This window comes from Diabrotica virgifera, chromosome 5, assembly GCF_917563875.1.
Source record: "Diabrotica virgifera virgifera chromosome 5, PGI_DIABVI_V3a".
NCBI classification, from domain to species: domain Eukaryota; kingdom Metazoa; phylum Arthropoda; class Insecta; order Coleoptera; family Chrysomelidae; genus Diabrotica; species Diabrotica virgifera.
Window position 1 is genome coordinate 209,632,252 of NC_065447.1, and position 144,179 is coordinate 209,776,430.

Below are 144,179 nucleotides of genomic sequence, written 5' to 3' on the forward strand. Positions count from 1 at the left end.
AGAAGAGACAGAATACGAAACAACATCATCAGGGAACAATGTGGCGTGCAATATGTAGTCAGATGGGGCCGGCAAAGATGAATAGAATGGTGCAGTCATGTAAAAAGAATGGAGAAGCACAGACTACCAAGAATTGTTCTAGAAGGAAAACCAGCAGGCAAGCGTCCACCGGGGAGGACACCAAAAAGATGGAGAGATAGCTGGCAGTCTACCTCTCAAGAAATACTTCAACGTCGGAATTAACAGATCGACAGACCTACAACAAATATAAGAAGAAGAAGAAGAAGATGGTTAACATTTTTTATTTTTCTTCTAGGCCACATCTCGCTCGTATTTTCTCACTTCTTACTCTGTCTTTTAGAGTTTGGTTTGTTATTTTGCGTAAGACTTTCATTTCTGATGTTTCCAGAAGTCTATTTGTTTTCGCCGTATCTGCTATTGTTTTCGGTGTGTACGTCATTATCGATCTTATTGTTGATTTATATATCCTGGTTTTCGTTTCCGTTGTGAGATATTTGTTTCTCCACATTGTGTTTTTGAGGCATTCGGCTGCTCTGTTCGCCATGTTCACTTGTTTTTGTACTTCTTCCACTGTTCTGTAGCTTGACAGTTTTATTCCCAAGTATTCCGTTTCCATCACGTCGTTCTATTATTTTGTTATTTACGACCAGTTTAAATCGTCTCGGTTCTTCTGATATCACTATTGATATAGGCCGTCCGCACATGGGTCGATCGAAGACACGTCTCGAAGTTCGCGCGTCTTGCTCGTCTTGTACGAACCCTGCGACACAAGCGATTGCTCTCCGCACACTAGTCGATCCTGTTTTTATAAATTAATGCATTTTTATATAGGAACCAAAACGACTATTTCGATCTGTGAAAAGTACGGTATTATTACATTTTTATACAGTTGCATTATACAGTTGAGGGTATTTTTCTACTTCCTCAACGAATTTTATAATAAACACCTAGAAACAGGAGTTCAATGTTAATTACAAACAATATATTTCCACAAAGCTAATAGTACTACAATCAACGAACATAACATTCACCGATCTTTAAAAAGACTAAAATTTAATGCAGGGCAAAAATCATCAAAAACGAAGCAAGCAAATAAAATAATTACTGTAAACGTGCGTCTCACTCGAACTTTCTCGTGCGCTTCAGATCGCACGGAACGAGAGTCGTACAAGACGAGGAGATTTGCAAACGTAAACGCTCTGTGTACGGAGCTCAATGCCACAGCGAAGGAACTTAAGTGACAGGGAGAGATCTACTCGATTGGAATCGAGTCGATTACTTCGAGCGTCGCTCCATGTGCGGACGGCCTTAGTTTTCTCTGGTGATATCACCATGTTGTATATGGACGCTGTGTCTTCGAATTCTTTAATTAATCCTTGTTGATCATCTTCATTTTCGGCTGTTATGTCGTCGTCGGCGTAGCATATTATCTTTATTTCCTTGTCTCCCATTCTATATCCTCTTCTTTTTAAAACCTTTTTATATACTTGGCTTGGTTGGTGTCACGGAATCCGCAAATTTTATAATCCATTTTAAAAATAGTTCTAGGCTACCTAGACACCTGAAATTTTCAGGATAGCTTAGAACTAGCTAACAATACAATAGTTTACTGCTATTATACAGGGTGATTAATAATTAGTGGGGTGAAGCTCCGTAGATCCGTTATAGTAATGTATAGCGATAAAACTTAATAACAAAAATTGTAGCGAACTTTGAGCTTCACATTACAAAATTAGTTAGAATGTTACAAGGTGTTCGATAACATAGTGGCAGACTAAACTTATGTTTTTTTAAATAGAACACCCTGTATTTTATTTTATATTCGAAATCTTCGTAATTTTTCGATTACAAAAATATAAAGGTTTTGTGTGTTATACGGGGTATTTACAAAGTTATAACCAATTTTATATGAAAATCGTAACAAGTTTAACTGCCTGTATAAATAAAAGCAAGCACAAGGTCAATGGTTTATTGACGTCATATTTTTTATTTATTGTCAAAATTTTCGAAAATGGTTGTTTTGCTAATTTTCTTTATATTGAATACAGGGTGAGTCAAAACGCAAGTACATTATTTTCTCAGTAATTTTAAATATAACACCCTGTATTTTATATCATTATGGAAAAGTACCATTACCATACTATAGTTTTTGTATAACATTCCCTATGCGTAAATTTATTAGTTTTCGAGATAATATCATTTTTCAGAGCAAAATTATTAATAATTAGGGGTCTAAATCTTTCCAAATTTTAAGTAAGCCATGACTGAATAATTGTCTAAAACTTACAATTTACGATTGCTGATTATCAATCTGTAATCAAAGTTGGCTACAGTTTTTGTTATTAACTTTTATTACTATCTATTACTTATAGCGGATTTACAAAGCTTTACCCCACTGACCAATCACACTGTATGGATAAATCGAATTATTTATTTTTTTTTATTTCAAACTATTTTAAAAATGTGACTAATTCAATGATATTTTAAAGTACGTTAATAAATCGATATCTACAAATTGATATTGCCTCAGTGGCATTAGACTGCAGATCGAGAGGTCCCCAGTTGGAACCCGGCTGTTGTGTATCTTTTTTTAATTTTTTTAATAAATAATTAAAAGTTTATATATTTAAAATTATATATACCATTTTAAACAACCGTGGTATTATAAAAAATACTATTTTATACTAGTGTAATTTTTGGAATCATAATTATAAATAACAGTTAATACACCCACTAAAAATACATATTTTATAAGTTAATTATTCTTTCCAAACATGTTGTGTCCTATATAGCCCATTCTTTCACGGTTTTTGCTCTAAATTTTAAAGAACCGCTTGGTTTGACATGAAATTTGGCATACGTATAGCTTACATGTCAAAGAAAAAAAAGTGATATTGTGCCGATGTGTGCTTTTGCCCTGGGGGTGACTTTCACCCCCTGTTGGGGGTGAAAAAATATATGTCCAAAATAAGTCCGGAAATGTGTAAACTGACTAATTTTAAGTAACTTTTGTTCTATAGAGCTTTTTCGCCAAGTCAACACTTTTCGAGTTATTTGCGAGTGAATATGTTCATTTTGCAACAAAATAACCACATTTTTGGACGGTTTTTCGCAAATAACTCAAAAAGTAAGTATTTTGTCGAAAAAAACGTTCTTAGCAAAAATATAGCACATAAAAAAGTAAAAAAAATGATGCACGCGTTAGGTCTCTGGATCTCGTAGAACCAGAGTTATAGCCAATGAAAAATAGATTCATAAACACCAAATTTTAAATATCCAATTTCGACGTGAAATATCCAAAAAATTAAGCACTTTTTGGGGACTCTACCTATTTTAACTTTTGTAAAGTGCTTAAAAAAAGCTTTATTTCTGTTTTTACAAAAAGTTTTTAGCATTAAATTTAAGCAAGTTACGCTCAAAATAAAGTTGGTCCCTTTTGTTTTTGCAAAAAAAATCGGGAAGACCACCCCCTAATTAGCAACTTAAATGAAATTAACCGTTACCGCTCCACAAATTATTTTACTTATATTGTGTTTATATGTTCTGTAAGTTTGATCGAGTCAAAGTGCTTATTTTTGAAGCAATTTGGTTTCAAAGTAAAAAGTTTAAAAATTTAAATTTTGAAAAATATGCTTTTTTTCAAAATTACTAAAAAATTGTTAGATACCAAAAATCTCGAAAAACAAAAAAGGTCAGATTTGATTTTCTGAATATCGTGTATTTTTTTGTTTTTCTGTTAGACAAAAATTGATTAAGATTTGGTGTTTTTAAATTTGCATACATTCGTGATCAGTGACTCGTTCAACTCTCCTTTTAACTACAGCCCTTTCAATAATAAGGACTTTGAATCGATGAAACTTACAGATCATATAAACAATATATACACGAGTCAAGAAACTTGTGAAGTCGTAACGATTAAGTTCATTTAAGATAATAATTAGGGGGTGATTTGCTCGATTTTTTTACCAAAATCAAAAGGGACTAACTTTATTTTGAGCGTAACTTAATCAATTTTGGTGTTAAAATTTTTTTTATAAAACAAAAATGAAGCTTTTTTTAAACACTTTAAATAAGTTGTAATGAATTTTCCCCGAAATGTGCTTAATTTTTGGTTATTTCACGTTAAAGTATTCCATTTATAATTTGACGAATATGAACATATTTTTCATTAGCTAAAACTCTGCTTCTACTAGGTGTAGAGACGTGATATATACACCATTTTTTTTAAATTTTTTACAGGCTATATTTTTGATAAAAATGTTTTTTCGACAAAATACTTACTCTTTGAGTTATTTACGAAAAACCGTCTAAAAGCGTGGTTATTTTGTTGAAAAAATGAACATATTCATTGTCAAATAACTCGAAAAGTATTGACTTAGTGAAACTCTGTAGAAGAAAAGTTACTTAAAATTAGCCAGTTTATCCATTTCCTGACTTTCTTTGGACGAATATTTTTTCACCCCCAAGAGGGGGTGAAAACCACCCCAAGGGCAAAAGCACATATCGGCACAATATCACTTTTTTTCTTTGACTTGTTAGCTATGTGTATGCCAAATTTCATGTCAATCCAAGCGGTTTTTTAAAATTTAGAGGTTTTGCAATATTTTACCGTTAAAGAACGGACTATGTACAATAACAAAACCGTGATTTTATAAAAAGTACTTTTTTATTAGAGTGTAATTTTTTGAATTTTAAGTATGTTGTCGTTAAATCGTTTATCGTTAAATTATTTTATATTCTTGCCTATAAATAATAAAAAGGTTTTAAGTATTATAAAAAAGTTCTCTTTTATAAAAGTGTAATTATTTTAACTTTCTTTATGATTTTATGCATTCTCAGATTAAATATTAATGGGTTCAGTGAATCTCCTTGTCTAATGCCAGTTTCATACTTCATAGGTTGCGATAGATTTCCTTTACATCTTACCATAGCTATGTTATCTTACCATAGCTATGTTATCTTTATATATTATATTCTGAATGGTTTTTACTAAATCCAGTGATATTCCCTTTTCATATAATAAATGTATAGCGTCCCGAATTCTCACTCTATCAAACGCTTTCTTCAAATCTATCAGGCACATATACTGGTTTGTTGTATTCCAGCGACTTTTCTTTTATTTGTCTTATTACAAAAACTGCATCTGTGCATGATCTTCCTGTCCGAAATCCTGGCTGTTCCTCTTGCAGAGTTATTCGTTCGTTTATTTTTGTTGCTATTATTCTTGTTGTCAATTTGAGTGTTGCATTTAAAAGATTTATTTCTCGATAATTATTGCGGTCTTTCTTATCTTCTTTCTTGATGAACATCACCATGATCGCTCTCCTCCATTCATCTGGTATTCTGTTCGTGGTGATTATTTTAAGAATAAGAAGTTGCAGTTGTTGTACAAAGTAATCACCTCCTTATTTTAAGAGTTCATTTGGATTTGATCTTCTCCTTGTGACCTTCTATTTCTTTAATTTGCTTATCTCTTGTTGAATTAGAAATAACAATAAACAATAATAAAAAACAATAGAAATAGAAAGAACTAGTTGAAATAGAACACATAAAAGAGAATACATGGGTGGCCTTCCTGACAGAAATGTTTAAAAAAGGAAACGAAGAGTCTTTACCAGAAACGTCAAATATAATAATGGATGAAAAGACCGAAATCTACCAAAAAGATGTGAAACAAGAAATAAGACAGAAATAGAAAAAATATGTTTGTAAAATGTATAAAAATAGCGTGTGTCTCCAATTCCTTGTTGGTGTGTTATCCCCAATGAACTGTCAATACGGATGGAATGGCCCCCTCCCATTCAAATAGTGAAGCGAGATTGACGCTTGTATCTTGTATGACAACATACAAGAGAGAGGTCCTGAGAGAGACAGAAAAGGATCAGGTAAAATTTGACAGGCCGTGTAATTTGAGTTGCCTATATCAACTTAAATCGGGGAAATGGACCTCATATTTTTTTAACTTGCTATCAGGGCTGATAGACAGTATTTAAAAATTAAGTTAAGTTAATAAAGTTAAAAAAATATGAGGTCCACTTTCCCGATTTAAGTTGATATAGGCAACTCAAATTACACGGCCTGTTAAAATTTACCTGATCCTTTTCTGTCTCTCTCAGGACCTTTCTCTTTTATGTTGGCGGCATTAATTTTCTTCATGCCTATTCCATCCGTATTGACAGTTCGTTGGTTATCCCTTATTTATTATTACTCAATGCGCATGACAAGTAGTGTAACGTTTCATGTTTTACGTACATCAAAAAGTAGATGGCCTAAACACTCTGTAATACCTTGACTGCGGTAATATAAATTTTAACATAAAACTTTTATTTTAATAACTTCATTAGTAAACACCTATTCCTATACCACATTAATTAAAACTGTAACTTCTGGTAGATAAATTATTTAAAGTTGAATTTAGTGTGTGTTTTATTATAAAATGATGTCTCTCTGTGTGCTTTTAGTATAATTATATTAACGTATTCTCGAAGAATGAGGTAGTCAAGCCAGCTTGAACTTATATGGAAAATGTTACACAACTCATTCATTATAAAGTACAAGTGGGTTACAATATTTTTTTAATGTAAGTACTACTACTTAACAAAATCTATATATATTTTTTTTTATAAAAATAAACATTATTATGGACCGCAAAATTACCCAGACACTTTACAATTTTCAACAAGTATAGTTCAAGTAAAAGATTTAGTGAAAACCACCAGATTTGTAGGTTTTGGTAGTTCTGGTTTAAGCTATAGTCCGGCGGCTGGTTTATTCGGGTAATTAAATATGTAATTAAAAATATTTACTTTTTAGTTCGATGTATACCATTAAAGCAGGGTGATATTATCAAATGTGATAAAATTAATTTTAGCCAGTTTTTTATTTACATTTAATCTTACAGGGATCCTTCCTCTTACTGCATGCTTGCGTTAATAGCAGATGTAGAATAGCTTTTTTAAGTACCTACCTACTCGTGTTATTGTTAGAATTAATTATACTGAAAGAACTTTATAAAAACATAGAATCTAAAATTAACTTATTATAGTATACAGTTAAATATTTTTTCTACAACCGTGTTAAAAATGCAATTTTTAGCACTCCATACGAGCGTTAAAAATGCTACTTTAAGGCACTAGTGCTTTAAAATATTTTTAAGGCACTGCAGTTCGTATTGACCGTATAGACAGTTTTGATGTAACGTCAAAAAAATATAAAAATGGAATGTCAGTCACGTTCAAGTAAAAGTTTTTGTAGATATTGTCCTCTAATTACGTTTGTAGAAAAAATATTGTATGATATTCGTGCTAAAAAGTACATTTTTAAGGCACTCATGTGAATTGCAGAACTCGCTATCGCTCATTCATCAAACTTTCACATGCGTGCCTTAAACGTGTACTTTTAACACTTATATCATAAATAACTATTAAAGTTCAGCAAAAAGTGCAAGCTTTTTTTATTTGTTTTAAAAATACAAAGTATAAAATAGTATATTATGCAACGAGCATTTAAGGTCATTATAAAGCGACTATGAGGGATACGAAACGAGCCGCCTAGCGGCGAGTTTCGTATAGAGTACGAACTTCATAATGTTAATTAAATGCAAGTTGTATGCACTATTTTTTTCTATGATCATTGACAACAAAATATATATTCAAATTTATTAATTTTGTAGCGCAAACAAATTCTAAAAATTGTATAATAGAAATAAATTTCAGTGACGAAGAGTTACAGCTTTTTTTATTTGTTTATCGTAGATAAAATATTGTATGAAACTGTGCGTGAAGTACTTTTTACGAATTTACGCGATTTATAGCACCCGCTCGGTTGTCGCTCGTGCTCTAAAAATCGCATGCGTTCGCAAAAAGCATACTTTAAGAACTGTTTCATAAATAACTATTTTTAAATCAAGGCTTTTTATTAGTACACTTGTAATTGATCGGAACATTAAGTGCACAACACAAAAATACTGATACACTAATTAATTTTCTCCTTCTTCTGTGTTCTTGGCATCACTATCATCGCCCAATTCAATAGGAAATTTATTTTTCTACGGCCATGCTAAAAGAGCCACTTTCACGCACGCATTTCGTTTCCGAAAGTTGCACTTTCCCGCACGGCGTGCGTGAAAGTAAATTTTCCAGCACGGCGTGCGGGAAAGTAATATACCTTGTAATACGGCATTATAATATATTATAATACATGCAGTAAACTAATATTTAGATATTATTTACTAATTTATTTCAAATTTATCTTATTGTGGTCATTTTGAAATAATATTTAAAAGTCAGATCAGTAGACAATTACAATGGTTTTGAATCGTCGTCATGGAAACCAATATCGTCGTCGTGGTAATCCATTATATTGACAGTTTGGTTTTGACAACCTTGTCAAAGAATTAATTTGTGTATTTTCACTTCTAAATAAAAATTGATAAAACTCTATTTTTTGTGGCTTTTTTTTTCAAACGTACGGCCCTAGAAAAAATATTGTTCCTAACTCATGCGGAAAGTGTCTTCCCCGCACTCGACTGATTGCCCACTATCGCGTCGTTCGGGTCAACGGCAGTCTCGTGCGTGAAAGTATCACTTTCCGCACTAGTTAGGAAAATAACTATTCCACCACTAAAGTGGAAGTGTCCAATTTTCTTATAATAATTTTCAACTTTGATCACTTTGGCGATTTTTTTGCCATTTCTCTTTGGTAATATTAGATACTTCTTTTTTAATTATCACAATTACCTTCTTATCAAATTTAGAAAATGTATTTCCAGACATTAAACTTTATTTTAATTGTCCCCAAATTAACTCAATGGGATTGAAAGAACAAAAATAGGGGAAAGTCTCAATATAGTGTGTCCATGCTTTTCTACACCCACTAGAAAATTTGAAAAATATTCTATAAATCACAACAGAACGCAAGTTAAAATATATATCATACAAAAAGTTGTTTTTATCTTTCGTTTCGTTTGGCCCCTAAAGACGATTAAAATCGAGAGAAAATTTAAATTATAGCGGCCAGCCCAAAACGCTCCCTCATTGGTCGTGACAGCGCCATTAATCCATTACGTTTTATATTCATTTACTTGTAATCATTTTATGGTGTATGTCAGTTTTATAAATATTTAGGTAGTTGCTGTGAACTATATATTTCATAATATTTGAGTGTTTTGCTTTTGGGTTATACAATTTTTTTAAAAAGACCGAAGAGGGTTTTTCTAAAAGGCAGTCTGATAACTTACTGATTTAATTGTAAATATGTTTATGTATGTTTATGGTGGGCAGGTGCCTACATATTTCCAAAAGGATGAACATTTTTCACAGAATTGATATTATATATTAAATTATTATTTTTTTCCATGGGTTCTATACGCTCTGAGCTTCGCTGGTGGCGCTCCTAGCGGATTACTAATTCAACTTTCACAGGTAATTTTTAAATTTATTATTTAATTGTTATCGCTTAATATTTACAACGCAAAAAAGTAATTAAATTTTAATCGATTTTTTTAAGAGTTTGCTAATCATTTTGACGTTCTATTGATAAAATATGAATTTCTTACTTCGGATACTTTCACAATTATCGTGTAGATGGCGCTAAGATTAATAGAATAATTTATAATTACATATTACGGAACAGTAAAAAAACTTAAATTCAATATTTAAAACGTAAGTATATTTAATTTAAAAATATATACTACAGCTTTGACCAACTAATATTTTTTAAAATCAATGTTTTTAATTTTAATTTTAAATTAATCACTTTGATATTTATGTCAAATTTCCGGTAAAGGTTTACACACTTGTCACTACTGGCGCTCGCGAATTTGTAAATATTCCCTCTACGTACGGGCTCACAGCGTATACAATGTGAAACTTCTCTCACTACTTACATACATTTAAAATTAACCATTTGCCATTTATCATGTAGTGAGAAAAGTCGTCCATTGCAATGAGAATAGTATATTGTACAACAAGTGAGAAAAAGCTCATATTTCTGACGAGTGCAGAAGTTTGTTGGCACGAGCCAAGGCACGAGGCGAGTGCAGCAAATCAAGCGAGGGAGAAATATGTTATTTCCTCATGTGTTGTACATTGTACTTTTTCTATGGATGCGATTTTGTCAAGAGTTCAAAGTTCAAAATTAAATAATGTAGGTGTTTTAGGTGTATTATATGCATAAATTGAAATAAAATACATATACTTACATGTAGATATTTAATATTCTTAAAATTTATATACGTTATATATTTAAAATTCTAATTAATAGTAATTTTTGAACAGTTTTAAAAGGTAATTTCTGGTATGTTTTTATTTAACACCTCTTGTTTGACAACATTAATAATTTTGTTTGTATTGTGCATGTTACCATGGAAACGGCGTACATATATGGAAAACCGTAAAAGAACCCGTGAGAAAAATATTTCTCACTGCAATGGCCGACTTTTCTCACTGCGTGATAAATTGTTCGTTTTGAATTTATGTAAGTAGTGAGAGAAGTTGCACATTGTATAGCATCCATAGAAAAAATACATATTTCTGACGAGTGTAGAAGTTTGTTGGCATGAGTCAATGCACGAGACGAGTGCCGCAAATCAAGCGAGGGAGAAATATGTCATTTTCTCATGTGTTGCACATTGTACTTTTTCTATGGATGCGGTTCAAGAGTTCAAACTTCAAAATCAAATAATTTAGGTGCTTTTAGGTATATCAAATGCATAAATTGAAATAAAATACATAAACATGTAGGTATTTATTATTCCTAAAATTTATATACGTTATTTATTTAAAATTCTAATTAACAGTTATTTTTGAACAGTTTTTAAATGGTAATTCCTGGTAAGTTTTCTTTGGCAACATTAATTGTGTTTGTATTGTGCATGTGACCATGGAAACCGCGATCTTATGTATGGAAACCGTAGGAGAACCCGTTAAAAAATATATCTCACTGCAATGGCTGGCTTTTTTCACTGCGTGAGAAAGTATTCGTTTTGAAATGTAAGTAGTGAGAGAAGTTGCACATTGTATAGCATCCATAGAAAAATATTTTTTTCTCGGGTTCTCCACCGTTTTCCATACAGATGATCGCCGTTTCCATGGTAACGTGCATAATACAAACACAATTATTGTTAATGTTTTTCTGAAGCTATTTCCTTGTGGCATTTTTGTAATTAATTATTCTAAATAGGAAATAAGCCACAATTAACTAAAAAAATGATTTTTTAACGTTTCGACATCCAAATCAAATGTCGTTGTCAAAATAATTAGATTAATATTTTGTATTTTGACAACATCCGATTTGGACGTCGAAACGTTAATAAAATCAAATTTTAGTTAATTGTGGCTTATTTTCCATTTAGAATAGTTGATTACAATTATTGTTGTTAAACAAAAAGTGTTGAAGCAAAACTTACCTGGAATTACCTTTCAAATATGTTCAAATATAACTGTTAATTAAAATTTTAAATAAATAAAGTATATAAATATTAAGAATATTAAATACCTACATGTGTGTATATATATTTTATTTTAATTTAGGCATATAATATACCTTAAAGCACCTAAATTATCTAATTTTGAAGTTTGAACTCTTGACAAAAACGCATCCATAGAAAAAATACAGTGTACAACACGTGAGAAAATGACATATTTCTCCCTCGCTTGACTTTGCGGCACTCGCCTCGTGCCTTGGCTCGTGCCAACAAACTTCGCGAGAAATATGTCTTTTTCTCACTTGTTATACAATATACTATTATCTTTTACATCTATATACATTCTGTATTCAAAAGTTTTATGTTCTTTTTATTTAAAACTCACTTGATTTATTAAAAAAACTATCAAGCAGACAACAAATATGACGTTGAAACAACAGATACTTACATTAGAATTAGCTTCGCATCCATGAAGACCTTTAGAATGAACTAAAATGTCTTTAATGTCCTTTGTTACCACTTTATTAAACTCCATTTCTTATCGACTGGTAATCTAATAAATATTTTATTGAGTATTTCAATGGTTTAAAATTAACAGAATGGTATTAAACAACTCTTTCATAGTATTTAGTTTTATTTACCATAGTAAAAACACACAATTCAATACGATCTCTTCAACAACTATGTTAGACTCCAAAGTAAACAAAATTGTATATACAGTTGAGTCCGCGAATCTTTACCCGTGCGTCATCACTTAAAGCATACGAAATAAGTCGATGATAAGTCGGAAATTGAAATTTACTAAACGCAACAGCAAGTGACAGTCAGTGACTTGCTGTTGCGTTTAGTAAATTTCAATTTCCGACTTATCATCGACTTATTTCATATGCTTTAAATGATCACGCATGGGTGAAAATTCGCGGACTCAACTGTTATTTTAAATGAGACGTTAGAAATGTCACACAAAAGGTAATAATGTGACATCACAAGGGATCGCGCGCTTTTTAGATCGTTTGAAATTATTTAAATACATAGAAGATTTTAAATTTTTACCTACTTCTAAGTTATTATGAGATTTTGAGGCGTGAGATTTTGAAAATCTTATTTTTAAACGAAATTTCCTTATTATGTAATAAAACAAAAATGTGCAAGTTCCCTATTGTATTTGTTATTGTTATTTTTTGACTCTACGTAAGCTTTGCCCATACAATTGTAAAATTTTTAGGTACAATAAAGCATATTTTTAACGAGGTAGACCAAAACGGTCTTGGAGTGAAGATGTGGAAGATATCGCACCTACGCTCAAATAGTGTTACAACTCAAAAAAATTTAAAAACGGTTATATTGCATCAACAGTTTAATCTTATCTCAAATCTTATCTCAAAAAGTGTTACGTTTATAGTTCAAGTATTTGTCGTTAGATGACACTGGAGACATTATGTTTAACCAAAATCAACGATGCACCGAACATAAACAGTGTCACATATTGACTTGTGCATACACCTCACATGTGCACATACCTCATCTAAGATCATAGACATATTAACAATAGACCAGGCTAGGGATATGTCACTCAATGCATCGGGGTGTAACGCCAATATCAAGTACGGTGGTCTAGCTATCTCTGTATGTCATACGAGTGTGAGCGTATCTACCCAGAGGTGGGAGTAATGGAACGATAGTTACACAGAGGCAGCGGCCATCATATGCTAGAGAGAGAAAGCTAAGCGCCGGCAGACAGAGATAGATAGACCACCGACTCGAACTGCTCCGCGTTACGCTATTTTTCGATCCTTAATCCTTGCCTAATCTACCTGTTATTATATCTATGTCTAATATGTATATAAAGCGTCGTTTGTCGAGTTAAGACAGTACGTATATGTGATTACTTTATTTAAAACAGTCTGCGTATGTGCCCAAGACAAGTGACACATTTATCTTTATTGTACTATTTTTTGTTTAATGTTGTTACTTGTATTTAAAGTTACATCATTAAAAAGTATAAGTCTGTTATCCATATAATAATAGTGATATTACATTATTCTGTACTGTAGGAGCCACTTTTGATAAATACTATTTCGTAAATTTTTTGTTATTTTATCTGTGTCACAACTCTAAATATAGTGTCACAACTCTAAAAAAAATATTTTTAGCAGAATTCATTTACCATTTTCTAGATCTTCAAAAACCTTTGTAACATGCCAAATAAGTTATTATAATAATAATAATTATTCATTTCGTTTATCCATTTTCTTTATAATATTAACAGTTTTTGAATTAAACCCGAAAAAGTTCTAGCACAAATTTTAAATATTTTCTCGATAATTTGCTTTTTTGACTTAAGACACTGTTTGAGCGGAGGTGCGATATAATGACCGCCAAAGATTTAAAAACTGTTGATTGCTTCGTCACAACATACTGGAAATTAGCCTACGAGAAACGCTGTATAGAGAACTCATTTATTATTACACCGGGTGTCCACTTATATTTTCCCCCATTTTAACTGCTTATAACTTCTAAACAGCTCAAGATAGAAATATGCGGTTTTCGCTGAAATGTTTTATTTTAGTAAAAGTTTGGTCTGAATGGATTGAGTTTTTTATATAACATAACTAAATAACATAACTAAGCAAATTGATATTATGTGATTTCCACATTGCATCTCTCATTTTAAACATTAATTGCTCAGTCATTTGAGAACCGATTTTAAAAAACTTTATATCGCTGGATAGGTAAATGATCGTTCTTTCAATTTACAAAAAAAATATACTGAGTGTTTCAATAAAAAAGTCAATAACGTTTTTTTTTAATCCGCCATTTTTTATTTAAAAGTGATATAAAAAAATCCAATCCATTCAAACAAAACTTTTACTAAAATAAAACATTTCAGCGAAAACCGCATATTTCTATCTTGAGTCGTTTAGAATTTATAGGCAGTTAAAATAGGGGAAAAATATAAGTGGACACCCGGTATTATAATAATAGATATTATTAAATATAAATATTGTTTTTGTATTTAACTATCTTTTGTCTTTCGTAGAGTATTCGTCAAATTTAACACATGCGTGCTCTGTTATCAATGTTATCATCATAATACAGGGTGAGTCATGAGGAACTGTACATACTCCTACCTCGTATAGAGGCCCCTATGGGGAATAACAAATGACCATTAAAAAGTGTCTGCTCCCATTGTTTAATAATATACAGGGCGAGTTTCGCATTTTGACTGAAATTTGTATTCGTCATAATTTTTGAACGGTCAGATCGATGTGTCTCTTATTTTGGGCAATCGTTACACTATTGCCACCTAATCAACTGATTTATTCAAACTAGAAAAAAATCAGGTCCGGCTTTAAAAAAATTAGTTCGTTTGGGTCTTAGAAAAAATTTCACCCTGTATAAGCTTTTTGAAAACTCTAATATGAATTTTACAAATTAGACAAATAGGCAATTAAAATAACATATTTATTTTTTTCCGAACACGATTGCTTAATTTTTTATAAAAAAATCAAATTTGATTATGAATTAAAAGTTTGGTAAAGTAGGCCCGGATTTAAAAAATAAGTTCGTTTGGGTTTTAGAAAAAATTTCACCCTGTATACGCTTTTTGAAAACTCTAATATGATTTTTACAAATTAGACAAATAGGCAATTAAAATGGCATATTTATTTTTTTCCCCACACGATTACTTAATTTTTTATAAAAAAAAAATCAAATTTGACTATGAATAATTAAAAGTTTGGTAAAGTGAACCATAGATTCAAAAAAAAAAAACTTTTATTACAAAAATGAATTTTTTTTAACAAATATTTAATTTATGTTATCACCCAATCAACTGATTTATTCAAACTAGAAAAAAATCAGGCCCGGATTTAAAAAATTAGTTTGTTTGGGTCTTAGAAAAAATTTCACCTTGTATACGTTTTTTGAAAACTCTAATATGAATTTTACAAATAAAACAAATAGGCAATTAAAATGGTATCTTTATTTTTTCCCCACACGATTACTTATTTTTTTATTAAAAAATCAAATTTGACTATGCATTAAAAGTTTGGCAAAGTTTTTGCATAGATTTAAAAAAATTAACTTTTTTTACAAAAATTAATTTACAAAAACAACGTTTTTCTTAAAATATACGTTTTATAACACGTCTAGATCTAAGACTTCCCATAACACTTCTTTTGGACTCTATAGTTTAACATAGACGTGATCAAATTGATAAATTTTAAATTTTTCCACCTAATTTTTGCAATTTACAAGTTTGCAACTTTTAAAAGAAGAAGACTGAAAGTCTACAACAATTTTCATAGTCTTCACAATGGTAAGAGGTATGTGCTGTAAAAATTTCAGGAAAAAAATATTAAAATGGAACAGAGTTGTAGCGAGTTAAACCGTGAGTTCATTTTTTTTTAATTTTTAGGTTAAAATTCCGATCTTGACAAATTTGATTTTTTAATAAAAAATTAAGTAATCGTGTGGGGAAAAAATAAATATGCCATTTTAATTGCCTATTTGTCTTATTTGTAAAATTCATATTAGAGTTTTCAAAAAGCGTATACAGGGTGAAATTTTTCTAAGACCAAAACGAACTAACCAGTTGATTGGATGGTAACATAAATTACTTATTTGTGCAAAGAAAATTAATTTTTGTAATAAAAGTTTTTTTTTTAATATATGGTTCACTTTACCAAACTTTTAATTCATAGTGAAATTTGATTTTTTTTATAAAAAATTAAGTAATCGTGTGCGGAAAAAAATAAATATGCCATTTTAATTGCCTATTTGTCTAATTTGTAAAATTCATATTAGAGTTTTCAAAAAGCGTATACAGGGTGAAATTTTTTCTAAGACACAAACGAACTAACTTTTTTAAAGCCGGACCTGATTTTTTTCTAGTTTGAATAAATTAGTTAATTATGTGGTAATAGTGTAACGATTGGCCAAAATAAGAGACACATCGATCTGACCGTTCAAAAATTATGACGAATACAAATTTCTGTCAAAATGCGAAACTCGCCCTGTATATTATTAAACAATGGAAGCAGACACTTTTTAATGGTCATTTGTTATTCCCCATAGGAGCCTCTATACGAGGTAGGAGTATGTACAGTTCCTCATGACTCACCCTGTATAAATGTTATTAGGTACATTTGGAACATGTAATATTTAAATAACGAATTAGTAAATAAAGAACAAAAGTTTAAAATTTCGCAAAACATTCATCTCATGCCGCAGCGTGAAACAGGTTGGATATAATTATATTAAACGCAAGGAAACAGTTGAGTTACATAATAAGTTCAAAGTGCTTTTATGCTAATAGAACACTCACTTGTTGTATAAAATTAAATCAGGTCGCCAAACTCTGGTGTATGGTATTCGAATAACCTTTATTCCAGCGAAGTCGGAGACGTTCCAGCGAAGATGGTGGTCGACCCAAATTTGCGTTATCCAACAATTTGTTGTAAGGATTTGGTTTTTTTCGTCCTGAAACCAAAGAAATTATATTTTTTATATCTACAAATATAATACGTTTCAAAGAAATATACAGTGATAGCCAAAAGTCCCCTTTACGCCTCGATCTTTTGAATGATATTATATAATAGTACCTAATTTAATTACCTGGGGTGTTGGATCAATAGCAGCCTAAATCCTGATCTAGAAATAAGATAGAGAATAAGAACAGGCCAGAAAACCCTTCGAAAAAATCAAAAACTGCTATGTGACTATCGAATAAAACTCGAAATTCGACTATGTTTATCACGATGCTATAAATACGTCAGCTCGACTCTTCTCTATGCAGTTGAAATTTGGACCCTTAAAACATTAACTCTAAATACATTGGAGACCTTTGACATGTAGATCTATCGGAGAATCCAGAAAATGTCATGGACATCGCATACTTCAAACGAAGAAGTGCTGCATAGAATAGGCATAGAACGAGAACTTTTCAACACAGTGAAAGTTAGAAAAACATCATACCTAGCCCACATACTGATAAACAATAAGTACCAATATGCTCAACTAATAGTGAAAGGAAAGATCGAGGGAAAGAATGGACTAGGAAGAAAAAGACTATCGTGGCTAAGAAACATCCGACAGTGGACAGGACTAAATTTTGAACAGCTAATAAAAATAGCTGAAAACAGACAAGAATTTGCAGTTGTAGTAGCCAAGCTCAATTGAGAAAACGGCACTTTAAGAAGAAGAAGAAGGACAAAATGAGCAGACGTAGGCTTCTCAACATTAAATATCGTCTATTCGGACAGGCAGTAGAATTCGACGATATTAAAATCAAACATGGGGTCCGATAGGGATGTATACCACTGCTATTCAACATATGCTCCGAGAAAATCTTTCAAGAAGCACTACATAATCTTGAAGTCTAAATTTGAATCAACGGAGAATGTATCAATAACATAATACGCAGACGATACGTTGGTATTCGCTGGCAGTTCTGAAGCCGTCAGAAGTAGTCAGATATATGGACCTTCACTAAACAGTAAAGAACAAAATATATAATGATATCTAAGAAGGAACAGCAATTTGGACGAATAAGTGTGAACGGTCAACAAATAGTAATAGTCCAGGGTAATAAGGTTTTTTCCATGACACTCGAGCAGCCAGGGTACTGAAGCGTTTCTTCGAAAGGTAATACCTATAAGAGCAAATTGTAACTATTTCCTGCGTAGGATCTGGCGGCCATTTTTATTTATAAACAATTAAGTGTCAAAAAACGGCATTTTTCCTTTTTTTTTTTAATCAATGGAAAACAGTGAAACATGGTTTTTTTAGTACAAATATCTTTGAGATTATGGAAAAAGCTTTAAAATGACGTATTACAAAGTTTGATATACTCATTTATTGTTAATATAATTGCGAAAAAAGGTCGGAATTGCAAAAAAAATTAATTTCGCAATATCTATTGTAAAAATTAGTGTACAGCTTTGAAATTTTTGTCATATAAGGGTTCTTTGGTGCTTAATATGTGATAAAAATTTCAAAGCGATTCATTCAATTGTTTAAATTTTATTCAAATTGTTTATCCCAGAGGGCATTTTTTTACAATAACATAAGTCAGAAAAAAATGACGTTAGAACCATTCCACAGGTGTCAAATGAAAGAGCATGAGCTATATTTTCAACTTGGTTTAAAAAAAGCGAATAAAAAATGAATTTATTAGTAATAAATAATTATACAAAAGTATCGTAAATCTCTCCTTATAAACTTTTTATTTTGTTATATAAGAAATTATATATATTTATTACAATTTTTTATCAATTATGATATAAATAACATTACTTGGTAGTTGTGCACTTAAAACAGGGTAAAAAAGTTAATTTTTTTGGAAAAAGTTATTCAAAAAGTTTATAAGGAAAGATTTACGATACTTTTGCACAATTATTTATTACTAATAAATGCATTTTTTATTCACTTTTTTTAAACCAAGTTGAAAACATAGTTCATGCTCTTCCATTTGACACCTGTGGAATGGTTCTATCGTCATTTTTTCCTGACTTATGTTAGTGCAAAAAAAATGCTCACTGATATAAACAATTCGAATAAAATTTAAACAATTGAGTGAATCGCTTTGAAATTTTTATCACATATTAAGCACCAAAGAACCCTCATTTGACATAAATTTCAAACCTGTACACTAATTTTTACAGCAGTTATTGCGAAAATAATTTTTTTGCAATTCCGACCTTTTTTCGCAATTATATTAACAATAAATGAGTACATCAAACTTTGTAATATGTCATTTTAAAGCTTTTTCCATAAGCTCAAAGATATTTGTAATAAAAAAATCATAAGTTTCACTGTTTTCCATTGATTTGAAAAAAAGGGAAAAATGCCATTTTTTGACAGTTAATTGTTTATAAATAAAAATGGCCGCCAGATCCTACGCAGGAAATAGTTACAATTTGTTTCTATAGGTATTACTTGTCGAAAAAACGCTTCAGTACCCTGGCTGCTCGAGTGTCACGAACAGGGTATATTTTTGTCTTATTACCCTGGCCTAAAAGAGTAAAAACAGACATCTACCTTGGTAAGAACGTCAATGAAAATTTAGTCCAGTCGGGTTAGACGAATAACAGGCCTAACCTTGCATTAGGAGCTGCCCCAAATTTTATTTTTCTAATCTTTAGGGAGGATCAATATTAGTATAAATTTAAGATATCGACTGAATTCCACCGTTGCGTTAGCCGCCATCTTGATTTTAAACGAGAACCGTTTTTGCTCAATATCTCCGCAATTTTCAATTTTTTGACAAAAAGTGTAGAAACTGAAATTGTTGAAAAGGCGATTTTCTATAATTTCATTAATTATAATTTTTTTCGTGCGGTCGATATTTTCCGAGTTATGAGGGAAAAATAGTGAGAGTTGGAGCATAATTATTGAATTATTGAATTATCTCGTTTACTATTACTTTTACACAAATATGTACCTATACAAAAATGAAGACAATTAAATTCTACACAATTTTGATCTCTTTCATTTTTTTGCTAAAATGAATATTTAAGGTAGTACGTATGCGGTAATTGCGCGAGCGTAAGACCGGATTGATTTTATAGCAATTGTTTTTGTTCAATATCTACGCCATTTTCAACTAAAACTGTTCAACATAAAATTTCCTACAATTTCTTTTCAACAATTTTTCTCATGCGGTTGATATTTTCCTAGTTACATGGGAAAATAATAAAAAGTGGTGGGGGAAGCATAATTATTGAATTGAATTTTGTTTCCGAGCTGCCCCAAATTTTATAATTCTATCCTTTAGCAGAGATCAATAGTAGTGTTAATTTAAAATCTCGACTGAATTCCGCGGTTGCATTAGCCGCCATATTGATTTTAAATGAGAACTGTTGTTGCTTAATATCTCCGCCATTTTCAACTTTTCAACCTAAATGGTGGGAAAGAAAATTGTTGGAAATGCAATTTTCTACAATTTCTTTGGCACAATTTTTTTATACGATCAATATTCTCCGAGTTAAGGGGGAAAATAATGGAAGCGGAGGGAAAGCATAATTATTGAATTGTCTCATTTATTATTAACTTTACGACATAATTGTACATTAAAACAAAAATAGATAGAATTATATTTTATACAATTTTTTAAACTTCCAATGAAACATCAACCAAACTAAGTATATAAAAGACATAAAAAGACATTATATGCTTTAAGTTCACTTAGTTTTATTAACTAGCGGGTTTGATTGGTTGAATTTGTCTGTCGATATTTTAAGTTTTATGTCAGCTAATATATCGTGATGTTTCAACAATTTTTTTTTTAATTTTGGACCCTGTTGGGGGGAATTTTCCCATTTCCCCCCCTTGTAGACCCGCCACTGGTTCTCTCGAAAAATTGTAGTAAATCGTAATTGCAACAATTTCAATTCTTACACTTTTTGTCGAAAAGTTGAAAATGGCGGAGATATGGAACAAAAACCATTGCTACAAAATCAATCCGGTCTTACGCTCGCACCTTTACCACATATGTACTACCTTAAATATTGATTTTATCAAAAAAATGTATGACATCAAAATTGTACAAAATTTAATTCTCTTCATTTTTGTATAGGTATATATTTGTTATAAAACTAATAATAAACGAGATAATTCAATAATTATGCTACAACTGTCACTATTTTCCCCTCATAACTCGGAAAATATCGACAGCACGAAAAAAATTATAATAAATGAAACTATAGAAAATCGTATTTTCAACAATTTCAGTTTCTAAACTTTTTGTCAAAAAATTGAAAATGGCGGAGATATTGAGCAAAAACAGTTCTCGTTTAAAATCAAGATGGCGGCTAACGCAACGGCGGAATTCAGTCGAGATTTTAAATTTATACTAATATTGCCCCTTCCTAAAGATTAGAAAAATAAAATTTGGGGCAGTTCCTAATGCAAGGTCAAATGCTATCCCGACTTGGCTAATTGGGACCTTTCCCTAGAAATGAAATGAAGGATACAGAAGGCAAGACGTGCATTTAAAAAATGGCTAGGCTAGTCAAATGTCATGATTTATCAATACCCATAAAAATCAGGTTACTACGATGATATATCTTTCCCATACGCCACAGATTCCCACAGACGCCACTTACAAGGAAATTGAGGCTTTCGAAATGTGAATTTATCGAATCCTGAAGATATCCTATATCGACCACGTTAGTAATCAGGGTGTTGTTACAAAAAGAAAAAGAGCTGCTTACGGACGTGATTCAACACAACAACCACAAACATTTTCAGAGTAGCAGTGTGCAAACTAGAAATTTCCACAAGAAGAAGGCTTCTTAACTAATCATAACAAGTGTCGTAATATGACGCTACACGCTACAGGAAGTAGATGACGCTACAGAGTCACTGTGACCGATAATTTTAAATGAGACCTTATGGCAACTGATATCTCGTTTGGAAGGTCTCCTATTCGCCTTACAACGATGTACTATTTAAACATTTATTTCTAAGGGGTTAACCAAATTAAGTACTTAGTAAACTATGATGCAAAATTAAAAAATAAATTCATTATTTCAGAAACAGACGACTTTAAAAAAATCTTAAACACGCCAGTTTTAATGTGAGGAAAATATAGGTATACGTGTAATTCCATTTCAAATCACTCAATTTTGGATCAAAAAAACTTTTGGATCTCCGATTTGTCTGAAAATTGGTGTATAGCATCTGCGGATTGTAAAAATAAGACATTTAAGGTCGAATTGTCTTCTTCTTCTTTTGTTTTCTCAAAATGTTATTTTAAGCGATTTTCCAGTGATTTGGTATTTATTTAAACAAATTTACATTTTCTATCGTAAAGTATCAATGGAAAAAATAATATTTTAATAGCAGGGACTGAAAAATGTCATTATATTATGGCATTATAACAAGTTATTTTGTGTAGTGTAGAAAACGTTAAAATACCATTTTTACATTTTTCGAAAATTATGATCCTATTGTTTATATCTTTGTCGTAAATCATTTATCAGAATTAAACGTTTTTTCTTTTAAAGAAGCGTCCTGCCGATTTTTTTCCAATACCGTTTTCATGTTTTAATTTAATTTAATATTTCCCGAGATATTCTATTTGTTTATAAGCCAAAAAATTGTTTATAATTTTAAAATATTCCTGAGGTCGCTTAAATAGTCCAACTTCAATTCTGTAAAGTACATTAGATAGGTATAGTACATTTTTATATAAAAAACATAGCTACTCTTATGTATCATAATTATTATGGTTATTATAGCGACAGTAAATTCATCATAATCATCATCAGCCTCTCTCAATCTAGTCCAGGGCGCATCTATTTTGAGATGGACGTTGAGAGGTGACTCAAATTTTTTTGCAGAGATTGCTTGAAAATAAATCAAATAATAATATTTGAGTTATCCTCCCTCTCAAAAAGGTCCGGAACATTGTTTAAATAATCAAAATGTCAAAAATTGAAGGAAAAATTCGAATTTTTTCTTCGTTTTTTGATTATAACTTTAAAAGTATTATTCATTTCCGCGAAAAGTTGTACAGACATAAAATTTGCGTAATTAAATTTCCTACAACATAGAATTGGTTAAAAATTTAAAAAATAGTCAACCTAGTTGCAAAATAGCAATAATTGCGAAAAAACCATACAAAAACAAGTATTCGCATTTTACGTTTTTCAACCATTTATGCTACACTTAGACCTTCATATTCCACCCAGAAAAACTTTATGATACAGTAATATAATACTGTAAATTTCATTAAGATCGGTTCAACAGATTTTGCAAGATAAATTTTTCAATCCAGCTGTCGTAAAAAAAATTCATTTTTTCAAAATGTTACAGGACTGAAAATAAAGCAGATAGCAAGTTGAAATTTTTTTTGCTTATATAAGTGTACTGTACCTTTCATATGCAATTTTAAAAATTAAAATCGATTAATTACCACGGCGTCAGAAAATTTTTGAAATAAACAATAATTTTTGGTGCTGCGCGCAGGACAGCGGTGTTCGATTCACACAAGTTAATTTCCACCAAAATTTCTTCCAATCTTTATCTAATATATTATTTTCTTACTCTATATTTTGTTGTATTTTAATATTTTAATTCCACAAAAATCAAACTAATTTTATTATTGTTTGTGAAATATTGTTTAAACAATTGCATATGTTTAAAAATAATAAACTTTTATTATTTAAGTTAAAATATATGAACAAAGAAAGTTTTTGCTAATAAAAGTGTTATTTCAAAGGATAGAGTATGTGTTTTTATTTTGCAATAAACAAATTTATTTATTTATATCGAAATGTGATATAAATTAAAATGTATCAATCATTATCAAAGGTCATTGGAATGCCCAATCAGAGCAAACTATCCGCTGTCCTGCGCGTAGCACCAATAATTAATGTTTATTTAAAAAAATTCCTGACGCCGTGGTGTTAATCGATTTTAATTTTTCAAAATTGCAAATGAAAGGTACAGTACACTTCTATATGCAAAAAAATGTTCAACTTGCTATCTGCTTTATTTTCAGTCCTGTAACATTTTGAACAAATGAATTTTTTTTTACGAAAGCTGGATTGCAAAATTTATTTTGCAAAATCTATTGAACCCATCTTAATGAAATTTACTGTATTGTTTTACTGTATCATAAAGTTTTTCAGAGTGAAATATGAAGGTCCTAAGTGTAGCATAAATGGTTGAAAAACGTAAAATGCGAATACTTGTTTTTGTATGTTTTTTTCACAATTATTGCTATTTTGCAACAGGGGTGACTATTTTTTAAATTTTTACCCAATTCTTTATTATAGGAAATTTAATTACGCAACTTTTATGTTAGTACAACTTTTCTCGGAAATGAATATTTTTAAAGTTATAATAAAAAAACCAAGAAAAAAATCGAATTTTCCCCTTAATTTTTTGACATTTTGATTATTTAAACAATGTTCCGGACCTTTTTGAGAGGGAGGATAACTCAAATATTATTATTTGATTTATTTTGAAGCAATTTCTGCAAAAAAATTTGAGTTACCTCCCAACGTCCAAATGTACTAATATTTTTACAGATGCGCCCTGGTCTAATCCACTGCTGGACATAGGCCTCCCCTGTTTGTCTCCAAAGTGTTCTTTGGAACACTTTGGAGACAGACAGTAAATTGTTAATTAACAATTCAATTGTTGCTAAACTGTTCAATCAATTTCCATCGTCTTCTGGAATTATAATATATACGAAAATATTTTTTATATTACCAAGTTATTTAATTATTAGTAAACAATTACTTATCTAAAATTTTAGTTGAAAATTAAATATGTTGTTAGAAAAACCCGCATTTACCGGGGAAAATTTTCGTCGAATTAAATCGGGAAAACACTTCTCTATGCAGAATTTAAATACGGTGAATTTGCATTTGGGTGTTTTTGCTATAAAGTTAAAATCTTTGGAGATATAGAGCATAAATTAAAAAAAAAACATTTCCGGACGCCATTTTGTTTATAAAAAAAGAATGTGTGTGTACTTTGTACGCACGTAAAAAGTTATACTTCTATTATATGATTTAAACGAAATTAATATACTTTTTATTTATATTTTGTTTAAATATTAAACTAATTTATACTTACTACTTCTCAAACATTTTTATTAGAACAGTGCCAAAAATTAAAATAATAAAAGAATAAAACACACACAAACACATTAAACAAGCCACAAATGATGTCTGAACATTAATTGTCGAAATTTTTTTTAACTAAATACGTATTTTCTGAAAATACAATTATATAATAAATATACTTACAATCATAAAATGTATTAAAAAAAAACAAAAAAGAAAGTTTCTATTGGGACTCGAACCAGCGCTCATAAGAGCGGTTGTTATTGGAATTCATTTGCCTTCTCCGCTTAGCCACGGACACTATATGTCATTATTTACGAAGATCGACTAACTAAACGGATTAAACTTGTGATATTTTGATATTTTGAAAATTGATCAAATTATTTTAATTTTGAATTGAAATGATTTAGAATTGAAAAAATACAACAAAACATAGAGTAAAAAAACAATATATTAGGTGAATATTGATAGAAATTTTGATGGTAATCAAATTATATAAATAAAAGTATTACATACTATGATGTATTTTGGCAGATCAAATAGGTAGGTTTATACCCATGATACATTAACAATTATTACGTACCTGTTGCTTTTAAAAACTATTTAAAAGTCACTACAATATATAAACTTTTTTGTTTCTGTCCCCACAACAATAAAACTAATATATTATACATTTGTTTACCTTTACCTTTACCTCCAAACCACAGCTGCCATATCGGATAATTTTTGACATGTCATTTGAACATCCAATCAGAACAAAGTTATAATGCGCATGCGCCGGGCTGATAGGTTTTAACATATAAAAAAATCACCCTCTATCGCCGGTAAAGAAGTATAACTTCAAAAAGTAGCACACTATCTGCGGATTTTATATACCTATATTATTTATATATACAATCATAAGATTCGATTTCAGCAATAAAATTGATGGTAAATAACTTTTGCTTATATTTTGCTAATTAGCCCAGAGTAATATGGCTATATCGGAGAATACTGAAAATCCGGTGGACTGACCAGGTCAAAAATGAGGTCCTGAGAAGAATGAAGAAGAACCTAAAGATGCCGACCACCATCAAGTCTCGAAAGTTACAATACTTTCGGCTGAACTCCTACAAGCCATCCTAAAAGGAAAAATATTTGAAAAGAGAGGTCCAGGATGAAGAAGAACATCCTGGTTAAATATACTCAGAACCTGGTTCACCACAACATCTTTGCAATTTTTAGGCGCTGTTGCAGATAAGATAAAGATTGCCATGATGATCGCCAACATTCGTCACGAATAGCCACATCAAGAAGAACATCCTCATTAATGTTTATAGAATAGTCAATAATTTTAAAGTGTTATTACTTATATCATGTTTACATATTTAGCAAAACCGGCTTAATATTATTACTATATCGACCGTTAATCACTTTTCATTCATTTTTAATTAACTTTTTTACGAAGAGGATTAATATGCATTACAGCTGCCTCACTGATCATAATGGAATTAAATTAGTGGCGGTTTCGATCCCCATTAATCTAAAGGAAAATATAATTAAAGCTAAATCACAAATTGCAACATCAGTTCTTGATCTTCGATTCAATTAGTCGAGGTGGAACACAGAAAACCCTTTTCATGTTTTCTTGAGACAAGCACATAAATATCTTTTTTACTTCGTTTCGGAATACAGTCTAGGAAAGTTTTCAATGACAAATGTAAGGATTTAGAGGGCAGTAAGCTAGTCCGTTATTGCAGTGATTTAAATACTAAATGTAGGTTTGACTAGATATGAACATTTTCAGTTTGATACGATTTACTACTCTTTGTGTTTTTGAAAAAAATTTTACCATTTTGAAAAATTGTGAAAATTTTGAATTATCCATGTTTAACACGGGAGCAGTCGCGCCGTTAGAAAAAATTAACATTTTATCCTTTTCCGTGATAACTTAATGAAAAATTTTGCAACATAACTTTCCACTCGTAAGTACCTCGAGTAAGATTGTAGTAATGCATGGGGATTTTTTTTAGTAATTTTTTTTTCTTGTGGAATTTATGACTTTGGTGAGAACCAATTGTTTCTTTAAAATTGTTATAAATAGATATTTTTAACATAACAAATAAATAAAAATATTACAAAATAGAAATTTGTTTTAAATTCGTATTGTTAGATTTTTTCTCATCGCGCGACTGCTTACGTGGCAGAAGTGAGCGCGACTGCTCCCGGGTTAACTGTCCGTCTGTAAACACAAATCCTCCGTCATTCGACCAGATAGAAAAAAAATCCCAAAGTTTAAAAATACAAAAAAAAATACTCAATTATTCTTTTATAATTAATCTACCTTATTTTTATTCAAGTTCTAAATACCAGTCTTACACTAACTCATTACGTCCCATTAATTACATTTTATAAATCAATTTAACATACTGCATGTCCTTTCTCATTTTTCTACTATGCATTAGTTTCCACCTTAAAATTTCGTAAATATTTTCTCCTGTTTACTTTGACCTATTCACTAAAAGATTTTTAGTAATATAATAATTACACGAGAGCTCTAAAATTATCGATTTGTATCCCGAGTGACACTTTGACAGTTTTAATTTCCCGACCCGAAGCGGAGTCAAATTATGTCAAAGTGTCACGAGGGCAAAATAAATTGATAATTCGAGCTCGAAAGTAATTCGGTAAGATTATTTCAAGAATAAAACTGACTTTTTAAATCACTTTAACTAATATTTTATTGATATCTTCGCCTTAGTATTTTTTTTTTAATTTAGCTAATGCCTCGACAACTAATGGCCATTGGCATGGTAGGTACGGTAATTTTGAACAGTTAGATACCTTGTGTCATGTGTAGTGTGTGTGTGTGTTCAGTAAGTGTCTTGTTACTTTGCAAAGTCGACGTCATTGTCTTTGCAAAGAGACGCTAATTGTATCCGAACGTCTGCGGTCCCTCCGGTGAGTACCGATCCCACAAGGACAGAAGCCTTAGTATTTGCTAAACATGTTTCTTGTTGTTCTCTGTGACAGGTTGTAAAACATTAATTATTATTAATGTCACTGAATGTATTTTTGCGTAGCAACGAAGGGCATTTCACGTAAAATACTTTAAAGACGACAGGAAATTATCAAAAATTATCAGTAGTAATTGCACAAGAGCTCTAAAGTTATCGAATTTTTCCCGAGTGACACTTTGACAGTTTTAATTTCACGACCCAAAGGGGAGTGAAATTATGTCAAAGTGTCACGAGGGCAAAAATTCGACAATAATTTTAGAGATCGCGTGCAATTTGTTGCAATTATTTCATGATTAAAACTGTTCAAAACAAATTATTTTATTGTAATTTATTTATGTAAGTACAAATTAGTACAATTAAACACACAGTTGTTATAAATATTTGACGGTTGAAAGTCATCAGTTTTATAACTTTTAAAACATTAATTGTCATTAATGTCACTGAATGTATTTTTTCGTAGCAACGAAGGGCATCTGACGTAATATACTCTACGACGGGATATTATCAAAAATTATCACCTTAATTTTCATTTCTGTAGCTTTCTATTGGTCAAAATCTCCTACGAATGAAATAATCAGGAGTAATTACACAAGTGCATCAAAATTATCGATAATTTTGCTTGAAAGCGTATTGCCTCAAAACTACTAGTAGGGGAGTACATATAGATTTTCACTTCGGAAAAAATCAAACAAGATAGAACTTTTTGTAATTTTATTAAGAAATGTTTAATAAACAATATATCAAAAAGTTCTACTCGTGAAGTGGGTGCTTCATTTTTTATTAAACAAATGAACTGCGAAAATACATGTTTTTTTTAAATAACTCCGAAAATATAAATTTTTGAAAAAAACTGACTTGGCCATTGAAAAATTTAGAAAATTTTACAAAAAAACCTTATCTAAATATTTTTCTAAAATTAAATCTGTAGCTTCTATAATTTTTTATTTATAACGCTAAAGTCACCCTTCTCACAAACATTGGCGCATTGTAAAGTAGCGTACGGCGAAGTGCACGGTTGAGTTATTTTAATGTAATTCTTTAACTAATCGATCAAATGAAATTTTACAAATTGAACATGAAAGAAGAATAATTAAGCTATCTTAGAGATAAAATAAAAAGAAACAAAATGTATGGGCATAACTACGGTGAGGGCTGAAAATGAGACTTACATGAATTTTGTAACTGTTTGTAAAAATGTGTAACTAATACAATTTTTCTTATAAAACTCTAAATTTTGCACAACTTACCTTTCCATCATGTTACTAAACGATGTTATATTCAAAAAAAATCTCAAAAATTTAATTCAAATGATACGACGTCTCAAAAAATGTAATTTTTGAAAACTTCATAGTTTTACAGAATGAACACCACTTTATTATCAACATTACTAATTTTTCAACAGATCTATTACAGTTTTATAGGTGTTTTTTTAAAGCTCAGGATGTAGTCTTTAAAATGCACTAAATTATTTTACTTTAGAGATGAAATAAATTATTTCTTTTTGAGAAAATTAAGAAAGATAACAAAAATGTAATACAAAAACCGAAAAATACCAGCTAAAAAATGTTTATACAAAGTGATCAAAACTTTTTTCTGTAAAACTTATCTTAAATACATTTAATAATAAGCTTCAGCAATAATAAATGTTCAACAAAAAAAATTATTTTAGCTCTTATACAGTATGTCTGCGTAACTTGGAACCTATTGATAACTTTTTTATTATCAGTCTTACGAAAAAAGTTATTCTTTATAAAATACTCTGCATCGTATATTATTTAAGATGCAACCATCAAATATAAAATTTTATTAATTTTATACGAGGTATGTCAAAGAATATGAATATCACTCAAGAGTAAAGTAAATACCTATATATTTCACAATATCGAAAATTGTTATGAAGAGAAGTTGTTTGGAATTAAAAAATATGTTTCTGTGTTCAACTAAATTCTTCTAATTAAAATATTGTGAATTATAAAGGCACTTGAATTTAAGAAAAATTCATATTTTTTACATACCTCGTATAAAACTGAAAAAGTTTGATATCTGATGGTTGTATCATATATTTTAGACCAGGTAGAGCATTTTATGAGGAATAACTTTTTTTCTTAAAATTGATAATAAAATAGTTACAATAATTGTAATAAAATGATGATGTGTATCCGTAATTTGAGAAAAAATTAATTTTTTTTTTGAATAGAACAACGTAGGTACCTAATTGTATATTAAAACATAGTTTTTAATTTCAAACAACTTTTCATAATAACATTATTTAATATTCTGGAATAAAAAGGTACTTTACTCTTTAAAGAAATTCATATTTTTGACATAACTCGTATAAAATTGATAAAAGTTGATATCTGGTGGTTGAGTTTTAGATTTTTGACCATCCAAAGTATTTTATGAAGAATATCTTTTTTTCGTAAAATTGATAATAAAAAAGTTTTCCATGTGGTTCCTAGCTATGCAAAACATACTGTATAAGAGCTTTTGTATAAGAATTTTCAAATTTGTAATGCCATATTCGGATTCAGCATAACCAAAAACAAAATAGAAACATATTTGATCAAAGTAAAATGATGAATTCAACGATATTTGTAAAATTATTTATACAAAACAATTGTTATTGTTGAAACAATTAATAAATAATTAGCGGCCAAATCTGCGAGTAGAACTTTTTACTTTAACATGTATATAAACTAACAAAAAAAGTTTTAGAAAAATATAAGCTTGTTTGAATTATTCCGAAACAATGCATATTTTAGTTCTAATTGCACTCCCCTATATAGGTATGGACCCCGCGTATGAAAAAAAAGTTGATTAATAGCAAGCTGAAAATTTGTAAATAGCTTAAGGGTATCTAGTCGGATAAACTTTGTTATATGGGAACACTGGAACAGGGGCAGTTTTAATTGTGGAACAGGTTAAAAATTTGGAACGGTCAGACCACGAAAACGGCACATTTATTTTGTCCGACAGAACAGACTTAAACTCTACGAAGAGAGATTAAACTCTCATACAAAAATCAGACTGCTATTTATCAGCTGTCATAATTCCTGTCATTTGACATATTCTACATGTTCCACTCATTAAAACGCCCATTTGGTGATAAATAGCACTCTGATATTTGCATGAGAGTTTAATCTCTGTTCGGAGAATTTAAGTCTGTTCTGTCGGACAAAATACATGTGCCGTTTTCGTGGTCTGATTGTTCCAAATTTTTAACCTGTTCCACGATTAAAACTTCCCCTGTTCCAGTGTTCACATAGTGTTCAAAGTTTGTCCGACTAGACACCATTAAGCTATTAACAAATTTTCAGCTTGCTATTAATCAACTTTTTTTTCATACGCGGGATCCAGACCTAATAGAGTTCATTTTGATATTTTGGCGACAGAGCTCGACTCCGAAAGAGGAGGGCTCTTTCGCAAAAATGTGAAAATGAACGAGAGTAGTGTATAAAAGGCAATACACTTGAAAGCTAAATTATCTGATTATTTTGATACACGAGTGTAATTTAGGGAGAAAATTACTCTTCTACAACTTGCAGTTTTTTTCTTCTTCGCAGATTTTAGGTTGGTGCAAACGATTGGCAGGCAGGAATAAAACTTATTAGATATTTCGTTGTCCATTGCACAGTTTTATCGTAGTGATAAACAGAAGTGTGTAGACGGAATTTGGGCCAATTACTGAGTTCATTTACAAAGGCTTGCTTTGCGTATGGATAGAAAACTTATTGCATTCATATGAGCGCCCTCTAGCTAAAAATCTTAATACCTATTTCAGATAATCTTTCATGAGGACTTATTGCTTCACGGTATTTTTTTTGTATTCGTGATGTCACTAAAAACAGGAGGTGTAAATTTAGGTTTGAATTTGACTTTCTTTTAAGAAGCCAATCTTAAACTACACACTCCACGATGTTCTTTTTTATACAAAATAAACCAGGCTATCACAAGCATATCATCATCTTCTATCTCGGATGACATGTTTATAGTCTGAGCTTCTGCAAGGAACGAAGGAACTGATGATCAATGCAAATTTTGTAGACGTAGACATAAATGAGTGCCGCGTTTTTACTTATTTTAGTCCAGAAGACAAGAGCGACTGTGAGACCACTTCAGAGCGGTGTTTAACGCTGTTTAAGCGCAATGCAAAGGAGTTTCTGTGTCGTTTTGTTACTGTAAACTAAACATGGATTTACACATATACACCAGACATTAAAGAAGAATCGAAACAGTGGATTTCATCCAACGAACATGTTCCGAAGAAGCGGAAGACGATTCTATCAGCCTCAAAGCTGATTGCCACCATTTTCTGGAATTCATAAGATGTCATCTATACCTATCGACTATATAGAGAAAAACAAAACGATCAAATGACTCTAATATTAAGAATTATTGGGTCCATTCGACACCAAATTGCAAAAAACGACTCAATTTTGTGAAAAAAAAGATGCTCTTCCACTATGACAACGCACTGGCTCGTACGTTATATCCTCTAGAATTGGCCGCTTGCGAATTGTTTTGTTTTTCAAATTTCAAGTCACTTGCCAGTAGAAATTTCAGTCTAATGATGCTATTATACCATGTTGACCTCGAGAAAACTTATGCTTCCGACGAAGTAAACGAGTTAAAGCATAGTTGGGTCAACTGTATTAAAATCAAAGAGATTACGGTGAAAAATAAATCGGCATTTTCAAAATTTTCTTTTTCTTTTGTAGGCTAAGTACTAATTGGACTGTCCCTGTAAAGGACATCGCAGACATCTTATGGAAAATATAATGTCGCTCAAATGCAATAAAATTTACATGAATAGATTCGTCTCAAAATTACCATCATTTCATATCATTGCGTCAACTCTGAATTTTGATTAATAACGACGAAAATTGTAATTAAATTTTTTTCGAAATCACATTTTTGAATTCCATAAAAATCTCATTCATAAATATTATAAGTCTAGGTGCTATGCAAAAGCTTAAACCCAGCGTGAGCTAAGTGGATTAGATGAACTATTATACAACCCTATAAGATACAGTTTTTATACCTGCAGAAAGTTTATAGAGGGAGAACCGAACTATAACACCTTTTTATCTGTCTAACTAACGTACGTAGACAATTGACTTTAGATTTATTTATATCAATTTACGCCATTATTAACCAAAATTCAGAGTTGGCGCAATGATATGAAATGATCGTAATTTAGAGACCAATCTATTCCTGTAAATTTTATTGACTTTGAATGACATTATATTTTACATAACATTCTCATGAGATTCTCATAGATAAAATCCATTTTAACACTGCACTGTACATGTAGTAACATTTTAAAATATCACAAACTTGGATTTCTAACCATCAAATGGAGCGCACTTCCTTTTCTTTACTTTCAATGAACACCAACTCGAAACTTTCTAATTAACTAATTAAGAGCTAAAAAGATTTAATTTTTAGCCTGCTCTTAACTTCACCAAATTCTATCTCGGTTTTCACTATAGAAGCAGTAGCGTACGTAAAACTGCATTACCAGCTTTACAAACATTGTATTAGTTATTAAATAAATTATGTGTAATTGAATTAGGAAAGCTTATTCTAAAATCTTACGAAAGTCCATAACAATCTTATGAAGGTTCGTAAAGGAAAATAAACCAAGAAATATTGTTCTCACCCATTTTGAAAAAATGTAAAAACGTTGAAGTATCCACGTTTGCCTGTCCGTCTGTAAACAGAACTCCTCCGTCATTAGACCAGATAGAAGGACAAAAAATGAGGTGTGTGGAATCAAAGCTTATAACCTAAGGATAATACCAAAGAATACTCCATCCAACTAATACTAATGGTGAGAGATTTGATCTCGGGCTTCCGGTTCCAGAGTTGCAACGGGAAGTACTGTTTTAAAGTCGACGAAATAGTACAAGCGATATATTATTTGACGCACCATAGTAAGATCAGAAAAAATTATACACTTCCGGATTTCATATATTTTCAGGTTAAAAAGTTATAATTGGATGTTCCACATTATAGTCGCAGAAATAGTGCATGCTATACAGGGTGTAACAAAAATACAGGTCATAAATTCAATCACATATTCTGGGACCAAAAATAGTTCTATTGAACCTAACTTACCTTAGTGCAAATGTGCACATAAAAAAAGTTACAGCCCTTTGAAATTACAAAATGAAAATCGATTTTTTCCAATATATCGAAAACGATTACAGATTTTTTATTGAAAATAGACATGTGGTATTATTATGACAGTAGCATCTAAATAAAAAATTATAGTGAAATTTGGACACCCCATAAAAACTTTATGGGGGTTTTGTTCCTTTAAACCCCCCCCCCCCCCCCCCAAACTTTTGTGTACGTTCCAATTAAATTATGATTTTAGTACCATTAGTTAAACACATTGTTTTTAAAAAAAAAATTGCCTCTTAATACTTTTTCGAAAAGTCAGTTTTTATCGAGATATTTTGAATATTTGTCAAATCCACCACAATTTGTATAATGGTTAATTAAATACGTTTATGGAGACTTGGTTATAATATGAATATTTAATTATGATTTACATTTTTAGGTATTTTTTGAACCATATTAAAAAAGAAGCCACATCTCGATAAAAGGTGCCTTCTAGAAAAAATACAAAGAAGCAAAAAAGTTTTAAAAACACTCTGTTTAACTAATGGTACTGCAGTAATAGTTTAATTGCAACGTACACAAACATTTGGGGGGTTTAAAGAGACCAAACCCGAATAAAATTTTTATGTAAACTTATATTAAAAAAGGAGCCCAACTCGATAAAAACTACCTTATCGAAAAAATACTAAAAGGCAAAAAAGTTTTAAAAATATTGAATTTAACTAATGGTACCACAATAGTAATTTAATTCGGACGTACACAAAGTTTGAGTGAGTTTAAGGGAACAAAACCCCCATAAAATTTTTATGAGGTGCACAAATTTCACTATAATTTTTCTGTAAGATGGTCCTGCCATAAGAATGCAACATGTCTATTTTCAATAAAAAATCTCTAATAGTTTTCGATATATTCGAAAAAATCGATTTTCATTTTGTAACTTCAAAGGGCTGTAACTTTTTTTATGTGCATATTTGTACTAAGGTAAGTTAGGTTCATTCGAACTATTTTTGGTCCCAGAGTATATGATTTAATTTATGACCTGTATTTTTGTTACACCCTGTATATTAATCCATGAGTATTCAAACAGGAAATTTGGAAAAAATGACTTAGAATTGATATTGGGTGAAAACCTAGGACTTACGATGTCCAATTGCTTGCTCATATAAAATGGTTTCAGAAATGAGACTGTTTCAGTTTCACTTCACTTTCGACCCGATATGTACACGACACGTTTTCTATAAGACCTCAAAAATCAAAGTTGTTATACATAAATGCAGTATTAATTTTCCCATATATTGAGTCAATGAATGAATTTCGTGGTTGAAACGTGCCCCATATATCTTCAATAGGATTGAGATCTGGGAATGGTGCTGGGCATGACAAGATTTTTTAAATATGTTTTTTTCAAAGCAACTTAAAAAGATTAATGATTAGAAAAATCTCAAACAGTAAGATAATGTGTTTTGCTTTTTTTGAATCTTTTGAATGTTTATGTTTTTCTGTAAGACAAAAATTGGTTAAGATATAGCTGTTCAAAGTTTGCGTACACTCGTGATTAGTGACTCATTAAAGCCCTTCCAACTACAACCCTTTCAAAAATAAGGGTTTAACAAAATATTTTCAATGATCTTATTGCCCTTAAAAAGCTACAAAATTGTTTTTGAGCATTTCATAGGTTAAAAACTAACCGAGTTATGAGTAAAAACCAATAACATATTTTCGGAGAATCAGAACGCGTATACAGGAGCAGTGTAAGATATACAAAATGTGCTGTATTTACTTTTCGATCCCTGCTTCTACTGGGTCTACAAACTTCTTAAGTACATCATTTTTTTTTATAAGGTACATTTTTGCCAAGAATATTTTTTCGATAAAATATTTACTTTTTGAGTTATTTGCGAAAAACCGTCTGAAAACGTGTTTTTCTTTGTTGAAAAGTATTGACTTATTTAAAAAATCTATAAAACAGAAGTTGCTTAGAATCAGTCAATTTATCTATTTCCGGAACAATATTGAACGTCTGTTTTTCACCCCCGAAAAGGGGTAGTTTTCACTAAGTCGAATAATTAAATAAAGGGTAAGGGGAACCTGAATCCAAATTTTCATTCATTTCGGTGGTGATACGGAAAATTACACGGTATCGCCGTGTTTAACGTTCATTTATTAGCCTAAGCGCCCCTATTTACCTTGAGGTCGGTATCAATACATGTCGCAAGTATGAGTATCGCGATACAAATACAAATCTCATAGTGTATTTGGCTGTCTCAGTATCGCTGCCTCACAACTCTCTATCTTCGTCGTCTACAACTCTATCGCCATCTGTATCACTGTCGTGAAACAGATAAAAAACTCATGATAAGGGTCCCATTCATGTTGAGATCGGTACCGATACATGTATCGTGACAAGTTGCGATACATGTATCACACGGCAGTGATACAGACGGCGATAAATTTGTAGACGACGAAGATAGAGAGTTGTGATACTGATGTCGCGATGCTGGTACCTAAACGTGAATCTCAACGTGAATGGGGCACTTAACCCGCCGTTACACGCGTCTTCTATTGTGACGTGGTTGCACGCGTATGAGCGTCGCCCTCACCTACATCAATTCGACTTATTTCGAGAAAGAACGAATGTCAACATGTATAAATATAAAATGGGTTGTACTCACATATTATAGAAAGAATCGTAAACCAATTTTTTTTATTAATTTGTAACAAAACAAAAGTAAAAATAATATAGATCAAAAACAAGTTTTCTTAATTTTCAATTTCAGCAAGCCACTGAAGAAATTAACGTTCTTTACGCGAATTAATTTTACTAAAAATACAAATTAAAATTAACAACTGTTCTGAAGCTATTTCTTTGTGGCATTTATGTAATTAACTATTAATATTTTGTATTTTGATAACGACGTCCGAGGTGGAATTCGAAACGTCAATAAAATTCATTTTTCAAGTTAAATTGTGGCTTATTTCCCAATTAGAATAGGTAAATTTAAAAATGGGTTCTTAACCAGTGGCGCACCCAGAATTTTCCTTTGGGGGGAGGGGGGTTTGCTTGGGCACCGAAAGTTTTTTGTATTATTTGTGAAAGACAAGTTACATTTTCCTACCTTCTTTTATATATATTTCTATATGCTCTGGGTGGGATTTTAACCCCCAAAACTCCCCCCCCCTCGGTGTGCCACTGTTCCTAACCTAATCCAAACAATAATATTTTAATTAAACCTACCTAAATATTAAATAAAAACCTAAAAGTTTCTTTGAGATAACAGAAACGTGATTTCACCGTGATTGCACGCGCAGTGAGGAATTCCCTCACCTGAAGAGGGATGTCTCTTCTTTCAACTATCACACAGCACACTCACCGCCTGAAATATTCTACAACTTTTTCATACCCTCTCATGAACCATGCTAAAGGCATTCCTGGGTGCTTAAGGTTATCGTATTAGTTTACACAATTTCATTGCTTATAAACAAATATGGTGAGGGATTCCCTCATAGCGCGTGTAATGGCGGGTTAATTGTTTGATGGAGAGTGAGACCGAAATTAACGACTTTTTATAGGTTATACCCAAGCGAAGATTTGTTTTCCCGTCCCAATACATTTTAGAACCGCGTTTAGTGACGCGAATACAAAGATTGCAATGGGCCGAACATGTGATAAGAAGGGGAGAGGATAGGCTACCAAATAGAGCACTGAACGCTAGAATGCAGGGAAGGAAACCGGTTGGAAAGCCAAGAAAGCGCTGGAAAGACACAGTAAACAGCGAAGCACAACCCCTTTTAGGAGTCCGTGTATGAAGAAGAGCAGCCACAGACAAACAAGGGTTGAGGCAAAAAATAAAGGAGGCCAAGGCTCAATTTGGGCTGTAGTGTCGTAGAAGAAGAAGAAGTTTAGTGACGCAGATTTGTTTTAATTATTGTTTACAGTTTTAAAGGGGTTAAATTATAAAATTCTGTTTTTTTTCTCTCTCCTGTCAATAAATTTATAAAATTTATCAGTCCTGAGTTTTTTTGACAAATAAAATAAAAGAAAGCAAGACAATCAAGTGTTTCTTTGGTTCTTGATAAAAAATATTTATTTATACAAATTGTGCAAAAATATATTTTTTGGATAATGGAAATTATGATGACACAAACCGGAAGGAAATATACTTTTCATTGATTGTGCAAAGAAATACGACTGCCATTCAAAATATCAGAATAAAAAATGAGTAGTATCAATTTAAGGAGAAAGGGGGAGGAATCCAATCTTTTGCCTCGTGAGTGCTCCAAATACCGAGTTTCAAGAAAAATTACGTCAGATGATTTCAATGCATAATAAAACTTGTAAAAGAAACACGTCAATTTCGTTTTTGAACCGAATTCTAAAGTAATGCCGATACTTTTTTTAATATTAATATTATTCATTCAACCAGTCGCAATCAGGGCTGCTTTATCCATTAGGCAATATAGGCAGTTGCCTAGGGCGGCAAATTATGAGAGGGCGGCAAAAATATTGTACAAAAGATATTTGTATATAAAAATTGAAATCGCATAAAATTTAAGTACATCTGTATATTCATCAATGGAATATAAGTGGGCATTCATTTCTAGAAAACAAGTTGCATTTAACCCTATTCATTCAAATAGGACCGAAGTTGTAAATTTAAGGATTATTGGGCCGTCGTCGGCAGCACCGCAAAGGCGGCGGGCGCACTGTTCTATAATTTTTTTAAACTCAATCCTTTTGGGTTATTCGTGGTTGAAAATTTACCATTTTCATTGAAAAATGTCGCCTTTTCGGACGGTTTTTTGCAATGCCTTAAAAATTATGCATCTAATGAAAAAAACTATATAAAACATTTTTGTAGCTTATGAAAAATTAAAGAGATTCGTTCCTTCATAAGTCTTCTAGTGATAACATAAAAAAAATATGGTAGGGGAAAAGACATTTTTTTGTGCATGCTCATATCGGTGTGTTCAACTTAATAACAGAGAAATGGTCGATTTTAGGGGTATAATGCTATCAATATCTTTTGTAAGTAAGTACTGCCTGAAAAGACCTTTAAAACGACCGCAGTGATAAATTTCGATTACACTCAAACTAAGCGAGTTATGGTGCAACAAAAAAGGATGACTAATGTATTTTAAGATAAAATGCGAAGTATGTATATTTTAACCCCTCATCCACCAGATTTAAATGCATCGTTTTGCTTCTACAATACCTTTTACTATAGTGTTATTTCTATGTTCAACAAGTTGGACGGGTTTAAAATGTATGGTTTTTGAAAAAATAAGATCAAATTATAGAGAACATTTTTAAATTTTTTTAAAATCTTCCTTTTTCTCCATGTAACTCGAAAATGATAATGCGATACAATAATAAAAGAAAAAAAATAAAATTGTTATCTAAAAGGAAACCTACATTTTTGTAAGGTTTTTTTTTTTCGTATCTCTTCTTTCGAATTACGTGGAGAAAAAGGAAGATTTTTAAGGAAATTTGAAAATGTGCTCTATAATTTGATCTTATTCTTTTCAAAAACCATTCATTTTAAACCCGTCCAACTTTTTGAATAAAGAAATAATACTATAGTAGAAGGTAGTGTAGAAGGAAAACGATGAATTTCAGTTCTGGTGAATGAGGGGTTAAATATACTTTTTTTCTATATATATACATATATACAATTTCTTATTTTATACTCATTTTTCCTTAAAATACATTAGGCATAAGTTTTTTGCAGTATATCTCGCTTAGTTTGAATGTAATCGACATTTAACAGTTCTCGTTTTAAAGGTCTTTTCAAGCGCTACAAAAGGTATTCGTAGCATTATACCCCTAAAATCGGCCGTTTCTCTGTTGTTTTAAGTTGAATACACCAACTTGAGCATGCACCAAAAAAATCTTTTTTCACCTACCATCTCTTTTTTTATTAAAACCAGAAGATTTCTGAAAAATTGATTCTCTCTGATTTTTCATAAACTACAAAAATGTTTTATATAGTTTTTTCATTAGATGCACAATTTTTATAGTATTCCCAAAAGCGGTCTCCGAAAAGTGTCATTTTTCAATGAAAATGGCAAATTTTTTAACCACGAATAACTCAAAAAGTATTGAGTTTTCAAAAAAATTTATAAAGCAGTTTTTGCTAAGAATTAAGTTCTCTGGTCACTTCCGGTGTTAGTTTGATAAAAGAAATTTCCACCCCCGAGAAAGGGTGGGAACCACCCCTAAAATAAAATAGGATATAAGGAAGACTTTGTTTCTTAAGCTATTCCCTACTTACAGTGAAAATATCAAGTAAATTGATGCAGTAGGATGAAATTCGGAGCCAAATACCCTCATTGACTGCAATAATAGATACATCATTCATAATACATGAATGCATTCACTTAAAGGGTCATTTGGATACCACAATAAAATCACCAATCACCAATAATTGACATATCTAAATATTTAAAAAAGCGTGGATTGAAAGATATTTCCCCTAATTTTGATCTTGCTTTCCGCATTTATTTGTGCCTCCCAGTTGCCAACCAAGGTGTCCGCTGAAAGGTCATTTTCGAAAATAGTCATTTTAAAAAATTTCGAAAATAGAATTGAAAATAGTCATGAAAATAATTTCTGATCAAGTATGACGCAAGAGCTTCTTAACAATATGTCGATTTTGTCCATAGAAAGTGACGTAACAAAGGCGATAAATTATGACATTATAGATGATTTTTCCAAAGAAAAATCAAGAAAGAAATCTGATGTGATCGAACTGGAATGACAATTTTTATGTATTCTTATTTAAATAAAAAAATCTGCTTGCAATTTTTGTTCCCAAAAATGGTACATGCTTGAAGAGCGGCTACTAGAGAATTGCCTAGGGCGTCAATTGACCTAAACGCGGCCCTGGTCGCAATCATATTAAATTGTAATGTGTAGTGTGTGTAAGTGTGTGTTGAGTAAATGTCTTGTTACTTAGTAAAGTCGACTTCATTGTCTTTATAAAGAGACGCTAATAATTGTATCCGTACGTGTGCAGTCCCTACGGCGAATACCGATCCCACAAGGATTCTGGGATTCGAACTCACAACCCTTGGATCCACAGGTAAACACTTTTGCCGCTGAGCCACAGAGGGGGAAATGTAGATTTCCCCCTTTGTTTGTGTAGCAAGTTTAGCAGTTTTATTGGCTGCCCAGTTTCATTGGTTTTATTGGTTGCCCATTATATTGCCATATATTGAAAATTTGGATTTAGGTTCCTCTTACCCTCTACTTCATTATTGGACTTAAGTCCAGGGTTGCTTTTACTTGGGGGGCGAAAGCCACCCCTTCATGAGGGTTAAAAACATGAGTTCAAGAAATGTCCGGAAATGAATAAATTGGATAATTTTAAGCAACTTTTATTTCATAGAGTTTTTTCACTAAGTCAATACTTTTATTGTTATTTGCGAGTAAAAATGTTTATTTTTCAACAACAAAAATACCCGTTTTCAAAAACGTTTTTTCGAAAATCTCAAAAGATAAATATTTAATCGAAAAAATAGTCCTATAAAAATGAAGTCTAAAATTATGAAAAAAATTGTATATTTATGAAGTCTATGAACCTAGTATTAAGGAGGTTTGCCATTAAAAATAATTTCGCCTAAGAACAACAAAGAAGGAAAAAGAAACATGTCAATATCGTTTTTGAACCGAATTCTAAGTAATGCAGAGATACTTTTTTAATGGCATATACATTAATCATTTAGCGTTAGTGTAAGGTGTAGTGTGTATGTTGAGTAAATGTCTTGTTACTTAGTAAAGTCGACTTCACTGTCTTTACAAAGAGACGCTAATTGTATTCTAACGGTGCGGTACCAAGGATAGATATTATTTTTATTTATTAAATTTATAATCGACAACAAGCAGAATGAAAATGTGGAAAACTTCACGTACCTTGGAAGTGTCAACAGAAAGCGGAGGTACAGAAGACGATATTCGTATGAGGATACGAAAAGCTCAACAAGCATTCAAGCATTCAGCATGCTTAACCCTGTTTGGAGGTCTGGGGAATATACTACAAGGACAAAGATCCGAATATTCCAGTCAAATGTTATGTCTGTTCTACTCTATGGACGTGAAACCTGGAAAGTGACAAAATCCCTTACAGACAAATTGCAGGTCTTTGTTAACAAATGTCTACGAAGAATTGTCCGTATTTTCTGGCCAAACACCATCAGAAACGAAGATCTGCTACACCTGACCCAAAAAAAGAGGGTAGAAAATGAAATAAAATCCAGAAAGTGGGGGTGGATAGGTCACACACTCCGAAAAGATAGTTCCAGTATTGCAAAAACTGCCCTAGCCTTTCACCCTCTACTTTATTATTGGACATGAGTCAGGGGTTGCTGTTACGTGGGGGGTGAAAAACCCCTTCTCACAAGTGGATAAATTGACTAAGTCTAAGTAACTTTTGTTTCATAGAGTTTTTTCACTATAGTTACAGTTACAGTTATTTCCGAGTGATTATGTTCATTTTTCAACAAAAAAAGACACATTTTCAGAAGGTTTTTCGCAAATAACTCAAAAAGTAACTATTTTACTGAAAAAAAAACTAGTAAAAATATAGCCTACAAAAATACGAAAAAAAAAACGATATATTTATGAAGTCTAGGAACCCAGTAGAAGTAAAGTTATAGCTAATGAAAAATAGATTTTGAGTTATTTGCAAAAAACCGTCTGGAAATGTAGGTTTTTTGGTGAAAAATTAACATTTTTACTTGCAAAGAACTCGAGAAGTATTGACTTAGTGAAAAAACTCTATAAAACCAACGTTGCTTAGAATTAGAATAATGTTAATGTTTAGGTTATTGATTAGAGAATTGAATAGCCTTTTAAATGAGCTACCACATGACTCCTATTCTCATTTAAAAAATTATCGATTACGTCATCACGGCCAAATGGATGACGTACTATTATGGCACATTTGTCAAAAGATCATAATTTAAAAATAAAAATCGACCTGTCTCGGGATTTTTTCCAAAGTGGCCTGTTCTCGAAAAAAATTAGTTTATTCCATAATTTTGAACCTCGGTATTTGTTCTCGTTTTGCTAAGGTGCGTCTAATAATATATCGTTTGTACTATTTCGGCGACTTTAAAACAGTAGTTTAGGTTGCAACTCTAAAACCGAAGGTCCTAGGTGAAATTTCTTACCTTTAATACCATATTTGGTCGATAAGCTCTCATTCGATACCTCATTTGTCATTCTATATTCTGTTTTGATATATTCACGGGCAGACAGACAGGCATGAAACCGGAGGTATATATTTGTTGTTGTCTTGCTAAGGCGCGTCGAATAATATATCGATTTACTATTTTGGCGACTATAGTACTTTCTAACTAGTAACTCTCAAACTGGATGTCCTAATTGGAATGTCTCACCTTTAATGTCATACTTGGATTATAAGCTTTCATTCAATACCTCATTAAATTTGTCATTCTGTCTGATCTAATGACGAAGAAGTTGTGTTTACAAAGTTTCTAGAATAGAGAGTCATGGATAATTCAAGGTTTTCACATTTTCTCAAAATGGGTAAAACAACACAATGTGTAACTTTTCTTTTATTGTTAAGTATTTTAAAATCCAATTGAGGTTTTTAATTGACTCTAGGAAACACTAAATGAGAATTGCACAAAAGAGAAAACTGACGGATAAGGGGCCTCCTACCGATAATAAATCACCCTTTTCTACCCTCAGAGTCACTTAGGCCTTTGTCCAGATTTTTTAAAGTTAACTGGATAAGTATTCTCATCAATCGTGTAACTTCAGTGAGATATATGGAGCGGAAAATTGAGGAGGTTTGCCATTAAAAATAATTTCGCCTAAGAACAACAAAGAAGGAAAACAAATGATTTTTAAGTCCGTCCAAGCAAAGTATTTAAAGTGGATTCAGTTCATCTAAGCCTCAATAAATATTTCTTCGATGTAGCTCCATTGATTACAGGGTGTTTAACTTAAAACAGGCCATCTTTCATATTATTTCGTAGTAGCATAGGCTTTAAAGTCCACTCTAGGATTTTATAATTTTATTTTTTCGAGTTTGGACCTTATGGTTTTTGAATGAGACATTTGAAAATGCTCAGAATTTTATTATATTTATCAGAACACCTTCAAGAGGGAACTTTTGACTGCTCACTCAACTGACAAATTAATTAATAAAAATGTTTACAGTATAGGATAGATAGGAGAATCGTAAACAATAACTTTTGCAGAAATATAGTTATAGTTACAATATCTGGGACACGTAATGAGGGGACAGCGATATGAAATACTAAGACTGATAATACAGGGAAAGATAAGAGGCGGAAGGAATATGAGAAGAAGGAAAGTGTCATGGTTGAAGAATTTAAGGGGCTGGTTTAAATGCAGTTTCATAGAATGCTCTTTAGAGCAGCGGTAGATAGAGTAATTATGGTGATGATGATATCCAACCCCGATTAGTAGACGCCACTTAAAGAAGAAGTTATAGGTAGTTTTAAGAAATATTTCGCCTGTCTTGTACGTCAGTTTAGTTTTAGCTTGAAATAGCCTAAAATGTAGAATAAATTATGTAATAGCAAAAATAAATTGTTCATTCAAAATAACAATCCCGAAAACATTTACAAACATTCCTATACACGAAACCCTAAACATCCTGGAACGTAAACAGCAAGACCAATTATCTCTCATTAAACATTGCATTTCCAACACTTATTTCATCTTCCAAAAACAATTCCACAGATAAATAAATGGTGCCCCAATGGGCTAACCAATCTCTCCAGTAATTACCAATATCTTGATCGACTTCGAGACCCGAGCACTATCCACATCTATTCTCAACCAACATGTTGGCTACGATATGTTGACGATACATTTTTTGCTACAAGTTATTTTTTCGTCGCAGCTAAGCTTATTGTAGATTTTTTTATAAGTTTTATCAGTTTATTTTTAAATTCTAATATAATACCCCACTATTCTGCTATTCCTACTGCTTTTACTAAAGTTTCGGAAAACAAATTTCTTGAAGATTATCACGAGTTTTTTCAAAAAGTTGAAGGGTGATTGTTAACCCTGCCGTTTCAGATTGCAGAAGTTTTGATGTTAGATTAATAAAGGTAAGTATTTTTGATTGAATAGTAATGTTAACGACAAATTCAAAATTATTCATATGCTCTAATAATGCATTAGCTTCTAATTTTTCATCGTTTTTTAAATAGCAATGAAATTTTCGTTAAAGATTTCATTACTTGACTATGATTTATTACTTGATAATGATTACAAATCCATAACATCATCATGTCTGGATGACCACCGGGTTTCACATAACCTTTTAAGTGTTGGCAAACGCGATGAATTGAAAGTCATAATAATACATAGTACATCCCATCTTTTAATATTTGCACTAAAAACACAATCTATTAATTATATCCTAAAAAACCAACTCCTGTACACCAGCAACGGCATCATTCAACACTAGGTTCAGATTATGGGATGCACAATGAAAATATGAAGGTGTTTTTTTTAATGCAAGTTATGCGCCTTTGTACGCCTGACACAACTAATAACGCTTGCCCCATCATAACCCTTTCCTCTGTAGTTGTGTACGAAAAGGTGCTTTGATTGTATAAATTTTAAAATTCAATTTACAAGACCTTCTGCACTTTGGTCTAATATGCGAATAAATCCTAAAAAACTTTCAACAACTTCGGCTTTGGAAGGTAAATTATTTTCATCGCAAGTTATTTTTACATACCGGAAAATAAAACTAAGCTTATCTGGTTTTAAAATATCGTAAGTGGTATCAAGAATTATTGGATAAAAACAATTGTTTTTAATTAAATTAATCAATTTGTTTTCAGTTAAATTTTTAACTCCGTTTTGTATTTGGGGGCTCAAGTAATTTGATTTTTTTTTTGTTATTGTTTTTCTCGATTTAGTCCAGAAAGCCACTGCGCATCCGCTAGGAAAAATATTCTAATTCGGATTTTTTGCACAATCTTACTCAAAAAGGACTCCTTTTAACAAATTTGCATGTTGCCAGGACCAAAAGGTGGTCAAAAATTTTTTAAACGTTTTTTTTTTGTTTTTTTTTCCTAAAATATTTTTTTTGTATCGAACGAAGTTTTTTTAGGTTTTTTGGATCATTCCAAACAGAAAAGGTTTTTAGTGACTTTTCTCTAAAAATTATAGTTTTTGACATATAAGCGATTAAAAATTGAAAAATTGCGAAATCGGCCATTTTTAACCCTCAAAAACTATGTGAAAAACTTAAAATTTGAATGTTGCCAAGGTAGGTAGATATTCTTTAAACATCGATTCATTAAATCCCGAAGAGTTTTTTGCAATACAGTATTCAAAACTCCTTTGTTTTTTAATTGATAATCAAGCGTGCGCGACACTATTTTCCACCGACAGTATGGTGCAAATGAAAGGAATAAATTCGTTATTTCGTAAACCGGCGAATTTAAGAAAAAATTCCGAAACAGGTCGATTTGCATTTTTAAGTTATGATATTGTGGCATGTATGGTATACTAGTGACGTCATCCATCTGGGCGTGATGACGTAATCGATTATTTTTTTAAATGAGAATAGGGGTCGTGTGGCAGCTCATTTGAAAGGTTCTTCAATTCTCTATTCAGTAATATAAACATTTACATAATTATTTATACAGGGTGTCCAAAAATTTTTTATTAAATTAAATTATTTGACAAAAAAAGAAGTAGAACAACACCCTGTATAAATAAATATATAAATGTTTATATTACTGAATAGAGAATTGAAGAACCTTTCAAATGAGCTAGCACACGACCCCTATTCTCATTTAAAAAAATCATCGATTACGTCATCACGCCCAGATGGATGACGTCACTAGTATACCGTATATGCCATAATATCATAACTTAAAAATACAAATCGACCTGTTTCGGGATTTTTCATTAAATTCGTCGGTTTACGAAATAACGAATTTATTCTTTTCATTTGCACCATACTGTCGGTGGAAAATAGTGTCGCGCACGCTTGATTATCAATTAAACAACAAAGGAGTTTGAATATTGTATTGCAAAAAACTCTTCGGGATATCATGAATCGATGCTTAAAGAATATCTACCTACCTTGGCAACATTCAAATTTTAAGTTTTTCACATAGTTTTTGAGGGTTAAAAATGGCCGATTTCGCAATTTTTCAATTTTTAATCGCTTATATGTCAAAAACTATCATTTTTAGAGAAAAGTCACCAAAGACCTTTTCTGTTTGGAATGATCCAAAAAACCTCAAAAAACTATTTTTCATGCAACAAAAATAATTTTAGGAAAAAAACAAAAAAAAACTTTTAAAAAATTTTTGACCACCTTTTGGTCCTGGCAACATGTAAATTTGTTAAAAGGAGTCCTTTTTGAGTAAGATTGTGCAAAAAATCCGAATTAGAATATTTTTCCTGGCGGATGCGCAGTGGCTTTCTGGACTAATTAATTTAGCTAAAACAGGATCATATTTAGCTACTAAAAGAACCGCCGACAAAAAATTAACTTTTTGGAACTTACATACTTTCATCTAAACTACGAACATGTCCACAAAACGCTAAATTGCACCCGAAAAGAGTACGAGCTACGTAAATTACCCGCTTTATTATTTGTTTCCAAATTCCCTATTTTGATGCTTATTAGGAAAATGTTTTGGTCCCAATTTAGACAGTAAAAGTATTAAGCTTGAAAACTTAAGAGGTCCCTTCTAACATGGGGCCCCCCGCCTTTCGGGCCTGTCAGCTACGCCACTGGTCATCAGTCCAAAACCCGCTGACAAAAATCTTCGTGTTAACCCCCACCCAACGCCAAATGAACTATCTGGCCCCCGGAACAGCAGTAGTGCAGTGTAGGGTCTGGGGCCTCAGGAGACTGAAACCTCAGAAGAACGGAAGATGATGTCAGAGAGGACGTCAAAAGCGGCCCCGTACTGATCGACGTGGTTCAACCTGGAAGCCTCGTTAGTTTAAATTTAATATTAATTATTAAAGTAATATTGATTTCAGCTTTAAGTTCAATATGTGACACTACAGTCCAAATTAAAGTTTCTGGAGGCATTGGACTCCTCCAAACTATGTCTCCAACTTTGCCACTCCTTCACTGATCTTCTTTATGATCTCACGTCTAGCAAATTTTGCGCGTTCCGTGCCACTTCATCCATCCACCTTTTCCGTAGCCTTCCTTTTGGTCTTGCATCCTGCATTATACTGCCTTAAGCTCTTTTCGGCAATCTTGCTGCCTTTATTCCCACTACATGACCAGACCATCTAGGTTTTTAAGTCTAACGAATTCGTTGGCAACGATTACCTGCCGAAACGTTGATTATAAATGAAATAATAAAATCTATTTTCAATTTTAACCTTAATCATTGAACCTACACCCACGAAACACTGATTTACGAGTATATTTAAGTATATAGGTATATACTTAAATTTAACATACAATGTTTTTTTCTATTCAAATCACTAAAAAATAATATCTTCATTCAATAAAATACTAAGCAAATATCTAGAAAATATATTTTTCTCATCCGAAAATGTCAAGTTACTTTAAATCAATTTCGATCCCCGGTAACTTTTAATCTCTTTTTATATGTCTCGATACCTAAGGAAGGTACAGTGTACATACACAGGAATTCAAAATGATTTTTTAAGTTTATATTTCTTTTTCGAGATTCAGAAATCCCAGATGTCAAATATTCAAGTCGTTGAGTGGAAGTTGGATATTAAACTGTCCACAGCTTACAGATGCGTTCACATTTTATATGTAACGTTTCTTGCAGATAAAAAGAACTGTCAAGAACAATATAAGCGGATTGTTAACTATAAATAAAACATGATATTGAAATATTTTTATTTTATTTATTAGGAACTATAACTTAAATTTGAGCGCCATCTTTAAAAGCCACAACATATCCCTAGATACACAAATAAGACATTTGAGATGTTATGTTTTCTCTATATTATTGTACGGAGCGGAGATATGGACGCTTATAGAGACCACTATTAAAAAACTTAAAGCGCTTGAGATGTGGCTCTATAGAAGAATGCTGAGAAGAAAATGGACAGCAAGGATCACGAACAAAGTTCTGGAAAGAATGAAGAAGGAATCGGAAATTGTGTTTACCATCAAACGCATTAAACTGCAGTATCTGGGACACGTTATGAGAAATCAGCACCGTTACTCCCTGCTGCAGTCCATATTGCAAGGTAAAGTCAAAGGTAAGCGAAGACCCGGTAGAACGAAAATATCATGAATGCGGAATTTGAGAACATAGTTTAACCTTCGGAGTACGGAGATTATTTGACTTACTTAGATTACGAAGATGGGTCAAGCGTGACCCATTCTCATTTTATTTATAAGGATGTTTTAAATAGTCAGTATTAATAAACAGTATCTTTAATTCAACAAAAAACAAACAAACATAACCATTATAATCCTAAATTATTGTATTTAAATTTTTTAAGATGGTTTCCCATGGGTATATACTAGTTCGCTCCGGCGGCCAGATTTTAATACCTTACAGAAAACGGGCATAGGTAAATTCGCTCCGGCCATATATTTGAATACGTATACCCGTAAACAGAGACGGCTGCGATTTACGAGTACCTACAAACATATTAAAAATATTTTTCGAAATCCGAAGACCGGGTCAGGACTGACCCGGCATCATAGATGTTACGTAGAGGAAAAACTGTAATTTGCATGTTCACGAATTATATACGAAAAAATAGACTGAAACAAATAAGGAGAACTTACGATCAATCGGATTTGTAAAAAAATTATTTCATAAAATATTAAGAAATAAGTGAATTTCGGGTCACGCTTGACCCAGTCTTCGTACTCCGAAGGTTAAGAAAACTTCAACGGAACTGTTTCGATCCACAGCGAGCAAGGTTATGATTACCAATATGATTTCCAACACCTGAAACGGATAGGAACCAGAAGAAAAAAACTTAAATAATTAGTAATTACCTACAGCCTTATAAAAAGAACTTTCTATAATACACTGGTGGGCAAAATATTTAGGTCACATTTAAATTTAGTGTTTTGAGGTAGTAATTTGATAACGGTTTTATCGGCTTCTTAGGCCGATGCCACATTATGCGTTTTGAACGGATGCGGTGAAAACGCATCCGTTTCCAACGCAACCGGACCGACCTGTCACACTATGCGTTTAGTCTTATCCAGTTTGTAAGCGCGTACCGATGACTCAAAACGCATCCGTTTCCAACGCAACCGGACCGATCTGTCACACTATGCGTTTTCACCGGATGCGGCGGAAACGCATCCGGTCAAAACGCATAATGTGGCATCGGCCTTAGTAGGAGCTGATATTATTGCTTTTCGAGAAATTATGAATCATTTGTTATTTTCTGTCAGTTCAGTCACGTACTGTCACCGTATTTACGACGTGTAGGACTTTTTTTATGAAAAATCTGCATTCACTTTAGTAGAACCTTTACAGTTAATTGCTAATTTTTCCAATTAAGTGTTATTTTTTTGGTGTAACACCTATCGGTTATGGTTATATGTGTATTGTTAATGATGTATATCTAACGAATCATAATTCCTTTGAATCCTGTTACTATGGCAAGAATTGTAGCATTGATGCAAAATGGCTGTGAAAGTGGACAAAGTGAAAGTGGAACTTTGCAGTTCAAAACTTTTACCAGCGCTATGAGGAGACTGGTCTAATATCCACAAGACTAGGACCCAGGAGAAATCGAATCACCACCCAAAGAGATGATCGGTTTGTCGTGTCCGCAAGTTTGCGAAATAGAAGAGCCTCTCAGGTTGTCTTGTGAAATCAACTTCTAGATGTGAGAAATGTTAATGTTAGTGAATGTACCGTTAGAAGAAGACTTTGAGCTGCTGGACTATCTTACATAAAGATGGCCACAGACCCACCATTATGAGGTCGGCATCGAATAGCAAGATTAAATTTTTCCCAGACCCACTCGTATTAGAATAACGTAAATTGGAGCAATATACTGTTTTCAGATGAGTCGCGATTTTGTTTCAATAGGTCGCACGGATGTCGTGGAGTATGGAGAACATCCGGAGAAAGATATGCTGCGGCTTTGTATTGATGAGCGACTTCCATTTGGCGGTGGGTGGCTGTGCATGTTGTTTTGCTTCGGACAATGAGTAACCAGTCTTGTCCTTTATCTGGTTCGACCATCGTACTGGAGATCTTCCTAAGGATTTTATGCCCGCTACCTTACCTTTACCGGTAAAATTGAAGGACAAAGAAGAATATCCTGCCTTTCTAACCTGGGAGCATGATATAGAAAGACCTTAACACAACTATTCCGTATCATCATCCAGCCTCAAAAGTCCACTGCTGAACATATGCCTCCTCCCCTCTTTTCCAACCCCATCTATCCTGCGCCGCTCTCGTCCAGTTTTTATTTACCTTTCTTAAGTCGTCAGTCCATCTTGTAGGCGGTCAACCGACGCTTCTCTTGTCTTCTCTTGGCTTCCATTCCAATAACCGCTTCGTCCGTCGCCCATCTGTCATTCTGGCTATGTATCCTGTCCATCTCCACTTCAACCTGGCTATCCTCTCGATGACGTCAGTCACCTTTGTTCTTCTTCTGATTTCTTCGTTTCTGATTTTGTCCAGAGTTTTGTCTCGCAGTCTCCGTATAGCAACCAACATAGTCATCATAGCCAGAATGATCGCCAACGTTCGGAACGGACAGGCACCCTAAGAAAAAGACCTTACCTTGAACTATTATTCGCTCCATACCTTCTCTTCTTCTAGTTATATGTCTAAAATATCTCAGGATATTTTGGTTGATAGTTGAGGTGAGTCAAACTTTTATATTAAGCTTTGTTAGAATTGAGTTATTTGTGCGATATGCACTCCATGGCATAAGCAACATTCAACGGTAGGCCCACATTTCAAATGCAATTATACGCTTCGAATCGGCTTTTTTGATTGTCCAAGTTTCTGAAGCATAGGTGGCGATAGATATCAATGAATATCAATGCTGGAACAAGGCGTAATTTTGTGTTTTTGTAATGACAGTGTTCTTCCATATTTTTGTGAGTTTGGCTGTTGCCGATCTGGCCATTGTGACACGCTGAACTCATCTTCTCATCCTCCACTGTTAGTAATAATGGAGCCTAAGTAATTAAATTGTCTGACCACTTCGTAACATGCCATATTTCATATGCAATATGAAATATAACTATGATCTTATAGACCAGGGCGCATCTGTAAAAATATTAGTACATTTGGACGTTAAGAGGTGACTCAAATTTTTTTGCAGAAATTGCTAGAAAATAAATCAAATAATAATATTTGAGTTATCCTCCCTCTCAAAAAGGTCCGGAACATTGTTTAAATAATCAAAATGTCAAAAAATGAAGGAAAAATTCGATATTTTTCTTCGTTTTTTGATTATAACTTTAAAAGTATTCATTTCCGAGAATAGTTGTACTGATATAAAAGTTGCGTAATTAAATTTCCTACAATATAGAGTTGGTTAACAATTTAAAAAATAGTCACCCTTTTTGCAAAATAGCAATAATTGCGAAAAAACCATACAAAAACAAGTATTCGCATTTTACGTTTTTCAACCATTCATGCTACACTTAGGACCTTCATATTTCACCCAAAAAACTTTATGATACAGTAAAACAATATTGTAAATTTCGTTAAGATCGGTTTCATAGATTTTGCAAAATAAATTTTGCAATCCAGCTTTTGCAAAAAAAAATTCATTTTTTCAAAATGTTACAGGACTGAAAATAAAGCAGATAGCAAGCTGAACTTTTTTTGCGTATAGAAGTGTACTGTACCTTTCATTTGAAATTTTGCAAAATTTAAATCGATCAAGACCACGGCGTCAGGAATTTTTTTAAATAAACATTAAATATTGGTGCTACGCGCAGGACAGCGGATAGTTTGCTCTGATTGGACATTCCAATGACCTTTGATAATGATTAATGCATTTTAATTTTTATTACATTTCGATATAAATAAATTTCTTTATTGCAAAATAAAAACACATACTCTATCCTTTGAAATAACACTTTAATTAGCAAAAACTTTCTTTGTTCATATATTTTAACTAAAAGAATAAAAGTTTAATATTTTTAAACATAATATGCAATTGTTTAAACAATATTTCACAAACAATAATAAAATTAGTTTGATTTTTGTGGAATTAAAATATTAAAATAAAACAAAATATAGAGTAAGAAAATAATATATTAGATAAAGATTGGAAGAAATTTTGGTGGAAATCAACTTGTGTGAATCGAACACCGCTGTCCTGCGCGTAGCACCAAGAACTACTGTTTATTTAAAAAATTTCCTGACGCCGTGGTAATTAATCGGTTTTAATTTTGTAAATTGTAAATGAAAGATACAGTACACTTCTATAAGCAAAAAAAAATTCAACTTGCTATCTGCTTTATTTTCAGTCCTGTAACATTTTGAAAAAATGAATTTTTTTTGCGAAAGCTGGATTGCAAAATTTATTTTGCAAAATCTATTAAACCGATCTTATTGAAATTTATAGTATTGTTTTACTGTATCATAAAGTTTTTCTGGTTGAAATGTGAAGGTCCTAAGTGTAGCATAAATGGTTGAAAAACGTAAAATGCGAATACTTGTTTTTGTATGGTTTTTTCGCAATTATTGCTATTTTGCAACTAGGGTGACTACTTTTTAAATTTTTAGCCAATTCTGTTTTTCCTTCATTTTTTGACATTTTGATTATTTAAACAATGTTCCGGACCTTTTTGAGAGGGAGGATAACTCAAATATTATTAGTTGATTTATTTTCAAGCAATTTCTGCAAAAAAATTTGAGTCACCTCTCAACGTCCATCTCAAAACAGATGCGCCCTGGACTATTATGCACTCAGGTCGGTTGTTATATTTAGAATTCTCGATGTCAGTTGACAACCTACAGGCAATTGATTATGTACTGTAGAAAGGAACTACAACGTTAACGGGGTTTTATTTTTTAATATGGTCAATGGAACTCTAAATATGGAAAAACCGTGGAGTGCTACCACTTAAAGTGGTACGTTTTTGAGAAAGAGGTGAATAATTAGTCCCTAGGCACAGGGTGCTATAGGGTGAGTTCTATTACTCTAACATTACTCTAACTTTTTCCTACGTATGTCTAGGTATATGCAATGTTACATTTAGTGAGAAGAGAAGTCAATTACCATTAAAATGTTCTGTTGTATAAGGCTGTAAGACTATTTTTAAGCAAGTTATGGTTTTCAAAAATTTATACTTTTAACGATTTTGGTTTTCTTTTGCGATTATTTATAAATTTCTTATTATAAAATTTTTTCTTATACCTTTAGGTATAGAAATTGTCGAATACAAAAGAAAGCTTTATGTTCTTTACTTTAAAATGGTGTACATATTGTAAAAAATTCTAGGACTATTTTTAAACAAGATATCCGTAGGATATCCAAGTATAACTGTAATTTGAGAAAAATTTTAAAATTTTTTTTAATTAGAAGAATATAATTACAAATTAGAACATAATTTTTAATTCCATATAACTTTTCTTAATACCACTTGTCTATATTATGAAATATAAAGGTACTTTACTCCTGAGCGAAATTCATATTGTTTAACATACCTCGTATACGATTTATAAAATTTGATATCCTATGATTGAATCTTCGGTTTAAGGCTATGCAGAGCATTTTATGAAAAAAAATTTTTTGCAAAATTAATAATAAAAAAGTTTTTTATATGGTTCCAACTTAGTGGGGACATATTGCTGTTGTATATGTCACATTTTGAAAAAGCATATCTTGTTTAAAAATAGTCCTAGAATTTTTTACAATACAACATTTTAAAGTAAAGAAAATAAGCTTTATTTTGTATTCGGCAATGTATATACCTAATTGTAGAAGAAAAAAGTTATAATGAGAAATTTAAAAATAATCGTAATACATATCAAAAATCATTAAAAGTATAAAATTTTAAAAAACTGTATCTTGCTTGAGAATAGTCAATCAAGCCTTCTATAATAGACGATTTTAAAGAAAATTGACTTCTCTTCGTAATAAATGTACCATTGCATATACCTAAAACTGCGTAGGAAAAAGTTACAGAACAATTTTTACGAAATAATAGGGAAAATGATCCAAAAATGCTGTGAGTGGCGAACTTTAAAAAATCATATTTCGGAAATTGTAAACCTTAAAGACTTCTACCAAATGTCTTTTTAAAGTGGAAGGATATAGTGCAGCCGATATGTGAAACAATTGTGCATTTAATGATAGAAGCATATAATTTGGACCACATATTCAACACATGTAAACGTTCTAATTTAGATGGGAGGCCACCTCAGATTTTGCCTTTTACAAAAATGGCGGGGATTCAAAATGGCGACTATACATATGTGACTAATAGCACGATAACTTTTGAACGAGACTTCAGATTTCAACCAAATTTGGTATATAGGTTCTTTTTTTATCTATATGATCGAGGTCTTGAACCAGAAGAATGGATTTACCAGAATTTGTGTTTTTACTGGTTTTTATGTAAAAATATGCTGTTTTTTTTTCAATTCTTTCACCCTGTATGTATTAATTTTTCAAAAAGTTAATACCGCCATTGAAAAGATCGTAAAAATATTTTTTAGGAAATATTTTTAACTTTTTAGTTATGTTAATTGCCATTTGATAAATGCAAAACGTATCTTCACATGCACCTATATGCGACAGATTCGTGCAAATATTATAAGAATTATTGTGCATTTAATGGTAGAAATATATAATTTGGACCACATATATTACACATATAGAGATTCAAATTTAGATACGAGGCCATCTCAGTTTTTGTTCCTATTACAAAAATGGCGGGCATTCAAAATGGCGACTATACATATGTGACTAATAGCACGATAACTTTTGAACGAGACGTCAGATTTGAATCAAATTTGGTATATAGGTTGTTTTTTTGATGAATAATATCGATGTCTTAAACAGGAAGAATCAGTTTAAAAGACTTTGTGTTTTTGCTGTTTTTTTATGTAAAAATATGTTGGTTTTTTCAATTATTTCACCCTGTATATATAAATTTTTCAAAAAAGTAATACCGCCATTGAAAAGCGCGTAAATATATTTTTTAGGATATATTTTTAACTTTTCAGTTGTGCTAATTATCATTTAATAAATGCATAACGTATGTTCACATGTACCTATGGGCGGCAGATTCATTTTGAATGCCCGCCATTTTTGTAGAAGACTAAATCTGAGATGGCCTCATATCTAAATTTAAATCTTTGTATGTGTAGTATGTGTGGTCCAAATTATATGCTTCTACCATTAAATGCACAATAATTATTAAACTATTGGTTGTTCAAGAAGTTTTGCGGTTCGATAAGAGAGGGCGCTACTACTAGCCTATTTTTTTTTTGTTATGTTGGTACACTCTTCATATGAACGTATGTGAAGTTTTATTTTAAGCTGTCAATTCACTATTTTTTTAGAAGCCATTTTTTATCGATGGGTCACAGTATTTTTTACAATGGACATAATCAACTATCGTGCAGTGATTGAATTTTTAATTTTGGAAGGTTTAAAAGCAAACGAAAATTTATGAACGAATATTTAAAGTGTATAAGGACTCTTCGCCTTCAATTACTACAGTCGAAAGTGAGTTTCTCAATTTAAACGTGGTAGTTCAAGCCTTGAAAACAATTTACGTCAAGAACTCCCAAAAACAGCAACAACAACAACAGCAATCGTAGAAAAAACACAGGCTATAGTATTGGAAGCTCGTCGAGTAACTGAAAGTGATTTAGTAGAATCCCTAGGCATTACATTGGGCAGCGTAAGCAATATTTTGGGCGAAGTATTGGGTTTCAAAAAGCTGTGGTCACAATGGGTGCCGCATTTGCTGACAACGGAACACAAACACATTCGAATGTGACTTTATCAGCAATATTTAAGGTGTTTTCGAAAGGATAAAGTAGATTTTATGTGTCGATTCATTACAATGGATGAGACGTGGTCTATCACCATGATCCTGAATCAAAACAAGAGGTTGAAGAGTGGTAGAATCTGGTTTTTGGACTCCAAAACGAATTTGTGTCCAGAAATCGGCCAAAAAGGTTTTAGCATCAATTTTTGGGATGTTAGAGGAATTTTTGTGTGGATTACTTGCAAGCTGACAAAACAATAAATTCTGGATATTATTGTAACCTTTTAGACCAGCTGAAGAAAGAAAATCATGAAAAAAACCCGGTTTGCAAAAGACAAAAATCCTTTTTCATCAGAAAAATGCACCGTGTCATATGATCATTTTACCAATTGCTAAAATCCATGAAGTAAAGTTCGAATTGTTGGAGCACCCACAGTATTAAACATATTTGGTTCCTAGCGACTTCCATTTGTTTCAATACCTAAAAAAATTTATACGTGGAAAGCGTTTTTCATCAAATAATGAGTATACAACAGCTGTGAAAGCCTATTTTGCAGCCCTTCCTGATTCTCCCTGAGGGATAGAATTTATAAATTGAAATCTTATTGAAATAAGTGTACTGATGTTCGGAAAGATGTACTTAATAATAAAGTGTATTTCAAGTCACAAAATTGTGTTTTTCTTATCTAACCGCAAAACGTATTGAACAACCTAGTATTTGCACGAATCTGCCGCACATAGGTACCTACATGTGAAGATACGTTATGCATTTATTAAATTGTAATTAGTATAACTAAAGAGTTCAAAATATTTCCTAAAAAATATTTTTACCCTCTTTTTAACGCCGGTATTACCTTTTTGAAAAATTAGCATATACTAGGTGAAATAATTGAAAAAGGCACAACATATCTTTACATAAAAAACAGTAAAAACACAAATTCTGCTATACCGATTATTTTGGTTCAACATCTAGATATTATTCATCCTATAAAAACAACCTATATACCAAATTTGGTTGAAATCTGTTATCTCGTTCAAAAGTTATCGTGATATTAGTCACATATGTATAGTCGCCATTTTGAATGCCCGCCATATTTGTAAAAGGAACAAAAACTGAGATGGCCTCGTTCTAAATTTGAATCTCTATATGTGTAGTATATGCCAAATTATATGCTTCTACCAATAAATGAACAATAATTCTTATAATATTGGCACGAATCTGACGCATATAGGTACATGTGAAGATACGTTTTGCATTTATTAAATGGTAATTAACATAAGTAAAAAGTTAAAAATATTTCCTAAAAAATATTTTTACGCTCTTTTTAATGGTCGTATAACTTTTTGAAAAATTAATACATACAGGGTGAAAGAATTGAAAAAAGAACAACATATTTTTACATAAAAACCAGGAAAAACACTACTTCCGGTATATCTATTCTTCCGGTTCAAGACCTCGATTTTATAAATCAAAAAAAGAACCTATATACCAAATTTTGTTGAAATCTGAAGTCTCTTTCAAAAGTTATCGTGCTTTAGTCACATATGTATAGTCGACATTTTGAATCCCCGCCATTTTTGTAAAAGGCAAAATCTGAGATGGCCTCCCATCTAAATTTGAACGTTTATATGTGTAGAATATGTGGTCCAAATTATATGCTTCTATCATTAAATGCACAATTCTTATAATATTTGCACGAATCTGCCGCACTCATATAAGTTTTTTTTCTGTGAAGCAGTGCGTATATTCTTGTTCTCATGATCATTTTTCAGTGCGTCATTAATTATGACGTCATATACTGTATTGGGTGTGTTGAGACTTATTTCATGTAATTATTGACGAATCTGACAGATGCAAGAATCGTACTTAGCCATAGGTGAAAAGCTTGTGGAATTAAACTAATTAGTAATTTAGTAGATTTGATTTTTACACAATATGTTAACATGTAGGTATTTTTTATAAAGGGGAATAAAATTAAAAAGTAAACAATATTGTTAATTAAATTTATAAATATGGAAACATTAAAAAATGACACAAAACTATCCATAAACTGTGTTTTTATCTTCTTCTCTAGGTGCTGTCTCCGCTTCAGAAGTTGGCAATCATCAGAGCGATCTTTATTTCTGAAACCGCGGAACTAAATAATTCATCGTTATTACATCCAAACCAGTTCCTAAGGTTCTTCAGCCATGGGTTACGTCTCCTTACTATGGATCTTTTTCTTGCATAATGACCTGGAGTATTAGAATATATTTATTCTAGCGAACTAAATTCTAAACCAAAATACAAAACTAACTTTTAACGAACTAAATTCTAAACCAAAACACAAAATAATGCACAAAAACGTTGTGAAACACAAGGGAAGTCCAATTCGAAATTTCAAAATGACAGGTACACAAAATACTGACCTGAATAATAACCGTCACTTGACTCTTTCACACTTCTAAAAAATGGCCAAAATGGACGAAGTTTTCGTTAAATGTTCGTAATACGTGTATTTGATTGGCTAGAAAAAACGCGCATTCTAAATATCAACGAATCAAACGTAGGTTAGGAATAGACATCTTATGTATATAACCATTGTAATGCTGCATTATTTTTGTGTTTAATCACGGAGCTACCGCTTTTTCCGTCTCATCTAACTTAATGCATTAGAGAGAAATCGAAAAACTGTGACGCACTGAAAAATGATCATGAGAACAAGAATAGGGCTTTTCATTCACAGTCATTTGTTTCGAGCTTCTGTCATGTGTCACATAATATTAATATATCTACGTCATACGTTATTGGTATATTACAATGATACAAACCAGAGACGTATGACGTAGATATATTAATATTATGTGACACATGACAGAAGCTCGAAACAAATGACAATCGATGAAAAGCTCTATACCTATATCCCCGTGAAACAAAATTGTTTACTTTGGTGTTTTGCTTCGCTTTTATATTTGAATATATTTTTGTAAAAAATATATTCTGGACTTTGAAAGATGATATTTCGATAGTAAATTTAACATGGAACAATTTTTCTGTTAGCGTGTTTGTACCAAAAATTGCATAGAACTTACCCTAATACACCCTGTACCTAGGGACTAATTCACCCTTTTTCACAAACGCACCCCTTTAGATGGTAGCAATCTGCGGTTTTTTCAAATTTAGATATCCATTGACCATATGAAACAATAAAACCCCGTTAACGTTGTAGTTCTTTTTAGCTCTCTTATTTTGAACATAATCAATAGACTACTACAATAATAAAGGGTGTCCCGAAAAGATTGGTCATAAATTATACCACAGATTCTGTGGTCAAAAATAGGTTGATTGAACCTCACTTACCTATATACAATAGTGCACACAAAAAAAGTTACAGCCCTTTGAAGTTACAAAATGAAAATCGATTTTTTTTTCATACATCGAAAACTCTTTTCTATGAATTCGAGATTTTTTATTGAAAATGGACATGTGGCATTTTTATGGCAGCAACATCTTACAAAAAAATTAAAGTGAAGTTTGTGCACCCCATAAAAATTTTATGGGGGTTTTGTTCCCTTAAACCCCCCAAACTTTTGTGTACGTTCCAATTAAATTATTATTGTGGCACCATTAGTTAAACACAATATTTTTAAAACTTTTTTGCCTCTTATTACTTTTTCGATAAGCCAGTGTTTATCGAGATATTTTCAATATTTTTCGAATCCACCACATATTAGTATATGGTTAAGTACGTTTATTTCTCTGTTAATAATCTGAAAATTTATTTATAATTTACATTTTTAGGTATATTTTGAAAAAGAAGCTACATCTCGATAAAAGGTGACTTATGAAAAAAAGACTAAGAGGCAAAAGTTTTAAAAAAACTGTGTTTAACTAATGATACCACAATAATAGTTTAATTGGAACGTACACAAACATTTGGTGGGTTTAAAGGAACAAAACCCCCATTAAATTTTTACGTAAATATATTGAAAAAGAAGCTGCATCTCGATAAAAAATGGCTTATTGGAAAAATACTAGGAGGCAAAAAAGTTTTAAAAACATTGTGTTTAACTAATGGTACCACAATAATGAATTAATTGGTACGTACACGAAAGTTTGGGGGGTTTAAGGGAACAAAATCCCCATAAATTTTTTATGGGGTGGACAAATTTCACTATAATTTTGTTTTAAGATGTTCCTGCCATAATAACGGTACATGTCCATTTTCAATAAAAAATCTCTAATAGTTTTCGATATATTGAAAAAAATCCATTTTCATTTTGTAACTTCAAAGGGCTGTAACTTTTTTATGAGCACATTTGTACTAAGGTAAGTTAGGTTCAATCGAACTATTTTTGACCCCAGAATGTCTGGTATAATTTATGACCAATCTTTTCGGGACACCCTGTATAATGCAATACTTAAAAGTAGGTGAAAATTAATAAACGTTTGCTTTTAAATATATTAAATTTGTCTCGAAAGAATAAATTACAAAAGCTTTAATACCATACCTGCATCTGAGGTCTCCCACGGGAACTCCCAACATCACAGTGGTTGAGATATTGGATAATGGGGTGATTATTACTGCCATTACCATTTTGCATGTCCATTTTCTACATTTAACATTTAATTTCAAACCGTGTAATTGTTAATAAACAAGTGGATTTACTAATAATTGAGCACACAGGTAAACAAGGAACATTTTTGTAATAACAAGGATAGTAAGGTTGCAAAAAATAATAGTAACAAAAAATGCGATATGAGAAGACTAAAAGATAATAAAACAAAAGAGACAGTAGAATGGATTCTTTTAGAAAAGCCAAGTAACAGAGCAAACATGTAAGCCAAGTAACGTAGATGAAAGAAAATAATCAAAGAACGACAAAATAATGTACAAAATTATTCAGAGAAAAATAAGAATAATTCGAAATACGAAAGGCCATAGAAAGTTAGATAAAAACATATTGTATAGAGATAGAGTTATTGGAACAAAAACACGATACGCTTAATATCCATACAAATGTTAAAAAAGCAGCTACTTCTGGTTCACGTGTCATATCAGAATTATCCGACGTTGCCGATTCCCATTGCGAAGGCGTCTCGATCTTCTGCAACATGGAATAATTGTACACTCAATCGTGAGTTCAGTCACGAATGTTTTTAAAGAAGAACTCAACACAGCTGGCAAACTAGAGATCAACAAGAGAATGCCATCATAGATAAAAATAAAAAAAGTTGCATATGGACCAAATACATACAAGAACTTTTTGATGATAATATATCCGAACAACCTCCATCCTACATTATGTAATGACCATTTACCAATCACATCAACCTCCTTCCTACAATAATGACCACCTACCAATCACATTAGATGGGCTGGCAAAAAGGAATCTCACAACTAAAAGATGGCAAAGCTCCTGGACCTGAAAATGCATATGCTGAACTCATAAAACTATTTAAAACCGACGCGCGACGCGACGGTACTCAAAGCCTAACAAAAATATTTAATAACATACACTAAGCATCAAAATTAACACACCACCTTAAAAATGGGACATATTTGATGTCTCGTATTTCCTAAACCTGTTGTCCGATTTCAATGATTTTTATAGTATAATATATCTTTATTCATCAAGAATATCGGTGTAATAATACTATTGCTAAAGAGGTAAGTGTCATTGTATACCGGGTGTAAAAATGATAGTGTGTTTTTTCCTCAAAGTTTAGAACACTCTGTGGAATATTTTAGCGCATATAAAATATTGAAATTAAAACTTTACTGTAGCCTTGGGTTTTCTTAACATTTTACTTTTTGATTTATTCGTTTATGTTGGATAATAAAAAAGTTAGGTACTTTAACAACTATCAATGTTATTCATCAATACAGGTTGTTTCAAAATAAGTGCTACAAATTTTAAGTGGTAATTCTGCATGAAAAAGTAATGACCGTTTGCGTTATAAACATATGTCCGCAAATGCTTTGTTTCCGAGATACGGGATGTTGAATTTTTTCTTACAAACTGACGATTTTTTTTATTGCTCTAAAACTGGTTGAGATATGCAAATGAGATTTGGTAGGTTTTAAGAGGTAGTTATTTTGCGTTTTTTGACATACAATTAAGAATTTTATATTCACCATTGGCGTGCATACAAGTATAAATATTATAGATACATCCCATATCCACGCCAATGGTGAATATAAAATTCTTAATTGTATATCAAAAAATGCGCAACAACTAGGTCTTAAAATCTACCAAATTTCATTTGCATATCTCAACCGATTTTAGAGAAATAAATAAATCCTCAGTTTATAAGAAAAAATTCAACATCTTTTTATCTCGAAAACGAAGCATTTGTGGACATATGTTTACAAAGCCAACGGTCATTATTTTTGCATGCAAAATTACCCCATAAAGTATGTCGCATTTATTTAGAAACACCCTGTATTGATGAATAACATGGCTAGTTGTTAAAGTACCTAACTTTTGTATTATCCCACATAAGCGAATGAATCAAAAAGTAGAATGTTAAGAAAGTCTAAGGCTACAGTTGAGTTTTAATTTTAATATTTTATATACGCTAGAATATTTCACACGCTGTTTCAAACTTTGAGGAAAAAACACAGTATGATTTTTACACCCGGTATATAATGATACTTACCTGTTTAGCAATAATATTATTAAAGCGACATTTTTGGAGAATAACGCTATGATATACTAAAAAAATCACTAAAATTGGACAACAGGTTTAGGAAATATGAGACATCAAATATGTCCCATTTTTAAGGTGGTGCGTTAATTTTGATGCTTAGTGTATATTTAAGCGGAGTTAGTAATACCAAAAACATGGCTAAAGTCGACGTTTATTACGTTACCCAAAAAAACACAATCCGTATCCTGTAGTGATTTCAGGACCATCACCTTAATGAGCCCATATTTTAAAGTTATTTAAAAAAATTAGACTTCAAAATAGACTATGCGAAGAAACAATCAACCGTACACAGTTTGGTCTTAGGAATGCATTGGGTACGAGAGAGGCTCTCTTCAGCATACAAGTGTTATTTCAACGATGTAGAGACGTTAATTACGACATTTATGCATGATTCATCAATGATCATAAAACGTTCGATATAGTAAAGCACGAAAAACCAACAAATATAAGCAATTCATGGCCATTCAAACATTAAAATTGACGTGTTTTAAGAATCGGGGTTTGACTAGTCAAACCCCGATCAGCTATTAAAATGTAATGTGTTACATTATATTTAATAAAACGTCATTTTTTAATTTAATGTTTATTATTTTATATTGTCTTAATTAAAATAAAACAATTGGTGTTTATTTTCACATGTTGAGGCATTATAGAATTTAGAGTTACACAATACGTTATACCTTTTACACTTACATAATTTTTAAAAGCATTTCTTATTGCAGTAGCATTTTATAAATTAGTCCTTGTCCTCCAAATTTAGAACCTTTTTTACAAATTTCTCTTTATAGAGACAGTTTAACATCTGGAAGATCTTCGAAATTAAGAAAATTCTCTTTGAAATCTCTTATTTGATTTCTTGAAAAACGTAATTTGGATTGAGTAAGTATATGAATTTTATTTAGCACAAACAGATAGAATGGGAATGTCATCGTCAACTGTGAAAGAAGATATGTATTGCGATCGGAGAAAAAAACTAAGGATCATCATAATACTAAGGAAGCCCCTGGACCGTCGTCACTAGGAGAAGAAGAAAATTGTCTAACAATTCAGATTACTTCTTCAAAAGTGGTTTGTTGCATTTGCCAAAAAGAGAGCTCTGACGAACATACGCGCATAATTTGTAATTGGATGGTACATGTTGTGTACGCTGACAGCACACTTGGTGCATACTATGAAGGTTTTGACAGAAAAGGTACACGCATCCGTTGTGCACAGACAGAAAGGATTAAAATAAATAAAGGAAAGGAGATTGAAAGTCTTAATGCCCAGGATAATGCTATGAAACAATTAAATTAAAAAAGAACTGTAACAATACCTCTCCCCAGCTTTGATGGGGTCACAGGAGATGCTCGAAATATTTTGGATATCATAGAAGATAAAACAATTGACCTTTTATATAGAGTTGGTACGAAATTAGGAACAATAAACACACTTTTTTCAAGAAATCAAATAAGATAATGCAAAGAGAATTTTCTTAATTTCGAAGATGTTCCAGACGTTAAGCTGTCTCAAAGAGAAATTAGTAAAAAGAATTCTAAATTTGCAGGACAAGGCTTTATAAAATGCTACTGCAATAAGAGTAAGTGTAAAAGGTTCAACGTATTGTGCAACTCTAAATGCCATAATACCTCAATATGTGAGAATAAACACTATTTTTTTATTTTAATTGCGACCGTATAAAAATAATAAATATTAAAATTAAAAAATAACGTTTTATTAAACTTAATCTAACAGATTACGACATTTTAATAGCTGATCGAGGTTTGACTAGTCAAACCCCGATTTCATAAAATTAAATTTCGAACTTTGCCTGACCAACTTAGTCTCTCCTAGGTTTGACTATTCAAAGGCCGAAACTGTAATGTATTTCGGGCTTTGACTAAGACCGTCAGTCAGACCTGAGGATTGCCTAGTCAAACCTAGGAGTGCCTGAGATTCGGGCTTTGACTATAACATATACATGTTATAGTCAAAGCCCGAATTTCAGGCACTCCTAGGTTTGACTAGACAATCCTCAGGTATGACTTTAGTATTATGGTGATACTTAGTTGTTTCTCCGATTGCAATATCTTCTTTCACAGTTGACGATAAAGCAATTGACGGTTTATATAGAGTTGGTACGAAATAAGGAAAAATAAACACACTTTTCAAAATAAATCAAATAAGAGAATGCAAAGAGAATTTACTTAATTTCGAAGATATTCTAGACGTTAAGCTGTCTCTAAGAAAAATTAGTACTAAAGATTCTAAATTTGGAGGACAAGGCTTTATAAAATGCTACTGCAATAAGAAATGCTCTTCAAAATTATGTAAGTTGAAAAGGTCTAACGTATTGTGCAAATCTAAACGCCATAATGCCGATAATGCCTCAACATGTGAGAATAAACACTAATTTTTTTATTTTGATTACGACCATATAAAAATAATTAACATTAAAATTAAAAAATGACGTTTTATTAAACCTAATACGAGTATAACAAATTGCGACATTTTAATAGCTGATCGGGGTTTGACTAGTCAAACCCCGATTTCATAAAATTGAATTTCGACCTTTGCCTGACCAACTTAGTCTCTCCTAGGTTTGACTAGTCAAAGGTCGAAACAGTAATTTATTTCGGGCTTTGACTAAGACCGTCAGTCTGACCTGAGGATTGCCTAGTCAAACCTAGGAGTGCCTGAAATTCGGGCTTTGACTATAACATACACATTGTAAATTATGATTCGGGAGTGCTCCTAGTAGCATTTAACGTACCTTGGTTTGTTTATTTCTACTGCATCTTGATTGTAAATCTAGTATAAGTACATAATTTTGGTTAAACATGTAGAAATAAATATTCGAATATTGTATAGTAGTATGGTATAACTACTAGACCCAAACCCGGACATCCAAAGTGAAAGTTATCCTCCAACACCAAATTGTTCTATATGGTCCACATAATGTTCAGAAAAAGTCACAGCTTTTTGAGCGTCGTGGTTGGGAGGGGTGCGAAAGGGGGTAGAAATCGGTAAATTCGTAGTTTTTTTTTATGTTTTTCGTAAAAACTATGCGGTTTAGCATGAACAACCTTCTATACAAACATTTTTCAAATTAAATTTGAAATAAAAACCTACATAATCCTTCTAACATGAACGGTTCCAAAGTTACGGATGTAGTATAGTATAATTGGTCCAAATAAAGGCCTAACCCAGACATCCAAAGTAAAAGTTTTCCTCCAACACCAAATTGTTCTATATGGTTTTAGTAAAAAGTTACATCATTTTGAGCGTCCGGTTTGGGGGGGAGATGGGGGAGAAGTCGGTAAATTAGTAGTTTTTTTACGTTTTTCGTTAATATTTCTAAAACTATGTTTTAGCGTAAACAATGTTCTATAAAAAAATTTTCTACATAAAATTTAAAACAAAAAAGGTCCCATACATAATTGTTATAAAATCAACGGTTCCAGAGTTACGGAGAGTGTGAAAAGTGGAATTTTCGATACTTTTTATATTTTTTGGGCAATTTATAATTATATTATTGATGAAAGAAATTTTCTTTAACAGGATTGTGTTTTGTAAATAAAATTTGCTATTTCAGTGGACGATGGTATGGTATGTTAGTAATAAGCCCTTGAAGAAACGTTAACCTCATCGCCCAAAATCATCATCAATTGCCCAAAAAAATAAAAGGTATCGAAAACCTCCACTTTTTACCCTCCGGAACCAACCCTCACTAACTCTAGAACCGTTGGTTTTATGTCAGTTATATCTAGGACTTTTTTTGTTTTAAATTCTATGTAGAAGTTTTTTTTTATAGAACACTGTTTACGCTAAAGTATAGTTTTAAAAATATTGACAAAAAACGTACAATAACTACTAATTTACTGACTTCTCCCCATCTCCCCCCCAAACCGGACGCTCAAAATGGTGTAACTGTGTACTGAACAATATGTGAGCCATATAGAACAATTTGGCGTTGTAGGAAAACTTTTACTTTGGATGTCTGGGTTAGGCCGTTTTTTGGACCAATTATACTACCTATAGGAGGACTATACTACCTCCGAACTTTGGAACCGTTCATTTTAGAAGGATTATGCATAGGGCTTTTTTATTTCAAATTTAATGTGGAATATTTTTGTATAGAAGGTTGTTCATGATAAACCGCATTGTTTTAGACATATTGACGAGAAACTTAAAAAACTACGAATTTAATGAATTCTCCCCCCTCTCCCCCCAAACCCGACGCTCAAAATGTGTGACTTTTTTCTGAACAATATGTGGACCATACAGAACAATTTGTGTGTTAGAGGAGAACTCTCACTTTGGATGTCTGGGTTATGCCATCTTTTGGATTAATTGTATCATACTATAGGTACAAAAGAGATTAGGAGACCTTTCGAGAACGAGATATCACTTGCCATAATGCTCCATATTAAATTATCGATCCAAGTGACTCTGTAACGTTATTTGTCACTACTACGTCACCTGTTATGACTATTTGAGATGCATAAGTCCGTTTATTTCCTCCCTCTAAATTTCACTTAACCGTTCAAAAGATACGAGGAAAGGAGGGGACTTTTGGCTAGCACTGTATGTAATTTTTAATTGAATCCGACTTTACGAGGAAATTTAGGTGGAAAAAAAAATTTTTTTTTCGAATAGGAAATTATAAATAAATTCGACCCGAAACACTTTGCGGCCTAACGAAAGCTATTAAGTTCACTTACCACATCGATAATATGATGAAGTGAAATGCCGAAAATAACACTTAGTGGCAACGAGGAATTTTGCGCTGGTCGCACGGCAGCATCGTAGTCAGTCATGAGATACCGCATCAGTCTGGCTTCATTTTCGTCTCCTTCGCAGGGTTTTATTCCTGAAAAACACAAAAATATCAATATAAGGATAATTTGGGGAAATATTGGAAAAAATATGCACATAAAAATTTTACGGGTACATTTTCTTATAATGATAAACTAAGAAAGAACAAATAATTTCAAAATATCAACGGTAGCAGGCAATATGTCCTATCTATAAGAAGTGCGTCTTACAGGACGAAAACAAAATAATTTTATTTGGAAAATATTAAATATTAGTACGTTCGCTAACGGTAAAATATTTCCAAGCCTCTAAATTTTTGAAGAACCGATGGATTGACATGAAATTTGGCATGCACATAGATAACATGTCAAAGAATAAAAAATGGGAAAAAAAAATTTTTAGGAAACGCTTTTCTTTAGTTACGAGTGACTAAAAATAAAAATATAAAAAAATCAACTAAAAAGCAAAAAATAAAAAAAATTGAAAGAATCTTACACATTCGTCAAAGAAAAACGTGGCGCGTCTTCATCGAATGGTTTTCACTCCACGCTTTTCTTTAACGAATGTGTTAGATTTTTCCAATTTTTTTTATTTTTTGCTTTTTAGTTGATTTTTTTATATATTTAATTTTAGTCACTCATAACTAAAGAAAAGCGTTTCCTAAAATTTTTTTTTTCACATTTTTTATTTTTTACTTTTTAGTCTTACACTTTTCAAACATTAAAATATATCGTCACGTTTATTAAAATATGTATAAGACATATGATGTACTAATATGACAAGTAGTCGGAATCGGCAAAAAATTTGAAATTTTATTGTTTATTTATGAAGCATAACGTAAACAATTAACGAAAAAAGTGAAATTATTTATAGTTCATATCATTAGCTACAATCTGTAAAAGCTTCAAATTTTTACATTGTAAAAAACAAGAGAATTTAAGCATTTTCCATTAAAATCGTTTTTTTTATTTAAGCAATTAATAAACATAAAAAAAAATTTTATTGACCACTCGTGTATTGTTCCCGCGAATGCATATGTCTGCAAATTTTCATTCATTTGCATTGGAGAGAAGGCAGTCAAAGTAACGTCAGAAGATTTGACGCAAACTATTGAACTAAATAAAAGCGTTTAATAAAAGTGATATTGTTCCAATTTGTTTTTTTGCCCTGGGGGTAAGTTTCACTCCTTATCGGGGGTGAAAAAATATGCATTGAAAATAAGTCCAAAAATGGATAAACTGACTAATTTTAAGCAACTTTTGTTCTATAGAGTTTTTTCACCAAGTCAATACTTTTCGAGATATTTGCGAGTGAATATGTTAATTTTTAACGTTTGAAAAAAATATTCTTAGCCAAATTATTGCCTGTAAAACAGCGAAAATAACGGTGAATGCACTAGATCTCTAAACCTAGTAGAAGCAGAGTTATAGCTAATGAAAAATAGGTTCATATTGTCAAATTGATGTATAAAAAATTTCTAGCATCAAAATTAAACAAGTTACGCGTAAAATCAAGTTGGTCCCTTTTTTTTGGTAAAAAAATCGGGAAAATCACCCCCTAATTAGCATCTCAAATAAACGTTACACTTTACAAGTTGCTTTATTGGTGTATGTATTGTTTATATGATCTGTAAGATTCGTTGGTTCAAAGTCCTTATTTTTGAAAGGGTTGTACTGAAACACCTAGTGCGTGAGTGATGTTTTCAATGATTTCTCATTTAAAATCGAACGAGTAGGTAGAGTAGCTACAAGTGCAAGCGAGGCAATTTCTACGTATATAGCACGCGTTAAAACGCATGTATTAGGCACGGGAAACACTATGTGTTTATAGCTTTGTACAACAATAAAAAAATTAATTTTTAGCAATGCAAATAATCAAAACCGATATAATTTGACTTAAACTTTCAAATGCGGCAAGCAGAATTGCTACTTTATGTTTTAATCAAAAGTTATTCGGGCTCAAAATTTGCAATTTTTCGATTTTTTGAAAGTTCAACCGCGGTTATCTCGAAAACTATGCATTCTACGAAAAAACTTGTAATACAAAACTTACTGTAAAATACAAAAAGATGTTTTGTTTTGCGAGAAATCGCTGTTATGTAATTCCTCAAGTTCTTTGTCTATAACAATCTTATCGACATCCGGATCAACTGTTACCCAAAAAATTCGTATTCTACGGGTCAAAATATATAAAAAAATCTTGGGTAAGTTCATCTGAATTAAGGAGGCCGTTGTACCCCCCCCCCCCTGGCGACACTACTATACAGCAGTCAATAGAATCAGGAAAGCGGAAATATGGGTGTGTTTGTATGTGTGAAAACAATCGATCCAATATAAATCACTGCGGCCAAACAACTTTAAACTAGCTTATTAGTTCTGAACATTAATCCCAACAACTTAGTGGTGAAAAGACCTATCTAGTCTTGTGCATTATGTATGCAAAATTAGGCTAACGAAGTTTAGGATCTCATACCATAGGAACGTCGAAGTATGAATTAAACTAGTGTGAACATAAATTCGATATAACAAGATTTCGCTATATACAGTGTGATAAAATTGTGAAGAATAATGTCATCATTATCGGTAGAAATAAAAAACCATTTTTTTACAAAAATCATAGATGGGCGCTTTAAAATTATTCTATCACAACATTAAGAGCTATAATTATAAATTAAAAAAAAAATCGGCCCGGCAAATATTATGTATTTTAAATTTTTGATTGATTCGAAACAAAAAAGGTCTTTTGAAAGTTTTCTCTAAAGTTGATCGTTTTCAAGTTATAAATAAGTTAAAACAAAAAAAAAGAAATATGACGATTTTCAAGGTTGAAAAACACAAGTAAAATATATTATTTTTGTAGCCATCAAGTGCCTAAATTCAAGTTCAAACCTTCTACTACCAGATCACAATAAAAAATTTTCCATGATTTATTCTAAAATAAATTTTGTTAATTATTAATGAGGAAGGTTCCTTATGGAAAGTGGGCATTAACAAACTAAATAATAATAGTTTAAAATAAAATAAGACCAAAATACTTATCAAGAACTGATAGAATAAAGTTTGAACTTGACTGAATAAGGTATTTCGTAATTTCAAAAATGATTTTTTTTCTTATGTTTTTAATCCTTGAAAATCGTAATCTTTCCTTCTTTTTTCAGTTTTAAATTTTTTATAACTCGAAAACGATCAACTTAAGATCAAAATTACAAAAGACGTTATTTGTTAAAATGATCCAAAAAATCTGAAATAATATCTGCCTGAATTTTTTTTTAATTAAAAAAAAGTCATTTTTTGATTATTTATTAATCATCGTCAAAATAAAATTAGATCGGACACCCTTTGTTTTTTATATTGTTAACATACTAAATTACATATTAAATAATTTTTATCCATTAAACACATCGCATCGGTGCAGATCGACCTTATATCGGATTCTCTACTAATAGGCGATAGGGAAAAGGGTGGATAAAAAATAATCTAGGAATGATGATAAGAAAGTGATAAATTATATGAATAAAAGAAAAATAAAATTGAAAACTAAGCCTACTGGTTCGTTTTTATCATATTCTTATGAGTATTCAAGAATAGGGCATACAATACCGAACTAAAATCTGAATACCGGTATTTGATATTTGAAATTTGAAATATCCGGATACCGGTATTAAAACCGGTATTAATAATAAAAAATTTACTACTTATATTTAAGTTTAAAAATTTATTTATTTTATCCAAATTTTTGGACGATAAACGATTTCTTCTTAGGTTTGTTAACTGCCCAGACTTTGAAAATACCCTTTCGGAAGGTACCTACTGATGTGGCAGGTATTGACAAATATTTTATAGCCAAATAATAAAGCTCAGTGAAAGTGGATTTGTATTTTTTCCGAAATTCCATCGGGTTACTTTTTTTGTCAAATGTGGCATTTCGCAGAAAAATGTGGCATTAGGTAATACACGTAAAATATAAACAATCGCTTTATATTGCCGATACCGCCGCTTCTCGATGGTGCCATACTCGGCTCGGTATGTGTAATAAAAATACCTGATATAGATTTTAATACAACGAAATTGTTTGTTTATCTTCAAAAAAAAAATACTTGTAATTAATTAATATTATTTTATTAGATTTATATTGTGCATAAATTCAATTTGTATCAACTAAGGTAATACCAAAATTCCGGTATCTGTACACAAATACCGGTTTTTAATTCCGGATAAAAATCGTCCGGGATTCCGGTACTCGGGATCCCGGAATCCCGGTATTGTAAGCCCTATTCAAGAACACTGTAAAATTCGGAGCGTGTAAAACTCATATTAATTTGTGAAGTTAAATAAGTTTGTATTAAGGCCATCTGTACATAATTCGCAAATATTTTACGGGTATCCCTACTTTTTCTGTCTTTACACGGCAAATTACGTGTAGTAAAATTCACCCTGGTATGGATATGTAAACATTACTACAATGTCATTCTACTTGAAAATGTCATCATTAATTTAAAGAGATGGCTTTTGAATGTTCTTGGATAACTGTTATTTTTATAATTGCAAATAATTAATTCAGGTAATAAATGTGATAATTTTTTCACTAACTATGTATTCAGTGATTGTAATAATTTATATGTACAACAAAAACAAATACTCAATTGAGAAAAGAGGAGAAGTGTTAAAGTGATTTTTTAAATAATATATTGTTACTAAGGAAAACTTACAATTTTGAACATCTTTAACAACAAAATACTTGGATCACAGAATATATTATCCTGATGTATTCTCTGCTTGGATCTTCCACAAATAATACACAATAAATAACTTTTTATTAAGTTCACGTCTTAAATCAATTATTCATCAAATACACTATATATCAATATCATTTAATCAACAACTCAAAATATTCCCGATGCCATGTCAAATATTTAAAATTGTCACTAATTATCACTGTATGACTGACAGTATGCTGACAATATTCTATTCGACTGAGGGCGTTGTATCACAAAGATAGATTTGGAAATATTACCACAGACATTGTGTTCATTTTTTTCGAATCCTGAAAAAACCAATAAATATTTTTGAAAAATTTAAACGCAGAATGAAAGAATAAATTATTACCGAGGGCCGAAAGTCTCTTAGAATAAATAAAAAGTTTATTTTGAATGAGATATTTGAAAATAAAAATCACACTAAATTTTCTCTTAGATTTTCACCCCTGTAACTTATTAAAATAAACATTATAGAAGTTCACAGGGACTTTCGGCCCTCACCAATAACGTAAACTTTCATTCTGCGTTTAAATTTTTCAAAAATACTTATTACTTTTCTCAGGATTCAAAAAAAAATGAATCCCCATTTGAATAGCATTGCAGCCGAAAATACATACCCATCCTCTTAAGAATTATTCGTTCAAGAATGCTCCATAATATTGTTTTGATATTATATTACATACATATTGAAAAATGACCAGAAAAAAAGTTCTAAGGCCCTAAATAAAACTTGTTTAAAACTTTCTAGTTATTTTTGTTCACAACTTTTTATTTTCAATTTTACGATAAGAAGTAATAAAAATAAAGTTGTAGGTAGATCATCTAATTTGCTATAAATAACGTCGGATAAAATTTTCTGTCTTGTTGCTTGTATTATGGACTGTATATTATCCGGCCCAAGTGTATTTTTGGTCTTCTTAGTGGTTTCATTGCATATGTATAATATCTCGCTTAGACTTATTTTTGACACTGCACTGCACATTCAAGAACATCGATTCCTGTCTTAGGGGAGTCAAAGTAGATCGACAACTTGCATTGTTTCGGAAAAAAATCAAACAAGCTTATATTTTTCTAAAACTTTTTTTTGTTTATAAAAGGTATTCTAGAGTAAAAAGTTCTACTCACAGATTTGGCCGCTAATTGTCTATTAATTCTTTAAACAATAAAAGCTGTTTTGTACAAACAATTTTAAAAATGTCGGTGTATTCATATTTTTTCCTTGTTCAAAAATGTTCCTGTTTTGTTTTTGATTAGGCTTAATCCCATTCTGACGTAACAATTGGAAAATTAAACGAGAACATTTTTTTGGGCTCATACAGTATGTCTGCGTAACTTTCAACCATGTGGGAAACATTTTTTTATATCAATTTTACGAAAAAAAGTTATTCTTCATAAATTGATCTGCATGGTTTAAAATCTAAGATGAAATCAACAAATATCAAATTTTATCCATAACCAGGTATGTTAAAAAATATGAATTTCGCTCAAGAAAAAAGTACCTTTATATTTCACCATATCAAAAATTGCTATTATGAAAGTTATTTAGAATTCAAAATTATGTTTTAATATGCAACTAAATCATTCTAATAAAAAAATATATTTTTTTTAATTACGGATACACAACAGCATTTTATTACAATTGTGATAACTATTTCATTAATAATATTACGAAAAAAGTTATTGTTTGTAAAAAGCTCTGCATGGTCTAAAATTTAAGAAGCAATCAAACTTTTATCGATTTTATACGAGATATGTTAAAAAATATGAATTTCGCTCAAGAGTAAAGTACATTTTATAGTTCACGTTTTAACTAGAAGGATGTTATTGCATATTCAAACAAAGTTTTTAATTTAGAACATCTTCTTGTACTAATAATTGTCGATATTGTAAAATACAAAGGTACTTTACTCTTGAGCGAAATTCATATTTTTTGACATACCTCGTATAAAATTAATAAAATATTTCCGCAGCTAAATAGTGTGATGCTTAGATATTTAAACTCTATCACTTGTTCTATTATCTGACCATCCAGCTCTAATTTACATCTTAGTAGATTTGCTATTATAATTATTATGCATTTTGTCTTTTTTAGGGGAAATTACTATCAGGGGCCCGTTTCACAAAACTACAAGTGTTGTTAGTAACAATTGTTAATATTCAGCACTTGTAATCACAAGTTGTTAATAACTAGCGTTTCACAAAAAAAATATTTAACTTGTTCGTTACATGTGTAAATTTGTCAGCAACAAGCGTACTTCACGCATGTTAGTTACAAGTTTGTAAATAAACATAACCTTAAAATAGTTTTGTTGACAATTTACTAGTTAAACGTCGGTCGTTATTTATAATTCTGTGACAATGTCGAAAAGCGTCTTAAATGGTACTAAAATTATAATTTTAAAAGAGATTAGAGATAAGAAAGCAATTCTTTTCGGCAGCTTTTCCGACAAATTAACAAAAAAAGACAAAATAGAATGTTGGAAAACTTACTTACTTACTTACTTACTTACTTAGTCCTAAGCCTTTCTACCTTTAGGTGTAAGGCTGGTGGAGTTGACTTTGGCATTGTAGTCTCCATGCTTTCCGATCTTGCGTTAAGTTTCTTGCACTTTCCAATGTCAATCCCTTCTTCTCGACTTCTTTCCTGATTTCATCTACCCACATAACTCTTGGTCTTCCTCTTTTGTTTTTCCCCTGCACTCTCGTTTCGAACTGTGCACGAAATGTTGGAAAACTGTGCACCAAAAATCCACCAGTTTAGGGCTTGTGCCTCCAAATAAGGATTGGACTTACAGCCGTGATGTATTTTGGCAAAATTTAAAGAAAACAACAATGGTAAGTGTTAGCGTTTAATTTGCCAAAGTGTAAGCGTATCTGACACTTTTTTTCGTATTGCAGAAGAAAGTTGATAACAGGAGGAAAACTGGTTCAGGTGGAGGCACAGATTCTAAATTTGCAGAAATGGACAATGTAGTTCTCGACATTCTTGGGCCGGATAATCCAATTCTGTGTAGTCTCGGCATTTCCTAAACTTGGGAGCAAGATCCTGAGAAGGAGCAAGATCCTGGGAACGTTGAACAAGAAATAGAAAATTCAAACCATTTGCAAGATCACGGTGCAACAAACAAAATTAAAAACACTAATGTGTTTATTTCTACTGGGAGCATCAGTGTACCTACTGCATCTTGTGCAAAAAGGAAAAAGTCGAAAATATCTAATGAAAATGACCCAATTGACGAAGCACTAATCGATTTAAAGAAGAAAAAATTACACCAAATTGAAATCCTTGCAAAAGAAAGTTATCTAAAAACATTAGAGATTTTAAAACTAGAACGGGAACTACATGTGACCCCTTCAAAATTCACTGCATCGTTCGATTCTGCTGTAACCTACCTCATAAATGTAGAAGAGTCACCTACCAGTGAAAGCGTGGAATATTCGACCATTGTTTGAGAAGTTATGTTATTGTTATATTTGATTTTTTAATTAATTATAAGAAAAACGTTTTGTTTATAGGAATTACTTCTTTGATTTTTAATTTATTATTATGCTAAGAATTTGTTAAATGTTTTGGAAATTATTTTTTCGTTTAAATAAAAAGTAAATATTGTGTATTATTCTATATTTATTTATTTTATATTCTTTATTGTTTTAAAGTTACACTGGAACTAGTTTCTATTTCTAAAATAATTTATCAACTCCTGTTGTCTTTGTCTTGCATTCAAAGGAGCCTGGTTGTCCGGCTATTTCGTTATCGTCTTCCATTTCTTCATTATCCATTTGTCGGTTTATATTCATTCTCTCCCGAGTAATGTTATACAGCGCTGTGCAGCATTTGAAAACATTGGCTGCATATACTGGACTCAAACGAAAGTAGTTAAGAAAAGGAAATTTCTCCTTTAATACGCCTAAAGCATTTTCGACTAAACGCCGTGATTTCTTATGTGCTCTGTTGTAGGTAGCCACAGCCTCATCCACATTCACCTCAATTGGGGTCATAAGCCAATCTAATAGAGGGTATCCAGAGTCACCTAGAATTATTCTATTTGGAATTGGATGCAACCAGCTTCCATTCTCTGAAAAAGGGTGCTATTTCTCAGTACTCTCGCGTCATGAACACTTTCCGGCCAATTTGCACTAACATAATAGTTTTTCAAGTCTGGTCCACAAACAATCATACAATTAATAGAGTGATTTCCATTACGATCAACAAAAACAGGTTCGTTTTCAGTTGGAGCATCTATTTTAATAAGCGTCCCATCAATACAACCTATAAATTGGGGAAATTCTGCTACTGCAAAGAATTCTGCAGTCGTATTTAAAATATTTGCTGGCCAAGCAGCAACTTGATGAAATTTTATTTGGTACCAATAGTGTACCACGCAATTAGTGTACCACTTTTTTTACACATCTACTGACACTTGCTTTGCTGACCCCATGAGTATCTGTTATGACGTGATATTGTCCTCCACTGTCTAGCCAATGTAATGCTATACACAATTGCATTTTTGTTGCCAGTGCATAAGAGCGATTCGTTGGATGCGCTAAGACAGGTGCAATGTCTATACGAAGTTGTTCCATTTGTATAGAAGTCATCCGAAAACGTTCATTAAACTCGTAAATTTATGGAAAATCACTATTAATTCTTGGTCTGAATATTCTCCTCTTTTTTCTTTGAACAAATACCTCATTTTCATTTTCTGACGAAGAGCTACTAGACAACATTTTTCCTACACTTATTACACTTGTCAAACCAACTACCTACCTTCAAAGTTAGGTAGAAAATGTTTAGTTCACTACAACTGTCAACTACAAACTTGTAAATTATTCTTGTGTTGAACAAGTAAATTGTTGGTAGCTTACAAGTAATTTACTTGTAAAATTGTAAAATTCACTAGTGGTTACAAGTGAATACTTGTGCATTCGTGAAACACTAATAACGAGATATTTTGTCAAACTTGTAAGAATTTCATTGTAACTGACAAACGTGTAGTTTTGTGAAACGGGCCCCTGGTGGTTATATTAAATTGATGCAGCATGCGATGAAAATCATTTTCACTTTGATGATGTATTGCATCGTCCGCATATCAGATTATTTTTAGTTGCTTTTCTCCCATTTGGTATCCTTTTTTAGTTTTCACTTTTTTTATTATTTCATCCATGAATAGGATGACAAACAGAGAACTCCCATTGACAGATTAAATTGGGCCAGTTAGTTCTTTCTACTTTTACTTTTATTGTGTTGTTCTGGTAGATATTTTCGTTCGTTTTAATTATGTCCAGAGGTACCTCTATGGCGTACAATAAATGTTTAACGTCCTTTAATTTGTCGGTAAATTAACCAACAATTAAAATAAAATAAATATGCCGGTTTGTGTTATTCTATTTTATTTAATAAAATAAAAAAAATAGAATAACACAAAAACACAGATAACACAGATTATAAAAATAAATAAGGAAAACCAAACAGCGGAGGTAAAAAGAAGGGTCAGATTAGCCTGGGCAGGATTTGGAAAATTAAAATGGGTCCTAAAGAATAAAAAAATACAACAATACTTAAAAACAAGAGTGTTTGACCAGTGCATACTCCCAATTCTCACATACGCATGCCAAACATGGACCTTGACCAAGGCAAACATGGATAAAATAATAAAGACACAAAGAGCCATGGAGAGAGCAATGTTAGGAGTAAAATTGACAGACAAAAAGCAAAACAACTGGGTCAGAAATAGAACAAAAGTCAAAGACGCAGGTCAACATATAACCAGGCTAAAATGGAGCTTCGCAGGTCATAACGCTAGACAAACGGACAATAGGTGGAATAGCACGATACAACAATGGAGACCATGGACAAGAAAGAGAGCAAGAGGACGACCCCAGATGAGATGGGGAGACGACATTAAAAAGATAGGAGGAACGCACTGGAAACAGAAAGCACTAAACAGAAGCGAATGGAGGAAACTGGGGGAAGCCTATGTTCAGAATTGGACGAATTAAAGGGCAAAAGAAGAAGAAGAAGAAGTGTTATTCTAACCATTTCTCTTGAAGTTTCTTCATTAGAAATATATAGCGTCAGTGCATGATCTTCCCGACCTAAAACCATGCTCTATTGCTAATGTTACCATTTCATTCAGTTCCTTATCACTTTCGTTGTTAATTTAATGTTTAGTTCCATAATCATAATCAACAAAATACATATGTAGATTACCATAAATTTCAAACTGTCCGTATCAGACGTATATAAAAGCGGTGTCCATACCTCGTATTTTATGAACAATAGCTTTTTTCGTAAAATTGATAATAAAAAAGTTTCCAATATATTCTAAGTTACGCAGACATACTGTATAAGAGCTCCAAAATTTTTTTTTAAAATTTATTGTTTTTTAAGCTTGTTATTAAATGTATTTTAAGCAAGTTGTACAGAAAAAAGTTTTGATGACTTTGTCTAAACATTTTTTTAACTGATATTTTTCAGTTTTTACATTACATTTTTTATCTTTCTTAATTTCCTCAAAAAGAAATTGTTTATTTCATCTTTAAAAATAAATACTATAGTGCATTTTAAAGACTACATCTTACGCTTTAAAAAAACACCTATTTACTTATAATATCCGTTTAAACTTGAGTAATATCCTCTTAAAGTGGTAGTAATTCTGTAAAACTACAAAGTTTTCAAAAATTATATTTTTTGAGACGTGTCCTATCATTTGAATTAATTTTTTGAGTTTATTTTTGAATGAAACATCGTTTACTAAGATTCCTGAAAAGTAAGTTGTGCCAATTTGATTAGTTACACATTTGTAAATCATGTTTAAACAAAATTCATGTAAGTTTCACTTTCCGCCCACACCGTACTTAAGCTCATATTTTTTTTCTTTTTATAAGATAGATTTAATGTTCTTCTCTCATTTCCAATTTGTAAAATTTAATTTGATCAATTAGTTAAAAATTAGTTAAAATATTATAGGTCTGGATCCCGCGTATGAAAAAAAAGTTGATTAATAGCAAGCTGAAAATTTGTTAATAGTTTAATGGTGTCTAGTCGGATAAACTTTGATATATGGGAACACTGGAACAGGGGCAGTTTTAATTATGGAACAGGTTAAAAATTTGGAACGGTCAGACCACGAAAACGGCACATTTATTTTGTCCGACAGAATAGACTTAAACTCTCCGAACAGAGATTAAACTCTCACGCAACTGGGCGTTTTAATGAGTGGAACATGTAGAAAATGTCAAATGACAGGAATTATGACAGGTGATAAATAGCAGTCTGATTTTTGCATGAGAGTTTAATCTCTGTTCGGAGAGTTTAAGTCTATTCTGTCGGACAAAATAAATGTGCCGTTTTCGTGGTCTGACCTTTCCAAATTATTAACCTGTTCCACAATTAAAACTGCCCCTGTTCCAGTGTTCCCACATATATAAGTTTGTCCGACTAGACACCCTTAAGCTATTAAGAAATTTTCAGCTTGCTATTAATCAACTCTTTTTTCATACGCGGGATCCAGACCTATTATATTATATTAACTCAATCGTGCGCTGCGCCAAACGCTGCTATCCAGTGCGCTAATGTTTGTGAGATGGTGACTTGAGCGTTATAAATAAAAAATTATAGTAGTTGTGGATTTAATTTTAGAAAAATATTTTTATAAGTTTTTTTTTGTGTAGAATTTTCTGAATTTTTCAATGGAAAATTTTTTCATTTCTTAATGAAATTACAAAAAGTGCTATCTTGTTTGACTTTTTCTATAAACAAAAACTTCATTGACTCCCCTATCTGCTGTTCTTTGTATAAATATTCCATGTATTAACCCACTTTTTAAATACTCAGTATTATTAGTTTATAAGATACAAAATTTTAAAATATTTTTTCTGCAACCGTGTTAAAAATGCAATTTTTAGCACTCCTTAGGAGCGTTCAAAATGCTATTTTAAAGCACTAGTGCTTTAAATTTTTTAAGGCACTGCAGTTAAAAGTGAATTGTCAAATTGTAAAACGTCAAAATATTTATATTTCATTTATTAACATTAATATTAATAGTACAACTTGCGCAATTTGAAAAAGGTGGTTTAAAAGGTTTTTTAAAATTTAATTTAAACTGTATTATTGCATTTTTAACACGTTTGTAGAAAAAACAAGTTTATGTAATGGTATAATATGTTCGCTAAGAATTTTTAGACATTCCCCTCGAGTGTAGACAACTAGTTCTATCTTTTACGGGTCATAGGTTTATGGTTTCAGCAATTAACAAAAATATTGTATTTTATAGATTTATAACGTTTGTAGAAAAAATATTGTATGATATACGTGTTAAAATGTACATTTTTAAGGCACTCATGTGAATTGCAGAATTCGCTTCGCTCATTCTGCAAACTTTCACATGCGTGCCTTAAAATTGTACTTTTAACACTTATATCATAAATAACTATTTTATTTATATTAGGTATTACTTCATATTTAGTAAGTATCTACACTTAAATCGATATCGTTCAAATCCCAAGATTTATTTAAATTAAAAACTTTATCAAGTAAATTTATTTCCTTTCTAAAGCTAATTACAGAGCACAATAAGAATTCTATCAAACTTTTATCCAAGTTTGATTAGTTTTATAATTTTATGACTTTGTTATATCACCTTTTATTATGCTACTCAAAATCTTATCAAATTGTATTAAATATATTTGCACACTAAATCCTATTATCTTAACTAACTTGGGAGGAATAGTACAAATAATGCAATAAAATCATATATACACTGTCCCGCAAAAATAACCGGACACTAATGTACACTACTCCAAGGGATTAACGCAAAATTCCTAAATCTGTTGTCCGATTTAAGTAATATTTTTAATATTTTATAGCCTTCTTCTTTAAGAATAAGGTGTAACATACGTATTTTGTGTTTTTTATTCTCAAAGTTCGCAACAGCCTGTAGAATATTCTAGCCTTTATAAAATACTGAAATTAATACCCAACTATAGCCTCCGGTTTTATTATATTGGATAATAAAAAGTTAGGTACTTTAACAAATATCCATGTTTATCATCACAGTGCAGTTACTGAAGGTGGACATGAAATATTACCTCCGATTTCGTTGAACCTCCATCGATTTGCATGAAAATTGGTGAATGGTTAGAGGATATCTCAAGGAACAAAGGTGATATGGTGCCAACTTGCGCTTTTATCCTGGGGGTGAATACCACCCCTTCTCGGGGTGGAAATTATTGTATTAAGAATAACCCCATAATTCGATAGAGGGACAAGTTCTAAGCAAAATTTGTTATATAAAGTTATTTAAATAAATCAAAACTTTTTGAGTTATTAAAGATCAAAAAGTTTAATTTTTCGTGAGAAAAATGCATGTTTTTAACCGATTTTTCACAAATAACTCAAAAACTATAAGTTTTTTAAAAAAAGTTATTATTATCAAAATTGAAGCTAATAAAAAACGAAATAAACTACTTTTTATGTTAACTTAAAATGAGTTATAAGTAATTTAATGTATATTTTTCTCGGCGAGTACCCAAATCAAAGTATTCAAGCTTAAATAACGGGAAATTGATGCATTTTATAACATAAACTTATTAGTCCTGTCGCCAGGGGGGTACAACGGCTTTCTTAATTCAGATGGACTTACTCAAGTTCTTTTTATATATTTTGACCCGTAGAATACGAATTTTTTGGGTAAAAGTTGATCCGGATGTCGATAAGATTGTTATAGACAAAGAACTTGAGGAATTACATAACAGTGATTTCTCGCAAAACAAAACATTTTTTTGTATTTTTTAGGTCATTCTAGGCAAAAAATGCTCTGACAAGTTTTTTCGTAGGATGCATAGTTTTCGAGATAACTGCGGTTGAACTTTCAAAAAATCGAAAAATTGAAATTTTTGAACATGAATAACTTTTGATTAAAAAATAAAGTAGCAATTCTGCTAACCGCATTTGAAAGATTAAGTCAAATTATATCGGTTTTGGTTATTTGCATTGCTAAAAATTTTTTATTTTATTGTTAAACAAAGCTATAAACACCTAGTGCGTGAGTGATGTTTTCAATGATTTCTCATTTAAAATCGAACGAGTAGGTAGAGTGCAAGCCAGACAATTTCTACGAAGCATGCGTTAAAACGCATGTATTAGGCACGGGAAACACTGTGTGTTTATAGATTTGTATAACAATAAAAAAATTAATTTTTAGCAATGCAAATAATCATACCGATATAATTTGACTTGAACTTCCAAATGCGGTAAGGAGAATTGCTACTTTATTTTTTAATCAAAAGTTATTCGGGTTCAAAATAGTATATTAAATATGGAGAACGGTAAGGGTTTTATACCGATCGAAGACAATTATTGTTTGAGATCGGTTACCCTTAACGTTCGACATGCTTTTAACGTTTTTTGCACGATTGATACCATTATAAATTATAAAATTAAACATTTTCGTCATATTGACTAGTTTCATTCATTTTATCAAGATAGATACTTTGGTTGTTAGGTAGTAACTAGGGTGCATAACAACAATGGAGAATTGAGTTTTTATTTAGTTGTCAATAATATTAAGTACAGTTTTGATTATTATAAATTAAAATATGAGCGAAAGTGAATTTGAAGAAATTGAACGGGCTTGGGAAGAAGGGTGTTCCGCAATTATTCCCGAAAAATCCAAACTCCGTTATCAAAATACCTACCAAAGTTTTAAAAAATGGTGCGAAGGCAAGAATTTAAGAATCGAAGAAAAGACTCTATTGGCATATTTCGTTCAAAGACATATTGTACCATAAGTTTCAATATTAATAAATAATTCGTTAGTTTTCTTTATTCTTTCAAAAAATAAATTAAAATTAAGAGATTCTTGAACTCGACGGTAAGTGAATTACTTACCGTCGAGTTGGAGTACTTACCGTCGAGTTGGATTACTTACCGTCGAGTTGCTAGTAAATGTCACCTACTGACGTAAAATCTGTCACGGTAAACAGTCAAAAATAATCAATCGTACAAAAATTGGAATTTTTCGATTTTTTAAAAGTTCAACGGCCGTTATCTCGAAAACTATGCATTGTACGAAAAAACTTGTAGGAATATGTTTTGCTTAAAATGACCCAAAAAATACAAAAGGATGTTTTGTTTTGCGAGAAATCGCTGTTATGTAATTCCTCAAGTTCTTTGTCTATAACAATCTTATCGACATCCGGATCAACTGTTACCCAAAAAATTCGTATTCTACGAGTCAAAATATATAAAAAAACTTGGGTAAGTCCATCTGAATTAAGGAGGCCGTTGTACCCCCCCTGGCGACAGGACTATATCTAACATTGGTCAAAGTACTTATAACTATCTATTAAATGAGCACCGGAACGAGTCGATAGCCTTAAAATTTATGCTCCAAAAATTTTTCAAAATTAATCTTTTAAAAATTTTTCCAAAAAATATTATTGTTTTTTTTTTAATAACTTAATAACGTTAATTATTTGATATCAGATTCACCTAAAAACCATTTGCAAGTTAATTCCAAGGTCTATTAAACCGCGTTGAATTTAATCTTTTAAATCTCTTAATTTTTTAAAAATAAAAGGTTAAAGGGCCCCGGTTACATGGTTAGCGCAGCAAAATTTAAGCTTTAAACGTTTCTATCTCGGTTATTTTTTACCCTACAGAAATAGTAAAAAGGTAAAATATTTGATATAGAAAAAACTTAAATTTGCTTATATATCATTTTTTACGTATATTGAGTATTTTTGGAGTTTTTTTTTATTGTGCTAATGCCTCGACGACTAATGGCCATTGGTATGGTAGGTAAGGTAAATTTTTACAGTTATGTACCTAGTGTCATGTGTAGTGTGTGTTAAGTAAGTGTCTTGTTACTTTGCAAAGTCGACGTCATTGACTTTGCAAAGAGACACTAATTGTATCCGAACGTCTGCGGTCCCGCCGGTGAATTTTTGGAGTTATTATCAAAAGAATGTGAGAAATACGATGATTTTAAAAATTCTAATTTTTTTAAATTATATCTATTTTTCAAAATTATGCGTTCTAAACCGGCAAGGTTATCAAAATAATTACTTATACTAATATAAAGAAATTATTGTAAGGATTATCCTAAATTTTAATTTTTGTGGAAATGGCATAATATGTTTTATTTTTCACTTTTTCCTAAAAAAATTCGAAAGGATTCTCTTATTTTCATCATAACTTGCTTAACTTTGATGCTAATATCTTCTTCTGGAGCTCATTTGATAGGTATTCCGAAGGACTTTGACCAGTGTTTAAAAGATATATTTTATAAAATGCATCGTTTTCCCGTTATTTAAGCCTGAATACTTAGATTTGAGTACTCTACGAAAAAATATACATTTAATTACCCATATCTCACTTTGAATTAACATAAGTTCAGATTTTTAAGTGAGGAGTGTATTCAGTTTTTTATTATCTCCAATTTTGGTAATAATTATTTTTTTGTAAAAGCTTATGATCTTTGAGTTATACGCAAAAAACAGCTTTAAAACATGCATTTTTTTAGGAAAAAAAATACAATTTTTGATCTTTAATGGGGTGTATTCTGTAACACTTCTAGTAAATTTTAGAGGCCTCTAAAATTTTAGAAATTAGTGTAGAAATACAATATGCAATATATTTTTCAGCAATATTTTAATGTTTAACTTTATAAATAAAAATGTTTGATTGGACAATATGAGTTTTGCTAAAAAATAATTAAATAAAATAAATATATTTTCTAGCAAACTGTCAATTTCTTCTTCTTTCTTAAGATTTTTGGCCTCTGACAGTCAGTTTTCGGGCAATTTCTAGGTTAAAAGTAGTTCAAAAACAAATTATTTTAGCGGTCTTCTATAATAATATGTGTTTACAAAATGTCAATCTAACCTCTAACCTAAAACTTTTAGAGTACCGTTAAAAGTTAAAATTTAAAAAAATTGAGGCTTTAAAATATATATTTGGAAATATTCGACTGTCCAGAGCAAGACAAGAGTATTTCCCTGGTGTAAGCTGGGCGAATTATCCCGAGGGATATAACCCAATAAAGGAAGAAGAAGAAGAAGTTAAATTTTAGAGGCCTCTTAAATATAACGGAAATGTTACAGAATACATCAAATAGAATCTCATCCAAACGATTAAGCAAGCAACCTCAATGATAAAATAGTGCAAGCCATAAAATAGTGGAACTAGCAAGAAGATTCGAATAATCTATAATAGTTAAACTTGTTTTAACTTATTTTAATTTAATTTATGTAAAGGATCTCCTTTTACAGGTCTAATTTTCAATTTTCAGTCAAACAATTTACCTATTGTTCTTAGTTAAAGACATACTCTGTAAATATTACAAAAATATAAAAAATATGTATCATTTCTGTAGCCAATTACAGAGGGCAATAAGGTCTCTATCAAACTTTTATTCAAAGTTTGATTAGTTTTATAATTTTATGACATTGAATTAGATAGAGCCTTTTATTATGCTACTCAAAATCTTATCAAATTGTATTAAATAGATTTACACACTAAAACCTGTTATCTTAATTAGCTTAAGAGGAAAAGTACAAACAATACAATAAAATCGTATCTATTTTAATCAACGTAATCCCACAAAAGCTGGGCAGATTACTCTCTAGGTTGACTGTTAGGGACTGTTAGAGAATACGGTGCCTACGCGTCCGCTCATTTGGATGGTATTTCAACTATTCTATCAACTCCCATTTATTAGCACCGTTAGTGTTAGTAAAGTTAAAGGTATTAAATTGGGGCCTTAGCAAAAGCAACAATGTTTTTGTGCAGGTCGAAGTATGTTAATTAATTTTTAAAAATTATTGACTTAGTATATACACTCACCGGCACGAAAAAGGGGCACGTTGTTGATGTTATAGCCTTAGTCTTTAACAATATCGCTGTAATAATATTGTTGCTAGACAGGTAAATTTTCATTGTATACCGGTAGTCCAGGAACCGAAGTTTCTCACCTCGCAATTTTTTCAGAATGGATCGATTTGCTTGAACATTTGAGAATAAGTAGTGGATAGTCCAAGGATCAAAATCTATATGATGTCGAAAGGTGCTTTTACCATGGGGGTGGTTGCCACCCCATCTCGTGGGTGGAAATTTTTTATTATATTTTGACCGCAAAAGTTGATAAAAATATTCATTCTAAGCAAAAAATGTTCTATACATTTTTTTCATAAAACTAATAGTTTTCGATTTATTCGCTACCGAAAGTGTTAGTTTTATATCGAAAAAATCAATGTTTTTCGATATAGTCCTGTCGCCAGTGGGGGGTACAACGACCTCCTTAATTCAGATGGACTTACCCAGGTTCTTTTTATGTATTTTGACCCGTAGAACATGAATTTTTCGGGTAAGAGTTGATCGGGATGTCGATAAAATTGTTATAAACAAAGAACTTGAGGAATCACATAACAGCGACTTATCGCAAAACAAAACATTTTTTGTATTTTTTGGGTGATTCTCAGCAAAAAATGTTTTTACAAGTTTTTTCGTAGAATGCATAGTTTTCAACATAAACGCAGTTGAACTTAAAAAAAATCGAAAAATTGCAATTTTTGAACACGAATAACTTATGATTGAAAAATAAAATAGCAATTTTGCTTACCGCATTTAAAAGCTCAAGTCAAATTCTATCGGTTTTGATTATTTTCATTGTTAAAAATTAATTTTTTTATTGATAAACAAAGCTAAAAATACATAGTGCTTGAATGATGATTTCAATGCATTTCTCATTTGAAATCTAACGAGTAGGCGCGCATACGGACAATTTCTACGTAGATTACGTACACTAAAACGCATGCATTGGGCACGGGAAACACTATGTGTTTAGAGCTTTGTTCAACAAGAAAAAAATTAGTTTTTAGCAATGCAAATAATCAAAACCGATAGAATTTGACTCGAACTTTCAAATGCTGTAAGCAGAATTGCTATTTTATTTTTTCATCAAAAGTTATTCGGGTTCAAAAATTGCACTTTTCCGATTTTTTGACAAATCCTACAAAAAACTTGTATCAAGATTTTTTGTTGAGAATTACCCAGGAAATACAAAAAAATGTTTTGTTTTGCGAAAAGTCGCTGTTATGTAGTTCCTCAAGTTCTTTGTCTATAACAATCTTATCGACATCCGGATCAACTGTTACCTAAAAAATTCGTATTCTACGGGTCAAAATATATAAAACAAACTTGGGTAAGTCCATCTGAATTAAGGAGGCCGTTGTACCCCCTGGCGACAGGTCTAATAATACTTATTTACGATTCACTCAATTTTTGCAGTAGAAAAAATTTTTTCAAACCAAGTTCTTGGGAATTAAATAACCTACAATTTCATATTTTAACATTTTTTCGTATCTCTGATGCTAATCTTTCTATTCTGAATAAAAGAAAATGACATTTTTTTACCAAACTACAAAAATTCGTTATTCGTTTAACTCCAGTTTTTTAAAAACTAATCATTCTAAGGCAGTAAAACTTCTAGAATCGATTAATAATACATAAATAAAGAAGAATGAATAAGGTCAATGACTAAAAACATCGCTAACATACATTATTACGCTTCCAATTGGATTTCTCCTTTTTTTCTCAAAAAAATATATGTATTTTTTAACCGTAACTTTTTATTTTTAATCTTAGAAAGTTTGGTAAAAGTAATTTTGTAGGTTTCTACAGGACCTATAAGCCTATTATTATTAAATCTTTTCAAAAACCTTAGTCGCAAAAAGAGTTGACTTTGAAAGGGTTCGTAAAGGTGATTTTTGCATGTTATTACAAGTTTTAATTCTCAATAGCTCACTCAATTTTTGCCGTAGAAAAAATATTTTTAAACCAGTTTCTTGGGAAGTAAGTATGTTACAATTTCATATTTAAACATTTTTTCGTATCTCTGATGCTAACCTTTCTATTCTGAAGATAATGCCATTTTTTTCCGAACTACAAAAATTCGTCATTCGCTTTTAACTTCATTTTTTTAAAAACTAGTCAATATAAGCCAATCAAACTTCTAGAACCTATTAAAAATTCTTAAATAAAGAAGACCAAATAAGGTCAACGACTAATTTTATTTAGGGTGGTGATTAGAAGGTTGCTTCCGATCACTTTTTCGCTGAATATAGGGACTGGCATTATTTTCATTATAAGTCACTTATTTTTGAGCTAGAGATTCTTTTTATTCCTGGAGATAGATATTTTTAAATACTTTAAATTAGTTTAAACAAATTATCCTCGAAAATGCATAGTTTTCCCGTCTTTTGACTTTGAAACTACAATATATAGAATTTTACGAAGAAGAGCTAACATATAATAAAGGATAGCTCGATTACTACTGGCCTTAAAGAAAATTAAAAAATACGGTTTTGTTTATTTTATGAAAAGGTACATTTTTATTATAAAGTTGTTTTGATAAAACGAAAACTTTTGGAGTTATTAGCAGAAAACTTATTAAAAACATTGATTTTTTCGATATAAAACTAACTTTCGATAGCGAATAAATCGAAAACTATTAATTTTATCAAAAAAATGTATATAACGTTTTTGCTTATAATGAATGTTTTAACCAACTTTTGCGGTCAAAATATAATAAACAATTTCCACCCCCCGAGATGGGGTGTAAACCACCCCCATGGTAAAAGCGCCTTTCGGCATCATATAGATTTTGATCCTTGAACTATCCACTACTTATTCTCAAATTTTCAAGGAAATCGATCCATTCTGTAAAAATTGCGAGGAAACACCCTGTGGAATATTCTAGTCTTTAAAAAATATTAAAATTAAAACACAACTATAGCCCCACGTTTTCTTAACATTCTGTTTTTTACTCATTCGCTTATGTTGGATAATTAACAAGTTAGGGACTTTCACAACTAGCCATGTTCTTTATCAATTCAGGGTGTTTCTAAATAAGTGCGACAAACTTTAAGGGGTAATTCTGCATGAAAAAATAATGACCGTTTGCTTGATAAACCTATGTCCGCAAATGCTTCGTTTCCGAGATACGGGATGTTGAATTTTATCTTACAAACTGACGATTTATCTATTGCTCTAAAATCGGTTGAGATATGCAAATGAAATTTGATAGGTTTTAAGAGGTAGTTATTCCGCATTTTTTTGACATACAATTAAGAATTTATATTCACCATTTACGTGCATACGGTCATAATATCATGTAACTTAGTTCTGTGCCTACAGAAGGATATTAAGAATAAGTTGTGTGGTTAGAGCCACGAATGTCGAGGTGTTGAGAAGAATGGGAAAATAAAGGGGTTTTAAATACAATTAAAGTGAGAGAACTGCAACATCTGGTACATAGCATGAGGGGCGAGCGTTATAACTTGTGGCAATTAATAATACAAGGAAGAAAACAGGGTATAAGAAGTCGTGGAAGAAGATGTACCTCCTAGTTAAACAATTTGAGAGCTTGGTTAACTGCACTTATGCTGATCTCTTTAAAGCAGCGGCATTGAAAGTGCGAATTTCCATGATGTTTGCCGATCTTCTTAAAGGAGATACCACATGAAGAAGAAGATATATCTTAGTCGATTTTACAGCCTATGATATATGACGATATCTTTAACAATGAATATAAACTACAAAATATTTATAATTAATAAATTAAATGTGTTATTCTCCGCCACTTCCGATTTCCAATCGCCACTTCCTCTGGTTTTTCCATAAGTCTTCTTCAATGTTTCTCTCTCTCTGATCTATGTCTATTCATTCGCTTTAACTTTTTCTCAGTCTATAATTACTCAGTACATATATAGTCCGTCAGCTATAACTTTTCCCATGCGGTACGATTCATTTTCAATCAAATTAAGTCAAAACATAAATTGAAACGAACGTCGATGTGCATGTATGCATGTATATACATTTTGTATACTGTATACTATAATAAACTACACACATCGGCGTACGTTTTACTTTCTATTTTGACTTAATTTGATTGAAAATGAATCGTACCGCATGGGAAAAGTTATAGCGGACGGACTATATATTACCTCGTTTTCTCTTTACTTCTGGTTGAAATATTAGTATTTCCTTTGCTATTCGTTCTTCTTCTTTACGTGCCATCTCCGCGACGAAGGTTGGCAATCATCATTGCTATTCTCACTTTCGACACTACAGCCCGAAAAAGTTCAGTTGAGCTGCATCCAAACCATTCTCTGAGATTTTTCAGCCAGGACATTTTATTCCTACCTATGCTGCGCCTTCCTTGAATCTTTCCCTGCATAATTAATTTTAGGAGTTCATATCTGTCACCACGTGTTATATGACCCAAGTATTGAAGTTTTCTTATTTTGATGGAATCCAGTATCTCCCTGATGTTCTGTATTCTCCTTAGTACTTCGTCATTGGTTATTCTGTCTGTCCAGGAGATTCTCAGCATTCTTCGATACGTCCACATCTCAAATGCTTCCAATCTATTGAGGCACTGTTTATTGAGAGTCCATGTCTCCACACCATACAAAAGAACAGAAAATACATAACATTTTATTAGTGAATTCTTTGGTATAATCGTTTGTTTCACTAATGTTCGTCCCTAAATAGTTATAATTCTGAACTCGTTCTATCGTCTTATTATTTACGTGTAGATTGATGTTTCTAATATTTTTCTTTGATATAACCATGAATTTCGTTTTCTTTATGTTTAGTGACAGACCAAATTCTTCACTTGTTGCAACAACCTTATTTAAAATTCTTTGTAGATCTGCAAGAGTTTCTGCTATTAGTATTGTGTCATCGGCGTAACTAATTTCACATATGGGTAGGCCATTTATTTTTATGCCTGCTACTTCATCTTCTAATGCTTTTTTGAATATTTCTACTGAGTATGCATTAAACAGTGATGGAGACAGGACACATCCCTGTCTAACGCCTCTTTTGATTTTTGTTTTATTGGTGTTTAAATTATTTATTCTTATGACAGCTTCTTGTTCATAATACAGATTATTTATTATTCTTATATCCCGTGTGTCGATGTTCTTTGTTCTCAGTAGTTTTATTACGCATTATGTTTCACCGTATCGAATGCCTTGTTATACTCTAGGAAGCAGACATAAATGTCCTGGATTACCTCTAAACATCTCTGTATTAGTACATTTACTGCAAATAATGCTTCTCTGGTTCCTTCTTCTTCTTCTTTGAGTGCCTCTCCTGTCGGAGATTGGATATCATTAGGGCGATTCTAATTTTATTTACTGCTGTTTTGAACAATTCGTTAGTGGTACAGCCAAACCACTCTCTCAAATTTCTCATCCAGGACATTCTTCTACGGCCTGGATTTCTTCGTCCTTGGATTTTTCCTTGCATTATATTTTGTAGGAATGTGTACTTTTGTCCTCTCATCAGGTGGCCTAAGTATTCAAGTTTTCTCTTTTTTATACTCCGTAGAACTTCTGGCTCGTTATTTATTCTGCGTATTACTTCTTCATTTGTAATTTTATCCACCCAACTTATTCGTAGTATACGGCGGTAGCACCACATCTCAAAGCTTTTAAGATTTTTAATATTCCTCTGTTTAAGAGTCCATGACTCCACACCGTAGAGCAAAGTACTGAATACATAGCATTTTAACATTCTAGTTCGTAGATGAATACTAATATCACGATTACAAAATAATTTTTTCATTTTTATAAAAGTAGACCTGGCAATTTCAATACGTCTTTTTATCTCGTGATTTTGGTCACCTGTTTCATTGATAAGGGTTCCCAAGTATTTGTATTCGTTTACTTTTTCAAGTTGGGTACCGTTTATTGTGATACTAGTGTCATTTATTGGATTCTTACTGAAGGTCATATATTTGGTTTTTTTGACGTTCATCCTTATGCCGTAGTTATTACATATCTCATTCATAGTTTCAACTAAATGTTGTAGATCTTCCGCTGTTCTTGCCATTATCACAGTATCGTCAGCATATCGAATGTTATTGATAACTTCTCCATTGACTATTATCCCTTCGTTTGCATATGAGAGAGCTTCTTGGCATATTTGTTCGCTGTAGATATTAAATAAGAGCGGTGACAATATACAACCCTGTCGTACTCCTCTACGTATTTCTATTTCGTCCGATGTTTGTTCTTCTATTTTTATATTAGCTCGCTGATTCCAGTACAGATTTAATATTATTTGTATGTCTCTGGTGTCAATGTTCTTACTCTCCAGGATTTCTTTGAGTTTACTGTGGCGTACTTTGTCAAAGGCCTTTTCAAAGTCTACAAAGCAGGCGTGTACCTCTTGGTTAACATCTAGGCATCTCTGTGTTAGAACGTTCAAGGCAAAGAGAGCATCCCTTGTACCTAATCCTTTTCTGAATCCCATCTGTGTATCGTTAATATCGATGTCTAGTTTTTGATAGATTCGGTTGTGAATGACTCTAAGAAATATTTTAAGCAGGTGACTCATCAAGGAGATTGTTCGATGATCTGAACATTGCATTGCCTTAGTTTTCTTCGGTATGGTGACAAACGTAGACAGCAACCATTCTTGCGGTATTATACCAGTACTGTATATTGTATTGAATATATGCAATATTATGGTTACGGATTTATCATTCAAAAGCTTCAGCAGTTCTGTAGGGATTTCATCAGGTCCGTTTGCTTTTCCATTTTTAGCGTTTCTTATTGCGTATTCTACTTCTTCTTTCAATATGTCTGGCCCAGTTGCATTGATTATCTGAGTTAAGTTGTTTCTATCGTCTTCAAATAATTCATTCAGGTATTCTGTCCATCTTTTTATTTTATTCTCTAGATCTACAATAAGATTTCCATCTTTGTCTTTAAGTTTACCTATTTCGCATTTCTTTATTCTTCCTGTTATCTCTTTTACTTTTTTGTGCATATTGAACGCATCGTACTTTTTCTCATAGGTTTCCATTTCTTCACACTGTTCTTTAATCCACGCCTCTTTGGCTTCTTTTATTCTCTTTTTTATGTGTTTGTTTATTTCTTTGTATTTGTCTAGGTAATTCTTCATCTTTCTTCTTTGTTCCATCAAGTCTAGTATGTCCTGTGTCATCCACCCCTTGTTCTTTGTTGTTGTTTTTGTCAGATGTTTCTTTCCTGCTGTTTGTATAGCTGTATTTATGTACTTTAATTTTTGGTTAACGTTATCCGTATCATTAATTTGTTGTTGCACCGAACTGAGGTTTTCATTTATTTCTTCTCCTGTTTCTTGTCGTATATTTTTATTTCTAAGTTTATCTAAATCTAGTGTCTTTCTGTGTGGTCTCCTAATCTTTTTTGGTCTCGCCTCTATCACAGTAACTACCGGGTTATGATCTGAGCCTATATCAGCTCCTGGGTACGTCTTAGTACATTTAACAGCATTACGATACCTCCTTGCTATCAGAATGTAGTCTATTTGATTTCTCACTATTTTTTCTTTGGTATGTTGTGGAGATGTCCATGTATATAATCGCCTAGGAGGTAATTTGAAAAGGGTGTTTGTTATTACGAAGTCTTCGCTCTGGCAAAATTGAATCAATCGATCTCCTCTGTCGTTTCTGTTTCCAAGTCCATAGTTTCCTACATGTTCTCCTACCTTACCTTGACCGACCTTGGCATTAAGATCGCCCATTATTATGTTAATGTGTTGCTTTTTTATTGCTTTCAGCATTTCTTCTAAGTCGTTGTAGAATTGTTCTATTTCATCGTCATCTTTATCTGCTGTTGGTGTATAGACTTGAATAAGATTTATTAAGTTATGTCTTTCTTTAATTTGTATTAATATTAAGCGTTCTGAGTAAGGAGTACAGGTAATTAGAAAATTTTTCCATTTCTTTGAAATGATGATTCCAACTCCGTACCGATGGGTGTTGTTGTCGATTCCGGAGTAATAAAATACGCCATCATTTCGTGTTGAACATTACCCAGATCCTGGCCATTGTGTATCGCTGATTCCTAAAACATCGATGTTTAGTCTATTCATTTCTTGTTCAACATTATCCAGTTTTCCTGCAGAGAACAAACTTCTCACATTCCACGTTGCAACTCTTAAAGTTGTTGGTTTCTGCATTTTTGTACAAGGATTTTGCAGGTTTACGACCGAGTGAGCCTTGTAGTCTTGTGCTTTTCTCTCTCTGCCGGATCTTGGTATCCGATTCCCATGATCAGTAGAGTTTCCACTATTTTTTGTGTACACCGTAATGACTTAACTAGAGGTACTCTATGAGTCTTTAATGCAGTGGTTCCCCGTTGCCTTCTGCATCCTTCCACCGTTGACCATCCTTGGTTCATCCGCCTTCAAGACCGATTTCTAGATCTCAGGACAAAAGAGTGCCCTTCCACATACTAGCTCATCCGCCCGAAGCCGTTGGCCAGTAAGTGGTGGGATTGCTTATACCGGCAATCATTCGGTAGATTTCACCATATCTGGTTACCCTCACTTAGTTTAGCCTGCAGACCAATGCAGTTGCCCGGGATGTGGCACGAGGAGCCATAAATGAGAGTTGGATGTCTTATGGGGACCAGTTATCAAGAACCATCTCCCGTCTATGACGCTCGATGTGGCCGTTCCGATAGAAAGGTACTACCCCTATAACACATCCCATACATCCCTCTGGTTCCTTGAGCATATCTAAATCCGAACTAAGTTTGTCCAATGTCTTGTTCTAACTTTTTGTATATTCTACGATGAATAATCTTTAGAAATACTTTGAGTATGTGGCACATTAGACTGATGGTACGGTGTTCGCAACATTGTCTGGCGTTTCTCTATTTCGGTATAGTCACGAATGTTGATAGAAGCCATTCTTTAGGTAATATACCTGTTCTGTATATGATATTAAATAATTCGACAATTACATGTATATTGCAGTCGGCTATAAGTTGCAATATTTCTGTCGGTATTTCGTCCGGTCCTACAGCTTTCCCAGTTTTCAGTTCTTCATGGTGTGTTTACTTCACTTTCTGTTATTTCTGGTCCAGTCTCTTCAACGAAATATTCGTTATCTATTGTGCCTCGGTTGTCGTTAAACAGCTGTTCTACGAGCTGTTCTTCTCGTATATAGTTTGTCCATACCAACAATTTGTTTTCTGTATCCATTACTATGTCTCCCTTTTCATCAACTAGTATATTTTGTTTGTATTCTGGTTTTCTAGTTAATTATTTTATTTTCCTGTATACATTAAAGCTGCCATGTTTATGTTGTAGCGTTTCTATTTCATCACATTTTTTTTAACCAATTTTCTTTTGCTATGCGAATTTGTCGCCGTATTTCGTTTTGTGTTTGCTGGTATAACGATTTATTTTTGTCCTTATATGCTCTTCTTTTGTTCATTAAGTTTAGTATTTCGTCTGTCATCCAATCTTTTTTATTTTTTTGGGTTTGCGTAGATACTTTTTTGAAGGTTCTATTAAGTCAGCCTTTATTTTTTCCTAGTTTTTGTTGATATTTTCTTCACTGTATTCGCCCTCAATCTGTACGGTGTGTACGGCTATTCGTTGTTCATCCATTATTTGTATATGTCGGAATCAGGACATATTTTTTCTTACATTTTTTGCATACATCCATACTTATAGGATTCCCATTATTTCTCTAATGCGTTCATTGGTAATCCTTCCTCTCCTAGATCCTCTAGATCTTCTACATCCTCTTCTAGATCTTTCTGCTGCTCGTCTTCAAAAATCAATTTCCGTTGCTCTCAGCGTTCTTTCTTTCAGTGGCCATACCTCATAGAGTGATATATTTCACTTGGATCTCATAATTATATCCTCTTTTTGTTTTCTTTGCTAATGGACTGATCCCGTAAAATTCTGTTTAACATTGTGATGGCTTTTCTGCCTGACGTGTTTCTTTCTCTTATGAATTTGTATAATGTTTCATCGTGAGAAATATTGATATCTAGATATTATTTGTTCGCGATTCGAAAATCGTGCATATATTGCGATTGTCTGGGTATAGTGTGTGTAAGAAATATTGTTAGAAGATACCAAACCTCAGGCTTGATCATCACAAAGCCTAGAAATATGAAAAAAGTAAAGTATTATAGCGAAAAAACTAGATGCAACGTATATATTTATAGTTGAGTGTTTTGGGAAGTAACGTTGTTGGATCACACATTTATATTTTCTTTATACTGTTTGACATTTCGATGTCGTTTAGATTTTTATTCCTTCTTCTTTTTTGTCAAGGGATAATTTTTATATGGAATAAATATGTAACTGTCGTACCACCGCTTCTTTCTTTATAGTTATTCGCCTCGAATAACTGGCCGCTCTTGGACCGACTAAAACCAAATAGGTGGATTGGTTCCATGGTATGAAGCTTATCTCTCAAAATGAACTACCTTGGGTTTTTTCTTCTTTAGGTGCTGTGTCTGTACTCATGCGTTGGCCTTCATCATGTTTGCAATTTTCTGAAACATTTCTCTATCGGCTGCTGCGCGAAATAATGTTTCTACTGTGGAACCACAGCATTCTCAAATGTTACGCAACCATGAAAGATTTTTCGGCCAATCCATCTATTTGTCTCAATTTTCTTTGTATTATAAGGCAAAGTAATTCTAAGGCTCTAATTTAAAGAGGCTACTTGACTGTAATATAAGTTTATTTTAGTAGTCTTATATCATAGTTGTCAAGTACTGCTGCCCGAAGACAATCAAAAAGTGTATCGTGTCGAATGCCTTCTTGACGTCGATGAAACAAACATAAACGTTAACGTTAACGTTGAGTTTACTGCTAGCCAAAAACTGGATGCGTAGACAATATCCTTTCTTTTCTGCAGGACCGTGTACGGGTCCTCCTAGTTTCTTACGTTTGGTATTGTATAGCTTTACTCGGTGACCCCTTTCGACAGTTATACCGGTAGAATGCATATCAATTTTGACCTTGAATCTGTCACTTTGAAGCTTCAAACTTTTACGAGCAAATTAGTAGACTTTTTCCAATTTTTCTTTAAAATTTTCGATGAAAATCAGATATGAACGTTCTTCTCCGCAGGAAGACAAACTTTTCTAAAAATGTCGAATGTCGAAAGAGATTAAACGATCGCTTTATGTTCGTAACGTTTATAGACTAGCAGGAATAGAAAAATTAAAGTATCAAAAGAAGTAAAGTCTTGAGGTTATGTAAAAAACGTGTAAACACAGAAGTTGTAGATCTTTTTATTACTTACAACTTTGCATAAATCAAGAAGTCCACTTTTTGTTTGTTGATCTAAAAAAGGCCTACGATAGCATCCCCCAAAATAAGTTATGGAACACTCTAATACAAACGAACATCAACTCAAATCTCATAACAGCAGTGGAAAAACTATATGATAACGCCAACGCCAAAGTTAAAATAGGAACGAATGTTTCCAAAGGTTTCGTAGTAGACAAAGGACTGAAGCAGGGATGCTGCCTATCGCCGACACCCGACACTTTTCAAAATATATCTGGAACAAGCAATGAAACTTTGGAAGCGGAAATGCAGCGGCATGGGTATATAATTAAATAATAACAACCTGTACACTCTATGTTTTGCTGATGATCAAATTGTGATTGCTAACGGATATGACGATCTGGAATACATGACTCGAAAATTAATCGAAGAATACAAAAAATGGGGATTAGAAGTTAACATAGATAAAACAATGTACATGAACATCGGTGGCAACGAGCAGAGTCTAATTTTAAATGACGGACAACACATTAAGTACAACAATAAATATTCTTATTTAGGAGTAGAAATCACGGACGACGGCAAATCAGATCAGGCTATAAAAAAACGAAACATTCAAGGTAGAAGGGCCATATCGCAACTAAATAATATTATTTGGGATCAACATATATCCAAAAAAAATAAACATCGAATATACAACACTATTATAAAGAGCATAGTAATGTATGGAATTGACGTGTGGCAGTTAAAGACAACTACTGAAAGAACACTACAAGCCACGGAGATGGACTACTGGAGACGTGCCGCAGGAAAATCAAAACTGGAAAGAATCAATAACCAACGTATACGAGAGATTATGGGAGTCACACATACGATTGTCGAAGATATAAGAGTACAACAATTAAAGTGGTATGGACATGTGCAGAGAATGCCAGAACACCGTCTGCCAAACAGATTCTAGATTGGTCACCAAATGTAAAAAGAAAAAGAGGCCGACCCAGAAAGAGCTGGAGAGAAGGAATAGACAGAGAGATCCGAGAGAGAGGTTTAGACGAAGACCTTTGGGAAGATAGAGATGCATGGAGATTGGGCATCGGAAGACGTCGGAGGACGTTTTAAACCGATTATATATATACAACTTTGCATTTAACGGTCTTACCGAAAATTGTGATAAACTTTTCTTTACCTTTAAAAAGGCACCGCCTCCTACTTACCGATCTCAGACCGTCGCGTCGGTAAATTATTTTTTCTCTTATTTTCTTCTCTTTTCAACGAGTTCCATCCGGTTACTATTTTTTTTTTTTCACTTTTTGCCATTTTAAAGGCGTCAGCCCTGATCTAAATATTAACAAAAATAAGGTACTCCCAAAAAATACAAATATTGTACTGTTTACTTGGGAAAATATTTTCTATATAAAACATGTCTTTAATTACCTTTACCTAGACTGATCTACTATAAATTACAAACAAATTTGAAAATTATAAATATAACATGATCGTATTAATTATTTGAAATGTCGACGAAAATTTTAATTTTTGAGCTGTGTTTTGCTTTTTAATATAATTTTGTACACAATACGTATAGTTAAATTATAAGATAATTATATTATATGGGTATAACAAGATTACGCCCTAAAAACGTCAATCCACGATCCCTAAATTTTATGTTGGATCCCAATTAAAATCCTGCTCGTTGTGTTCTAAAATAAGGACTATTTTTGCTCATTAATTCTAATACTAATCAATGCAAAAAGCTCACTGAAGTATGAGATCTTTCACATTTTCATTTAAATTTCTTATCGGGAGTATTTCAAGATTTTAGGGGTAATTAGTTTCATAAATTGATGAAAATTTTTGCATAAAATATAGCAGATGTTTATCTGGTGCGCAATTTTTGAAATAATTTGTTGGACCTACAGATAAAGAAATATTATAAAAAATTTTTAATGAATTGATTAAATAATCGTCCAGTTGTTAGCTTCATAAACACGTTCATAAACCCATTCGTCCAGTTGTTAGGTTCATAAACACTCCTCTTTCCATTCTTTCAAAATTTATACTTAACCTCATTAACAACATGACGAACTTCACCCCTCGATTCTCAGTCAAAAATACAAGTCACCTTGTCAACAATCTCCAACAAATTCAGCTTCGTCCAAACATTACCATGCTATCTTTTGATGTTAGCAATCTTTTTACTTCAGTCCCAAAACAAGAAACTATTAATCTGGTACATTCTCTTCTAAGAGCAAATTCCATTACCATTTCTACCACCAATTCAATTATTCAATTACTACAATTTTGTCTAGTTTAAGACTTCTTTGTATTCAACAATAAATATTACAGACAACCTGATGGCTTAGCCATGGGTAGTTGCCTATCTCCTCGTCTAGCTGACATTTTTATTGATAATTTAGAATCCGTACATATCATGAAAAATCCTGAAATTCTCCATTGGTTTCGCTATGTTGATGATTGTTTTCTGATCATCTCAGGTAACTCAAATACAGCCGACTCATTACTTTCTGGAATCAACCAAATCCACCCCAACATTAAATTTACCATGGAATTAGAGTCTTCCCAATCAATCAATTTTGTCGACCTTACTATTACCAGATTAAATGACCACTTCGAATTCAGTATCTACAGGAAACCAACACAAACCGACCATGTTATCCCAGCATCTTCCCACCCAATGTCATAAAAACTTGCTGCTTATCACAGTTACATACACCGTCTTGAAACCATCCCCTTATCACAATCCAACTACAAGAAAGAATTAAATATACTACGTCAAATTGATTTCAACAACGGATACGATCCACACATCATAAGCAAGCTCATCCATAAAAGACAGCTCAAGGTCTTACGACATGCAGCGTTCCCTAGGGATTTGACAACCAAACCTACTTACGCTTCCATACTTTTTCACGAAGATAGACTGTCTGGGGATATTTCAAATATTATAAAAAGATCAGTAGATAACGTTCAAATTTCTTTTAAGGTATCCAACAACATAGGAGAGTCTCTATCTAACACCAAAGATATTATCAACTATATGAATCGTAGTGGTGTTTATAAACTACAATGTTTTGACTGTGATGCCACCTACATAGGAAGAACTTGTAGATCACTTGCTTCTCGCTCTCTTAAACACATCAAAAGAGAGAATACCTCTACCTTTTCACAACATCTTAAAGAGAAAAATCATACTCTGAACATCCCAGATTATGTTTCTCTTCTACACAATATCCCACAGAGAGACTTCCTGAAGTTGGACTTGTACGAGGACCAAGAAATAGTCAAAGAAAAACAAAAAGGTCCAAATTGTGTCAACTGCCATGTTTCGTTTAACCGGGACTTCCATCCACTTCATCGACAACTTTTTTCATAACTCCTTTTTAATTATAATAGTACTTTTCACCTCTTTATTACTTCTATTACTTTCATACAGTCATATTTACAGTTGATTTGACACAATCCATAATGATTTTCTTTCCTTATTCATCTCTATCCATTAACCACTATCATCTACCCAATTATGCACACACAAACCAGCAGCTGTTATCATCACCCACATACATACCTATTCATCTCTAAATTTTCATCAATAATTCTTCTATGACTATCTCCACCCCATATATTCATACAGTAACTAAATTTAATAGTCCCACTACTCTTTCTGGGTCCCGTTCATGTTACATTTTATGTAAAAAATGCAGATTTCCGCATTATGGCGCAAGTAATCTCGTTTAATTAAGAAAAATAAATATTTTTTTTATATTTATGTGCATGAATTACATTTTTTTTTTTAATTTTTCAAACCTTATAGCAACAAAAATCCGAAAATTAACAAGTAGAAAATCACGAAAACCTTATTCTTCTATATTTCTGAAAGTTTAGTCACTGAATGTTTTCACCCACGATTTCTTTGAACCTTCATCGATTTTCATGAAAATTGTTGATTAGTTAGAGGATACTTCAAAAAACAAAAGTGATATGGCACCAAGTTGCGCTTTCTGCATTTTAGGGGTGAAATCCACCTTATTTTTAATGATAAAAATGCAGATTTCAGCATTCTGGCTCAAGCAATCTCGTTTAATTAAGTAAAATAAATATTTTTTTACATTTATGTGCATGATTTATAATTTTTATTAATTTTTTAAACCTTATAGCAACCAAAAATCAGAAAATTAGCAAATCGACAATCACGAAAAAAATTAATCTTTTTTATTTCCAAAAAGGCAGTCACTGAAGGTTTTCACCCCTGATTTCGTTGAACCTCCATCAATTTTCATGAAAATTGGTAAGTAGTTAGAGGATACCTCATGAAACAAAAATGATGTGGTACCAACTTGCGCTTTTATCCTGGGGGTGGATGTTACCCCTTCTCATGGGTGAACACTATTTTATTAAAAATAATCCCATAATTAGATAGAGGAGTAAATTCTAAGCAAACTTTCTTTTATCAAGTTTATAAATTTTTTATTTAAATAATATTTCATAATTTAATAAAATATTATTGGTACAGTAAAACCTGACAATAACGGCCACTAAAAATAGAAAACAATTGGCCGTTATAGAAATGTGGCCGCTAATGCTAGGTTTCCTTTTCCACAAATACATAAAATATAATTGAAAATTTATTTATTTTAGTAATTAAAGCAAATCTAAATAAATATAATTCTACAAACAAACGGAACATACTAAAACTAAATTCAATTTACTACAATATAAAACAATATCTATACGAAAAAGCAACTACAAGAAAAAGAGAATTTTGGTTTGTTTTACATTTTTTTAGATAAACGAAACATACTAAAACTAATTTAATATAGGTAATACATAATTTAAAACAACATACTATAGCTACTACGAAAAATACGCTTATCACTAAAGTATCGTCGTGCTTCCATGCTATATTCAATAAAACCGACTTGGTAGGGCCTTTATTTAGATATCGCAAATCACTTTGGCTGATTTTGTCTGCATATCTATTATGTTTGAGGAATCCCTTTTTTTGTGATACTGGATATAGGACATTTCTCAAGTATGAATTCACATTCATGGTATATCGTTGCTATACAGGGATAATAATCTGTGCAATATTATGGTACAGGCTACGTTAAATATGAAGTAAATGTGGAAGATATACACTGGTTATTCATTTCAATTTAATTTTATTGTTTTTTAATCGTTTACATTATTTAAAATAATTAAAGACATAAAGTTAGGGATTTCAAAAATAAATTCAGTTCTCACTGACAGGGTGGGAAATAATAAAGTGCCATACCATAGCATTTCATTACAATGCTCATTACAGGCATTACAGGCTGCTCCGTTTGAGAAAACTCATACTCTCAAACTTTGAGAAAACACTCATTCAGTTTCGACCAACCCTGTATTAGCTAAAATTAAACGTTTTGCTAGATTAATAATTTTTAACAATAATAGATTATATTAAAAATCACTTGAACATAAATTAATTTTCTGCGGTCAAATCACTACAATTATACAGGGGGTGAATATTGCTATGAAATTTGAAAATAAAAACGTAATTATCTTTGAAACTACTTCGTATAAAATCACAAAACCTGATATTTTAAGAAATAAAACATAGAGGAGAATCCAAAAACGTAAAAATATACAGGGTGTTCCATTAAACAAAAGATAATTTTGTTTCACCCTGTCAATATGGGTGGCCCTGTATATTTGGAAATGTATTTAAATTCTGATATTATATATGCCCCAATCTCACCTAAATAAACTTTTTTCGTATCTCCTACAACAAACAACTAACTGGACTTCCACAACCTGTATACATACAAAATCTCCGCTATAAAGTTTTTTCAAAGAAAATGGTATTGGTTTTTTTAAAATAACTCCGTTAAATTTTGAAATGAGATTTATCCAAAAACCATTACAAAGCTAAGTAAAAGTTCTATAACACTGTATTAAACATAATTTTCTAAATCCTTTATTTTTTTTAAATACAAGGTGAAAGGGCCCCGGTTACATGGTTCTCGCAGTAAAATTTAGGTTTTAAATGTTTCTATCTTGGTTATTTTTGTCGTAAAAAAATATTAAAAAAAGAAAAAGCTTAAATTAAGTTAAAACTAAGATTTTGTTTTCTACCATTTTTTAAGTATATCGAGTATTTTTGGAGTTATTATCAAAAGAAAATGAAATTCACGAAAATTTGAAAAATTCTATTTGTTTAATCGTATTTTTTTTTTCAAAAATATGCATTCTATACCGGTCAAAATTGTTGAAGTTATTACTCATGTTAAAATAAATAAAGTTTTAAATGGGTTACTATAAATTTTAATTTTTGTGGAAATGACGTATGTTTCATTTTTCATTCTTCCCTAAAAAATCTGAAAGGGTCATCTTATTTCCATCATAACTTGCTTAATTTTGATGCTATCGACTTCTTATATAGCTTTTTGATAGTTACCTTTAAGTACTTTATTAAAATGTTTAATATCTATATTTAACAAAGTGCATCGTTTTCCTGTTATTTAAGCTTGAATACTAAGATTTGAGTACTCGCGGAAAAAAATATACATTCAATTGCATATAACTCACTTTGTGTATGTAATACAGGATTTTTTGAATAAGGATCTTATTTATTTTTATATTATCTTCGATTTTGGTAATAACAACTTTTTTGAAGAAACTTATGGTTTTTGAGTTATTTATGAAAAACTGCTTTAAAACATGGATTTTTTTCAGGAAAAATCAAAACTTTTGATCTTTAATAACTCAAAAACTATTGATTTATGTTAATAACTTTATATAGCAAATTTTACTTATAATTTGTCCCTCTATCGATTAGTGGTATTATTTTTAATAAAATAATTTCCACCCCCGAGAAGGGGTGGCATCCCCCCAGGGTAAAAGCGCAAGTTGGCACCATGTCACCTTTGTTTCTTGAGGTATCCTCTACATACTTACCAATTTTCATGAAAATCGATGGAGGTTCAACGAAATCGGAGGTGACAACCTTCATTGACTCCACTATTACAACAGTGGGAACGACTGTTTTTATTGTTATAAATTTAACAAATTTTACAATAAATATCACAAAACAACAGGGAAATTATAACTTCCTGTGGAACCGTCATTCCTGTCATGTCACCATTCAGAATTTCCGTTATCAAAATCACTTGCTTCCATACAGCCATGATGTGAACTTATCAGATTGAGCTCATTGGTACCTCGGGCGTTTAACATTGGATATTTTATACATCTATGTTATAAATCACATCTTCTTCATGTTCCTATGACGGATCAATTATAAAGGGTTTATACCCAAATATTTTTACTTTGGTGGATAGCATGTAGATTCTAAGTGAGTATAACCTATAACTTTTTATAACCTTAGTCAACATTTTAAATACTTTGCATCATTTTATCTGGTTGTACACATTATAGAATTACACTGATGATGATCGGTCAATCGATCGAAAACTAGTTACGTCTTTGATGTAGCCCTGTATAGGGATTTTAACAAATATACCTTTTATAAAGGATTTTATATTTTTGTAATGGTATACAGCCAACTACAGGAAATTTTTCCTCGTGGATAAATAAACGAATGTTTTGTATTAATAAACGCAATATTTTACAATATCGTCTTTTTCATCTTATAAATGCTTAACATATTTATAATCACGAAGACATTGTGATAAAGGCGAGCTAATTCGAGGAATTCCAAACTATGGTGGAGGAACTCGCAGATAGTTCCCAATACGTCCACCTAAAACTGAATATGAGAAAAACAATCAAAAACACAGACGACTCCAGACGTATAACTATAAATGTCAATAAGATAGAACAACTCCAGATATATGTCTACCTAGGCCAAATTCTGAAACTTGACAAAGAAAAACAAAGTGCGGAAATCACTAGAAGAGCAAAACTAGTATGGGCAGGATTTGGAACTCAGTTCCTAAGTTCCTCAGAATCCTTCCTATCGTGGTATATGGATGTCAAATCTGGATCCTAACTAAGATATAAACACACTAGTCACAACATAATCCTAATAGCTCAAGCGAAAGACCCACGCCCAAAGCTGATGTTATTAGCAAAAGCCGTCTTCCAAAGTAATCAACCAAAAATGGAGCTAAAAAGCTAGATGCAAACAAACCAACACCAACCAATAAAGCAGCTATATCTCCGGAAATTTATAAACCAGATGCTTTAAAAATCTGCTGTAAAAAATGAGTAATATTAGGTATACGTGTATCAGAAAAAAGAAGAGCGACTGGATAAGATCAAAAACAAATGTCAATGATATCACAACAAATGTTTCTTCTTCTTCTTCTTCTTCTTTTAACCCATTTATATCCAACTTTGGACATAGGCCTTTCCCAAATCTTTCCATTTCCGTCTGTCCTTGGCTGCGCTTTTCCAGTTAGTTCTTGCAGCTTTTACAATATCGTCCTTCCATCGCATCTGACGTCTTCCTCTTCCTCTTCTTCCTGTCCACGGTCTCCAGTTTTGTATTTCAGCATTCCATCTTTTATCTTCCTTTCTCGCATTGTGGCCCGCAAATCTCCATTTTAACCCTGTTATATGTTCAGTTACATTTTTTACTTTTGTTTTCTCTCTTATCCATTTGTTTGATTTTCTGTCTTGTAGTTTTATTCCCAACATGGATCTTACCATTTTTCTCTGAATTATTTCAATTTTGTGTATGTTGGCCTTTGGTAATGTCCATGTTTCTGAGCCATACGTCAGAACAGGAAGGATGCACTGGTCAAATACACGGGTTTTTAGGTACTGTTGTATCTTTGTGCTTTTTAGTGTACATCTTAACTTTCCAAATGCTGCCCACGCCAATCGGATTTTTCTCTGTACTTCAATTGTTTGGTTCTCTTTATTAGCTTTTATTATTTGACCCAGGTATATATATTCGTCAACAAACTCAATATTGACATTATTTATATTTACATTTATTCTGTCGTTTGTATTTGCCATGATTTTGGTTTTACTCATGTTCATTTTTAATCCTATCTTCTCCGATGCGTGTGCTAGTTGAGTCAGCATTGTGGCTAGTTCTTCTTGGTTGGACAACATCATCGAAATATCTGAGGTGATTGAGATTCTTCCTGTTTATGTTGATACCCATGTCTTCCCATTCCAGTTCTTTAAAGACGTCTTCTAGAGCTGAGGTGAAGAGTTTTGGGGATATTACATCTCCTTGTCTTACGCCTCTACGTATTTCTATGGGATTAGTTTTGTTTGTTTTATTTTCCCATTCGACTGTCATAGTTGCTGTTTTATAGATGTTATGTAAGAGTTGCCTGTACTTGGAGTCTATTCTGCTGTTATTTGTAGCTTTTTCTATCGCCCATATCTCGACACTATCGAACGCTTTTTCATAGTCTACAAAAGCTAAACATAAATCTAGGAGAACAAATGTTGCTAAACTCAAATAGAGGTTTGCAAACTACACTGTTAGTCAAAAATATCAACGTTTCAGCGTCACAATACAAAATTGATGATCCTAAAAAGGTAGACGACCGAGAGTAAGACCACAGATGAGACGACCAAGAACAAATTGGAAGAGTGTTGCTCAGGATAGAGATAGATAAAATAAGATGGGAGAGGGCTATGTCCAAAATTGGACGAAAGAAGACTAAGAAGAAGAAGTTCCAACATGAAGACATTTCTCCCCTGTCCCATTTAATTTTTATGATCTTATATAATTCTTCTATTTTTCTACACTAATATAGAGAACAGAATAAGGAATTGGCAGTCCAATGAAGAAGATCATTAAGAAAGATGAAAACCAATCTACAGAACAGGGCGGACGATGAATATACAGGGTGTAACAAAAATACAGGTCATAAATTAAATCACCTATTTTGGGATCAAAAATAGTTCGAATGAACCTAACTTACCTTAGTACAAATATGCACATAAAAAAAGTTACAACCCTTTGAATTTACAAAATGAAAATCGATGTTTTCGAATATATCGAAAACTATTAGAGATTTTTTATTGAAAATGGACATGTGGCATTTATATGGCAGGAATATCTTTAAGAAAAATTATAGTGAAATTTGTGCACCCCATAAAAATTTTATGGGGGTTTTGTTCCCTTAAACCCCCCTTAAACTTTTGTGTACGTTCCAATTAAATTATTATTGTGATACCATTATTTAAATTCAATATTTCTAAAACTTTTTTGGCTCTTATTATTTTTTCGACAAGGCAGTTTTTATCGAGTTGCGGCTTCTTTTCTAATATGTTTACATAAAGATTTTATGGGGGTTTTGTTCTTTAAACCCCCTTAAATGGTTTGTGTGCGTTCCAATTAAACTATTACTGCGATCCCATTAGTTAAACACAGTGTTTTTAAAACTTTTTTGCCTCTTTGTATTTTTTTGATAAAGCATCTTTTATCGAGATATGGCTTCTTTTTTAATATGGTTCAAAATATACCTAAAAATGTAAATAATAAATAAATTTTCCTACTATTATCAAGTCTCCATAATCATACTTTAGGCTATGTATTTTAGAAAGGAACTACAACGTTAACGAGGTTTTATTGTTTCATATAGTCAATGGACCTCTAGATATGAAAAAACCGCGGAGTTACCATTTAAAGGAGTGCGTTTTTGAGAAAGGGGTGAATTATTCCCTAGGCACAAGGCGAATTAGGGTGACTTCTATGCACGTTTAGTACAAACACGTCTACACAAAAATTGTTTTAGGTTAAATCTACTATCTAAATATCACATTTTAAAGTAAAAAATATTTTTTTTTACAAAAATATATTTAAAAGAAAATCAAGAAAAAAACACGAAAGGTAGCAATTTTATTTCTTGCCCCATAACTTTTTTCCACGGGAATATAGATATAGGAATTGCTTCACGGAAAAAAAAATCCATCCTTCTTCTTTAAAATGACGTTTGGTAAAGGTCTCATTTTGGGCCATTTTCCTTGTTACTTCGCAAACATTGTTCTGTTACTTCTTTTTACGCATTCCTAGGTATACACAATGTTACATTTAGTAGGAAGAAAAGTCCTTTTCCAATTCCCTTTAAAATGGTCTATTATAGAAGGCTGCATTACTATTTTTAAGGAAGATATGGTTTTTCAAAGTTTTATGCTTTTAATGATTTTTATATATTTTACGATTATTTTTAAATTTTTCATTATAACTTTTTATTGTATATTGAGGTATATACATTGTGCAATAAAAAAGAGAGCTTATTTTCTTTGCTTTAAAATGGTTTATTGTAAAAAATTCTAGGACTATTTTCAAAGAAGATATGCTTTTTGAAAGTGTGACATTACACATGCAATAGGTCCCACTAAGTTGAAACCATATGGAAAACTTTTTTATTATTAACTTTATGAAAAAAATTATTGTTTATAAAATGATCTACATAGTCTAAAACCTAAGATGCAATCATCAGATATAAAATGTTATCAATAGTGTACGAGGTATGTTAAATAATATGAATTTCGCTCAAGAGTAAAGTACCTCTATATTTCACAATATCGGAAAGTTTTATTAAGAAAAGTTATTTGGAATTAAAAATTCTGTTATAATATGCAATTATATTCTTCTAATTGAAAAATATAAATATTTTAAAATTTTTCTCAAATTACGGATACTCTTGGATATCCTACGGATATCTTTTTTAAAAATAGTCCTAGAATTTTTTGCAATACACCATTTTAAAGTAAAGAAAATAGTATTTTTTATTCCACAATGTATATACCTAAATGCAGAAGGAAAAAAGTAATAATGAAAATTTTAAAAAATATATAAAAAAAAAATATATAGAAATAATAAAAAATATAAAAATCATTAAAAGTATAAAAACTTGAAAAAGCATAACTTGTTTAAAAATAGCCGCACAACCTTATACAATAGATCATTTTAAAGGTAATTGACTTTTCTTTCTACTTAGTGTGCCATTACATTACATATACCTAGAAATGCGTAGAAAAAAGTTACAGAACAATGTTTGCGAAATAATGGGAAAAATGGCTCAAAATACTGTGAGCGGCGAATTTTCAAAAATTCTATTTCGGAAACTATAAATCCTAGAGACTTCTACATAACGTCATTTCAAAGAGGAAGGATGGAAGTTATTTTTCGCTTAAGCAATGCCTATACTTATAACGCTGTGGAAAAAAGTTATGGGGCAAAAAACAAAACTGCTTTCTTTCGTGGTTTTTTCTTGCTTTTCTTTTGAATATATTTTTGTAAAAACAAAATATTTTTGAATTTAAGATATGATGTTTCGATAGTAAATTTAAACTGAAACAATTTTCCTGTAGAAGTGTTTGTACCAAACGTGCATAGAACTCACCCCAATTCACCCTGTGCCTAGGTACTAATTTACTCCTTTCTCAAAAAGGCACCCATTTAAGTGGTAGCACTTTGAGGTTTTTTCAAATTTAGAGGTACGTTGGCCATATGAGATAATAAAATCCCGTTTACGTTGTAAGTTCTTTTAGCTCTCTTATTTTGAACATAATCAATAGCCTACTTAGCCATAATAGACAAATATGTGGTGGATTTGACAAATATGCAAAATATCTCGATAAAAACTGACTTTTCGAAAAAGTACTTTTTTAAAACATTGTGTTTAACTAACGGTGCTACAATAATAATTAAATTTGAACGTACACAAAAGTTTGGGGGGGGGGTTTAAAGGAACAAAACCCCCATAAATTTTTTATGGGGTGTGTAAATTTCACTATAATTTTTCTTAAGATACTACTAACCATAAGGATGCCACATGTTCATCTTCAATAAAATAATCTCCAATAGTTTTCGATATATTGAAAAAAATCGATTTTCATTTTGTAACTTCAAACAGCTGTAACTTTTTTTATTTGCACATTTGTACTAAGGCAAGTTAGGTTCAGTCGAACTATTTTTGGTCCCAGAATATGTGATTAAATTTATGACCTGTATTTTTGTTACACCCTGTATAATTGAAGATTCTCCCATTGTCCGCTATTTCTCGGCATGTGTCTTTATAAATTTGTAAAAAACTGAGGCAATAGATACTCATCAAGGATTCTGCATTCCGACCTGTAGATAATTTTCTCTTAATAATGTGTCATAATTAGATAATGTGTCATAATTTTAATTCTAGATTAATCGGTCGAACGCAATTGCTAGAGATCAATAACTCAAAATCAACTGCTCGAAAATGAATAAAAAAGAAAATTAAATGTCCAAATATTTATTCACAATAATGCAAAATTTGTAGGTATATAAGAGAGGTACATTTAATAGGACAAATTATGTGATATTCCACGTATATAATCGCAGATATTAATTTGTGGTTCATAATATGTAATTGTTTAGTAAACGCAATAACCTATCAACACTATCTCTATATCTTATATGACCATTTTGAGGTTGTTTGCCACTTATGGATACTCGTTCTCAGAGGCATCTTTCAGTGCATCACAGTTTTTCGATTTCTTTCTAACGCATTAAGTTGGAAGTGACAGAAAAAAAGGTACGTCCGTGATCACAGTTTGTTATAACATTTATTCTAATTGTTAATAGATGGCGCTATAATCGAACAAAAAATGATTTAACGAATTATATATACGACTATAATCTGTACAATTTATGACTATACAAATCAAAGAAAATAACATTTTATAAATGCAATAAACACAATTGATTTGTTTTTATACCAAATTGCAAATTAAAGGGTTAATCTGCAATACCCTTTTCATATTTGGCTGATTACGATTCTGACAACTGTCACAATTAACTTAAATGTCAGATTATAATAAATGTTATAAATGTGTATTATCACGGACTTACCTTTTTTGCGGTCACTTGTGACATACTGAAAAATGCCTCTGAGAAGGACCACACTGTTCAATTTTTAGTTCATTTAAACTTTGTTCTTGTTCTAGAGCGGAAATAAATTTCTGCCGTTATTTTTCTTATATTTCCAAAGCTCAAACATATTTAAGATTTATAATAAAGATGTTTTCAGCATAAATTAATATACGATTATATACGTGGAATATCATATAATTTGTTCTATTATACTACCTTTCTTATGTCTATATTTTGTACTATTGTGAATAAATATTTTAGATATACAATTTTCTTCTTTATTCGAGCAATTGACTTCGAGTAAATGTGGCCTTTAGGCAGTTGCTTTTCTCTGTAATAATTGTATAAACTCTAAAAAACGTAGGTGTTCTACAAAATATTTTATAGAAAAATTTTTTTGACGCAACAAAACAATAGCCTTTGATTTTATGCTTCTGTATTTTGGTAAAATTTTAAAAGCATTAAAAAGAGTAAACTAACGGACGGACCTATTGAGACAGAGAGCGAAATGTTCTTGCGCCAGTTTTTTGGGGAAAAATTATTATTGTAGCAGAGATACACGCCTTCGCCAAAATTTTGATTATTATACCAGAGATGCGCCTCCACCAAAAGCATCCGCCAAAATTTTGATTATACCAGATATGCGCCTCCGTCAAAATTTTGATTATTATACCAGAGACATGCACCTTCGGCAAAATTTTGAAATATTTTTTGTACATTAAAAATAGTAATCGAAAAATTAAAAACTTCATAATTTACGGATGTTAGTACAATTTTCGCTCGTTCTTCTCGTGTGCTTAATGTCGTCTCTCGTGCTCTCGTGTTGTCCTACGGGCTCGTTTTGTTATCTCGGAAACTAATTGAGCTAGAGAGACGATTTATATACCGTTGGATAGCGAGGAGTCTAACTGCCAAATTTAGAAGAGAATTTATATATATATATATATATATATATATATATATATATATATATATATATATATATATATATATATATATATATAGATGTTAAATATTTAAATGGCTATTAAAAAATAACGGTTGAAGATAAAAAAGTGAAAATTTAGGTTTGTATGTATATTTTGGTTCTACATCGTATAAAATTAAGAAAAAAAATTTGGCCAAAAAAATTTTAAAAAATTTCGGGGGGGGGGCAAGCCCCCTTTTCACTTAGGTAGACCGTACCACTTCAGAAACCATCCCGGGTTCATGCACAACAACTTGGATTCAGGTCATCATACGATCAAATGCATAGTTTGCGAGTCTATAAGGAACATACATACATTCATACAAACATTCATTTTTATTAATATAGATGATTTATTTAAAAGGGTTTTAAGTTTTTTTCGTCTGGTTTAGTTAATTTCGTTTTTGTTTTAAGACGCTATCGTAACTATTTATCTTGTAAATTATGTAAATTGAGCAAAAAATTAAACGGTATTTTTTGTGTAAGTCTAGAACTTCTTACAATTTGCGATTCTGCCAAAGCATGGTTAGGTGAACCATTGAAGGGAACTTAATTGATAGAATTTTATAACGAAGGATAAATTTTTTTTATGTTTTAAGTTTAAATCGCTTCTATTACGTTTTTACGCTGTGGTGGAAGCAGTTTAAATTCCAATAGACTTTAATTAGAGGTTGTCAGAAAATGTTGCTGGCGAGCAAAATGGGTAAGGTTATTTCGTTTTCGTCCCTCTTCACATAATCAGGAGAATAAGTGAAGTTAACAGCTGCCAAAGTCGGATAAAATCCTGCTTCCGTTTCCTTGGTTTTTCGGAATTATTTCTTTTAAACTGAGTAAATTAGCAGCGATTTTAATTAATAATTAGCATCTTCCCAGTTCCAGTATATACAGCTTGTCGACTTAAGTTGGTAACATATGAGAAATATTGATTTTAATATTGATTGATTTTTAATATTGATTTTACGGAAAAAAGGTATTATCCTTTTTTATCATTATAAAGATTTAGCCATACGGCTCACACTCCCTCTAAGGGGAAAATTGACTTATCCCAGATACCTACAGTGTCAAAAGGATTGAGCTCTGGTGGGACTCTTTCCGTGTTATCGAGCTCTAGGTGACTTGGTATGCAGGTGTATCTCCCAAAAATTTTCGTACGCATCTGACCGTTGCGAGTAGTACAGCGTTCTGCATGGTCTTGTAAAGATGTTCATTTAGACCCAGCCTTTTTTTGCTTTCGAGGAGGTTTTTTGGAATGACTCTAGTAGTAGACATAATAATAGGTATCGCCTGGGCACATTGCGTTCTCCATTGTCTTCGTATTTGAATTTCCAGATCTCTGTACTTGGCAATCTTTTCAGTAAATTTACTACGTAGATTATTGTTGTTAGGTACCGCCACATCAATTAGTGTGGTTTGTCTTGTTAGTTTATTTACTAGTAAGAGATCTGGTCTATTAAGTGTCACTGTTTGATCTGTGAGCACAGTGCGATCCCAGTATAGCTTGTAGTTGCCATCCTCAAGCATATTCTTGAAAGTCCCAACTTGATAGCTATATCTTGGTAAAGGATTTTTCCCAATGCGTTATGCCGCTCCTTGTATTCAGTTGCAGCAAATGCCTGACAGCCCTCTGTAAGATGTTGGATGGTTTCTTGGGCTTGACATCCATATCGGCATCTGTCGTTCTGAACCTGAGGGTCTTTGACGATATATTTCAGGTAATTTCTAGTTGGTATAACTTGATCCTGAATGGCCAGTAATGAACCTTCCGTTTCAGGGAACATATTTCCTGATGTCAACCAACAGTTCGACGCTGTATTGTCGACATAGTCTTGGCTGACTTCATTGGGATGTCGCCCGTGTAGAGGTTTAACCATCCAGGTGCGAATTTTTCATCTTTATTGAGGTGGTTTATGCGCATTTCTGGTTCCCTCAGTTTGATCGGTATTGTGTCATCTACTGCACAAAGAGCGCGGTATAGAGTAGATGTCTCAGCCTGCATTTGAAAATAAGTTCTTAAATGAGCAATTTGTTTGTCTAATTGCTCAACTATACCTATAAGTCCTCTTCCTCCTAGATTCCGTGGTAATGTCGTTTTTTCTACTGCACTTTTAGGATGGCGTTTTTGTGCCTTTGTGAGGTGTGTTCGTACTTTTCGCTGAAGATTTTCTATATCTGTTTTTGTCCACTTAACAATACCAAATGAATAGCTAAGCGCGGAACAAGCGTAGGTGTTTAGTGCCTTAAATAAATTTTTACTCTTAAGCTGTGAACGAAGCAGCTGTTTTATCCTTCGTATAAACTCGGTAGTTATCTTAGTTTTTATTTGCTTATGGTCAATTTTCCGCACCTGCTTTACTCCAAGATATTTGTATATATCGTTTTTACCCACGTCCTCGATGTTCTGGCCATTTTGCATATCGAATCTACCGGGCTGTATCTTTCCTCCGACTATATTTAAAACGCGGCACTTGTCTAGTCCAAAGTGCATGTTAGTATCATCAGAGAACGTTTCTACTATTTTTAGCATCTGTTCTAGATTGTCTCGAGTAGAAGCCATTAATGTCAAATCATCCATATACAACAGATGATTAAGCTTCGCTACTACAGTATTGTTGTTTTTTATGCTAAAACCTGAGTCAGTGGAGTTTAATAGCTGTGATAGAATTAGCTGAATAGACGGAGAGTTTTTGTTTTAACTTATCCAGACACTGTTCATTATATATTATTATAGGTCTGGATCCCGCGTATGAAAAAAAAGTTGATTAATAGCAAGCTGAAAATTTGTTAATAGCTTAAGGGTGTCTAGTCAGATAAACTTTGATATATGGGAACACTGGAACAGGGGCAGTTTTAATTGTGGAACAGGTTAAAAATTTGGAACGGTCACACCACGAAAACGGCACATTTATTTTGTCCGACAGAACAGACTTAAACTCTCCAAACAGAGATTAAACTTTCATGCAAAAATCAGACTGCTATTTATCACCTGTCATAATTCCTGTCATTTGACATATTCTACATGTTCCACTCATTAAAACGCCCATTTGGTGATAAATAGCAGACTGATTTTTGCATGAGAGTTTAATCTCTGTTCGAAAAGTTTAAGTCTGTTCTGTCGGACAAAATAAATGTGCCGTTTTCGTAGTGTGGCCGTTCCAAATTTTTAACCTGTTCCACAATTAAAACTGCCCCTGTTCCAGTGTTTCCATATATCAAAGTTTATTTGACTAGACACCCTTAAACTATTAACAAATTTTCAGCTTGCTATTATTCAACTTTTTTTTCATACGCGGGATCCAGACCTATTATATTATTATTATCATTATATAACATTATATATTAAGAGTTTTATCAATTTTTTACGAGATATATCAAAAAATCTGAACTTGGTTCCGAAGTAAAGTATCTACCTTTATATTTCACAATTCTCAAATTACCGATACTAAAAATAATTTTCATTTATTACAGATATGATAACTTTTCCGTTCGAATAGACAAAAGGTTATTAACTCTTTAATACTCATTAGATTTTTAATGTATTTTGTTTTGTGAAAATTTGCGTACTATTTTTTATCGAATCAGAAGAGTTATTATATTTATAATTAATCAACATGATGGGTACATAACGGTAATTCGAGAAAAATTTGCTATATATATATATATATATATATATATATATATATATATATATATATATATATATATATATATATATATTTAATTAGAAGGGTGCAATTGCTTATTAAATCATATCTGTATAGTGAAATAAAAAGGTACCCATATTTTACATAATTTATGTAGTATTTGTAAGTAAACAGTAGTTGACAATTTTGTTTACTTACAAATATTAGTTTAACGGGAGTGCACATGTGTGCAATTTACACTATTGCGATTTATTTGGTTAATATAAATTCGTCAAAATATATATAAAATAATAAATATACATAGATCACAAACCGTTGACACTAACAATTTGTTTAATTATTTGTATAATAATTGTAATACTAATTGGAAATATTTGTTTGTATAATAATTCTAATTTATTGAGTTTATCTTTCAGACCACAATAAAAATATTTAACACTTACACTAACCTAAAATAGTATACCCTATTCTACGAATATACGACTGTTTTGGATTATCCCGACAACGAATATTTTACTGTGCAACATAATATGAAGAACGAAAATAAATTGGAGTTTACAATTTTTTTATTGGAATAATTATTACAGCAATTTACTTTCGTAGTTCTTCTGTTGCACACTTAAATATTCGTTGTCGCGATAATTTAAAACTCAAATTTTCAAAATTCAAAATTTCTGAAATATGGTGGAGACGCATTACATCGCCAAATCCACAAGTTAATATTACAAATATTACGTTTGAAGAAAGGATACCAGCAGAAAGGAATGAAAACATCATAGTGCCCATCCCCAAAAAAGGGGACAAAACAAAATGCACGAATTATAGAGGAATTTCACTCCTAAACACGGCACAAAAAATCTTCTCAAATATCTTAGTAGACTAACCCTTTATGCTGAAAATGTCCTAGGAGAATATCAAGCCGGTTTTAGGGCAAACAGATCAACTATTCACGTTGAGGCAGCTTCTAGAAATGGGATGGGAACATAACAGACCCATACACAATCTCTTCATAGACTTTCGACAGACATATGATAGCGTAGAAAGAAACCAAGTATGGAATGCCATAGCGGAGTTCTCAATACCAAAGAAACTCATTCGGATGAATAAAGTCTGTAAGGAGGGTGGAATATCTAAAGTACGTATAAATAATAAACTGTCAGGCAGCTCTGAAATCAACCTTGGACTCAAACACGGTTATGCGTTATCTCCACTACTTTTAAACTTGTATTAGAGAAAGCCATGAAGTTGGCCAAAATAAAAACAGAACTGCTATTGATTCAAGGTCCCAAGCTATTACTAGCATACGCAGATGACAATGATATCGTTGGAGACTCAATCTCATACAGAAAAGATATTTTCAACAAGGTGGAAGGAGAAACAAGTTGAAGTAGGGTTGAAGAATAATGAAGAGAAGACGAAATTTATGTGTATAAATAGAACGACACGAAGAGACAGGATATGACAAAATGTGACGGTCAACACCTTCAATTTCGAAAGAATACAACGTTTTAAGTATTTGGGAGCCGTAATCGCAGCTGACAACGATGTTACTGAAGAAATAAAAGACAGAATCCAATCGGTAAATCGCTGTCTATTCGCACTGGATAAGCTTATAAAACCAAAAAATCTTAAGAGAAGTTCCAAGATCAAAATCTATAAATCCATTGCCAGAGCTGTACTAACATATGGATGCAAAACATGGACCATGACCAACGCAAACGAAGAAAAGCTCAGACGTTTTGAACGAAAAATTTTCGGACCTCACCACGACATTAACACAAACCAGTAGAGGATCAGAATCAATATCGAATTAAAAGCACTCTACGATGACACCGATATTGTCCAAGAAATTAAATCACAGCTACTAAGACGGGCAGGTCACGTGCACATAACGAGAAACTTGTAAAACTGGTATGGAAGGAGATTCCTACAAGCAAAAGACCACTCAGACGCCTCAGAATACGATGGAGAGATAACATCCAAGCAGATCTTTGGAAAATGAATATTCCATTTGACCCTAGTTTGACGGAAGACCGAACAAATTGGAAAAAAGTTGTACAGTCAGCCAGGACCTATCCAGGGTTGTAGCGCTACGTGATGATGATAATTCAGAACAGTCGTATACAGGGTGTTTCATTAATAAGTGTCCATATAGTAACTGGAGAAACCTTAGCACAAAATACGAAGAATTAACCTAAAACACTTAAATAAAATGTAGTTACTTACTGAGTTACAGGGTGTTTTATCTAAAAATTTAAAAAATATTTTTGCTCAGAATTTTAAAACTATTTGACGTATCCTTTTCAAACTTGGCAGGAAGTATAATCACTGTCCAAAATACTAAATTATGTTAAACAAACGTTTTTGGCTATTACCAGAGGCGTACGACGGGGAAAAGTTAATGGTTCGCCCGTTCCAGATTCTACGCCACTATCGGTATTGCTATTTTAGTCCAATTTTTGGATTCTCCAATACTTTTTATGAAAATAATGTATTCTTCATTCGTAACGATTAAGTCATTATTTTTCGAGATATTTGAAGTTGAAAATGCAACGGCACAGCTATTTTGGTTAATGTATTGTTCCCCTTCATTTTTAACTTCAAATATCTCGAAAACCAATGATTTTGTCGGTACGAACGAACAGTATGTTATGTACATAGAAAATGTTGGAGAATCTAAAAATTGCACTAAAATCGTAATTCCGCCAGTGGCGTAGAATGTGGGAAGGTTCAACCTTTCACTTTCCTCTGTCGTACGCCTCTGGTAGTAGCCATAAAGGTTTCTTTAACATATTTTAGTATGGTGTATAAGTACCTACACCTACTACCAGGTATGATAAGAATATGTCGAATACTTTCAAAGTACTGGATACAAATAATTAATAGTTATGTAACAGAAATATTTGATTTAGAATTTAAAAATTTGTTGTACCCAGTACTTTAAAAGTACATATTTCAAATTTCCTTATCATACTTGTCAAAAAGTGTAGATACTGTACACCCTACTATTGGATGTTAAATAAACGTTTCTGGCTACTACCAGGGGCGTAGAGGGAAAAGTGAATGGTTGACCCTTTTCAAATTCGACACCACTGATGGAATTGTCATTTTAGCGTAACTTTTAAATTTTCCAATTCTGTCTATGTAAATAATGTACTCTTCATTCGTAACGATAAATTCATTATTTTTCGAGATATTTGATGTTCAAAATGAAGGGGCACAATACATTAACCAAAATAGCTGTGCCGTTGAATTTTCAACTTCAAATATCTGGAAACTAATGATTTTATGGTTACGAATGAAGAGTACATTATTTTCATAGAAAGTATTGGAGAATCCAAATATTGGACTAAAATAGCAATTCCGCCAGTGACGTAGAATTTGGAAAGGGTCAACCATTCACTGTCCCCCGTCGTACGCCTCTGGTAACAGCCAGAAACATTTGTTTAACATAATTTAGTAGTTGGTACAGTGCTTGTAATTCCTGCCAAGTATGAAAAGATACGTCGAATAGTTTTAAAATTCTGAGCAAAAATAGTTTTTAAATTTTTAGATAAAACACCCTGTAACTCAGTAAGGAACCACATTTTATTTAAGTGTTTTAGGTTAAATCTTCGTATTTTGTGCTAAGGTTTCTCCAGTTACTATATGGACAATTATTAATGAAACACCCTGTATATCCATCGAATAGAGACTGTATAGAGGGTGACTCATAACCATAACCCAGTAGAATACATTAAATCCCAATCGTTTTTCTGTAAAAGTATGATTCAATTCTTCCCGTAAACGTCAGGATACATGAAGCCAGGAAGAAAGCAATTAAAGTGGGCAGATTACTTGCCACCAGTTACTTCCTTTTTGTAAACGTTTCATATTTGAAGGTAAGGAAAGTAAAATATTATTCAAGTAAACATTTATAAAATATGTACAAGTAACATGTAGCAAATAACCTACCCACTTTACTTAAAATAAAAATAAAAATTTGATTACGTGACAGAAAAGAGTCCGAAGACCTTCCGGGTTAACACTGAGAAATAATTATTACAAGGCATTCATCAAGCACTTAAAAAAATAATGACAGGGCATATACCTACCAACAAAACGGGGAGGGGGATTTTGAAGATTTTGAATATTTATTATAATTTTCATATTTTGTAATAGTTATTTTCCTAACAAGTGCAGAAAGTCATTCTTTTCCGCACGCGACTGCAGTTTGCCGAACGACGCGAAGCGGGAGTTCGGCAAGCAGTCGAGTGCGGAAAAGAGACTTTCTGCAAGAGTTAGGAACAATATTTTTTCTAAGAGTCTTTAAAAAATTACCAAATCTTAATCAATTAATTTAATTAATACATACATACACAAATTAATTCTTTGACAAGGTTGTCAAAACCAAACTTTCAATATAATTAGTTAGCATGACGACGATCTTGGTTTCCATGACGATGATTCAAAACGACTGTTATTGTCTACCGATTTGACTTTCGAATATTATGTCAAAATAATTTTATTTCATCGAATTGTCACGTTAATTTCATTAAAACAGGAACACAATAAGATATTTTTGAAATAAATTAGTAAATAATATCTAAATATTAGTTTATTTGCATGTATTATAATTACTTTAATAGTATGGTATAGTTAGACCCAAACCCAGACATCCAAAGTGAAAGTTATCCTCCAACACCAAATTGTTCTATATGGTCCACATAATGTTCAGAAAAAAGTCACACCATTTTGAGCGTCGGGTTTGGGGGGGAGAGGGGGGAGAAATATGCAAATTCGTCGTTTTTTTACGTTTTTCGTCAATATTTCTAAAACTAAGCGGTATAGCATGAACAACCTTCTACACAAAATTGTTCTACATTAAATTTTAAATAAAAAAGGCCCTATTCATAACCCTTCTAAAATAAACGGTTCCAAAGTTACGGAGGTAGTATAGTATAATTGGTCCAAAAAAGGCCTAACCCAGACATCCAAAGTAAAAGTTTTCCTTCAACACCAAATTGTTCTACATGGTCCACATATTGTTCAGTAAAAAGTTACACCATTTTGAGTGTCCGGTTTGGGGGGGGAGATGGGGGAGAAATCGGTAAATTATTAGTTTTTTTTAGGTTTTTCGTCAATATTTCTAAAACTATGCTTTAGCGTAAGGAATGTTCTATAGAAAAATATTCTACGTGAAATTTAAGACAAAAAAGGTTCTATACATAATTCTTATAAAATCAACGGTTCCAGAGTTACGGAGGGTGAAAAGTGGAGGTTTTCGATACTTTTTATATATACCGAATTCTCCCCCCTCTCCCCCCCAAACCCGACGCTCAAAATGGTGTGACTTTTTTCTGAACATTATGTGGACCATACAGAACAATTTGGTGTTGGAGGGTAACTTTCACTTTGGATGTCTGGGTTTTTGGTATAGTTATATCATAAATATTGCCCAAAAAATATAAAAAGTATCGAAAACCTCGACTTTTCACCCTCCTTAACTCTGGAACCGTTGATTTTATAACAATTATGTATAGAACATTTTTTGTTTTAAATTTCATGTAGAACATTTCTGTATATAACATTGTTTACGCTAAAGCAGAGTTTTAGAAATATTGACGAAAAACTTAAAAAAAAACTACTAATTTACCGGCTTCTCTCCCATCTCCCTCCCAAACCGGACGCTCAAAATGGTGTAACTTTTTACTGAACAATATGTGGACCATATACAATATTTCTCATGATCATCTTTCAGTGCGTCGCAGTTTTTCGATTTCTTTCTAACGCATTAAATTGTATGTGACAGAAAAAAAGGCACGTCGGTGATTACATTTCGTCGGTGACATTTTTATAATATTTATTCTAGTTATTCTAGTTGTCGATAGATGGCGCCATAATAAAAAAATAATTTTTTTTAATTAGATAATAATATTACAAATATAATCTGTATAATTTATAAGACTATACAAATCAAAGAAAATACCATTTTATAAATTCAAGAAACACATTTGATTTGTTTTTATTCCAAATTGAAAATAAAATGTGACAACTGTCAGATTTAACTAAAATGTTATGTTAGAATAAATGTCATAAATGTGTATTATCACGGACTTACCCTTTTTCCTATCATTTGTTACGCACTGAAAAATGATCATGAAAAGGACAATAGAACATTTTGGTGTTAAAGGAAAACTTTTACTTTGGATGTTTGGGTTAGGCCTTTTTTGGACAAGTTATACTATACTACCTCCGTAACTTTGGAACCATTCATTTTAGAAAGATTATGGATAGGGCCTTTTTTATTTCAAATTTAATGTAGAACAATTTTGTATAGAAGGTTGTTCATGCTAAACCGCATAGTTTTAAAAATATTGGCGAAAAACTTAAAAAACTACGAATTTACTGATTTCTCCCCCCTCTCCCCCCAAACCCGACGCTCAAAATGGTGTGACTTTTTTCTGGACACTGTGTGGACCATATAGAAAAATTTGGTGTTGAAGGATAACTTTCACTTTGGATGTCTGGGTTATGCCATCTTTTGGATCAACTATACTGTACTATAAGGCCATATTAACATATCTAAATTAACACGCGTGCGGAAAAGTAAAAACCGCGTGCGGAAAAGTAACACGCGTGCGGAAAAGTAACACGCGTGCGGAAAAGTGAAACTTTCTAAACTAAAATGCGTGCGCGAAAGTAGACATTTTTGCACGCTCGTAGAAAAAATGATTTTCAGTTCTATTTCTTACTTTGATTATTATTGTTGTTTGTAGGTTTATCGTACTGTTAATATTTTTATAAAAACGACTATTTTTAAGTTGACTGATTGTCTGTCTAATAAGTAAAACTATGAAGGACTAGTGCCCGCATAATAAAATGATAGAATGTTAGAATGTAATTACTGATTGTCATTTTTCTAAGTATCTTTCGTGATGTCAAATAAACAATTTACTTCCACAGAGGCTCCAATAGAGAGCAAACGCGGACCAAGAAGAAGACACTCATGGCTTCAAATCTTACGCCAATGGATTAGACTAATATCGATCGAGTTATATAAACTCCGCAAACAAAATTAAAATTGCTATGATGATAGCTAACGTCCGCAACGGGCAAGGTATACGAAGAAGAAGAAGAGGCTCCATCGAATGAAAATAGATATATAATATTTCATATCAGGAAAAAGAGTATTAAATAATTTCCATCATATATCTATCAAAAATTTCAATACAGTTTTTAAAATTTTGTTTAATGAAGATCTACAACCCTGCCATATTCGCCATTTAAATAATCACTTTTGAGCAATCGTTATTTTAACAAAAAAAAATCAAGACACATTTTTTTCTATCTTCTCTAATTTTCGGTATACCCTGCCAAACATTAATTTGGGAGACCCTGTACAACATCTGCGATCCTTACTAAGTAAAATATTTAGAGCAGATAAAAAGTACATTTTTTATTCACCAAATGATCTCATGAATTAAAAAACTTGCCATATGGCATAAGACGGCCAACTTTATCACTATCACAGAAAAAGAACAAGAAGTAACCTATTTTATTTAAAAATTTAAAATATTGAACGGCTGTTATGTTTGCTCCCTGGATAGCTACATCAGCAAAAATACGCATCTTAGAGGTTGTCTTAGAGATGCCTACAAACAGAGCCGTTTACCTATTTGAATAAAGTGCGTAATGACATTGTAACTTTATAAACGTTCTTCTTCTAAAAAATAAAATAAAAATATATACCATTTTTATTCGGTTGCAATGCGAAGGCAAAACAATCTTACTTTTCAATTAGAATACGGAGTGCAGTCCAGTCCCTTTAATCGCGATTTTCGGCTCTTATTGGAGCCTCATCGGAAAGAACGTAGGCACTGTTCTCCATATTTTAACTGATTCGCATCGAGAGCTTTTCCCACCCATTGCAACCGAAGTGATGATAGTAGGTGGCTAGCGCCATCTGGCATTGAAAGACGAAGTAGTTTTCAATCCTAATAGTAAATTAATAATATTGAACAATATAAAAAATATTTAAATAAATTTAAATAAAAAAAATATATAAATATCAATATTAATGCCCGTTAAAAGAAAGTCACCCTCCCAGGCAAGTAACTTGGTGGAATAAGGAGCTGTCTGATCTCAAAAGAGAAACAAGACGGCTTTTCAATAGGGCGAAGAAATCAGGTGATTGGGAAGCATATAAGGCTAAACTGAAAACCTATAATAAGAAAATCCAATCCGCTAAGGAAAGATCCTGGAGAGAATTCTGTGAAAACATTGAAAGTGTACCTGAAAGCGCCAGGGTTAACAGAATCCTCAAAAGAGATAACATTAACAAACCCAAGTCAATGAAATTGCCCAATGGGAAGTATACGGACACAGAGAAGGAGGCTGTAGAGCATCTTTTAAGTGTTCACTTTCCAGGGTCGACGCAATTGACTGCTAATAATAATCATCAAGCAAACAATAGCCCAACCAAAAGGGACTGGCTGACCTCTGACGAGATCTTTGGTTCTCACAAGGTCAGATGGGCTATTGAAACTTTTGAACCTTATAAAACTGCGGGACCGGATGGTATATTTCCTAGGCTTCTCCAGGAGGGTCTGAAAATAATCATGGGTCCCCTGATCACAATATTTAGAGCTAGCCATGCTCTGGGATACATTCCCAAAGCTTGGAGAAGGGCAAGGGTGGCGTTTATTCCCAAACCAGGAAAAACAGATTACACCTTAGCAAAATCTTACAGGCCTATAAGTCTGACCTCATTCATGTTAAAAACCATGGAAAAAATCTTGAACGAACACATCAAGAAAAACAATTTAAATGAAAATCCACTGCACCAACGGCAATGGGCGTATCAGGCAGGGAAATCAGGTGAAGCCGCCCTGCGCAATCTAGTGTCGGAACTCGAAAGGAGTCTGCATCAGAAAGAAGTCGCCCTTGCTGCATTTTTAGATATAGAAGGTGCATTTGATAATACCTCAATCGAGTCTATACAAAGCGCACTGGTGAGGAAGAAAATCAACAACACAACATGCAAGTGGATTATTCAGATGCTTCAGAGCAGAATAATATCCACAGATACGCATGAAGATACCATAAATCTGAGGGCAACTAAGGGATGCCCTCAAGGCGGTGTATTGTCACCGTCATTATGGAACATAGTTGTCGATGATCTGATTCATGGGCTAAGCGCCCAAGGAATCTGGGTCCAGGGTTTCGCAGATGATATCGTGATAGTAACTAGGGGAAAATTTCCCAGCACTGTTGCGTATCAGATGCGATATGCCCTTCACTACATAGAGAACTGGTGTCTGAAAGAGAACCTCTCCGTGAACCCTTCTAAAACTAAACTGGTAGCCTTTACAAATAAGAGGAAGCTTACTGGACTGAGTGAGCTGAAATTATTTGGAGAGGTACTGGAAAGAACCAATGAGGTTAAGTATCTAGGGGTAACCCTGGATTCGAAACTCAATTGGAATACTCATATTACCAATATAACCAATAGGGCTAAGCGACTCTTCTGGAACTGCAGACGAGTTGTAGGTAAAACCTGGGGATTGAAACCAAAGGTGATATGTTGGTTGTACACATCAGTGATACGACCGACAGTTATTTATGGGTCAGTACTCTGGTGGAGAAAGACGGCTTTGCAATCTTGTGTGACCACTCTCACCACCCTACAAAGACAAGCGCTTCTAAATATAACAGGAGCCTTGAATAGTACAGGAACGGCTTCATTAGAGGCTATCACAGGTCTCCCTCCGCTGGAATTGTATATTTCGGCGGTAGCCTTTATGATCAACCTGAGGCTCAAAGCAAACAATACTTGGAGGCCAAATTATGTATTGAATAGCCACACATACATTACTGGGACTATACTTGAGGAATACATCTTTATGATGAACTTAGATATGATGACACCAGAACTAATCTTCACTGAGAAGATTAACACAATTATACCATCTAGAGAACAAAAAGTCCCAAACATTAATGGAGACTTAATATGGTTCACTGATGGATCTAAAACTGCCCATGGTACTGGATCAGGAGTCTTTGGGCAAACATGTAACTATAATAAATCTTACAGCCTAGGTCAACATACAACGGTGTTCCAGGCTGAAGTTTTTGCTTTGGTGGCCTGCATTGATGAAATAATTGATGAGGACCCTAAAGCTAAGAGAATCAACATTTACACAGATAGCCAATCGGCTATTCTGACTGTAAAGAACCCTCTCACCAAATCAAAACTGGTGAGAAACTGCAAAGATCTCCTCAATAACCTGGCAAAAGACAACAAAGTGTCTTTAATATGGGTGCCGGGTCATGAAGGGGTGCATGGGAACGAACGAGCAGATATGTTAGCGAAACAAGGCTCGAGAAAAACTTTTGAAGGCCCAGAACCTTTCTGTGGCATCACTAAAGATGCTATGAAAAACGAGGTTCAGAAATGGCTGATAAAGAATCATCAAAATAAATGGAGAACCACTCAAGGGCAAATCCAGACTAAAAAAATAATCAAGAATATTGATAAAAAACTCTCGAACAGTTTGATGAACCTCAATAAACGAGAGATCAAAACGGTCACTGAAATGGTGACTGGACATTGTCGTTTAAGAAATCACCTATACAAACTAGGTAAGGTGAATGAACCATGGTGCAGAAAGTGCGAAATGGAAAAAGAAACTGCCATACACATACTATGCTATTGCAGTGTGCTAGGTGATGTAAGGCAGAACTTCACTGGTCAAATGAGGTTTGAACCAGAAGAGATCTTAAAACTACCAATAAGAAAACTGCTGGCCTTCGTTGAGGCCACAGGACTTATTAAAGTTTAAGGAGAAGAACAGGGTTTGGTACAAAGGTCTTATGACCAAGTGCCAGAGACTAACGAGTCTCGCCTGAGTTAAGAAGAAGAAGAAGAAGAGCCGAAAATCGCGATTAAAGGGACTGGACTGCACTCCGTATTCTAATTGTTTTGCCTTCGCATTGCAACCGAATAAAAATGGTATACATTTTTATTTTATTTTATAGTCGTATTACTCCGTAGAGTAACTAGGTGCATTTTTTCGTTGGAACTTTACCAGCTGCAGACGGGGGATGTGAATTGCATAGTGTAGAATTCCTTCCCTCTCGTCTTCACTGCAGCATCCATTTGACTTGCAAATTGTAGAAGTCTTGGAGGTGTCACCAGGAAAGTGTACCAATAAGTTTTCAATTTAAAAATCTTTTAGTAATGTTTTTAATATTTTTCAATATTATTAATTTACTATTAGGATTGAAAACTACTTCATCGTTCTTCTTCTACTTTCACTTTCATGACCGTTACCGAGCACTGGATATCATGTTGGCAACTATATTCGCTATAGTGGTAGCTTAAATTTTTTAGCCATAATGTTTTTCATCTACTTGGGACATAGAAGATCATATTCTTCAGGGTGACTCATAATGTGACCAAAGTATTCCAACTTGTCTTCCTTTATTGTATTGATTTGTTGTTTGGTTCAGCCATCTGGGGACCTCCTCATTTCTAATTCTATCGACTCAGCTTATTTTTAGTAGTCGTCTGTATATCCACATCTCAAAGGCTTCCAAGCGATTAAGCGTAATGAACATCACTTGGAGTCCACGCAACTTTGAGTTGGAGCATCACTTAGAGTCCACGCTTCCACTCCATACAGTAGGACTGGAGGTTAATAGACCAGGGTGAATCTGTAAAAATATTAGTACATTTGGATGTTGAGAGGTGACTCAAATTTTTTTTGCAGGAATTGCTTGAAAATATCTCATATAATAATAATTGAGTTATCCTCCCACCCAAAAAGATCCGGAACATTGTTTAAATAATCAAAATGTCAAAAAATGATGGAAAAATTTGATTCTTTTCTTCGTTTTTTGATTATAACTTTAAAAGTATTAATTTCCGAGAAAAAGTTGCACTGATATAAAAGTTGCATTATTAAATTTCCTACAATATAGGATTTGTAAAAAATTTTAAAAATTGTCACTCTTTTTGCAAAACAGCAATAATTGCGAAAAAAAAACATAAAAAACAATTATTCGAATTTTAGGTTTTTCAACAAATTATGCTACACTTAGGGCCGGTTGTTCGAACGCTAATCAACAATGATCACTATCAAATATTTAATTACTGTCAACAACTGTCAATGTCAACTTTTATTGGGTTGCTGAAAACATAATTGATTATAATTATGAGATTAGTTAATCAATTAACATAACAATTATTAACATAATTGATTAAGTAATTTCATAATTGTAATCAATAATTATGATTTCAACAACCCAATCAAAGTTGATATTGACAGTTGGTGACAGTAATTAAATATTTGATAATGATCATTGTTGATTAGCGTTCGAACAACCGGCCCTTAGGACCTTTATTTTTCACCCAGAGAAACATTATGATATAATAAAACAATACTGTAAACATTAAGATCGCTTTAATAGATTTTGCAAAATAAATTTTGCAATCTAGCTTTCGCAAAAATATTCAATTTTTCAAAATGTTGCAGGATTGAAGGTTGAATTTTTTTTACATACAGAAGAATACTGTTCCTTTCATTTTCAATTTGCAAAATTAAAATCGGTTAACCACCAAGACGTCAGTGCTCTGATTGGGCATTCCAATGACCTTTGATAAATGATTGATAATTTTTTATTTTTAGTACATTTCGATATAAATAAATAAATTTGTTTATTGCAAAATAAAAACACATACTCTGTCCTTTGAAATAACTCTTTTTTTAGCAAAAACTTTCTTTGTTCACATATTTTAACTTAGAGAATAAAAGTTAACTATTTTTAAACATATACAATTGTTTGAACGATATTTCACAAACAATAATCAAATTAGTTTGATTTTTGTGGAATTAAAATATTAAAATACAACAAAATATGGAGTAAGAAAATAATATATTAGATAGAGATTGGAATAAATTTTGGTGGAAATCAACTTGTGTGAATCGAACACATGCTGCGCGTAGCACCAAAAATTAATGTTTATTTAAAAAAATTCCTGGCGCCGTGGTAGTTAACCGATTTTAATTCTGCAAATTACAAATGAAAGGTACAGTATTTTTCTATATGTAAAACAGTTTAAACTTGCTATCTGCTTTATTTTCAGTCCTGCAACATTTTGAAAAAATGATTTTTTTTTTTTGTGAAAGCTGGATTGCAAAATTTATTTTGCAAAACGTATTAAACCGATCTTAATGAAATTTTCAGTATTATTTTACTATATCATAAAGTTTTTCTGGGTAAAATATAAAGGTCCTAAGTGTAGCATAAATGGTTGAAAAACGTAAAATACGAATACTTGTTTTTTATGGGTTTTTCGCAATTATTTATATTTTGCAACAAGGGTGACAATTTTTAAAATTTTTGACTAATCCTTTATCATAGGAAATTTAATTACGCAACTTTTATGTTAGTACAACTTTTCTCGGAAGTGAATACTTTTAGAGTTTTAATCAAAAAACGAAAAAAAAATCGAATTTTTCCTTAATTTTATGACATTTTGATTATTTAAACAATGTTCCGTACCTTTTTGAGTGGGAGGATAACCCAATTATTATTATGTGAGTTAATTTCAAGCAACTTCTGCAAAAAAAGATGAGTCACCTCTCAACGTCCATCTCAAATCAGATGCGCCCTGGACTATTAACAATATATCATTTGAACGTCAATAATAAGATCGTGGCTGCAAAGTACGTTAATCATTTTGGCAAAAGTAGCTCGGGCTTCTTCTATTTGGCTTTTAATTTCTGAGGTTGGATTACACTTTACATTGATATTACTGCCGAGATACACGGGTTTTTCTATTCTGTCCAGTGTGGCACCTCTGACTTTTATACCATCATCCTGTATACAGAGTGAGTTTTATGTATGGAAACGCTCAATTTTCTCCGAAACGGCTTGCACCATTTTTATAAATTTTGGTGGGTAGGGGTTTTCTAATACGAAAGATATTATAGGGATAATTACATTATTGTCAGATCTTCCGTTTTTCTGAAAATCTAATTAACTTTATTATTTCAAATAAAATACACTGTATATTTTATGCGTTTTAAAGTCCTTAAGAAATACTGATTATTTTTCATGTTATATTCCCTATGCCTAAAAGCCATAATTTCGGAGTTATTGCTACATTTATTTAAAAAAAAATTAAACAAATTATAAAAATCAATTTTTTCGATCCGGGCAGACACTATTTTACGTTCTTTGGACCATGGGTAACAAAAAAGTTCTTTTGTACTTTTTCTCTAAAGTTAATCGTTTTCGAGTTATAAACAATTTAAAACTGAAAAAAATCGAATAATGACGATTTTCAAGGTTCAAAAACACAAATCAAAAATATTATTTTTGAAACTGCGAAGTACGCGAATTCAAGTTCAAACCTTATTTTATCAGTAACCAATAAGTAATTTGAGCTTGTTTCATTCTAAAATATTGTTTTTTAGTTGTTAATGCAGCCCGATCGCCCGTCCTCTCAATGCGCTTCATTAACAATTATTAAAAAGCAATGTTTTAGAATAAAACGTGCCAAAACTTTTTATAGCAAACACCTATAGGAAGGGTTTAGCTTGAGTTTGAGTACTCCGCAGTTTCAAAAATAATATTTTTTTATTTGTGTTTTTGAACCTTGAAAATCTCTTTGACTTTTATAGACGTCAATTACAGTCATATAAAAAACAGCTCCTGAAAATTACTTTTTAAATAGTGAAATAATATATTTTGGGCTTGTAAAACTCGATCTATTACATCCTTAATAGTTTTTTATTCCCCGTGACCAAGAAAAACCTAGAAGTTAATTGTATTTGAATTTATTTTACCCCATTTGGGGTTTCCGTTTGGAGACGTCAATAATTGGAAGTGACAAAGTGTTCAGTTATTAAAAACTTTAAAATTTAATATGGACTATGCAGGGAGACCTCCAGATAAACCTCCAGATATTAACAGGATGGATCAAGATGATAATATAGAGAAAAGTAACATCAATATAAATAACACATGGGACGGTAAATCAAAAAATAAAGGAGAAACTGTAAGTAATAAATCTGATATTTCTACAGACAATATAAGAGAACATTTCCTATATCAGAGTAGTGACGTAGGACCTTTCCATATATATATAGAAAATAATACTCCGAACTTTAAAGGTCAGATTAATGCTATCAAAATTGGCGACATTATACTCTCTAATTTTTCGAATTTAGATAACAAAATTACTAGTATTGATTCAATAGGCAAGAATAGAATTAGAATTAAATTTAAAGATTATCAATCAGCCAATTTTTTAATCAATCAAAAAACTTGCTCATTGTTTACAAACAACAATTTAGATGTTTACGTTCCGAAGTTTATACTCCATAGACAGGGTATAATTAGGGACATAGATATAGAATTTTCAGAAGAATATATCAAAAATAAAATTAAACAATACGATATGCACTGTAAGTTCGAAGTAGTTTCGGTTAGAAGAATAAATAGAAAGGTAGAGAAACATATCGAAGATAAAACAATAATAGACAAAGTTCCAACAAAATCATGTATTGTTAATTTTAAAGCACAAACTCTTCCTAAATATATCACAATTAATAAAGTGATCAAAGACGTTGAACCCTATGTTCAAAAAGTTCTATTATGTTTCTCTTGTCTTCGTTTTGGACACCTTGGATTTAATTGTAAAGCACGTCCCAGGTGCAACAAATGTCATGATTTCCATAATACAAAAGATTGTACAGTAAATGAATATACTCCAACTTGTTTCAGCTGTCAAGGTAATCATTTGACTACACACCTAAGTTCATGTCCTGAATTTTCTAGACAGAAACAAATTAAGAATACGATGTCATCATTAAATCTAAATTTCTTTGATGCATGTAAACAAATTCCGAAAGTTTCATATGCCAATATTGCTGCCAGAAATAGTAGTTCTTCCTTGCCAACCAATTCTAATCAGAATGAGCAATCTTATCAAGTAATTCCAAATCAATCAGCTTCATCCGCAAAGAAATTCTCCTCACAAATGTTCTTCAGCAGTAATAACCCAGAAAAAATAAATTTTAAGCGACACCGGCCAAGTTCTCCCAATACTTTGGAATCAGCTAGAAAAGAAATACTTTCTCAAGAAAATATTCCTAGACAAAAAGGTGGTATTTATAATACGTCTAAATATACAGAGCATACAAATACAACAAACTTGAAAACACAAGGAGTACCATCACAATTAAATAATGTAATTTTAGAATTGGTTCTTAATATAATTAGTTCATTAAAACTCACTGAAAATTTAGACAAATCAAAAACAGAGATTATACAACAAATTAACAGATACTTAAGTACGGCAGCGATATCACAAGAAGACTTACTATCTCAAACATCATGTCAGACACAACTAACCCTTTAAACTTTTTACAATGGAACTGTCGCTCAGCAGTTTCTAATAAACCAAATTTAGAAGCCTTACTTATTCAAAAAAATGTATATGTGGCCATGTTATCAGAAACATGGTTTAAACCAGAAAAATTTTATAACTTCTCAGGATATAATTGCTTTAGGTCTGATCGCCCTGATGGGTACGGAGGCACAGCAATTTTAATTAAAAATAAAATAATTACAGAAGAGATAAATTTATTGGATAATTATAATTTTACTTATACTTGTATGGCTGTTAAAATTTCGTGTATCAAGAAACCAATACATATAATATCCGTATATAAAGAACCAGGTATTAGAGTAACGGTTGAAGAATGGGTCAATTTTTTTCAAAACATTCCTTCTCCATTCATCATTGGAGGGGACTTCAACGCTCACAACATGGCATGGGGTTGCGAAAATAATGATACTCACGGTAAAGTTTTATTAGAGGCGATAGAACAATGTAATCTATTATAGTTAAATGATGGTTCTCCAACTCTTGCACTAACTTCCAGCCCATCAGCAATCGATATAACAATATGTACCCAGGACATTATATCTAAATTAACTTGGTCTGTTATTCAAGATCCACATGGTTCTGATCATCTACCCTTGATCATAGCCTTGGAAAACTCGGAACAAGCAATACAACCTGGTGACAATACACACAAAAGATGGAATTTACATAAAGCAGATTGGAATTTGTATTCATCGAACTTTTATTCGGGAAAACAACCACAAACTTATGAAGAATTAGTTACCGAAATAAACCGATGCGCAACCATTTCAATTCCAAAATCATACAACAATAACAAATATCCTACAAACAAGATACCAAAACCATGGTGGGATAATAACTGCGAATCAGCTGCAAATAACCGCAAAACAGCATATAGACATTATAAAGCAAATCCTAATCTTCACAATCTAATTGAATACAAAAAATTATATGCCTTAGCAAAGAAAACTTTTAAAATTAGAAAAAAACAAACTTGGATAAATTACTGCGAAAGCTTAAACTCCAACACTCCAATCAGCGACGTCTGGAAGAAAGTAAATCGCTACAAAAACCGAAAGCAGTCCAATCAACTTCCGATAAACACCGAAGCTGCATGGATAGAAGAGTTCCATTTCAAGATTTCACCTCCTTGGGTTCCAAGTCAGATAAATGAAGCTACAGTTACCGTACCCAGAGAAAACTTCAATCTAGAGAAACCATTTGAATTATGGGAATTAAATCATGGACTCAAGCAAAATAATAGTTCATCTCCAGGGATGGACTGTATATCATATTCTATGCTATATTTTCTACCTACAGAATATAAAATATTATTACTACAAATTTTTAACACTATATGGCAAAACAAAAATTTAATTCCCAAAGCATGGAAGGACTATATTGTATTACCCATAAAAAAGCCAGGAAAGCCAGATAACAAAGTTGAATCGTACAGACCTATATCTTTAAGTTCCTGTATACTAAAAACTCTAGAGAGATTAATCAAAAATCGGCTTGAATACTGGCTTGAGTCCGAAGATATCCTTCCCAAATCTCAGTACGGCTTCCGAAAATTCAGGTCTACACAAGATGCTCTCACTTCCCTAGTCTCTTCTTTACAGGTCAATTTTACAAATCAGGCGTCGACAGCTGCAGCATTTATAGATGTAACTTCAGCGTTTGATAACATAAATTTAGATATTCTTTATAAAAAATTAGTAGATCTTGGAATGCCACTTAAAATTTCAAATTTCATTGTATCCTTGTACAAGAATAGATGGACTTACTTAAAAATAAACGAGAACCTTTTACCACCAAGGTTAACGAATATAGGTATACCACAGGGTAGTATTTTAAGTCCACTTCTCTTTTCATTGTACAATATAGATTTAGAACATATAGTACCTCCACACTCTAATATTTTACAATTTGCAGATGATGTTGTGTTGTACACCTCCCATTCTTCCCTAGACATTTGTAGACGTCAACTTGAATTTACATTAGATTGTGTAAAAAATGATTACCATTCTCTAGGCTTATCCATATCAACCACAAAGACTGAAATTTGTTTTTTCTCCAAAAAACGCCAAATTCCTCAAGGCACCTTCAAATTAGGTAGAATAGAATTTCCGATAAAAAATTGTGTTAAATATCTTGGGACGTATTTGGATCGTAAATTGTTATGGAAGGATCAAATTCATTCTATTATAAAGAAATCAGAAAATTCTATGAATATCCTTAGAGCTTTTTGTAGAACCGGTTGGGGAGCTGACCCGAATATTGCATTACTATTCTATCGCTCAATGATTCGACCAATTTTCGACTATAGTTGTCATTTATACGGGTCTGCGTCAACAGGATATCTTAATAAAGTTGAAATCCAAAGGAATAAATGTTTGAGACTCTGTTTCGGTTACTTAAAATCTACTCCTATTACTATTATGGAGATTGAAGCTAAGGAACCACCACTTACTCTACGTAGACAGTTTTGTACAGATAAATTTGTAGCTAGAGCTATCTCAAAAAACGTCAGCTACTTAAGGACTATTCGTAACTTGAATATATTAGATTTAAGCCATAAATATTGGTGTACTAAAAAAACCCCCATATACGTTGAAAGCTACAGGAAGTTGACAATGACTGAAAACCAAATCTACAAAAATAAAATAACTTTAATTTATACTAAACCTCCTGAAACTCTCTTTTCCAAGGTAATACAAACAAACTACATGGATTCAAACCTTCCAGGCAATATTATCAACAAAATAATTAAAGACAGGTGGCCTATGTTTCAATATATTTTTACTGACGGCTCCAAAATTCAAAATAAAACCGGATGTGCAATATATCACTGGAATTCTGAATACAAAGAATCATGCCGATTGCCTAATGAAGCTTCAATATATACTGCCGAATTATCAGCTTTATTACTTGCGTTAAAATATATAGCCTCTGTTGGTATGGACAATTATATCATTTTCACCGATTGTAGAAGTATTGTGGACAAACTAACTTCTATCCAATCGACAAAAAATCTAAACCACATTGAGATAGAAATTAAGAGTCTATATTATGATTTTACTTCCTCGGGCAGTTCAATTATTATTTGTTGGGTGAAAGGACATTCTGGAATATTAGGAAATGAAGAAGTCGACAAATTAGCTAAATCTGCAGCTTTAACCAAACAAAACATAAGCAACATACTTCTACCAGTAACCGATATAGATAATATCAGTAAAAACCATTGCAAACAAAATTGGCAACGTGTATATAACCAAAGTACAACGGGAATAAATTTTAGAAATTGCCAGCCACTAATTCCCAATGAGAGATGGTTTAAACAAGAATCAAATAGGCTATTTATAAAAACAATAAACAGAATGAGGTCAAATCACGCACTAACCCCAGCATACAAACACAGCATAGGTATCAGTGATAACCCATATTGCGCCTGTGGTGGAATGGGAGATCTACAGCACCTCATATTGGAGTGTGGACTGTACAGACAAAATATTAAAGTAATGTATGAAAAGTTAATTGATCTAAACTGTCCTTTACCTGTCAATTTAAACGAAATTCTTTTTCCAAAAAATAAGCAGACGTTACAATGTCTTTACGAATATGTAACGTCCTGTAAATTTAAATTTTAAATAGGCTTAGATAATAAAATTTTAAAATTGTAAAAATATCACACAAAATTGAAAAATGTATCCATTAAGATAGTATAACACTCTGTAAATTTAGATAATAAGTAGGCTTAGATATTAACTTAAAATTGTTATTGTAATACCATACAAAAAAACACAAATAGTCTGGCTAATTGGCTCTGTCAAAGCCATTAATAAAAAAAAAAAAAAAAAAAAAAACCTTGAAAATCGTCTTTATTCGATTTTTTTCAGTTTTAAATTGGTTATAACTTGAAATCAACTCAAAATAAATTAACTTTAGAGAAAATTTTCAAAAGACGTGTTTTGTTCCCAATGATCCAAAGAATGTGAAATAAAATCTACACGGGCCAAAAAACTGATTTTTATAAGTTGTTTAAATTTTTTTTAATAAATGTAGCAATAACTCCTAAACTATGGCATTTAGGTATAGGAAATATAACATAAAAAATAATCAGTATTTCTTAAGGACTTCAAAACGCAAAAAATATACAGTGTGCTCTATTTGAAATAAGAAAGTTCATTAGATTTCCCGAATAACGGAAGATCTGACAACAATGTAATTATCATTATAATATCGGCCGTAGTAGAAACCTCCTAACCAGCAAAATTTATAAAAATCGTGCAAGCCGTTTCCGAGATAATTGAGAGTTTCCATACATAAAACTCACTCTGTATAATTTTGTTTGCTACCATATATTTAGCAAACATATGCATACAACATGCAATATATAACAAAATAAAACAAACTTCTTATCCGCAATTATCCAGCACTAATGCATCGTCGGCAAATCTAATATTGTTCACGGTTACTCCATTCACAATACCTTCGTTTGTCTCCATTAAAGCTTCCTTAAATATTTCCTCTGAATACAAATTAAAAAGTAAAGGCGATAGTATACAGCCTCGTCCTACTCGTCTTTTTATATTTATTTCCTCTGAAAGTATGTCCAACTTTTATTCTTGCCACTTGATATCAGTATCAATTTGTAATTATTCCTAAATCTTTCTCGTCCAATCCAGCCATTTTCAATATTTCTAGCATTTTGTTACGTCGGACCTTGCCAAAAGCTTTTTCAAAAATGATTGCACATACATATGTTAACATTGTGATTTATATCTTTACATCTATGTCTTAATACTTGGATAGTGACCAAGGCCTGTTAGATATTGTTCACAGAAAAAGAAACTACAGGTCGTATTGAGTGATCAGTGATAAGGTTTGTGTAGTTTAATAGAAGAGTACACTTCAGAACTGTCAAACTGTCAAACTAACAAACGCATAGCATAGCACAAAAAGGCTTTCAATAATAGAAAAATGGATTATACGTACGCATTAAATTATCTTTATTACAATCTATGGAAATTAATAAATTTTAAAATACATATATAATTCTGAATGATCAACTTGAGATAAACAGCACTTCACTGCTCAAACTATTCAGTTGGAGATTTTAAAGTACAAACACACATATCAACCCAATATAATACAAAAACATCACTTGAGAAACGCACTCTGCCGAAACAGCTCTATCCAGTGACATTAATTTATATCGACATCATATCGTTGCGTGTTCAAATCACGTCGGGGCTTCCAATATTCCGGTGGTGTGTGTTGACGGAATTAATTAAAAATAAGTGTAACAACGATAAAAATATTTATTTATTTTGGGTAAACAAACGTGTTTTGCTTATTAGGGTATTGTTAGCGAGAGCGAGGGTGTGTCTGAATCGTTCGCATGTGGGTAGAGACTGGCTTGCCGGACCACCAACTATTATGTCAACTGGTTTGCGGTTTTGCGATAACATAAATTACTGCATCTGCCTTTTAAAAGATGAGAACCTTTTTGTATTTTAAGAAGTTGACATGAAGAGTGTGGCAATCTGGCATCGTACTCAATTAGTGTTTCCTTGAGAAAAACATTAATTTTATACAATCTGTTTAGGGATACAGTTTCGTTTCTCGAAATCAACGGCTTTTGTTGGCATATGGTTTGTGTATTACATGTGAATTTTAAATAACTAATGTTGTTTCGTTTTGAGAAAAGTTATTAAAAATTAAGAAAATAAAATTAGCAAAAATAGTAATTAAAGCGTATCGCTATATTTATAATAAATTTTGTGGAAGTATTAACAAGAAGTAAATTCGATGTTTTATTGTTATATAAAATGAATTTCCATCGAGTAACGGTCTAATACATCAATTATTTCATACATTTTCTCTCAAATGTGTAAAGTCCGGTCCTAAATTCCCCTTTATAGAACTTATATAGTTTTCATTGAGCCTCCGGGAGTAGATCTTACGAAGTTTGGTCAAAGGATTAAAGTTCCACAATACGAAACCTTAAAAAGACATATGTAGAGGATTATAGATGTATCACTAATACTAGTAAGAAACATTAATTACTTATGACATTTCACTATTCAATAAGTAGTCAGAACCGGACAATTTAATAAACCATAACAAAATTTAATTAATTCATTAAAAGGTTAACCTAATTTTTGAAAAAAAAAATTATTATACCAAAACTTAAAGAAATATATTATGGGAGAAAACTTTCTTAACTGAACTAATTAAGGAGATTAAAAAAATGTCAAAAAGTAATAATTGAGGAATATAAGGAATAAAAAGATACAAGTAGGTATATAATGTGTCTACGTAAGTTGAAATGATATGGAAAACTTTTTTATTATTAGGTTTACGAAAAAGACGTTGTTTATAAAAAGCTCTGCATGCTCTAAAACTTAAGCTGTAACCATCAAATATCAAATTTTATCAATCTGTAACGGTCCACCCGTTATATTATCATTTTTAGCGCTGTAATTATTTTTAAAAAAATAATTATTTTCTCTTGACCTCCCATTTAAATTCTTTAATTTATCGTAAAGGACTTCTCATGTGACGTCACACTGTACGGAACATAGTTGTTGAACCGTTCCTTGTCGTTTAATTCGTGTTCCGTGAGAGTTTGACGTTTTCCTCGCTGACTGTGGGAGGAATGAGAGGCACTTGGCCGGTGGCTGCGAGGTTGACAGGTTGGTGTTGGTGGTTAGTACCGTAAATGGCGGTTAATTTCTTCGAAATTAATTTTTATTTCAACTAAGTTTGGAAGTATAGTAAAAAGTTACCACCACTTGTTTCCTGGAGTACGGGTTTCCTGGAGTAAGGATGGGAGTACCATCAGTGGAAGAGGAATAAAAAATTAACCGGTAAATCGTTTTTTCTACTAATGTTTTTTAGTTAACCTTGAATATATGAAATAGTTGGTTCATTGTTAAATGTTCTTAGCCAGTCCCTTAGGTGAAGGATGTAGATTATTTCGATCTTTATATTATCTTTATATCGATCTTTATATTAATGGGGTTTTTGGTTTTACATAACCAAACATTTTTGAAGTCCTCAAATTAATATTGGAAATAATTACCATTTCTCTGTACGTTTTAAACCGATTGAACATCCAATATATCTATAAATTTTCATGTCCAATATATCTATAAATTGTCATGTAACTATCTTTGTCTGGTTCAATACCATTTCATTAAGGTATATAAAATGTATGTAGATGGCTATTACTATCTTAATCTCATGTTATTTCAGATAAGTCATATTTTATATTCCTATTTCAAATGCAATGCCATTATTTGTTCATGTTTTCAAACTCAAAATAGTTCAAGGTTACCTGAGATTAGTTTTTGTTCCATTTTTAATGGTTGTTTTTTTTATGTTATTGCTTCTAAAAAGTTTTCCTCGATTATTTCTTCTTCTCTTTACTTTTGTTTACCGGTTTATATGAGAAATCAAACGAAGTATATGTTTTTAGCCGTTTGGAAGAAAACTAACCCTCATGTGATGTCGTACCCACCTTGACTACCTAGGGAAGCCACCTTGACCTTATTGCAGCTACCGCCAAGTCAAACTGGGAGTATGTTTTGGGAACAAGCTTTTTGGGGGACATTCCAGCTCCTTTTCGTCCTGCCACCTGGGCCTACGGGGGGCATGGAGGTGCATCATAGTGATGCTCATTTTCTAGGATGCAACCGCAACCTCGTTTGGGAACATTTAGTGAGGAGTTTTAGTAACTATTGGTTTTTTTTTATATTTCAGACTATCTGTTAAATACACTATGTTTTTTTTCAGATTTAGGTTACCTCTGTTTTTTTTGACATATGTATTTGTATATTAGATTATTTGGTTCCCAAACTTTGTATCTACGGTAACTTCTTGTGCACAGGAATAAGCCTAGAGAAAATTAGGTTTTTAATACTTTATTATTGCTTTGATATTGGTTTATGTAATTCGGGTAAATTTATTTTGTAACATTACTTGCTTGTTTCCCAAATATTGTATTTATTCGCTTTATTTCGTTTGTTCGGTTACTTCGTCGTTACTTTATTTCATTGCATTTGCTCGGTTAATTTAGGTCATTTTGTCGGTATTTTTCTTAACTTCACTTCTATAACGTTTATTCATTTGTATATTTAATTTTGCTTTATTCAGTATTGTATTTTCTCTTAGTGAGGCTTGGGCCTATTTATTTGTATTATTTTCATCTTCGTCGGTTTCCTTTAGTTGTACGTAGCAGGCGTACTATAACCATTTGGTAGAAGACTTATGTAATTTTGTACCCTATATGTTAGTAAGAGGTACTTATATTTAAGTTTGTAACAGATAACATTATTGTTGTTATCTTTAAAATATATATATCTTCTTGTATAACTTATGTCATTTTAGAGTCACATAATATGAACTTGTTTAACTCAGAGATTGTCAAAAATCTAGTAGTTATTTTTAATAAATATGTTTATTTATTTTGTATATCATTTATTTTTATTATTCCTTTATGTTCATTATTACAGGTTTGATATATTTAATATCTGACAGCAGTATAAGATACCTGGGAGAATGATCGAAGATCATTTTCATGGCGCCCATGATTTGTTAGATTTATTTATCTTGTTCGTCTTTAGAAATTATTCATCTTCATTCCTCTTCAGTACATTATTCTTATTTTATTATTTCATATTTTAGTCATTATTACTATCTACATAGAGCTACTGTTCTTCGACAGGCATGCAAACGAGCCGTATCCATCCTTGAGTGTCAAGTTGCTCTCTTGCATCTATAGCTAGCCATCTCTATTCAGTTTGCCTCTGTCTCTTCCCACGTCTACTTATTATCCCTTCTAATTCCCCTTTCTTCACTACTGCAAAGTAGTATTTTTTATTTTTCCTACTTCGGCTCAACCGCTGAAGCCCCTTCATTTTTATTTTCATAAGAGGCCCCAACTAGTTACCTCATATTCTTTTCTTCTTTTTTTTCCTTACTTCTGTTGGAGTATATCTTTCTTTTTACTTTCACTCCAACAGAAGTTTTCTTATTTTTGTTACACTGGCTGCCCAATGCGTGGTGCCAACCGTTTTTGGTTCTAAGACAGTAGTTCTTTTATTGGAATTTTCTGTTTTATTAACTTTTTGATATCTTTGTATATATGTTATTTCTGATTTATTTTTGTCTTTAATTTTTATTAATACTAAACAGGTAGACTTATACTGCTTTTGGTTTTGATTAGTTTATTTTCGGTACCTCATCTTTAGTTTTAGTGGTACAGCTCATATCTTAGTTTGGATTTTGTATTTTTATTGGAAACTTATTTATGTATTTAGATTGAGTATACATAACTGACATTATGTTCTATTAGTTAAATTTTTAGTCCTTCTACCAATGGTAGTATGTTTGCACGTACAATTAATTATTGACTATATGCATATATTTTTTTTCTAGTATGGTTATATTTTACACCTAACTAGAAATTATTTTCAGTATTTAGGTATTTTATTTACTTTATTGATTTGATTATTTATATATTTTGCTGGCATTTTGATTTGTTGGTGTGTCGCTAATATTTTCTCCATATGTATCTTTGTCTTACAAACTTTAGATTATATTTTATATTTGTTATTTTTGATATTTGGGTTGTTTGGTAAGACAGGCACACACCACAAAGCAATATCAGTCCAGACATTAGTTTCTATACATGATACGTTGAATTCGCATGGTTCGGATGGTTACAGATGGTCATCCAAACTATTTTTCTTTAATTGGTAGTGTTAAATATAACAATTATAATTATTGTATAGTAAAGTAGTTCCATTATCCATCTCAGTTTCTAGTTTTATTATTGTTGATAATAATATTATATCAATGTGGGTACCATAATATAATGCTCATAGAAATCAGATACTTTAGGTTGAGATTTAAATATAAATTCTTTATTAGTTAGGAAACATTGATACTATTTTCCTACTAAGTTATAGAACAGTCTTCAGAAGAAGATTACCTTAACAGTGTTGTTCAAGCTAATCTCTTCTTCTGTTTGTCTTTAGCTTAGCTCAATCTTTAGTATGGTTAGAAATTTTAGTCTGATATTTTTTTTGTCATCTGATAATGCAGGTACCTACATACATTGCTTGATTTCATCTTTGGCTTTGTTGTTGATGACTTTTAATTTATTACTTATTAATTTAATTATTATGTAGTACTTTATGTATGAGTTTAACTTTTTTTTTGGTATTAGGCATGGTGCATTGTAATTATTATTATGAGTCAATGTTATTAATTGCTAATCCTGTCAGTAGGATTATACAATTAATAAGAACTTCACTTGTATTTTTGTCTAGTTTTGCACACCTAACCCCTAAGTTAGTAGGGTTGTTAACTTATTATGTATTTATATAGTTGGATAGGAAAGCTCATACAAGTACTCTTGTTTAATATGGATATTATTATGGAACTATGTTGCACTACCATATCTCAGGTTATATTATTTTGAATATTTGATTACTTACTAATTTTTTATCATATTTATATCTTGTTATTGAATTTGCCATATTCGAAAGATGTGGTTTTTAATTTGTTATTGGGTTACTCTATTAACATTTGTCTCCAATATCTTAAACACTTTATAATAATTTATATCTTTCTATCCTACACAGTATGATTCTGGAATTAGTTTGGAATTTTGATGTAAGTATGTATGAATTCTTGAGTCTTTCATATTTCTTCTTAGAAACTACTTAGTCTGTTGATGCTCAAAGTTGGTGAATACGTGGGTTCGAAATTCAGCAACTGATCACTGCTGTCCGGTTTCGTAATCTATGTCCTCATGGCAGAGTAGGCAGATG

The 144,179-nt window shown here is 31.9% G+C and overlaps 1 protein-coding gene and 1 long non-coding RNA gene across 2 annotated transcripts in view; one reads left to right on the forward strand and one right to left on the reverse strand.

The window, feature by feature from the left end:
* Positions 1-16,697: 16,697 nt before the first annotated feature.
* LOC114329700 (neuronal acetylcholine receptor subunit alpha-7-like) lies at positions 16,698-73,968 on the reverse strand. The gene is made up of 3 exons (XM_050652163.1): positions 73,965-73,968; positions 68,498-68,646; positions 16,698-16,930 (listed from the first exon to the last, which is right to left on the reverse strand). Exons 1-3 carry the CDS (start codon positions 73,966-73,968, stop codon positions 16,772-16,774), a joined length of 312 nt encoding a protein of 103 aa, XP_050508120.1. The 3' UTR covers positions 16,698-16,771.
* A 64,560-nt stretch (positions 73,969-138,528) lies between these two features.
* The window catches only part of LOC114329701 (uncharacterized), an 18,396-nt gene continuing 12,745 nt past the window's right edge, over positions 138,529-144,179 (forward strand). The window contains exon 1 of the long non-coding RNA XR_003652363.1: positions 138,529-138,669. This is a non-coding gene — a long non-coding RNA (uncharacterized LOC114329701). The remainder of the gene's footprint in view (positions 138,670-144,179) is intronic.

Bases quoted from the DNA above. Each gene is read 5' to 3' on its own strand.
- LOC114329700 (XM_050652163.1), bottom strand. The intron at 16,931-68,497 runs GTAAGTGAACTT...CTTTGGTTTCAG, and splicing joins TTCATCATATTATCGATGTG to GACGAAAAAAACCAAATCCT.